General features: G+C 37.3%; 7 protein-coding genes and 2 long non-coding RNA genes across 31 annotated transcripts; 2 read left to right on the top strand and 7 right to left on the bottom strand.

Annotated features, from left to right (window-relative positions):
* Positions 1 to 11,313: 11,313 nt before the first annotated feature.
* LOC135693699 (uncharacterized) lies at positions 11,314 to 14,482 on the top strand. The gene has a single exon (XM_065212242.2). The coding sequence runs from the start codon at positions 11,673 to 11,675 to the stop codon at positions 13,875 to 13,877; it is 2,205 nt and encodes a 734-aa protein (XP_065068314.2). The 5' UTR covers positions 11,314 to 11,672; the 3' UTR covers positions 13,878 to 14,482.
* Positions 14,483 to 16,735: 2,253 nt separating this feature from the next.
* On the bottom strand, positions 16,736 to 21,295 carry LOC135687417 (uncharacterized). Its single transcript, XR_010516211.2, has 4 exons — positions 20,719 to 21,295; positions 20,465 to 20,573; positions 20,076 to 20,112; positions 16,736 to 18,883 (listed from the first exon to the last, which is right to left on the bottom strand). It is a non-coding gene; the product is annotated as an uncharacterized LOC135687417 (long non-coding RNA).
* Positions 21,296 to 21,494: 199 nt separating this feature from the next.
* LOC135688254 (uncharacterized) lies at positions 21,495 to 40,389 on the bottom strand. Of its 7 annotated transcripts, none has more exons than XM_089112266.1 (4): positions 39,635 to 40,389; positions 39,407 to 39,508; positions 39,017 to 39,053; positions 21,495 to 23,664 (listed from the first exon to the last, which is right to left on the bottom strand). In XM_089112266.1, the coding sequence occupies exons 1-4, from the start codon at positions 39,762 to 39,764 to the stop codon at positions 23,577 to 23,579; spliced, it is 357 nt and encodes a 118-aa protein (XP_088968392.1). In that variant the 5' UTR covers positions 39,765 to 40,389; the 3' UTR covers positions 21,495 to 23,576. The 7 variants fall into 7 exon arrangements, 3 of the variants coding, with proteins under 3 accessions (XP_088968392.1, XP_088968391.1, XP_088968393.1); XM_089112265.1 differs by having other exon boundaries at positions 21,499 to 23,664; positions 39,407 to 39,511; positions 39,635 to 40,382; XR_016144545.1 differs by lacking the exons at positions 39,017 to 39,053; positions 39,407 to 39,508 and adding exons at positions 24,382 to 24,418; positions 24,763 to 24,864 and having other exon boundaries at positions 21,510 to 23,664; positions 39,635 to 40,363.
* LOC135693698 (uncharacterized) lies at positions 26,742 to 32,915 on the bottom strand. 2 transcript variants are annotated; one of them, XM_089112258.1, is made up of 3 exons: positions 32,596 to 32,915; positions 27,923 to 31,945; positions 26,742 to 27,740 (listed from the first exon to the last, which is right to left on the bottom strand). In XM_089112258.1, the coding sequence occupies exons 2-3, from the start codon at positions 31,934 to 31,936 to the stop codon at positions 27,324 to 27,326; spliced, it is 4,431 nt and encodes a 1,476-aa protein (XP_088968384.1). In that variant the 5' UTR covers positions 31,937 to 31,945; positions 32,596 to 32,915; the 3' UTR covers positions 26,742 to 27,323. The 2 variants fall into 2 exon arrangements, with proteins under 2 accessions (XP_088968384.1, XP_088968385.1); XM_089112259.1 differs by having other exon boundaries at positions 32,754 to 32,913.
* LOC135688678 (uncharacterized) lies at positions 33,113 to 37,112 on the bottom strand. The gene is made up of 3 exons (XR_016144546.1): positions 35,633 to 37,112; positions 35,300 to 35,424; positions 33,113 to 35,149 (listed from the first exon to the last, which is right to left on the bottom strand). It is a non-coding gene; the product is annotated as an uncharacterized LOC135688678 (long non-coding RNA).
* A 1,968-nt stretch (positions 40,390 to 42,357) lies between the features above and the next one.
* LOC148958654 (uncharacterized) lies at positions 42,358 to 52,447 on the bottom strand. Of its 7 annotated transcripts, none has more exons than XR_016144541.1 (4): positions 44,122 to 44,822; positions 43,861 to 43,967; positions 43,475 to 43,511; positions 42,358 to 42,574 (listed from the first exon to the last, which is right to left on the bottom strand). XR_016144541.1 is itself a non-coding variant. In XM_089112261.1 (4 exons), exons 1-4 carry the CDS (start codon positions 49,988 to 49,990, stop codon positions 42,487 to 42,489), a joined length of 366 nt encoding a protein of 121 aa, XP_088968387.1. In that variant the 5' UTR covers positions 49,991 to 52,447; the 3' UTR covers positions 42,358 to 42,486. The 7 variants fall into 7 exon arrangements, 5 of the variants coding, with proteins under 5 accessions (XP_088968387.1, XP_088968390.1, XP_088968389.1 ...); XR_016144540.1 differs by having other exon boundaries at positions 43,861 to 43,970; positions 44,122 to 44,806; XM_089112261.1 differs by lacking the exons at positions 43,861 to 43,967; positions 44,122 to 44,822 and adding exons at positions 49,630 to 49,734; positions 49,855 to 52,447.
* A 133-nt stretch (positions 52,448 to 52,580) lies between these two features.
* Positions 52,581 to 79,738, bottom strand: LOC135691969 (TPR and ankyrin repeat-containing protein 1). Of its 8 annotated transcripts, XM_089112254.1 has the most exons (19): positions 79,589 to 79,738; positions 78,815 to 78,941; positions 78,196 to 78,286; positions 76,687 to 76,745; positions 73,380 to 73,687; positions 72,750 to 72,998; positions 71,630 to 71,872; positions 70,593 to 70,844; positions 70,073 to 70,303; positions 69,669 to 69,813; positions 68,830 to 69,237; positions 68,212 to 68,544; positions 66,951 to 67,631; positions 64,201 to 66,548; positions 63,040 to 63,723; positions 60,068 to 62,780; positions 58,974 to 59,876; positions 58,058 to 58,160; positions 52,581 to 52,915 (listed from the first exon to the last, which is right to left on the bottom strand). In XM_089112254.1, the coding sequence occupies exons 5-19, from the start codon at positions 73,665 to 73,667 to the stop codon at positions 52,837 to 52,839; spliced, it is 9,660 nt and encodes a 3,219-aa protein (XP_088968380.1). In that variant the 5' UTR covers positions 73,668 to 73,687; positions 76,687 to 76,745; positions 78,196 to 78,286; positions 78,815 to 78,941; positions 79,589 to 79,738; the 3' UTR covers positions 52,581 to 52,836. The 8 variants fall into 8 exon arrangements, with proteins under 8 accessions (XP_088968380.1, XP_088968381.1, XP_088968377.1 ...); XM_089112255.1 differs by having other exon boundaries at positions 73,380 to 76,745; positions 78,196 to 78,297; XM_089112251.1 differs by lacking the exon at positions 76,687 to 76,745 and having other exon boundaries at positions 78,196 to 78,297.
* Positions 79,739 to 82,986: 3,248 nt separating this feature from the next.
* Positions 82,987 to 86,807, top strand: LOC135691643 (uncharacterized). 2 transcript variants are annotated; one of them, XM_065209574.2, is made up of 3 exons: positions 82,987 to 83,309; positions 83,479 to 83,768; positions 86,137 to 86,559. In XM_065209574.2, exons 1-3 carry the CDS (start codon positions 83,142 to 83,144, stop codon positions 86,165 to 86,167), a joined length of 489 nt encoding a protein of 162 aa, XP_065065646.2. In that variant the 5' UTR covers positions 82,987 to 83,141; the 3' UTR covers positions 86,168 to 86,559. The 2 variants fall into 2 exon arrangements, with proteins under 2 accessions (XP_065065646.2, XP_065065645.2); XM_065209573.2 differs by lacking the exon at positions 86,137 to 86,559 and adding an exon at positions 86,570 to 86,807 and having other exon boundaries at positions 82,989 to 83,309.
* A 188-nt stretch (positions 86,808 to 86,995) lies between these two features.
* LOC135691642 (structure-specific endonuclease subunit EME1) lies at positions 86,996 to 109,081 on the bottom strand. Of its 2 annotated transcripts, XM_065209571.2 has the most exons (12): positions 104,565 to 109,081; positions 101,719 to 102,113; positions 100,647 to 100,835; positions 100,384 to 100,431; positions 99,810 to 99,977; positions 98,676 to 98,768; positions 94,557 to 94,669; positions 92,866 to 93,057; positions 91,977 to 92,037; positions 89,087 to 89,212; positions 87,725 to 87,781; positions 86,996 to 87,317 (listed from the first exon to the last, which is right to left on the bottom strand). In XM_065209571.2, the coding sequence occupies exons 1-12, from the start codon at positions 104,695 to 104,697 to the stop codon at positions 87,201 to 87,203; spliced, it is 1,692 nt and encodes a 563-aa protein (XP_065065643.2). In that variant the 5' UTR covers positions 104,698 to 109,081; the 3' UTR covers positions 86,996 to 87,200. The 2 variants fall into 2 exon arrangements, with proteins under 2 accessions (XP_065065643.2, XP_065065644.2); XM_065209572.2 differs by lacking the exon at positions 89,087 to 89,212.
* Positions 109,082 to 125,209: the final 16,128 nt, after the last annotated feature.

The raw sequence follows: 125,209 nt of genomic DNA, 5'->3' as shown, positions 1-125,209 counted from the left end.
CCTTTGCATTGCATATCATGGCAATTAAAAATTTTTAAAGAACAAAAAGTTCAAACTGTTAATTGATTAATTTTCATATGCCGTGAAGCTAAAATTGCTCCAGTTGAAAGCCTGCATTGGAAATATGCTTTATGCCATTAGAAGGCCTACGGCCTAGCCTTCCCATTATGAGCTTATTTCAAGATCGGCAAAATTAATTCTGATAAAGATCTAACTTGTATGCCTTATTTCAAAGTTTTAAAGCTGAAAATGCGAGTCAACGAATACACGCCACTCTGCTGCGTTCCGCTTCAAGATCAACATTGCCTATCACAATAACAAAAATTCAGCTACCGTTGAATTGAATTATTTGGGGCTAGTTTCAACTAGCCCCAAAGGAATGCAGATTTGAGCAGAATTGGCCAATCAGAAGGCAGTCATCAATTGAATAGTCGAGTCATGAGAGGCACTTGATTGGTGCATTCTCTGCTAGTTTGGGGCTAGCCCCAAAATATCGGGGATGGTTTCCGATACGTGTGTTTGTTCAGCTTTCGAAAGAACCGCGGGCAGTGGGACCTAAACAAACAGTGAAACTCGAAGCAAAGAAATTAGTGAACAGTGCTAAATTAATAATGGACGTTGAATTTATTTACGTTTATAAGTCTAAAACTTATTTTTGGAAATCTTTGGTGGGGCTGAGCCCCACTAGCCCCAATACACGAGCCGCCACTGGTTTCGTATCCTACTGTAAGCTCGAGTATGAAAAGGCGATGGTCAGAAGTGACTAGAAGAAGGTCAGGACGGAAAGAGTCTCCTTTTATGATAGAGGGTGAGAGATAACCTGAAAGGTCTGCGTAAAGAGAGCAATTAGGTGCCAAAATCATCAATCAATAATAATAATGGAAACTTTTCATTTTGAATTCCTGTTAAAACTACAATTACAAATCTCACTATTACAAGGTAATTTGTAATTGGCTAGCCTGTGTTTACAAAATAAAAACTATTACAATCGTAGTAATGAAGAAAGAAAGAAAAAATATTAAAAGGGGAGTAGATCTGGATAAGTCCAAGTTTTGTTTCTACAGCAGAATATATAGTATGTGGTGCGAATGGAGATGCTTGTAAGTTTGGAGATGAGGTAGCGTTTCTGTTGATGATCAATGGACAAAGAGTCACACATGTCGATGAATGAGCTGCAGGAGTCGCCAAAAATACCGAATGAACTGATGGAAAGATTGACAAACGAGACTGACTTAAACTGACGTTTTAAGTCAGATACGAGGGTGGCATATTTCTCTGACTTTCTGACAGCATTGCAGTTGAGATTTGTTTCAAAGCCTATGGTTAGCTCTAAAACGTACAGACAGTTTTCCTTAGTTTTGAGAAGTAAGTCAGGGCGTAGTTGATCTCAAGTTATGATAGAAGGGGAAAGAAAGCCTGGTAAATCTGCGTAGAGAGAAGACCCATTTATTGCTTGGAAGGAAGTGGCTAGAAAGTTTAATGCAGAATTATGACGCCAAGTATAGCGGCCTTGGTCAAGGTACACTTTGCATCCAGCAACAACGTGTAGAAGTGTTTCTGGAAGAAGACAGAATTCACAGTCAGATGTTTGACTAAGGTTCCATTTCAGCAGATTTTTACGAGTTGGAAGAGTGTTGTTAAGATACTTGATGGTAACGTTAAAGATGTTACTAGGCAAATTGCTCTGTGTACTTGACCAAATACCGTTCAGCTTTTCCAGTGAATGTTTCAGTAGGAAGGTAATTGTAGCTCCCTGAGATGGTAAGTTTTGAGAGAGACGTTCTTTGTTGTCTGATTTGACAGCCTTTAATACCTCTTTAGTATTACGATAGATGTCGTACTGTAGGTTCGTGCCATGACTGGTGTTTTTCCATAGGGTTTGAATGTCAATATTAGGAGAAGATTTTAGGGCATTGCGACAGACAGTTTGGCATTGCGTAAATTTGACAGAAGGCAGTTATTATTCCACTCAATGTTGCAGAAACAGGAAGATCAAGCCACTGGCGAATGTAATTGGAAACAAGATTTTCTAGGTTTTGGACAACCCAGGTCTTTGGTAGATCTGCAACAGTAAAATGCCATAAATTAAATCCAGGCGTAGTAAGTCGCAGTCAAACAGGAGCCGTGTACAGAAGCGTCCGCACGCTACCGCTCAACGGAATTAATGGAAACATTTCATTTTCAATTCAATTTAAACTACAATTACAAATCTCACTATTACAAGGTAATTTGCAATTGGCTAGCCTGGTTTTACAAGAAAAAACTATAACAATCGTAAGGTAAAAGGAAAAACTGAGAAAAATAAAACAACCAAAATTAAAACGGATGTAATTCCGGATTTGTCCATGGTTTATTTTTGCAACATAATATGTAGTACGTAGTACGGATGGCAATGTTGGAAAGTTTAGAGATGAGATACCGTTTTTGTTGTTGATCGATGGAGAGAGAGAGTCACACATTTTGAAGAAGGAGATGCAGGAATTGCCAAAGATGCCAAGAGAGCTCATAGAAAGATTCACAAAAGAGACACATTTGAACTTCCGCTGTAAGTCAGATAGGAGAGAAGCATACTTGCTATGTTTTCTTGTTGCATTTGTGTCAAGATTGGATTCAAAACCAACAGTAAGCTCTAAGATGTATAGGTAATTGTTGTTAGTCTTCAAGAGAAGATCTGGGCGAAGGTTTTCTCCAGTTATGATTGATGGTGAAAGAAAGCCAGGTATATCAGCGTAGATGGTAGATTCATTAACAGCTTTAAGAGACGTAGCTAGAAAGTTTAAGATAGAGTTATGACGCCAGGTGTATCGGCCTTGTTCCAGGTATGTTTTGCAGCCAGCAACAACGTGAAGGAGGGTTTCTGGCATAAAACAGAAAGAACAGTCAGAAGTCTGGCTCAAGTTCCACTTTTTCAAGTTTTTCTGTGTAGAAAGGGTATTGCTTAGGTACCTTATGGTGAAATTGAAAATATTCTGAGGCATGCTACTTTGCACCTTGGACCAAAGTTTGCTTATTTGTGGAAGATCCTGGTTAAAAAGATGTGATAATAAAGATCCTTGAAAGTTAGAATGTTTTGCAGACGATCTTTATGTTCTTGCTGGACAGCCTTTAATGCTTCTTTCGTGTTCCTATATATATCATATTGTATATTTGTGCTACTGCTGGTATTTTTCCATAAAGAGCGAATGTTATCGTTTGGTGAAGATTTCAATGCGTTGCGTAAAATAGTTTGACACTGTAGGAATTTGGCGGATGGTAAAGTTAGGCTGAGTCCAAATTGGTTTTTAGAAAGAATAATGCTACTCAAGGTAGCACTTATTGGGAGGTCGAGCCACTGGCGGATGTATTTGGATACGAGGCTGTCAAGATTCTCGACAACCCACGTCTTTGAAAGATCTGCTACAGTAAGGTTCCAAGAGATTTTAGAAAGAACAAAGTTGTGATAAAGAAGCAATTTATTTTTTGCATGTAGAGGCTGGGAATCAATTTGTTTGAGCATGTTGGACAGTGATGATAAAAGATCAGATTTATGTTCTTGGTTTGTCATTTCAAAGTCAAAATGACGACCGAGGTACTTAAAAGAATTTCCATTCGAGACAGGTGGGATAGATTCGTTGTTTATGAAAAGCTTAGGTTGATACTGAAGAGAACGTGTGGAAAATTTCTTTATTCCAAAAGTGATGCATTTATCGACACGTATGATCATGTTAGCCCATTGGCACCAGCGAGTGAAACAATTCAGTAGAAGTTGGTTTTCTTTCTCATTGCTGGTGATAACGGCAGCATCGTCTGCGAATTGGAACCAATGGACTGGTTGAAACATACGGTCGTTCTGATCATGTAGGGAAAAACCTAACTGTTTGTATTTTTCAGCTTTTATGTACTGTATGAATGTGTTGAAGCATAGATTAAATAGTAGAGGACTGAGGCAGTCGCCTTGAAGAACACCGCGACGGACTGGAATAGCAGGAGTATTATAGCGGCTTGTGATGATAGAGGTTTTAAAATCGGTGTAAAGGCTAGAAATAAGAAGCTGTATGTTGTCAGGGATATGATGATAAGACAGTATAGTGGGTATCAAATTATGATGTACTTCACCAAAGGCATTTTTAAGATCGAGAAGAGTGACAACTAGTGAACGTTGTTTGATACGAGCTTTGTTTATGACCTGAGCCATCATGGCAGTATGCTCTAAGGTCCCTGAAATATTCGAGGTGAAGCCTTTTTGTATTTCGTGCTCAATGAGACCATTAACTTTAAGAAAATTGGATAGACTGTCACGCAGGCATGATGTGAAGATTTTCAAAGGCACTGGCTCAAGAGTGATTGGCCTGAAGTTTGCTGGATCGTCATTGCTACCCTTTTTGTGAATTAGGATAGTGCATGCCTTTTTCCACTCTAAAGGAACTTTTCCAGAGAGCCAGATATTATGAATGTTATTTGTTATTAAAGAGCGTAAATATGGACATCGTTTAAAAACAATGATGAAAATTTTGTCACGGGGACATGGAGTGGCTGAAGATTTCATACGCCGAATTACTGATGTGATCTTTTCATAAGAAGGGGGCTTCAAAGGAAAAGGGTGGTCAGGCTCCCTAAGAGATGGAATCCATGAAGGAATAGAAAAGTTTTTGCATGGCGACAGAGAAGAAAACATTTTAAAGAAATACTGAGAGCATTGATCTTTGGAAAAGGAAGGCAGCAGAGTCGAGCTTGTTTGGAGAACACGTTTGACGTATCCCCAAAAACTCTTTGAAATGAAGTTATCATGATTTGAGATGTTTTTAACTACGGTAGAAGCAGATGAGTTAAGTCGTTGTCTTAAGAGCCGTGAAACGTATTTAATTTCAATGACAGGTGCGCCGTTTCTTTTCAATAACTGTAGTTCTTTTTTCAATTTTTGGTAGCATGGTCTTGATATTTTGCAGCAAGTTCTTCATTTACTTCTTCGACAAATCCGCAAGTATCTCTGAAATAATTATAAATTGCTTGATTCATTGACTGTATCGATTGATCAATTGAGGAAAGGTCCATGGGGTTGATTGTAAAAAAGTATTTGAAGTATTCGTTAGCGACAGTCCATTCTTCGTTTGACCTTAGAAGACAAACGCCAGGTTTCAGTTCAAAATATTCATTCAAAGAGATATCGGCAAATACAATCTCATTGTCTAGGGTTTCCTCTGATACCTGTTCGAAAGTGTCGTCACTTTGGAAACCGCTAATGACTCGACATCTCCTTTGATGCATTTTCAATCCTTTCATCCCCTTGCATTCTTTACCACATGAGCATTTGACAATTCTTTCGTTGATGACAGACGCGCTTTCGTTTTCTATTTCAATAAATGGAATGTTAATTGATCCCGACGGGCCACTGTCATTGTTGTCCAACCGTCGCTTGCACCTCCAAGTATGGCGGCCTAAGGCCTGAAATTCTTTACCGCAGAACGAACAAATTGCGAAAAACAGCAATATCCAAAGCACGAACGAACGAAACATATTCGAAAAAGATACTTTGTTGACACAATAAAAAATAAGTAGTATTTGAATCCCTTGATGTAAGTTTCCAGGCAGTTAAATAGCTATAAAACGAGAGCCGTGCACGATGGCATCTGTGCGCCAAAGCTCAACGACATTAATCAACATTAATATCAATAATAATAAAAACGACAAAACGAAAACCAAAACGACATTAATATCAATAATAATAACAATAATAATAATAATAATAATAATAATAATAATGGAAACATTTCATTTTCAATTCAATTTGAACTACAATTACAAATCTCACTATTACAAGGTAATTTGCAATTGGCTAGCCTGGTTTTACAAGAAAAAACTATAACAATCGTAAGGTAGAAGGAAAAACTGAGAAAAATAAAACAACCGAAATTAAAACGGATGTAATTCCGGATTTGTCCATGGTTTATTTTTGCAACAAAATATGAGTACGTAGTACGGATGGCAATGTTGGAAAGTTTAGAGATGAGATACCGTTTTTGTTGTTGATCGATGGAGAGAGAGTCGCACATTTTGAAGAAGGAGATACAGGAATTGCCAAAGATGCCAAGAGAGCTCATAGAAAGATTCACAAAAGAGACACATTTGAACTTCCGCTGTAAGTCAGATAGGAGAGAAGCATGCTTGCTATGTTTTCTTGTTGCATTTGTGTCAAGATTAGATTCAAAACCAACAGTAAGCTCTAAGATGTATAGGTAGTTGTTGTTAGTCTTCAAGAGAAGATCTGGGCGAAGGTTTTCTCCAGTTATGATTGATGGTGAAAGATAGCCAGGTATATCAGCGTAGATGGTAGATTCATTAACAGCTTTAAGAGACGTAGCTAGAAAGTTTAAGATAGAGTTATGACGCCAGGTGTATCGGCCTTGTTCCAGGTATGTTTTGCAGCCAGCAACAACGTGAAGGAGGGTTTCTGGCATAAAACAGAAAGAACAGTCAGAAGTCTGGCTCAAGTTCCACTTTTTCAAGTTTTTCTGTGTAGAAAGGGTATTGCTTAGGTACCTTATGGTGAAATTGAAAATATTCTGAGGCATGATACTTTGCACCTTGGACCAAAGTTTGTTTATTTGTGGAAGATCCTGGTTAAAAAGATGTGATAATAAAGATCCTTGGGAAGTTAGATTGTTTTGCAGACGATCTTTATGTTCTTGCTGGACAGCCTTTAATGCTTCTTTCGTGTTCCTATATATATCATATTGTATATTTGTGCTACTGCTGGTATTTTTCCATAAAGAGCGAATGTGTCATAATAATAATAATGATAATAATAATAATAATAATAATAATAATAATAATAATAATAATAATAATAATCATGATGATGGTGCCGTGCTGAGAGGACGTGTTTGGAATCTCGCACGCGAACCTAAAATAATGCTCTCATTATGCGTATTTTAGGAAAGGAGCATGTAATTATATTATTGATATCTATATACCAATGTATAATTAGCGACCTGCAACACTTCCAAAGTCAAACAGGAGTCGCAAAAGCGAAATACAGAATGGAAGATGGGGAACAACATCAAAGCAGCCATGCTCGACGCCAATCAAAAACAAATTGGACCGCAAAAATGAATATGGATCTACTCAACTGCAGAGAAAAGGCCAAAAGTACCCATACAAGAGCTGACTGCCCACGCAAACGAAATGGACGAAAGACTGGAGTGATGGAGCTCACAAAAATCTTTTGGGAAGAAATTGGTTACGCAGATTTAGGCAAAACAGCACAGAACTTGCGAGACCAAGCTGCACGCATTGAGAAGGTGACAATAACAGACCAACAGACAATACAAAATGAGATAATAGAACAAACAGAATGCCAAATACAAGACAATGCTGCATTGAATAATGTAGAAACCGAACAAAGGAGCATTGAAAATCCACCCTTTACGCCAGATGCGGAGCTAGACAGTCATTTCAAAGGAATACAAGAAAAAGTCAAACAAAAATATCTTGATGTAAAAACAATCCCTGGGGACTGGAGTAGACGTGGTTTAAACACATATGTAAAAAAGAAGCCAACATGTAAAGAACTGCAAGACCTGCAAGGAATTCTTATGGGTTTGGAAATGCATAGCCCAAAGGAAGAACCAACGAAATACCTGTGGGATGTGAACTGTGCAATGTATGCAATGATTTGTGGATGGAAGTTAGCATGCGATCATAAAGATGGGAATAACAACAGCAACAACCAGGGAAAGCAAAAGGGAATTCCAGTCTGGGAAAAACGAATGAATGAGAAAATGAACAAAATTAGGGGCAAGATCTCACAAATTGCCGAGGAAATACAGAGAATAAAGAATAATAAGAAACTTACGAGAAACATGAGAAGAAACAGGAGGTGGATGAAAAGAGAACTGAAGGGTAGAATAACCCTAAATGGGCTACTGGAAATAAGGGAACACAAGATTAGTGTGGTAAAATCAATGAAATACAATAAGGAAAAGAAAAAAGGCCAGATCGTGAGAAACAAAATTAACAGGCTATATGACACAGACTAAAGAAAAGTATACAACACGTTTAGAGAAATCCGGAAAAACGATGACTCGGATGATGTGAGTTTTAAGACAAGAAGAGACAAAACCGGAAGCCAAACAACACTTACCAAAGAAGATTTTGAAGACTACTGGCCAAAAATTTGGAGCGAAGAATCGAAGGTAAATCTGGAAGCAAAATGGATCAAAGACGTTGAACAAGCCATTAGTCAGTCAACAGCAGTCAATGATGATGAAATCGTAAATATCACAAAGGAGAAATTCACGAATATGCTTAAAACGAAAAAAAACTGGTCGTCACCCGGTAAAGATAAAATAGTGAATTACTAGCTCAAAGCGTTTACAACTACACACGAAGGTATATCGGTAGCAGTCACTGAACTGATTAACAAGCAGACACCTATTCCCACATGGTTACTTGAAGGAAGATGTGGGCTACACCCAAAAAAGCTCCAACCAAAAGCACCTGACCATCGTCCCATCACCTGCTTAAATACGATGTACAAGTCAATCACTTCACTCGTAGGCGAATATCTACCATTAAAGACGCTACAGATGGATCAGAGAGGAGGTAGACCTGGAGTAATGGGATGCACTGACAACATGTTAATTGACAAAATGATCCTAGAAGATGCAAAAATGAATAAAAAGAATTTATCAATGGTTTGGACTGATGTAAGAAAAGCATTTGATTCCGTGACACACGCTTGGATTCTTAAGGTGTTATCAATGAATAAGACAAACAAACCAATCATAAAGTTTGTAGAAAACATAATGAAAGGCTGGAAAATCTCAATAACCGTCGATACAGTAAATGGAAAGGAACAATTGGAGCCAATAAATGTCAAGAGAGGTATACTGCAAGGAGACAGCTTTGTTGTCAGGCTTTTTGTACTATGTCTTGACCCAATAGCTTGGACGATTAGAGGATATGAGGGTTACCAACTGACGCACGACAGGACAATGAAGATAACACACCTATTATTTGTTGACGATTTGAAACTCTATGCAAAATCAGAGAACAAAATATCAGTCGTGACAAAGAAAGTTAAGGAAATGTATGAAGATATTGGGATGTCCTGGGGCCTGGAAAAGTGTGCTTCTTTGCATGTAGTTAGAGGGAAAGTATCAAAGAGCGAAGATTTACCAATAGGGGCAAAGGATTCCATCTCAGTTATGGAATCTAGCGACAAGTACAAATTTCTTGGAAAGTATGAAAATTTCGAACAGCTGGACAAGTTCACGTTCCAACAAGCAGAAAAAGAGTATCTACGAAGATTGAATGTTATATGGTCATCACCCTTGTCAGTACCAAGAAAACAGACAGCTTGCATCGTCTTTGCTTTGCCTACATTAGAATACTTCATGGGGACAAGTAATTGGTTGATAGCAGATATTCAAAATCTTGACAGGAAAAGCAGAAAGGTAGTCGAGATGCATAAAGGAAAACACATCTCAGAATCAATAGCAATGCTCTATTTGCCACAAAAATGTGGTGGAAGGGGCTTCAAGTCTGTAGAGGATACCTATAAGATCTCAAAAATTAAGGTGGCACATTAACATAAGCAAAGATCCAAGAATAAAGCTGGTACGCTCGTTCCAACATTACAAAAGCAAAAAGAACTTCAAGTCAACTTTTGTTGAAGCAACAAGGTACGCAAAGGAACATTTCAAAGCTGACTTGAGCCTTTTAGAGGAAAAGTCTGTATTAAGCTATGAACAGGAAAGAGTAGAGTTAAAAGATGACAACTATATACAGATCCAACGCAGACTAGGAAGTATCCTTCAAAGACTATATGAAGAAAGAGTAGGATTCTACACGGTTTCAATACTAGATAATGATGAAATATCAAAGAACAGTAGAAAAATTTTTCGAAGCTGGAAAAACATCCCAGATATAGTCTTATCGACAAATGAATCAATAAAGCAACAGTTACTACCTACCAAAGCGTATTCAAAGTACAAGTCAAAGATGGAAACTGCAAATACAACATGTAGTCTATGTAAGCAAGCAGAAGAAACAGTCGTTCATTTGCTGTGCTCCTGTGCAGCATTAGCACAAACACTCTACAAGGCACGACACGATAGAATGTTAAGACCTATCTATCATCTAATACGAGCAAAGTTTGAATTTGATGGAAATAATCGTGGAGTTCCATGGTACAAGCAAGCATTACCTCTTGCAAGCATCGAAAATGATCGTGCTAAGATTATGTGGGACATACCGATGCACTTAGACAAAAGACCAAGCAACAATGCCATTAAGCCTGATATGCTGATAATTGACAAAGTAGGAAAAAAGGTCAGTTTGATAGAGGGGACTATATGTGCACCTGGATGTATTGCCAAGAGAGAGAAAGAAAAACAAGACAAGTATTCTGAAATGAGGAAGTCACTGGAACGGTTAAATCGTGGATACGAAATAGATCAAATCAATGTTGTATTTGACTTTCTAGGCTGTTACAGCAAGCAATTGGAGTGTCATATCAAGAGACTATGTAAAGGAGAGAAGGAGGCAAAATTAGTAATCGAGCAATGTCAAAAATGGGTACTCAGCCAAAACTGCGAGATTGTTAAAACTTTTTATGAAAGAAAATAGAACAACAAAAATAGTCTGCCTAGGCATTAGCCAGCAGTATAGTGGACACAACAAAAAGCAACAGAAACAATTTTGACAATAATAAATAATAATAATGAGAAAAGTTTTGGATTACAGCAAATAGGACGAAATAGAGAGCTGGAAAAGAAAGACTGGTTTGCATGGAAGACTAAAGATCTATTATCTTAAGCCACGGGAGGTGGCCTGATCATAGACAAAACACTGGTATACCATCAAGACCATGAGAAGAGTTGAATAAGAATAATAATAATAATAATAATAATAATAATAATAATAATAAGAATTGACCATAACAAGCCTGATCTAGTCCTACTGGATAAGAAAGGAAGAACATGCTATATTATAGAGGTGGCATGTCCTTTTGACACAAGAGTTGAAAAGAAGGAGAAGGAAAAGTTTGAGCACTATACAGATCTGAAGTATGAACTTTTGAAGGTTTGGAACAGAGAAATAACAAAAGTATACATAATACCAATTGTCATTGGTGCGCTAGGAATAGTCACGAAGAATGTTGCAAAGTATCTTGAAAATATCGACTTTAAACCTGGTTTAGATCCTCTGCAAAAAGCTTGTTTGTTGGGCATTGCTAGAATAATGAGAAAAGTTTTGGATTACAGCAAATAGGACGAAATAGAGAGCTGGAAAAGAAAGACTGGTTTGCATGGAAGACTAAAGATCTATTATCTTAAGGTGGTCATTAACAGTAAAAAATACTGGTCTTGGTGAGAAACTGCTAATCTGGGATTTTTATGTCAAGTAGTACTTTAATGCTTCAAAATTTGTATGAAAAGAATTTTTTCAAATTATCCTAATCATAAAGGGTGAAAAAAGCCCCAAACAATTAGTTAGTGTGCTTAGCAACCGAAAAGTTTGGTTGCTAGGGTGACAATTTTGGAAGTTTCTCAGGCACCCCACAAGGTATTTCGGAAAAAATCCACTCTCCAGTATTCCAAAGGTCCTGTCCGTTTCTACCCACAATTCAGTTCAATTCAATTCAATTAAAAGAACGGAAGAAAAAGCCGAAGCTATTCCAACAGTCCTACATGGCGAGGAAAAAGTTTAGATCTGTAACTCGAAAGAAAAGAAAGAAAGTTTTTTATGGAAAAGGAAATAAAGAATCAGAAAAAAGTTTAAATTCACAGCTAGAGTTGGAAAGTTTCACCATTAGCAGTTCGTTGGCTGAGGATGAAGCAGCGGATGAGCCACGGCCGGGGCCTAGCCATCAACGAAGTGAAATAGAGCTAGCACTTCACCATCATAGCACCCCAGATGACAAAAAAACGAGCAGAAGCCAACATAAACTTGACAATTCATCATTTTTGGAATTTGAAAACAGTATACCACAGCTTACAAGAAGTGCTCGGGTAAATCTTGGACTGAAAACCCCAACAATCGAGGAAGCCCATGGCTATAAATTACAGGACTTCACACTGCTGCAGCAATTTTTGAACGAAGCAACAGTTTGTAGAAAATGTCGTAAATCAAAGTCTGAGCTTGTTATAAAACAAATAAATAGTCAAAGAGATGGACTTGCTGAAAAATGTGTTGTTACTTGTAAAAATTGCAACTTTTCTTACAACCTTGAAACAAGCAAACAGATTGGTGGAAAAGGAGGTGGATCATATGAAGTAAACAGAAGATCAGTGATAGCCACAATGTCCAGTGGGGGAGGACGGTCAAGCCTACAGAACTTTTGCACACAAATGAACCTTCCTGCTCCAATTTCTCAACCAGCATTTGCTGCCCAAGTGAAGTTTATAGAGTCTGCATCAGTGACAAATGCAGAGGAAGTGATGCGTGCTGCCGCACAACGTCTTAGAGATTTGATCTCTTCTGAGAATCCAGAACTCATCGATGAAGATTCTGATGGAGCACTACCATGTAGTGTGACAGTGGATGGCACATGGCAACGAAGAGGACATGCATCAAAGATTGGCATAGTTTTTGTCATGTCTGCTAGAACTGGAGATATATTAGACTATGAAGTTAAGTCATTGGTGTGTCACCAATGCAGCAAAGCCACTAAGAAACTTGGAAATGATACAGATGAGATGAATCAATGGCAGGAGACACATAAACCATTTTGTAACATAAATCATAAGGGAACCTCCGATGCTATGGAATCATCTGCAGCAGTTGATATATTCTCCAGATCAATCGAAAAGAGACATCTCAAGTATACCACATATGTAGGTGATGGTGATTCAAATTCATTTGGTAAAGTGAAAGCTGCCATACAAGACAAGTATGGAGACAGATATCCAATTGTAAAAGAGGACTGTGTGGGCCACATACAAAAAAGGATGGGAACAGCTCTTAGAAGTTACAAGAAAGGGAAGAAAGGAATGAAACTTTCTGATGGAAAAACTGTTGGTGGTAAAGCAAGGCTCACAGATCTTGTAATTGATAAAATTCAAGGGTATTATGGAAAGGCAATCAGGAGCAACAAAAATAATTTGGAAGGGATGCATAGAGCTGTTTGGGCAATATTTTGCCACACTATTGCCAACTCAAATGAAAGCCTTGAGCAACAACATCGTTATTGTCCCCAAGCCAGCGACACTTGGTGCAAATTTGTGAAAGATAAAATTCATAATACAAAATCATATTCTGAAGAAGGCAGACTACCAGAGGTGTTTCATGATGAATTAAAGCCCATTTTTACAAGACTTTCTGATAGAGTTCTCCTTCAGAGATGTCTTGCCGGCATGACACAAAATCAGAATGAGTGTGTCAATGGACAAGTCTGGGCAAGGTGTCCCAAGACCAGATTTTGTGGCAAGAGAAGAGTCGTGGTTGCAGTGTGTGAAACAATTGCTGTTTCAAATACAGGTGCTGCATCCAAAGCCAAGCTGTTTGAGAAGTCAAGGGTACACATTGGAAAAAACACATTTAGAGGGCTCAGATTTCAAGATAAAACTAGGCTACAATCAGCAGCTCAAAAGATCTCTGAGAAATACATCAGAACAAGAACAAGAAAGAGACAAGCGTCAAAAAAGAAAAGTGATATGAGTTATTTACCAGGGGGCTTTGGCACTAACCCTGAGCCAGACTTTCCAGTTGCTAAAAAAAGAAAACCATCCATAGGAAGCAAGACTTTGGGAAAAAATCAGAGAAAAGGAAATACTGGAAAACATAAAAAAACGCAAGATGAAGAGTTATCAGAGGACAGCAAAACAGAGGAACCTAAAATTCTATTTAGAGAACCTATCTTTGAAAGGATTCATGGTAACTCTTCTGGCTTATGAGCTGGAAGTCTTATTGATGTTTTAAAACTGATTTTAGATGATATAACCCGCTCTGTCAACTTGACAATTATATGAAAACTTTAACAGCCGTTTTCTCAAAATAGGAGATTTTAGTACCACACCATATTGGAGACTAAGTGTACTCCAAATCTTTTACTGTACACTCATGAAATTTTGCAGTGGCATAGGATTAGACTTGAAGAGTGCAATGAGTGGAAAAAAAATAGTTTGTGTTTCACATGGCAACCGTTGCTATGGAAAACATCCTTATTTGGAATAGAAAGCATTATGAATCATTTTTTTAAAAAGTGTTACACTCATTGCATAGAGGTTCAATAGTTTAAGCTACATGCAAGATTTCATAAGTGCATGATTAACAGTCTCTTAATAAATACATCTCCAAGTTTTACCCTTGTGTGCGCATTTCGCTAATTTGCATATTCTATTTATAGAATAAACAAATAAAAAATCCGTCAGAATGATAGTCCATTCTATGCATTCACATCAGCTAAGTTTATTTTGTCCTGCATCATAGAGCCTTTTTGGAAATTGATTTTGTTTAATGTTAGTGCTTCTAAGAAATTTAGTGTTAATTACCACCTTAAGCCACGGGAGGTGGCCTGATCATAGACAAAACACTGGTATACCATCAAAACCATGAGAAGAGTTGAATAATATTAATAATAATAATAATAATAATAATAACAATAATAATAATAATAATAATAATAATAATAATAATAATAATAATAATAATAATAATAATAATGACAAAAATAATAATAATAATGATAATAATAGTACAGAAAGAACAGAAAGGTTGCAGGCGAAATAGTAGGGGTACTAAAAACCAGCTTTTGATCGATAAAATGGTTATCAAGAACTGCAAAAGGAGAATGACAAACCTATGCCTTGCGTGGATTGACTACAAGAAGGCATATGATATGGTGCCCCACTCCTGGATCAAACGATGTCTGCAAATGTTTAAGATATCTGAAAGCGTTGGGCGACTGATAACAAATTCTATGAATTCCTGGAAGGTAGAGTTAACATCCGGTACAGATGGATTAGGAATGGTGAATATTAGGAGAGGGATTTTTCAGGGAGACAGTTTATCTCCAATCTTGTTTGTTCTATGTTTGATACCATTATCTGCATTGTTGAATGGAATGGGAGATGGATATAAGCTTGGAATAGACCGTGGCAAGATAAATCATCTTCTCTTTATGGATGATCTGAAGCTATACGCAAAAAATGAAAAAGAGCTTGACACACTTGTACAGACGGTGAGAATCTTTAGTGAAGATATCGGTATGGAATTCGGCATCCAAAAATGCGCAATGGTTAAGCTGATAAGAGGTCATATTGTGGAAAGTTCAGGCATAGCATAACCAGATGGAGCAGAGATAAGATCTTTGGAGCAAAGTGAGGGATATAAATATCTCGGCATTCTTCAAAGTGATGATATCAAGAACAACGAAATGAAACAAATGACCAAGAAAAAATACTTCAGGAGGGTAAGAAAGGTTCTAAAAGCAAGTCTTAATGGAAAGAATACAATCGAGTCAATAAATTCATGGGCAGTTGCAACAGTGCGATATAGCGCAGGAATTGTAAACGGGACAAAGGAAGACTTACGAGAAATGGACAGGAAACACGAAAACTGCTAACTGTATACCTGTGCATGCACCCACAGAAAGATGTAGACAGACTGTTTTGGAAGAGAAAAGAAGGAGGTCGGGGCTAATTAGTATAGAGGATTGTATCACTATAGAAGAGAATAGCCTTGGATATTATATAAATACTAAGCAAGAACAACTACTGAAAGAAGTGCGCAAAGACAATATCATCAAAGAGAGACAAAGCCCAGGGGAAAAGAAGAGAATGATCATTGAAAACAGAAAAGAAAGGTTTAGCGAAAAACCATTGCACTTAGAACAAACTGGATATCGGTTATGATAGATAAAAGGCAAGGATCCGCAATGTATCGAATGTGCGGGGAGCGGGATGAGACTATAAGCCACATTGTCTCGGAGTGTAAAAAACTGGCACAAAATGAGTACAAGAAATGGCTTCATGATAAAGTGGCTGCTGTGATACATTGGCATCTGTGCCACAAGTTTGGATTTCCTTGCGGATCAAAGAACAACGATCACTTTGTAGATAACACAATTGCTGTACTAGAAAATGAAGCAATTAGACTTCTATGGGACTTCTCCATTCAAACTGAGTCTAAAATCGAACATAACAGGCCAGATATAGTTGTCATTGAAAAAAAGTCAAAAACATGTTATATAATAGACGTGGCATGTCCCTTCGATACCAGAATTGAGAAAAAAGAAATGGAAAAGAAAGTGCTTACTGCGATCTGAAGTACGAGATATTCAAAGTCTATAAAGGTGAAGTCAATAAAGTTCTCATCATTCCAGTTATCATCGGAGCGTTAGGCTCAGTGACCAAAAGATTCAAAAATTACCTAGAGCAACTAAAGTGCAAAGTTTGGATTGAAGTAGTGCAAAGGACCTGCCTTCTGGGAACATCAAGAATACTAAGGAAAGTTTTGGACACGAAATAGAAGAACAAACTAGCTCCCCTACGAAGCCCGCTACGCGGGCTTGCCAGTGACCCTACGGTAGAGTACATAGATTAGCCTCGGAAAAGACAAGAATTTTCTTAAAACCCCCTGTGAATGATAGTAAAATTAGCCTCGGTAAAGACAAGAATTCTTTCGAAGCCCCTAATGAGTATGCAGATTAGCCTCGGAAAAGACAAGAGGTGTATCAAACTCGATTTGAAAAAAATTGGCTCCGCACAGGTCACGTGATAAAAAAATTACTCGCACTCCTGTGACTATCGCTAGTCAGGGGGTCGCCTGAAATAGAGAAGGGGTAGAGGCTCCCCCCTTCCTAGCGATAGTCACAGGAGTGCGAGTAATTTTTTTATCACGTGACCTGTGCGGAGCCAATTTTTTTCAAATCGAGTTTGATACACCTCTTGTCTTTTCCGAGGCTAATCTGCATACTCATTAGGGGCTTCGAAAGAATTCTTGTCTTTACCGAGGCTAATTTTACTATCATTCACAGGGGGTTTTAAGAAAATTCTTGTCTTTTCCGAGGCTAATCTATGTACTCTACCGTAGGGTCACTGGCAAGCCCGCGTAGCGGGCTTCGTAGGGGAGCTAGTCTTCCGTTAATTGAAAGTTGCTTCAAAACATTTGGAAGCCCAGGTCTATTCGTGTTCCTCGTTTAGATATTTTAATGGGTTACCCCCTAAGTCTCCTGTTTTAATTTTCCATAGAATTTCATGGTAAGACTTCCCAACTTTACTTATTTGTTTACTCCTCTGACAAATAAAATTAAAATTGAATCTATCCTGAAAATCAAAGTAAAAAAACAATGCCCTCTTACATTCTTTCAATTTAATAAGGAATGCAAGCAAAAAGTGTAATATCATACGGCAAGCAGGCAAGCACATTCTAAGCATGACAAAAGACAAACATAATTAATCCAATCCATAGTCACGCCTACTGTGAGTATCATATACTATTGGCAAGAGCAGGAAATAATTGCTCGAGGACAAAGTATTATTTACTTGCAGCAACAACCCTATTGAGATAAGAGCTATTTTCGTGTAGGAAGATAATGCTTTATTACCTTGATTGTAATTCAGTAAATCCTTTTAGAAAAGTAAACCCAAACTTAATTACTTGCTGGCTCCAGATACCCATACTTGCGAAATTCCTAATAGAATCAATCCAATAAGTAGTTCCTTGATTATTATGATTACCAATTAGCAATATCATGGCTTTCATCACCATCTGAAGCCCTTTGAAATCAAGGTTAATAGCACTCTTGACTTATTCAGAAGCTAATCTTACTATCCCATTTTGGGGCCATAGGGTGCCCAAAGAGCGGGATTTACTGGGAGCTACTCTTCCGTTTATTAAAATGTGCATATCAATTTGATACATAAACGGTTGCAATATCAAGGCAATACAGAAAGTTGCTTCAATACATTTTGTAAGCCACGATCTATTTGGGGTCCTTGCTTAAATACTTTCACGGGTTACCCTCTTTATTTCTCCTGCTTATTCTAATTGCAATGTTTTGAAACTTCCATTTTCTTTTATCTCTCGGTGAATCGTGGTGCTCGTTTAAATATCTTGCAGGCTTATCTAAAAGCTTTGTTAAATATTCTGAATTCTACTTTAAACTTGACAGCTACATACTTCTGCCAGCCCCCATCATTTTCACGAGTTAATCCTATAATTTCTCCTATTTAGTCAGAATCAAATTTTTAAGTTGTCCAATCATACACTCTTAGCCCTCGTCGACTTATAGGGCGCTTATAAATATTTTCTAAGGCCATTCTTAATGCTGTAATGTTCATTTTGAATCCAGCGTGAATATCTTTAACATAGCATTTCGTTCAATTCTTGTTCATTTGTGATGCTGTTTTAAGATATAATTTGGGGCCACCTTTAAAGTTCCTCTGTTTATTTTGAATCAAACATTAACGTTTTCCAACAATAAATTCCTGTTAGCCGTTATTGGTCCATGGTGCTCGTTTAGATATATATCATCTAAAAATTTCTTAAGCATCAAAATTCCTTAAAAAATGTCGATTCATAAAAGAATTAACGACTCCTCTTCTAAACTCCAAAGAGTTATAGAGTTATTACGCAGTTCTATACATTTGAGGTCCACATATCAAATCTCCGTCACAATTAGCTTTTGAAACACTGCAGGAACAAAGCAGTTAAGAAATAGAAAGATAAAAAACAGCCAAGTTTCGTGCATCAGAAAGGAATCTTACTCTAACAACAAATTAACAAAATACAATTTACGGACAACAGCTAATCTAAATAACTTTAGTCCGTTTCTCCACAGTCAAGTTTTTTCATGTTTCTTTGTTCGATTTAACGACAACATAAATGCCACGAATTTCGTTTCGAAGGTCCGAGAATCACGTCTGCGTCGTAATCATTGCTTGAAACGCTATTTGATCTAGATGAAGAACAAAAAAAATAATTAAGATGTTATTCTATGGTTAATGAAAGCACGTTCTAAGGAAATCGATGGTCATAATGCTTTGTAAAAATTTCAGAAAATTTGTTCGCCTCGAGAGCCTAGCCAGCCCTTCAAGCGGCTGGTTTTTAGTGTAATTTCGTCGAAATAAGCGCAAAATCATTTGAAATTGCTCTTTTTTAGAGGGTAATACAGCCAATCTATTTTTTTTAGCACGAAACTACGCGAGAGGTAAAAATTTCGGAGAAACACGTTCGCGGCGGGTTTAGCTACCCATTTTTAGCCACCGGTTTTTAGTGTAATTACATCAATTTAAAAATAAATTCATTTGAAATGGTTCTCCCTATTCTGATGGCAATAGAGCCAATCCATTTTCTTTTTAGCACAAAGCTACGGAAGAGGTAAAAATTTTGTAGAAACACGCTCGCGGCGGGTTTAGCTATCCATTTTTAGCGTCCGGTTTTTAGTGTAATTTCATCAAATTAAAAATAAATTCATTTGAAATGGTTCTCTCTATTCTGATGGCAATAGAGCCAATCCATATTCTTTTAAGCAGAAAACTACGCAAGAGGTAAACAATTCAGAGAAACACGTTCGTGGCGGGTCTAGCGACTCCTTTCAGCAACCGATTTTTAGTGTAATTTCACCCAAATAAGCATAGAGTCATTTGAAATGGTTTCTATAATGATTAATTTACAATTCCGAAAATGATGCAGGCACAATCTACCGTAACAATCCAGCTTCCTTTCAGTACAAAACCACGAAAAGAGGTGGAAATTCGCCGTTCGCGGCGGGGGTCTAGCAGTAAGCGACCGGTTTTTAGTGTAATTTCATCAAATTAAGCATAAAATCATTTGAATTTGTTCTTGTTAAGCGAGCAATACAGCAAATCCATTTTCCTTGAAGGACAAAACTGCGAAGAGGTAAAACATTAAGAGAAACACGTTCGTGGCGGGTCTAGCGACCCCTTTTGGCAACCGGTTTTTAGTGTAATTTCACCCAAATAAGCAAAAAGTCATTTGAAATGGTTTCTAGAATGATTTATTGATAATTCCGAAAAAATGCTCTCAAAAAGCTAGAAATAATTTTCACTCGAGGGGCAGGCAAATCCAACCTCAGTCTCAGCGGGAAAATCGCACAAAAAGTGAAATTTTAATCGAAAAATACTCACTTGTTGTACCAAAAAGTCAGCGAATCCGATCGTTTATCTACAAAAAAGGAAGGCGGTTAGAAAAGGTTGCTGCAAAGGATTCTCGATAGGCATAAAAAGTTGGGGGCTGGCGGGATTACATAATTCGCATTGCAACGGGTTTCCTATGAAAATCAAATTTTCTTGCATCAAGAATAAACAGCAGGAATAATCTACCACAATTCTTCATACTCTGATTGCAATAAAGCCAATCCAGTTTCCTTTTAGCACAAAACCACGAGAAGAGGTAAACATTTTTCGTTCGCGGCGGGGTTCTAGCAGCCGGTTTTTAGTGCAATTTTATCCAAATGAGCAGGAAATCATGTCAAATAATTTAAATTTCGAAAACACGTAAGAACAACAGCGCTTACCTGTATTCACATGCCATCGATTCTGATGCCAGTGAAGAAGGGGATCAGCCAGCAGCAATCGCAAAACCAAAAAACGGGCAGCAGCGGGTGTACCGTACGTACGTAGCTACTAAAACGAAGAAAAGGAAGATCGTCAAAACCACGAATTACATGGCTCTTGCAAATGAAATAACAACAAACGGGGTATCGATCGACAAAAAGGAAAGGAAAATAGCTAGCGAGAAAGTTTATAATAAAAAGCTAGCGAGACTCACCTGCAGCTGTAGCACTGTAGCACTGTAGCACTGTAGAACACGACCGTCGACAACCGCTTCGAGTTCGAAAAGGAATGCCAACCAGCAGTGCACGTAGATTTATTATCATCCAATTCCAAATCACCAAAAAATTATGAGCACATTTGAAAAGCCTCCTTTGAAATGGAACGATTGCTGGAGGAAGAAGTTTTGAAATCTTTTGTAGAGACCAAGAGAAAAGAGAGAGAAAGAACCTTTAGAAACGGGACAATGGGACAAAGAGCTCGGAGAGCACTAATCGTGATGGAGAGGTTTTGGAGCGATTTTGGAACGAACCCGGGAGAAAAGGTACAAATATCTATAAAAAGGGAGGAAAAACGAAAAAAAGAAACCCCCTACGCAGTAGTTTGAGGATCCAGGACGAAGTGGAAAAAAGAATTTTGAAAATCGGCAAAGCGGTTTTGGCTCGTAACCTTTTGAAGCGCTGGGTGGTTTTGATGGAGGGATCCGCTCGTGCATTGTGTGGGGCTTTTGTTTGAGGAGATTAGAGAAAATTTGCATAGTCGCACATTAGTATTAGTTAGATCCCCTACGAAGCCCGCTACGCGGGCTTGCCAGTGACCCTACGGTAGAGTACATAGATTAGCCTCGGAAAAGACAAGAATTTTCTTAAAACCCCCTGTGAATGATAATAAAATTAGCCTCGGTAAAGACAAGAATTCTTTCGAAGCCCCCAATGAGTATGCAGATTAGCCTCGGAAAAGACAAGAGGTGTATCAAACTCGATTTGAAAAAAATTGGCTCCGCACAGGTCACGTGATAAAAAAATTACTCGCACTCCTGTGACTATCGCTAGTCAGGGGGTCGCCTGAAATAGAGAAGGGGTAGAGGCTCCCCCCTTCCTAGCGATAGTCACAGGAGTGCGAGTAATTTTTTTATCACGTGACCTGTGCGGAGCCAATTTTTTTCAAATCGAGTTTGATACACCTCTTGTCTTTTCCGAGGCTAATCTGCATACTCATTGGGGGCTTCGAAAGAATTCTTGTCTTTACCGAGGCTAATTTTATTATCATTCACAGGGGGTTTTAAGAAAATTCTTGTCTTTTCCGAGGCTAATCTATGTACTCTACCGTAGGGTCACTGGCAAGCCCGCGTAGCGGGCTTCGTAGGGGAGCTAGTCTTCCGTTAATTGAAAGTTGCTTCAAAACATTTGCAGCCCAGGTCTATTCGTGTTCCTCGTTTAGATATTTTGATGGGTTACCCCCTAAGTCTCGTGTTTTAATTTTCCATAAAATTTCATGGTAAGACTTCCCAACTTTACTTATCTGTTTACTCCTCTGACAAATAAAATTAAAATTGAATCTATCCTGAAAATGAGAATAAAAAAACAATGCCTCCTACATTCTTCCAATTTAATAAGGAATGCAAGCAAAAAGTGTAATATCATACAGCAAGCAGGCAAGCACATTCTAAACATGACAAAATAAAAACATAATTAATCCAATCCATAGTCACGCCTACTGTGAGTAGCATATACTATTGGCAAGAGCAGGAAAGAATTGCTCGAGGACAAAGTATTATTTACTCACAGCAACAACCCTATTGAGATAAGAGCTTCTTTCGTGTAGGAAGATAATGCTTTATTACCCTGATTGTATTTCAGTAAATCCTTTTAGAAAAGTAAACCCAAACTTAATTACTTGCTGGCTCCAGATACCGATACTTGCGAAATTCCTAATAGAATCAACCCAATGAGTAGTTCCTCGATTATTACGATTACCAATTAGCAATATCATAGCTTTCTTCACCATCTGAACCCCTTTGAAATCAAGGTTAATAGCACTCTTGACTTTCAGAGGCTAATCTTACTATCCCATTTTGGGGCCATAGGGTGCCCGCAGAGCGGGATTTACTGGGAGCTACTCTTCCGTTTATTAAAATGTGCATATCAATTTGATACATAAACGGTTGCAATATCAAGGCAATACAGAAAGTTGCTTCAATACATTTTGTAAGCCACGATCTAATTGGGGTCCTCGTTTAAATACTTTCACGGGTTACCCTCTTTATTTCTACTGCTTATTCTAATTGCAATGTTTTAAAGTTTCCATCTTCTTTTATCTCTCGGTGTATCGTGGTGGTCGTTTAAATATCTTGCAGGCTTATCTAAAAGCTTTGTTAAATATTCTGAATTCTACTTTAAACTTGACAGCTACATACTTCTGCCAGCCCCCATCATTTTCATGAGTTAATCCTATAATTTCTCCTATTTAGTCAGAATCAAATTTTTGAGTTTTCCAATCATACATTCTTAGCCCTCGTCGACTTATAGGGCGCTTGAAAATATTTTCTAAGGCCATTCTTAAAGCTGTAATGTTCATTTTGAATCCAACATGAATATCTTTATCAGACCATTTCGTTCAATTCTTGTTCACTTGTGATGCTGTTTTAAGGTATAATTTGGGGCCACCTTTAAACTTCCTCTGTTTATTTTGAATCAAACATTAAAGTTTTCCAACAATAAATTCCTGTTAGCCGTTATTGGTCCATGGTGCTCGTTTAGATATATATCATCTAAAAATTTCTTAAGAATTAATGACTCCTCTTCTGAACTCCAAAGAGTTATAGAGTTATTACGCAGTTCTGTACATTTGAGGTCCACATGTCACATCTTCGTCACAATTAGCTTTTGAAACACTGCAGGAACAAAGCAGTTAAGAGATAGAAAGATAAAAAACAGCCAAGTTTCGTGCATCAGAAAGGAATCTTACTCTAACAACAAATAAACAAAATACAATTTACGGACAACAGCTAATCTATATTATATAACTTTAGTCCTTTTCTCCACAGTCAAGTTTTTTCTTGTTTCATCGTTTGATTTAACGCCAGCATAAATGCCATAAATTTCGTTTCGAAGGTTCGAGAAACACGTCTGCGTCGTAATTATTGCTTGAAACGCTCTTTGATCTAGATGAAGAACAAAAAGATTAATGAAGATGTTATTCCATGGTTAATGAAAGCACGTTTCAAAGAAATCGATATACAGCCAATCCATATTCTTTTAAGCACAAAACTACGCAAGAGGTAAAAAATTCAGAGAAACACGTTCGTGGCGGGTCTAGCGACTCCTTTCAGCAACCGATTTTTAGTGTAATTTCACCCAAATAAGCGTAAAGTCATTTAAAATGGTTTTTATAATGATTAATTTACAATTCCGAAAATGATGCAGGCACAATCTACCGTAACAATCCAGCTTCCTTTCAGTACAAAACCACGAAAAGAGGTGGAAATTCGCCGTTCGCGGCGGGGGTCTAGCAGTAAGCGACCGGTTTTTAGTGTAATTTCATCAAATTAAGCATAAAATCATTTGAAATTGTTCTTGTTAAGCGAGCAATACAGCAAATCCATTTTCCTTGAAGGACAAAACTGCGAAGAGGTAAAACATTAAGAGAAACACGTTCGTGGCGGGTCTAGCGACCCCTTTTGGCAACCGGTTTTTAGTGTAATTTCACCCAAATAAGCAAAAAGTCATTTGAAATGGTTTCTAGAATGATTTATTGATAATTCCGAAAAAATGCTCTCAAAAAGCTAGAAATAATTTTCACTCGAGGGGCAGGCAAATCCAACCTCAGTCTCAGCGGGAAAATCGCACAAAAAGTGAAATTTTAATCGAAAAATACTCACTTGTTGAACCAAAAAGTCAGCGAATCCGATCGTTTATCTACAAAAAAGGAAGGCGGTTAGGAAAAGTTGCTGCAAAGGATTCTCGATAGGCATAAAAAGTTGGGGGCTGGCGGGATTACATAATTCGCATTACAACGGGTTTTCTATGAAAATCAAATCTTCTTGCATCAAGAATAAACAGCAGGAAAAATCTACCACAATTCTTCATACTTTTAAAGCCGATCCAGTTTCCTTTTAACACAAAACCACGAGAAGAGGTAAACATTTTTCGTTCGCGGCGGGGTTCTAGCAGCCGGTTTTTAGTGCAATTTTATCCAAATGAGCAGAAAATCATGTCAAATATTTTAAATTTCGAAAACACGTAAGAACAACAACGCTTACTTGTATTCGCATGCCATCGATTCTGATGCCAGTGAAGAAGGGGATCAGCCAGCAGTCATCGCAGAACCAAAAAACGGGCAGCAGCGGGTGTACCGTACGTAGCTACTAAAACGAAAAAAAAGGAAGATCGTCAAAACCACGAATTACATGGCTCTTGCAAACGAAATAATAACAAACGGGGTATCGATCGATAAAAAGGAAAGGAAAATAGCTAGCGAGACTCACCTGTAGCTGTAGCACTGTAGCACTGTAGCACTGTAGCGCTGTAGCACCGTAGTACTGTAGCACCGTAGTACTGTAGCACTGTAGCACAGAACACGACCGTCGACAACCGCTTCGAGTTCGAAAAGGAATGCCAATTAGCAGTGCACGAAGATTTATCCTCCAAATCACCGAAATTATCGGCAAACAGTAGCTTCTTTGTGGAAAGCAAAAACGGATTTGAAAAGCCTCCGTTCAAATTGAAGGGTTGCTGGAGGAAGAAGTTTTGAAATCTTTTGTAGTAGAGAGCAAGAGAAAAGAGAGAAAGGACCTTTAGAAAGGCGGGACAAAGACCTCGGAGAGCACTAATCGAGATCGAGAGGATTTCGAACGAACCCGGGAGAAAACGTACAAATATCTATAAAAAAGGGAGGAAAAACGAAAAAAGAAACCCCACGAGCACAAGTTTGAGGATCAAGGACGACGTGGAAAAAAGAATTAGGAAAATCAGCCGAGCGGTTTTGGCTGGTAATCTTCTCCAAGATCGGGCGGTGTCGTTTGAACCGCTATACGATTTTGACCCAGGGATCTGCTGGAGCATTGTGTTGGGCCTTTGTTGTTGAGGAGAATAGAGTTCATTTGCATATTGGCATATTAGTATTAGTTAGACTAGCTCCCCTACGAAGCCCGCTACGCGGGCTTGCCAGTGACCCTACGGTCGAGTACATAGATTAGCCTCGGAAAAGACAAGAATTTTCTTAAAACCCCCTGTGAATGATAGTAAAATTAGCCTCGGCAAAGACAAGAATTCTTTCGAAACCCCCAATGAGTATGCAGATTAGCCTCGGAAAAGACAAGAGGTGTATCAACCTCGATTTGAAAAAAATTGGCTCCGCATAGGTCACGTGATAAAAAAATTACTCGCACTCCTGTGACTATCGCTAGTCAGGGGGTCGCCTGAAATAGAGAAGGGGTAGAGGCTCCCCCCTTCCTAGCGATAGTCACAGGAGTGCGAGTAATTTTTTTATCACGTGACCTATGCGGAGCCAATTTTTTTCAAATCGAGGTTGATACACCTCTTGTCTTTTCCGAGGCTAATCTGCATACTCATTGGGGGTTTCGAAAGAATTCTTGTCTTTGCCGAGGCTAATTTTACTATCATTCACAGGGGGTTTTAAGAAAATTCTTGTCTTTTCCGAGGCTAATCTATGTACTCGACCGTAGGGTCACTGGCAAGCCCGCGTAGCGGGCTTCGTAGGGGAGCTAGTCTTCCGTTAATTGAAAGTTGCTTCAAAACATTTGCAGCCCAGGTCTATTCGTGTTCCTCGTTTAGATATTTTAATGGGTTACCCCCTAAGTCTCCTGTTTTAATTTTCCATAAAATTTGATTCATTTATTCCTGGGTGACTCGTGGGGCTTGTTTTATTTTCTTCAGTGTACTTGAAAGTTGTTGCTATTATCTATTATAATTGTGTCATACAATGGTTGTAACTTTTTATCATTGAGTATTGATATATTTAAATGAAGATGGTGAAATAGAAAGTAAATCAAGAGCTCAGAGAAAGAAGTAATGCCTTGTTTGGTTGAGATTGTTAAGAATGTGTATTCACAATCCAGAAATGTTGTTTATTGTAAACCACAATAGTTTGAAATTTCAGAAACCTTATTTATAAAACTTCCCTTCTCTGAGCTTAAGATGTTGCCGGGTGCATTAGTAAGGAAGCCCAAACACCACGGCAAGGAGCACCCATTGTTTGGGGTTTCCTTTTTGTGCAGAAGTGCAGTTGACAGCTTGTTAGTTTTGGATGAAATCTTTGTTTACAAAACACAAGTGTAGAGAAATTTTTGGACATCCAAATTTTATCTTTTGGAAAAGTACCTTTGGGATAAGCTGCTGCAGTTTCTACTGAGAAGGAAACACATGTTCCCATAGGCAACATCGAGGAACATGCAAAAGCGTAACTCGCTGGAGCAAAGAATCAACATATGCTGGATTAGAGAAAGCTGAAAGGAAAGGAAAAGGAATAGGGGATTGCAAGTAAAGAAGGGATGAAACTTTACCTGCTACATCACCACAACTGGCTGAGCTCATTGATCAGAGTTGTCTATGCTATAGTGACAGGGAAGGATCTGTGAAATCAACTGCTTTGTGTGTTGATGTAATTGAGAATCCATATGTCACCTTGGGCACGTGGCTCAAATGATGAGTACTGTGTCAGTATGGTGAAATGTAACAGGATAAGTCCCAGAAGAACAGGTAGTGATATGAAAATAGCAAAGTGATGATAATAAAGACTGACATGTGTTGTGGTAACAGGGAAGTGCCCTTTGCAACAATATTGTGCCATAATAGGTTATTTCTACTGCAAGACTTCAGGGTAAACAATGTTGGTTGTTTTGTTTCCCTGTGGTAACATTACTTTGATACCTGCAAATGTTTTTGCACGTGACATGGCAACATATAGCTGACCGTGACCAAAAACAGGCTCAGGGAGGTAAATACCTACATACCTTAAGGACTGTCCTTGAGCTTTGTTGATTGTGAGACAGTATGCTAGTCTCACTGGGAATTGCACTCTTGCAATGTTGACTGGCAGAGCTGTATCTTGGGAGGACATGGTGATTCTGGGTATCAAAACATACTGTCCCCTGTACTCATTTGCAATGATTTCTGCACAGATTACATGACGTTGCAGATCTCGTACTATCAGACGGGTGCCGTTGCATAGCCCCCTTTTAGGGTTGATGTTTCGAAGCAGGATGATTGTTGCACCAACCTGTGAATGAAAATTTATAGATATAAAGAAAAAACATTCTTAAAAATGTAAATAATAATTGAAAGACAGTGCAGCATCTTTGTGTTGTTGTTCAAGTACATAAGAAGAGATGATTATCAAATGTGTTATTGATGTTAAGAATGATATCATATGAAAAATGTAAGTCAACAAATAAAAATTACCTTTAGTTGTAATTTGTGGAGTGGCATTCCACCAGGTGTTTGCGCATTAAGGAACTCAACTGGGTATGCTTCTGCTTCAAGTGGATCATCAGTGACGACTCTGTCTGTACTGAGGTATGTGCGTACAGGTGTTTGCATCCTGTTAAGTACCAGTTCATTAATCTGGTGTGAGAACTGGTTTTTTGGTGTCAAGCAGCAACGCTCTGACATTGTTTCAGGATCAAGCATCAGGTTAGGCTGTCCTGGCTGTGCAAGTGGATAGAGGAAATTCACCATTTCGTTGAGTGAAGGCACCAAGATGTTCTGTGGCAAGGTGACTTGATCACGATCGTCATGAGGTTCCACACCATTGCCAATCCTCAAGAGCCAATCTGCAAACTCTCTGTACATGTCATCACGAATGGCTCTCATGTTGATTACAAGTTGAAACTTGTGGAAATGGTGCCAAAGATGTGAATTCTTCAAGCTCTCCTGGACAATTCTTTCTCTACCTGCTCTAAGAACAACTGGGAGAACTTGTCTAAAATCACCTCCAAGAAACATGTACTTACCTCCAAATGGTCTGTCAATTTGTGTAATGTCTCTAAGGAGAATATCAACTGCTTTCAAAGCATTTGCTGGGATCATTGAAGCTTCATCCCAGATAAACAGAGTGGTTTCTAAGAGCTTCTGAGCCCTGGTACTTTGGCGTTTAATGTTACAAGTAGAATCAGGTAATAATGGGATAGGGATTTGGAAAGTGGAGTGTGCTGTAGCTCCATTAATAAGCAATGTGCTAGCTATCCCTGAATATGCAACACATTTGACTTTTATACCTAACCCTTGAAGGTTATGTACTAATGTGTTATAAAGAAATGTCTTACCTGTTCCTGCTGGTCCATCTACAAAGTAGCAATTCTGTTGTGATGCAGTTTGTACTGCCTCCATGACTGTGTTGTGAATATGAAGCTGGTCGTTGTTGAGAAGTTCAAGCATTTGTGCTCCTCGTTCCCTTTCATGGACTATGTTGATATCTTCAGCTTCATCTTGTGGGTGAACATAGTTTTCTGGAAGCTGTGGAAGTTCTGAGAATTCAATGTTTCTGATTGATTTTCCATGAACTCTCAAATTGCGATCGATGTCCCAGAGGCAAAGATACATATGTCGGTCTTCAAAGGCTACATTTGGGTCTTCAAGGTGATCATGCCGGACAAAATCTTCAGACATTGCCTGTTTGAACTCATCAAAAAGAGCTCTGAGCTCAGCTGGCATCTGAAACAACATCAGTGTGGCAAATAGCTGTCTCATCTGTGAAGGCATATTCATGACTGTAGCCTCTCGGAGACAACGCCTATGTTCAGCATCATCTTGGAAGAGTCCCATTGCACTTGCTGCACCCTTGAATGTGTCATGCAGCTCTCCCTCAATGGTTCTTATGTCCTCAAAGGATGTAGCCCCTCTGCGATGAAGCAACAGCAATCGAAGTGAATACTTTTCTGGATCTGTAGGCTGAACTTGGTACAGTCTCCCAATGGTGGGCCCTGCTGCACGCTGTCTTCGTCTCCATGCTTTTGTTCTTTTATCAAATGTATAATGCACTGGAATTTCAGTATAAAGATACTGATGAGCATCTGCATCCACTTGATTAAGTTGAAACCATGCAGTTAATGTTGTGTTTGGGTTTACATTCAAAACTCTTTCCTCGTTTCCTTCTTGGAAATAGATGTTCTGTTGTAGAGGAAGATGCACTGCAAGGCGTATGATGATGTGACTTTTGTCATGCATTTTGTACTGCATGATCCTGAACATTGCCTGATGTGGGCCAACATATCTTGCATTAAGATACTGGAGAATCTCATCATGGTGTAAAGTGTTTTCTTTTATTTCAACATGCGCACAGTCATTGCCTTTGTGAATGTATTTGAAGATGTACTTGACGCTTTTCACAGTGCTGCAAACTTCTACATTCATGTGGCAGTTGAATTTCATGAGAAGGTGAGGATTGTAAGGAACCACCCAAGAGTCGTTAACCAAGTGATGGCGTAGCTGTGCATGGTGTTGTCCTCGTCGTCGATACTCTGGATATCCATTCACCTCAAAGAGAGTTACCTGTGCTAGTGGCTTTGGAAAGTTCTTCTTACACTCACCATTTTGCATGCAAACACAGTGTGGATTGAGGTCACCACATGGTCCATGGATCATGTGTTTCTTGACCATTTCATGCAAGTTTGGAAATTGTTGTGGATCTGGAATCTCTGCAGACACTAACCTGTCAGCATCTTCTGCCACACGTGGTTTATCAGCATCTGAGAAAAACAGAACCATGTGTGCATGCGGCAAACCTCTTTTCTGGAATTCAATTGTGTAAACATAGGCAACCACATGTCCTAAGACATTTCTTTCAAGAAGGTCACACAAAAGTTCCTTGAGTTTTAGGTGGAAGACACGACTGATAACATCTGGCCTGTCATTAGATGTCTGGTGTGGAAGAAGATTTTCTCTCACCTCAGGCCAGTTTGGATTTGCAGTCATGGTTAAGAAGATGTCAGGTTTACCAAATTTTGTGACAATGGTCATTGCATCTTGATAGTTTTGCTGCATGTTTCTTGGACTTCCTTGAAAGGTTGAGGGCAGAATGACAATGCGGCCAACATTTGCATCTTCAGCTTCTGCTCGTCTGTGTATGTGGTCTACAAGACCTTGATATGATTCTACCCTCAGTTGTGCTTGATGGGTTCTGATGTATGTCAGTTCATTTCCTTCAATTTTGGTGTATGCATCAACCAAATATTGTTGGAAAAGCAACTTTGCACGGTGAATGGTTGAAAAACCATCACGAAAAGCAACCCTGTAAGCATAAAACTCATTTAAAGAGATACGCTCCCTTTGATTAGGACGACGCCCTGCTGGTAGCTGCTGATTGCGTCGAAGTTCAATATTCCACCCAAATTCTCCATTGAAAAACAACAGTGGATATGTCATTGGGTCTGCATTTGGAGATGTTGCCTTTATTTTTGTTGTATTGTTGTTGGCAGTATGGTATATAACTATGTCTCTGTTAGCAGGATCAGGGGGTGCCCCCTCATCTCCAACATAAACTGCAGCTATTTCTGTGGCTGTAGGATTATCATAACGTCGATCTTGAAATGGTCGCTGTGCTATGATCATTCTCACTGGTGGTAATGGCTGATTATTTGCCACCGCATTGTTGCGTTCTCTTTCAAGAACTTGTCCCATGTTTTGGAACTGTCTGGCAAATGGATTAACAGCCACAAGTTCATCCTGTAGCAGCCGCAAGATGTCAGGTTGCAGGTTTGCATTTCTTGGATCGTGAATCCTTTCCTGCAATGCTTGATTTGTGTCCAGTATATATAACTGCGAATATTGTGGGCGTTGACCTTCAGGTGCATCTGCTGCACTTGTCAAGTGGTATGTTTGCCCATGAATAGTGACAACACGGGGTCCTCTACCAGGAAGTTCATTTACAGTGGCATTCCAGGAAGCCATTGCCAAAGCAGCATTGTAATGACGAATGTTTTCCAAAAAATGGCGTGATTGTGGTGTTTCTGCACTGAATAAGTCAATAATATTTGCTGAAGGTAGTGTAATTGGTGGTAGAGTGACTTTGCCTTGAAAGCAACACTTGGTGAATACATTATGTGCATTCTGCTCACCAATGAAAAATTTGGCATGACAATGTTCACATGAATTTTCCATCATGCCAACGTAATGTGGTTGTGGTAGGTTGAAAAACAGCTGTGGATGCTGATCAGCATTCAGTTGCTCAGCAGGTTGGTTAGGTTGAAACGGTTGTGGGGGCTGTTGGTCAAGATTATTTTCATGATTGCCCTGTTGATCTGGCAGCTCATTTTGTGCAATTTGAAGTTCCAATGCAGCTAATTCATTTACTGCATCAGCAACTTGTTGCTCCTCTGCATTTGGTGGTCTGTTGTTGTTACGACGGTTCTGATTATATTGTCTTTGCCTTTCTCTTGCTCTTCGCCGATCAAAGTTTTGCCGCCGGCGACGTGGCATACTTTAAAGCTGGGGATTACAAAATTACCCAATTCAACCAAAAGGGGAAAGAGTGTAAAAGGTGATGGCTGACATTGAGTATAAGAAAACATGTAATTTAATTTTAATATAAGAAACAATTATTGGAGTATGAGAATCCTGAAAAAATTTGAAACTGAAGATGAAGGGGTAAGGTTCCATTTATGACCTCAAAGAAAGAAAACAATCAATTGGAAAGCAATGTTGCACAGACTTGCCTAAAATTAATAAAAAACTTTAAGAGTATTGTTTGTGAATTTTCATATTGCGATTAATGAATATATATTGTAGGTTACTAAGCTGAGACTATTCACCCAGGGCCCTGTTTGTCTAATAATTAAGTTAGTGGCCTCCCCTAAAAGTTAGCAAATGACCTTTTTGCAGATGGTCAATGACTGTGAGGTAGGCCAATGTAACAAAAAAAAGTTTAAGTGCCACACATAGATTCACTTCCCCGTAATTGAAAATTTCAAGACATGAAAAGCCGGAAAACAGGAAAAATGCATATAGGATTGAAAGCTATATTTAAATTTTTTTCCGCAAGAATTTTCGTAAGTTTATTGTACCTTAGAAGCAACGTAAATAATGTAAAATTTGTGATTTAACGAAAAGAGACAAAAATAAGGTAGAAAATCACATACTTCCCTGCTTTAAAGTAGGGTCAATAATAGAAAATTGAATATTTGGACTTATTCCTTATATTCCTAAATGGAAGAAAGCGTCTCCGGTAACTTGTTGTTTCGTTTCAACTGTAAGCGCCGAACGCAGACAATTTGTTCTAAACCGCCATTATGGATACCTTTTCCGCCGCCTCCCTAAATGTGTACTCAGAAGTTCTTCATACATGATAAAAACGAACGTGTGTTGTCAGATCGAATTTGTGAAAAAAATCCAAAAATTTCATCTTTTTTTAAAGGTGCAAAGAAAAGGCAGCAATTTTCAACATGTCGTCTAAGTTTTAGCCTCTTAATCAATAAATTACACATCCCACATCCGTAACCCAGAAATATTTATTGTTCTTGGGTGCTCATGCACCAAAAAATTATAAAAAGGCTTTGTTTCCAATGAAGAATTTATTTTGTTTGTATCGTTCCAAAACAATGGTACTACCATATACAGTAGTTCTGTTGTGTTCTTCCTATGCACTGCACATATTACAGTAATTACTATCAGGCAAGGAGGACATTTGGCATGGTAAAATAAGCCTCGTTCCTGCTTTCCTGTCCTATCCTTTTTGGCAAATAGATCGTTGTTTGAATAGATATCGTTAACTGATACAGGTTGTCGGAAATTGTTGACAAGTCTTCTCACTTTGCCCTTATTTGCTTAAAGGTTTACGATAACGAATGTACAAATAAAGGGTTTTCGAAAATAAATTGAAATATGATGAAACCTGTACTGGATTTAGAATTGTTCCTGTCAAAACTGTGTGAAAAATTGTATGGATTTTGTAGGAATTTTGTATGGATTGATTCGGTTTAAATAAGTGGTATTGATCTCCGACAGGTATCTAGATGTTGAGAACAGAGACAGAAAAAGATGAAACAAAATAGAGGTGTATATTTCTACATAATCTAAACGTAAAAAGCGGATCTACAACTAATTAATGTCTTTAACTTCCAATAAAAAGTCTGAATCGTCCATGTCTTTTGAAATATTTTGTTCGTAAAACAAATCATCGAAGTTTTTTCTAATGACCTCAAGGCGGCTGCAAGCACTTTGCAATTTGGCTCTGCATATTCTTATAGCCCTTTGTTGGTCGTCCCCCTTTTCGATATCAGAAAGAGACGTTTTGCATACATCAAGCAAAGATGCCAGCTCCTTCAATTTAGTTTCAATATTACATTGAGCCATTTCGTATGCTATATGAAGGGAGAAATTTTGGGTAAAAGAAAGGTCAAACTGTATGAAACCAAGAGAAATATAGTGCATAGTGATTACTTCGATGGCATTGGATGGTATATATTGCAGTTAATATTTTTCACAGATTTTATAACCAGTTTTGGAAAAAGGGATTTTTTTAATACAACATGATGGGTGGAGAGAACCGATGAAACAGGTAAATATTTGCCCCTGAAATGCGTTATAAATGTTATAGGCTACTGTGATACAGTTAAATTTGTTGAATTGGTTCGTTTCATAAACTTCTACGAATACAACGAATGCAACGATTAAAGATAGAATCAATGAGTAGAAGTCGTGGTCGTTTAAAATTATCACTCAATAGCACAAGGTCAAAACTGGAATTAAAGAATTAACTACAGATAGCATTTTTAATGGAAACACGTTGTATCTACAATTATATAGAAGATTTCCAATGGCATAAGCTGGAGTTTCTCTAGGGGGTGCGAAACTGAATGGTTTTATGTCAAAGGTCATTTGCACTGTATTAAGATGAAAGTAAGGCATTCTTATAATTGCTTTTCCTGAACTTCACTGTTGAGTCAATGATTCTTAGTAGGGGAGGGGTGGTTTCGAACCTACGCAGCCTTTCGTTACGCCATTGATAAATACATAGAGGAAACGCAAGAAAATTATGAAGTTTATATGAAATTGCATCAAAATAGAAATTAAAACTTTAAAACGATCATACGCAATATCAACGGTAAAATCTTGATGAAAGGGATGTTTTAATTTTGCATAACATTTGTAAAACATTGGACATAGCAACATTCGCTGCCTCAGGTTACTATATATGACATAGATTTGATGACTTTGGATACGAAATTTGAATATAAGATGGAGTTGCAAATCATTGAATTAAAGGTACTTACAACTTTGAATGCGTTGAAGTCGAAGTGCAACTGGAGATATGCAGAAGTGTGTAATTTGGGGTTGTCATTCAACAGCCAAGTTTTATGAGGCGAAATGGTCATGTGATCATTGAAAGACGCTTGCCCATATTTAGACTATGTGATTATGGAAGGACACTTGCCCTTATTTGGATGTCAATTACATATAGGGAAAATTATTGGGAAACGACGATTAATTGACAAAATTAACTAATCAGCCAATCTACTAATTAAAATTATACGTTTAATTTAAAAAGCGTTAAGATTAAGAAACTAAACACGAAGATTGAAATTAAAAGGTAGTTATGAAAATGAAAAATTGAAAGTTACTGTTTCTCTAACTTTACCGCCCCTTTTGTTCCTTGGTTTCCTGTAGAGATGCAGGAATACCTCATCCCCTGCCCTGCGAAAAAAAAATTTGTTTAAGGAAACCTGTCTTGAAATATCAATGATGTAACTTTTAATTGAACATTTGTTAAAAATAGAGAAAATAAAGTCAAAGAAACAGCTAAAGAATAAATGTAATAAGACGAAAAGATCCGAGGGAAGGTACCTTAATTCTCTTACGGGACGCCGATGACGATCAAGGAACCCGAATTTTGTTTTTTTGCTCAGGGCAAATGCCCTGGCAGCTTCAATTTTCAGGCGTCGTATGCTGCCATCATTGTAGGGTAGATTCTGTTGAAAAAATTATTAAAAAAAAATGTGAACATGGAAAGGGTTTCAAGAATTCAATTTTGGTAACGTTTAGAGAATCCTTTTGCCTAGTGTCATAGATAGAAGTAGCAATGAGTCGTATAAGAAAAAAAAATAGAGGTGTTGTTCTTTGCAAAGCGAATAGGTTCGAATTCATGAAGATAGTATTCGAGATAGGAAGAGTACTTACTTTCACCTCTCCTCTGAAATGCACGACGACTGTTTTTTCTTCGTTGCTCATTTTTATTTTGTTTTTAGTTCGTTGGTTTAAGGAAGGGAAGAGTATTTCTTAAATAGAGGTAGAGGACAATAGGCACCCATATACAAAGAAGGGTTGAAAAGAATATAAAAAAAATTTCGTGTAGGAGTGATTTTTGTTTGTTTTCAGCTCATGGGAAAATACTTATGGTAGTCATATGATTGTAGTAAAGTTGTGAGCATTTCCTTTTAAAAAGCAATGGAGATGCCAAAACCATCTATTCTTCAAATTAGATTGATCAGCCTTTGTATTTTTAGTAAATACTTGTAATTGTTGGATATTGTGCCTTTCATGTTAAGATTGCCCCACATTATTAACCTGTTTACTCTCCTGACTTGACAAATCAAATCAAAATTGGTTTTTCTAAAAATCAAAAAAGTTCCTATGAATAATGCCCTCCTACACGCTTACAATTTCATAAGGGATCTGCACCAAATGTAATATCATACAGCAAGCACGCAAGCGTACTTTCAATGTGGCGTCAGCCAAACATGATTAATCCAATTAATAGTCACGCCTTCTGTGAGTAGCATTTACTATTGACAGAGGAAAAAGTATTTACTTGCAGCAAGAATCCTATTAAGATATGAGCTATTTTCGTGTGGGACGGGAATGTTCTATTACCTTGATTGTAATTCAGTAAATCCTTCTAGAAAATTAAACCCTGGCCTAATTACTTGTTGACTCTTGATACTTGAGAAATTCATTATCATTATTATTACCATTAGCAATATCATAGCTCTCATCGCAATCATGCAAGATAAAGCATGTCTGTGCTTCATGAAAAAAAGTAAAGTTAATCTATATAAAGAACGTGTCATTCACACACAGTTACACTGACTATAATATGCATTAACAAAATGGCTAATATAGGTTTTGTTGCCACTGCTTGTTTTTAATCAAACTCAGATTTAAAACGTTTTGGCTGTACAAAGTCGGCAATACAAACAGCATATCTGAAACCGTCATCTTGAACAAGTAGAGAAAACGAAAATGACATGTTTTATGAATTAGCTTTAGATGTTACATCCTTGCATCAAATTTTATTTAATCAAAGAGCGAAATTCGCGGGCACTTTAAATTTATTTCATTAATGATTTGAAAGCAAGACACTTTCGAAAGGGGGTTTTCCTTAAATATCAAATTCACGAAATATGTTTCTCTTTCCTGATAGCACTTGCCGTGAGAGAGGGCTGTTCAAAATTTCAAAAAACAAAGTTAAAAGTTTACCCCCAGTTAATGGAGTCAGGTATAATTCATATTGTGTATTACTACTACCTTCGGTTACAATGTTTGGAAGCCGAAAGAAACTCAGGATCCATGATAAGAATAAAAACAACATGGCGGGCTGTACCCCCCTTTCTTGACATGAAAGACAGTTTAAAATTGCCGGCATTTAACACATCAAGCAAATATAAATTATGGTGCGCATCGCTACCCTTCTTCAAATGTGTTTGCAAGAAAAAACCCGAGATGGAGTCGCCACAAGAAGACGGTTTCAAAATCCCAGCATTTAGTTCACCGTGCCAAGATTCAAACTTTTTGGCACGTCAGCCTGCCAAGTTATATTTTTTTTAAATTTATTGTTGCTAGCTTCAACAAAGGTGCTTCCAAGTCCAGAGAAACTCAAGATGGGACTTCTTAGTAAAAAAGCAAGGTGGATTTTCTCCTCATTGTCTCTGGAAGACAGTGTACCTAGTAATTAATTTGATATCTCGCAATATCAACTGATTAACTGTCTTTAATTTTTCTTTAGGCTGGTAATTTGCAGATTTAGTCCCCTTTATCGAGATGCATTCTTTGTACAAGATTGATGCATAATTTTTTTTGTCTGATTTTTCACAAACTTCAACATGCTTTTACAACAACTCTTAGAAAAACATTATCAGATCTTACTTTTGTCCCATGTTTATATCTTGTCAAATAAACCCAGGAATGTGAAACTACTTTATAACAAACAAAAAGCACACTAAAGGAAATCTATAGCCAACATGCTTTTTTGTAAATTCATTTAGTTTAACTTCGAGGACAGTGTATATCCTGTAAAAGGCCTTCTTCACAAAAATTTGTCAGTGGAAAAATCGCAAACACTTAAGGCGGCGAGGGAGAGTGGCAGCAAGAGGAAAAACAGGGGGCTTACTTATTAAGAAAAAAATTGTGAGTTCTTTAACCATACACTTTTAGCCCTCGTTGACTTATGGGAATCTTCTTTATATTTTCTAGGGCCTTACTTAGAGCTCTCGTGTTTAATCTAACAATAAATTTCTGTTAGCCGTCGTTGGTCCATGATGCTCGTTGTGAAAAAATCAAAAAAATGAACTATTCGTGATGATGAGTCTTTAAAACAATGCAGCAACAAAGAACGCAAGAAATTGAGCGATAGAAAACAGCCAAAATTTAGAGCATCAAAAAGAAATCTTACTCCAACAACAAATTAACAAAATACAATTTACAGACAACAGCTATCTATTTAACTTTAGTCCTTTTCTCCACAGTCAAGTTTTTTCTTGTTTCATCGTTTGATTTAACGCCAGCATAAATGCCATCAATTTCGTTTCGAAGGTCCGAGAATCACGTCTGCGACATAACTATTGCTTGAAACGATCTTTGATCTAGATGAAGAACAAACAAAATAATGAAAATGTTATTCCATGGTTAATGAAAGCACGTTTTAAAGAAATCAATATACAGCCAATCCATATTCTTTTAAGCAGAAAACTACGCGAGGTAAAAAATTCAGAGAAACACGTTCGTGGCGGGTCTAGCGACTCCTTTTAGCAACCGGTTTTTAGTGTAATTTCACCCAAATAAGCATAAAGTCATTTAAAATTCTTTCTAGAATAATTCATTTACAATTCCGAAAATGATGCAGGCACAATCTACCGTAACAATCCAGCTTTCTTTTAGTACAAAACCACGAAAAGATGTGGAAATTCGCCGTTCGCGGCGGGGGTCTAGCAGTAAGCGACCGGTTTTTACTGTAATTTCATCAAATTAAGCATAAAATCATTTGAATTTGTTCTTGTTAAGCGAGCAATACAGCAAATCCATTTTCCTTGAAGGACAAAACTGCGAAGAGGTAAAACACGTTCGTGGCGGGTCTAGCGACCCCTTTTGGCAACCGGTTTTTAGTGTAATTTCACCCAAATAAGCAAAAAGTCATTTGAAATGGTTTCTAGAATGATTTATTGATAATTCCGAAAAAATGCTCTCAAAAAGCTAGAAATAATTTTCACTCGAGGGGCAGGCAAATCCAACCTCAGTCTCAGCGGGAAAATCGCACAAAAAGTGAAATTTTAATCGAAAAATACTCACTTGTTGTACCAAAAAGTCAGCGAATCCGATCGTTTATCTACAAAAAAGGAAGGAGGTTAGGAAAAGTTGCTGCAAAGGATTCTCGATAGGCATAAAAAGTTAGGGGCTGGCGGGATTACATAATTCGCATTACAATGGGTTTTCCTATGAAAATCAAATTTTCTTGCATCAAGAATAAACAGCAGGAATAATCTACCACGATTCTTCATACTTTGATTGCAATAAAGCCAATCCAGTTTCCTTTTAGCACAAAACCACGAGAAGAGGTAAACATTTTTCGTTCGCGGCGGGGTTCTAGCAGCCGGTTTTTAGTGCAATTTCATCCAAATGAGCAGAAAATCATGTCAAATAATTTAAATTTCGAAAACAGGTAAGAACAACAACGCTTACTTGTATTCGCATGCCATCGATTCTGATGCCAGTGAAGAAGGGGAACAGCCAGCAGCCATCGCAAAACCAAAAAACGGGCAGCAGCGTGCGTACCGTACGTAGCTGCTAAAACGAAGAAAAGGAAGATCGTCAAAAGCACGAATTACATGGCTCTTGCAAACGAAATAATAACAAACGGGGTTTCAATCGATCGATAAAAAGGAAAGGAAAATAGCTAGCGAGACTCACCTGTAGCACTGTAGCACTGTAGCACCGTAGTACTGTAGCACTGTAGCACTGTAGAACACGACCGTCGACAACCGCTTCGAGTTCGAAAAGGAATGCCAACCAGCAGTGCACGTAGATTTATCCAAATCATCCAAATCACCTAAATTATCGGCAAACAGTAGCTTCTTTGTGTTAAAAACGAAACGGATTTGAAAAGCCTCCGTTCAAATTGAAGGGTTGCTGGAGGAAGAAGTTTTGAAATCTTTTGTAGTAGAGAGCAAGAGATATGAGAGAGAAAGGACCTTTAGAAAGGCGGGACAAAGACCTCGGAGAGCACTAATCGAGATCTAGAGGATTTCGAACGAACCCGGGAGAAAACGTACAAATATCTATAAAAAAGGGAGGAAAAACGAAAAAAGAAACCCCACGAGCACAAGTTTGAGGATCCAGGACGACGTGGAAAAAAGAATTTGGAAAATCAGCCGAGCGGTTTTGGCTGGTAATCTTCTCCAAGATCGGGCGGTGTCGTTTGAACCGCTATACGATTTTGACCCAGGGATCTGCTGGAGCATTGTGTTGGGCTTTTGTTGTCGAGGAGAATAGAGTTCATTTGCATATCCGCACATTAGTATTAGTTAGACTAGCTCCCCTACGAAGCCCGCTACGCGGGCTTGCCAGTGACCCTACGGTCGAGTACATAGATTAGCCTCGGAAAAGACAAGAATTTTCTTAAAACCCCCTGTGAATGATAGTAAAATTAGCCTCGGCAAAGACAAGAATTCTTTCGAAACCCCCAATGAGTATGCAGATTAGCCTCGGAAAAGACAAGAGGTGTATCAACCTCGATTTGAAAAAAATTGGCTCCGCACAGGTCACGTGATAAAAAAATTACTCGCACTCCTGTGACTATCGCTAGTCAGGGGGTCGCCTGAAATAGAGAAGGGGTAGAGGCTCCCCCCTTCCTAGCGATAGTCACAGGAGTGCGAGTAATTTTTTTATCACGTGACCTATGCGGAGCCAATTTTTTTCAAATCGAGGTTGATACACCTCTTGTCTTTTCCGAGGCTAATCTGCATACTCATTGGGGGTTTCGAAAGAATTCTTGTCTTTGCCGAGGCTAATTTTACTATCATTCACAGGGGGTTTTAAGAAAATTCTTGTCTTTTCCGAGGCTAATCTATGTACTCGACCGTAGGGTCACTGGCAAGCCCGCGTAGCGGGCTTCGTAGGGGAGCTAGTCTTCCGTTAATTGAAAGTTGCTTCAAAACATTTGCAGCCCAGGTCTATTCGTGTTCCTCGTTTAGATATTTTAATGGGTGACCCCCTAAGTCTCCTGTTTTAATTTTCCATAAAATTTCATGGTAAGACTTCCCAACTTTACTTATCTGTTTACTCCTCTGACAAATATTACTAAAATTGAATCTATCCTGAAAATGAGAATAAAAAAACAATGCCCTCCTACATTCTTCCAATTTTATAAGGAATGCAAGCAAAAAGTGTAATATCATACAGCAAGCAGGCAAGCACATTCTAAACATGACAAAAGACAAACATAATTAATCCAATCCATAGTCACGCCTACTGTGAGTAGCATATACTATTGGCAAGAGCAGGAAATAATTGCTCGAGGACAAAGTATTATTTACTTGCAGCAACAACCCAATTGAGATAAGAGCTTCTTTCGTGTAGGAAGATAATGCTTTATTACCCTGATTGTAATTCAGTAAATCCTTTTAGAAAAGTAAACCCAAACTTAATTACTTGCTGGCTCCAGATACCGATACTTGCGAAATTCCTAATAGAATCAACCATAGAAATGGAATCAACCCAATGAGTAGTTCCTCGATTATTAAGATTATCAATTAGCAATAGAAACACGTTCGCGGCGGGTCTAACGACTCCTTTTAGCAACCGGTTTTTAGTGTAACTTCACCCAAATAAGCAGAAAGTCATTTAAAATGGTTTCTAGAATGATTAATTTACAATTCCGAAAATGATGCAGGCACAATCTACCGTAACAATCCAGCTTCCTTTCAGCACAAAACCACGAAATGAGGTAGAAATTCGCCGTTAGCGGCAGGGGTCTAGCAGTAAGCGACCGGTTTTTAGTGTAATTTCATCAAATTAAGCCAAAAATCATTTGAAATTGTTCTTATTAAGCAACCAATACAGCAAATCCATTTTCCTTGAAGGAAAAAATTTTCATGGGTTAATCCTATAATTTCTCCTATTTAGTCAGAATCAAATTTTTAAGTTTTTCAATCATACAATCTTAGCCCTCGTCGACTTATAGGGCGCTTATCAATATTTTCTAAGGCCATTCTTAATGCTGTAATGTTCATTTTGAATCCAGCGTGAATATCTTTATCATAGCATTTCGTTCAATTCTTCTTCACTTGTGATGCTGTTTTAAGATATAATTTGGGGCCACCTTTTAAAGTTCCTCTGTTTATTTTGAATCAAACATTAAAATTTTCCAACAATAAATTCCTGTTAGCCGTTATTGGTCCATGGTGCTCGTTTAGATATATATCATCTAAAAATTTCTTAAGCATCAAAATTCCTAAAAAATATGTTGATTCATAAAAGAATTAACGACTCCCCTTCTAAACTCCAAAGAGTTATAGAGTTATTACGCAGTTCTATACATTTGAGGTCCACATATCACATCTCCGTCAGAATTAGCTTTTGAAACACTGCAGGAACAAAGCATTTAGGAAATGGAAAGATAGATAAAAGCAAAGTTTCGTGCATCAGAAAGTAATCTTACTCTAACAACAAATTAACAAAATACAATTTACGGACAACAGCTGATCTATATAACTTTAGTCCTTTTCTCCACAGTCAAGTTTTTTCTTGTTTCATCATTTGATTTAACGCCAGCATAAATGCCATAAATTTCGTTTCGAAGGTCCGAGAATCACGTCTGCGTCATAATTATTGCTTGAAACGATCTTTGATCTAGATGAAGAACAAAGAGATTAATGAAGATGTCATTCCATGGTTAATGAAAGCACGTTTCAAAGAAATCGATATACAGCCAATCCATATTCTTTTAAGCAGAAATGTACGCAAGAGGTAAAAAATTCAGAGAAACACGTTCGTGGCGGGTCTAGCGACTCCTTTCAGCAACCGGTTTTTAGTGTAATTTCACCCAAATAAGCATAAAGTCATTTGAAATGGTTTCTAGAATGATTAATTTACAATTCCCAAAATGATGCAGGCACAATCTACCGTAACAATCCAGCTTCCTTTCAGTACAAAACCACGAAATGAGGTAGAAATTCGCCGTTCGCGGCGGGGGTCTAGCAGTAAGCGACCGGTTTTTAGTGTAATTTCATCAAATTAAGCATAAAATCATTTGAAATTGTTCTCGTTAAGCGAGGAATACAGCAAATCCATTTTCCTTGAATTACAAAACTGCGAAGAGGTAAAACATTAAGAGAAGCACGTTCGTGGCGGGTCTAGCGACTCCTTTCAGCAACCGATTTTTAGTGTAATTTCACCCAAATAAGCATAAAGTCATTTGAAATGGTTTCTAGAATGATTAATTTACAATTCCGAAAATGATACAGGCACAATCTACCGTAACAATCCAGCTTCCTTTCATTACAAAACCACGAAAAGAGGTAGAACTTCGCCGTTCGCGGCGGGGGTCTAGCAGTAAGCAACCGGTTTTTAGTGTAATTTCATCAAATTAAGCATAAAGTCATTTGAAATGGTTTCTAGAATGATTTATTTACAATTCCCCAAATGCTCTCAAAAAGCTAGAAATAATTTTTATCAAGAGGCAGGCAAATCCCATTTGTTTCAGCGGGAAAATCGCACAAAAAAATGAAATTTTAATCGAAAAATACTCACTTGTTGTACCAAAAAGTCAGCGAATCCGATCGTTTATCTACAAAAAAGGAAGGCGGTTAGGAAAGGTTGCTGCAAAGGATTCTCGTTAGGCATAAAAAGTTGGGGGTTGGCGGGATAACAAAATTCGCATTACAACGGGTTTCCTATGAAAATCATATTTTCTTGCATCAAAAATAAACAGCAGGAATAATCTACCACAATTCTTCATACTCTGATTGCAATAAAGCCAATCCAGTTTCCTTTTAGCACAAAACCACGAGAAGAGGTAAAAAGTTTTCGTTCGCAGCGGGGTCTAGCAGCCGATTTTTAGTGTAATTTTATCCAAATGAGCAGAAAATCATGTCAAATAATAAATTTCGAAAACACGTAAGAACAACAGCGCTTACCTGTATTCACATGCCATCGATTCTGATGCTAGTGAAGAAGAAGAACAGCAAGCAGCCATCGCAGAACCAAAAAAACGGGCAGCAGCGGGTGTACCGTACGTACGTAGCTACTAAAACGAAGAAAAGGAAGATCGTCAGAAGCACGAGTTACATGGCTCTTGTAAACGAAATAATAACAAACGGGGTTTTAATCGATCGATCGACCAATAAAAGGAAAGGAAAATGACGACGAAAAGTTTATGAAAAGCTAGCGAGACTCACCTGTAGCTGTAGCTGTAGCACTGTAGCACCGTAGCACCGTAACACCGTAGCACAGAACACGACCGTCGACAACCGCTTCGAATTCGAAAAGGAATGCCAAGCAGCAGTGCACGTAGATTTATCCAAATCGGCAGACAGTAGATTCTTTGTGGAAAGCGAAACGAATTTGAAAAGCCTCCGTTGAAATTGAAGGGTTGCTGGAGGAAGATGTTTTGAAATCTTTTGTAGTAGAGAGCAAGAGAAAAGAGAGAAAGAACCTTTAGAAAGGCGGGACAAAGACCACGGAGAGCACTAATCGAGACGTTGCATCCTCGGAGAAAACCGTGTAAATATCTGAGAAAGGAAAATAACGATGAGAAAAAGCAGACCTGATGATGGTGCATCGGGGATGGAGGATTGAGAGGAAAAAAGAACTTTGAAAATCGGCCGAGCGGTTTTGGCTGCAAACCCGTACAATCGCGGGGCGGTGGGGATGGAGACGAACCCGGGAGAAAACCGTAAATATCTCAGGAACGGAAGCGAAAAGGAGAAAAAGGAGACCGTAGTATGGTGAACCGACGATCGAGGACGAAGGGAAAAAAAGAATTTTGAAAATCGGCCCAGCAGTTTTGGCTGGGCACCGTGTGAAACGCCGGGCGGTGGTAGAATCGCGGGGCAGTGTGGAGGTCTTTTGTTCGGGCTCATTTGCATATTGGCATATTAGTATTAGTTAGACTAGCTCCCCTACGAAGCCCGCTACGCGGGCTTGCCAGTGACCCTACGGTCGAGTACATAGATTAGCCTCGGAAAAGACAAGAATTTTCTTAAAACCCCTTGTGAATGATAGTAAAATTAGCCTCGGCAAAGACAAGAATTCTTTCGAAACCCCCAATGAGTATGCAGATTAGCCTCGGAAAAGACAAGAGGTGTATCAACCTCGATTTGAAAAAAATTGGCTCCGCATAGGTCACGTGATAAAAAAATTACTCGCACTCCTGTGACTATCGCTAGTCAGGGGGTCGCCTGAAATAGAGAGGGGGTAGAGGCTCCCCCCTTCCTAGCGATAGTCACAGGAGTGCGAGTAATTTTTTTATCACGTGACCTATGCGGAGCCAATTTTTTTCAAATCGAGGTTGATACACCTCTTGTCTTTTCCGAGGCTAATCTGCATACTCATTGGGGGTTTCGAAAGAATTCTTGTCTTTGCCGAGGCTAATTTTACTATCATTCACAAGGGGTTTTAAGAAAATTCTTGTCTTTTCCGAGGCTAATCTATGTACTCGACCGTAGGGTCACTGGCAAGCCCGCGTAGCGGGCTTCGTAGGGGAGCTAGTCTTCCGTTAATTGAAAGTTGCTTCAAAACATTTGCAGCCCAGGTCTATTCGTGTTCCTCGTTTAAATATTTTAATGTGTTACCCCCTAAGTCTCCTGTTTTAATTTTCCATAAAATTTCATGTTAAGACTTCCCAACCTTACTTATCTGTTTACTCCTCTGACAAATCAAATTAAAGTTGAATCTATCTTGAAAATCAGAATAAAAAAACAATGTCCTCCTACATTCTTTCAATTTAATAAGGAATGCGAGCAAAAAGTGTAATATCATACAGCAAGCAGGCAAGGACACTTTAAACGTGACAAAAGGCAAACATAATTAATCTAATCCATAGTCACGCCTACTGTGAGTAGCATATACTATTGGCAAGAGCAGGAAATAATTGCTCGAGGACAAAGTATTATTTACTTGCAGCAACAACCCTATTGAGATAAGAGCTATTTTCGTGGAGGAAGATAATGCCTTATTACCTTGATTGTAATTCAGTAAATCCCTTTAGAAAAGTAAACCCAAACTTAATTACTTGCTGGCTCAAGATACCCATACTTGCGAAATTCCTAATAGAATCAATCCAATAAGTAGTTCCGTGATTATTATGATTACCAATTAGCAATATCATAGCTTTCATCACCATCTGAACCCCTTTGAAATCGAGGTTAATAGCACTCTTGACTTTCAGAGGCTAATCTTACTATTCCATTCCGGGGTCCATAGGGTGCCCGCAGAGCGGGATTTACTGGGAGCTATTCTTCCGTTTATTAAAATGTACACACCAATTTGATACATAAACGGTTGCAATATCGAGGCAAGGCAGAAAAGTTCTTCAATATATTTTGTAAGCCACGATCTAATTGGGGTCCTCGTTTAAATACTTTCACGGGTTACCCTCTTTAATTCTCCTGCTTATTCTAATTGCAATTTTCAAAGTTTCCATCTTCTTTTATCTCTCGGTGTATCGTGGTGGTCGTTTAAATATCTTGCAGGCTTATCTAAAAGCTTTGTTAATTATTCTGAATTCTACTTTAAACTTGACAGCAACATGCTTCTGCCAGTCCCACCAATTCCTTATGCTCGTTGGCACATTTTCATGGGTTACTCCTAGAGGTTCTCCTATTTAGTCAGAATCAAATTTTTAAGTTTTCCAATCATACACTCTTAGCCCTCGTCGACTTATGGGGCGTTTTTAAATATTTTCTAAAGTCATTCTTAGAGCTGTAATGTTCATTTTAAAGCACTTCGTTCAATCTTTGTTCACTTGTGATGCTGTTTTTAGACATAATTGCGGGCCACCCTCAAAGCTCCCTGTTTATTCTGAATCAAACACCTCTTCTAAACCCCAAAGAGTTATAAAGTTATTACGCAGTTCTATACATTTGAGGTCCACATATCATATCTTCGTCACAATTAGCTTTTGAAACACTGCAGCAACAAAGCACTTAAGAAATGGAAAGATAGAAAACAGCCAAAGTTTCGTGCATCAGAAATGATTCTTACTCCAACAACAAATTAACAAAATACAATTTACGGACAACAGCTAATCTATATAACTTTAGTCCTTTTCTCCACAGTCAAGAATCACGTCTGGGTCATAATTATTGCTTGAAACGATCTTTGATCTAGATGAAGAACATCACAAATAATTAAGATGTTATTCCATGGTTAATGAAAGCACTTTTTAAGGAAATCCATAGTCATAATGCTTTGTAAAAATTTCAGAAAAAAAGGTTCGCCCCGAGGGTTTAGCCACCCCTTTATGCGACCTGTTTTTAGTGAAATTTCATCAAACTAAGCATAAAATCATGTGAACTTGTTCTTGTGAAGCGAGCAATACAGCAAATCCATCTTCCTTGAAGGACAAAACTACGAAGAGGTAAAACATTAAGAGAAAGGCGTTCGTGGCGGGTCTAGCGACTCCTTTTAGCAACCGGTTTTTAGTGTAATTTCATCAAATTAAGCATAAAGTCATTTGAAATGGTTTCTAGAATAATTGTCACTCAAGAGGCAGGCAAATCCCATCTCATTCTCAGTGGGAAAATCTCACAAAAAGTGAAATTTTAATAGAAAAATACTCACTTGTTGAACCAAAAAGTCAGCGAATCCGATCGTTTATCTATAAAAAAGGAAGGCGGTTAGAAAAAAGTTGCTGCAAAGGATTCTCGATAGGCATAAAAAGTTGGGGCCATAGGGTGCCCGCAGAGCGGGATTTACTGGGAGTTACTCTTCCGTTTATTAAAATGTGCATATCAATTTGATACATAAACGGTTGCAATATCAAGACAATGCAGAAAGTTGCTTCAATACATTTTGTAAGCCACGATCTAATTGGGGTCCTCGTTTAAATACTTTCACGGGTTACCCTCTTTATTTCTACTGCTTATTCTAATTGCAATGTTTTAAAGTTTGCATCTTCTTTTATCTCTCGGTGAATCGTGGTGCTCGTTTAAATATCTTGCAGGCTTATCTAAAAGCTTTGTTTAATATTCTGAATTCTACTTTAAACTTGACAGCTACATACTTCTGCCAGCCCCCATCATTTTCATGAGTTAATCCTATAATTTCTCCTATTTAGTCATAAACAAATTTTTGAGTTTTCCAATCATACATTCTTAGCCCTCGTCGACTTATAGGGCGCTTGAAAATATTTTCTAAGGCCATTCTTAAAGCTGTAATGCTCATTTTGAATCCAACATGAATATCTTTATCAGAGCATTTCGTTCAATTCTTGTTCACTTGTGATGCTGTTTTAAGGTATAATTTGGGGCCACCTTTAAACTTCCTCTGTTTATTTTGAATCAAACATTAAAGTTTTCCAACAATAAATTCCTGTTAGCCGTTATTGGTCCATGGTGCTCGTTTAGATATATATCATCTAAAAATTTCTTAAGAATTAATGACTCCTCTTCTAAACTCCAAAGAGTTATAGAGTTATTACGCAGTTCTATACATTTGAGGTCCACATATCACATCTTCGTCACAATTAGCTTTTGAAACACTGCAGGAACAAAGCAGTTAAGAAATAGAAAGATAAAAAACAGCCAAGTTTCGTGCATCAGAAAGGAATCTTACTCTAACAACAAATTAACAAAATACAATTTACGGACAACAGCTAATCTATATTATACAACTTTAGTCCTTTTCTCCACAGTCAAGTTTTTTCTTGTTTCATCGTTTGATTTAACGCCAGCATAAATGCCATAAATTTCGTTTCGAAGGTCCGAGAATCACGTCTGCGTCGTAATTATTGCTTGAAACGCTCTTTGATCTAGATGAAGAACAAAAAGATTAATGAAGATGTTATTCCATGGTTAATGAAAGCACGTTTCAAAGAAATCGATATACAGCCAATCCATATTCTTATAAGCAGAAAACTACGCGAGGTAAAAAATTCAGAGAAACACGTTCGTGGCGGGTCTAGCGACTCCTTTCAGCAACCGGTTTTTAGTGTAATTTCACCCAAATAAGCATAAAGTCATTTGAAATGGTTTCTAGAATGATTAATTTACAATTCCGAAAATGATGCAGGCACAATCTACCGTAACAATCCAGCTTCCTTTCAGTACAAAACCACGAAATGAGGTAGAAATTCGCCGTTCGCGGCGGGGGTATAGCAGTAAGCAACCGGTTTTTAGTGTAATTTCATCAATTAAGCATAAAGTCATTTGAAATGGTTTCTAGGATGATTTTTTTACAATTCCAAAAATGCTCTCAAAAAGCTAGAAATAATTTTCACTCAAGAGGCAGGCAAATCCCATTTTTTTCAGCGGGAAAATCGCACAAAAAGTGAAATTTTAATCGAAAAACACCCACTTGTTGTACCAAAAAGACAGCGAATCCGATCGTTTATCTACAAAAAAGGAAGGCGGTTAGGAAAAATTGCTGCAAAGGATTCTCGTTAGACATAAAAAGTTGGGGGCTGGCGGGATTACAAAATTCGCATTACAACGGGTTTCCTATGAAAATCAAATTTTCTTGCATCAAGAATAAACAGCAGGAATAATCTACCACAATTCTTCATACTCTGATTGCAATAAAGCCAATCCAGTTTCCTTTTAGCACAAAACCACGAGAAGAGGTAAACATTTTTCGTTCGCGGCGGGGTTCTAGCAGCCGGTTTTTAGTGCAATTTTATCCAAATGAGCAGAAAATCATGTCAAATATTTTAAATTTCGAAAACACGTAAGAACAACAACGCTTACTTGTATTCACATGCCATCGATTCTGATGCCAGTGAAGAAGAAGCACAGCCAGCAGCAATCGCAAAACCAAAATACGGGCAGCAGCGGGTGTACCGTACGTAGCTACTAAAACGAAAAAAAAGGAAGATCGTCAAAACCATAAATTACATGGCTCTTGCAAATGAAATAGCAACAAACGGGGTATCAATCGATAAAAAGGAAAGGAAAATAGCTAGCGAGACTCACCTGTAGCACTGTAGCACTGTAGCACCGTAGCACTGTAGCACTGTAGCACTGTAGAACACGACCGTCGACAACCGCTTCGAGTTCGAAAAGGAATGCCAACCAGCAGTGCACGTAGATTTATTATCATCCAATTCATCCAAATCACCGAAATTATCGGCAAACAGTAGCTTCTTTGTGTTAAAAACGAAACGGATTTGAAAAGCCTCCGTTGAAATTGAAGGGTTGCTGGAGGAAGAAGTTTTGAAATCTTTTGTAGTAGAGAGCAAGAGATATGAGAGAGAAAGGACCTTTAGAAAGGCGGGACAAAGACCTCGGAGAGCACTAATCGAGATCTAGAGGATTTCGAACGAACCCGGGAGAAAACGTACAAATATCTATAAAAAAGGGAGGAAAAACGAAAAAAGAAACCCCACGAGCACAAGTTTGAGGATCCAGGACGACGTGGAAAAAAGAATTTGGAAAATCGGCCGAGCGGTTTTGGCTGGTAATCTTCTCCAAGATCGGGCGGTGTCGTTTGAACCGCTATACGATTTTGACCCAGGGATCTGCTGGAGCATTGTGTTGGGCCTTTGTTGTCGAGGAGAATAGAGTTCATTTGCATATCCGCACATTAGTATTAGTTAGATGATAACAACAAGAAAAGATTAATTGAACAGTAGTACCCTATCTACTAAAGCTACGGGAAGTAGCCTGTTGGTAGGACGTAAACCAGTAAATTACAACGATACTGTGAATAAGAATACAAAATAATAATAACAATAATAATGTCTTGGGTATGACTTTATTATTATTGTCCTGGGTATTCTTCGTCCTGGGTAATAATAATAATAAATATGGTCCTGGGTGTAACTTTAAATTGCATCCGGTTGTGGAGCTTCGATGTGGGCGAATAAAGTTACCCTTTGCCACAACTACCTCCAGGTCACCGTTGACCACAGCGTAGCACCTGTTAGCTCTCCCCGAGGCCATGAAATACCGGGTTGGCGTCCGGCGGGGACTAGTCTGTCTCATGGGTAGGGGGGACTCTTCAGCCTTGGTTGGCAACCCCCCTAGTGATGGTGTCACGTTAAATTAAAAACACCCGAGGGAAGGAAAACCCGGACAAAAGCAACCTCATTGTGAGTGTAAATATCTAATGATAACTCATCAATCAATAATGTGAATGGCACTGGAATCAATAATGATGAAGGTGCCTCGTTTGGCAGGTGTCCTGTGGAGGAGCAGCGCAGGCCCGGTCGTCATCAAGCAACTGCCAGACAGAAATGGAGTAAGACCATTAATAGATTGGTAATGTATTGTAAATTCAAAAGTGAACCTAACAGAAGGGGACATCGAAAGAGAATGTTGGAAATATGGAGAGAAAGAGATGTTTGAGATTAGTGAACAGAAATTGCAAATCTTTACATTGTGATTATTGTGAACCTTTTCGGCAAGGTGCTGCATCTGAACAATAGAAGAGTTTTGTAAGCAAGCTGTTCTTCTTTCTTTGTAAACAATAGCGGGACAAGAGGCATGACTGGGCTTTTGAAAACACTCTAATGGCGTTCTATTAAATTGGTGCCTGAGCCAATATCGCTAAAGAAACACTATTTCGTACAAATATTCTCGAACTGCAGAGAATGGGCACACAGAATGCTTCCCTCAAAGCCTTTTGCAATGACTATTTGAAACAGATTTTCGCTGACCCGATAAAGATAGAACGTTGAACGAGCCAGGGCAGTGTTAAATGAAATAAATGTACAGAGCGCTAATCCAAGTTTTATCCTAAAGGAGCTGCTTTTGCTTGCATTTTCAAATTCTTGAGACATAAACTGAAATTAAGTCCAATATCACTGCCTTCGTACTTTTTAAAAGGAAACGCAAAGTGACGCACTAGATATGAGCATTCAGCTTAACATCAATCGCAATTAAGAAACAAAATAAAATGACATCCGATAAACCGACACGAATCGCCTCTACCGAGCCGTGCGAATTTCACAACGGACGCATAACAATAGCGCCGAATGTTGAAACAATTGTCCCTTCATACGTCACAAGGTACTTTTTCCGAAAAAAAATTTTGTCGTATTTTTATGGTGATTCTCATCTTTGCGCGTCTATATCTGGAAAACGAGTAAAGATTTTCGAAAAAAAATTCACGATACCACCAATTTATGCAAAAATCTCAGAAAATTTTTTTGGGCTGGAGTGGCCCTTTAAACTGTTTTGGAAAAACAGAGTGGCAAGGAGAGGGAACCAAGACTAGTTGAGTATCCTAGTTTTTCTGACCACGCCTATATTGAACACTTTAAAGGTATTGAGTCATGGGAAATAGGAAGAGTATACCAAAATTGCAAAAAATTGCTGAGTCATTATGATAGCTTCGCTAACCTGATTGGCTGTCAAGCAAACTGCACACACGATGTTGTAAGTGCTCTTTGTTCCGCCGTTTCTAAAGGTTTTTTCTTTCTCTCTTTTTTCTCTTGCTCTCTACAATAGATTTCAAAACCTCTTCCCCCATTTGTACCTTTCAAATGCCACAAAGGCTTTCAAATGCCTTTCGCTTTCGACAAAGATATCTGATCACATGAAAACAAACTTATCACATGAAAACAGACAAACCCCCTCGCGGAGAACCAGTGTTTACCATCTTCTTGGCCAAAGTAAGTTGACGACTGTTCCCTCAGGCTGTTTGAGGATAGATAACTATACACTTAATTGTAGGCACAAATACGATAAAAGGCAAGTCATTTCGATTACATATCATTTAAAAATATCCAATTATTTACCCCGAAGAGCTAAACTTTTAAAATTTCAAAATTCTGAAAAAAGGTTGTTAACAGTGATTACATCTGATATAAAAATATTTTAACATCAGAGCACTTTAAAAATAAAAGCGAACAGAACAACTGAACAAGTAACTAAACAAAACTATTTTCTCTATTTTAAGTGTAAAATAGTCTCACTATCAGGATAAAACCCCACTTTCTGATATTAAATGATTCAAGATACGTCAAAGTTAAAGTTCTTGCTGATTACAAGTTGTCTCTTTTTCAACAATGCGTGTTGAACTTTCTTCCACCTGCAAAATAAAGCAGAACATATCAATTTAGGGAAAACTAGGTTTCGCATTCATACAGGAGAAAATTGCTGAGTAAATAATGGAAGTAAGCAATTTGAGACGAGGATACCAAAGCAACCAAGCAAAGAACTTATCAAGGAAGGTTCTGGCTCTATAGGTTGAATCACTGACGCCAATAGCTTCTCCTATAGCTACACTTGTATTTTATGTAAGTACTAGAAATCGAGGTTCAGGCTGGCTGTTGGAATTGGCTTTTCGCTAATATTGTTCCAAAACACTGAGGCTAAACTTGTAATTAAAGATTTAAGACTAGAAAAAGGTTTTCGCTAGTCAACGTCGAGATTTGCAAGCAAAATACTGTACACACAAATTGGTACACACTGTATATGCATACTGTACACACATATTGGTACACACTGTATATGCATACTGTACACACATATTGGTACACACTGTCTATGCATACTGTACACACATATTGGTACACACTCTATATGCATACTGTTCACACATATTGGTACACACTGTATATGTATACTGTACAAACATATTGGTACACACTCTATATGCATACTGTTCACACATATTGGTACACACTGTATATGTATACTGTACAAACATATTGGTACACACTGTATATGCATACTGTTCACACATATTGGTACACACTGTATATGCATACTGTACACACATATTGGTACACACTGTATATGCATACTGTTCACACATATTGGTACACACTGTATATGTATACTGTACAAACATATTGGTACACACTCTATATGCATACTGTTCACACATATTGGTACACACTGTATATGTATACTGTACAAACATATTGGTACACACTGTATAGGCATACTGTTCACACATATTGGTACACACTGTATAGGCATACTGTTCACACATATTGGTACACACTGTATAGGCATACTGTTCACACATATTGGTACACACTGTATATGCATACTGTACACACATATTGGTACACACTGTATATGCATACTGTTCACACATATTGGTACACACTGTATAGGCATACTGTTCACACATATTGGTACACACTGTATATGCATACTGTTCACACATATTGGTACACACTGTATATGTATACTGTACAAACATATTGGTACACACTCTATATGCATACTGTTCACACATATTGGTACACACTGTATATGTATACTGTACAAACATATTGGTACACACTGTATATGCATACTGTTCACACATATTGGTACACACTGTATATGCATACTGTTCACACATATTGGTACACACTGTATAGGCATACTGTTCACACGTATTGGTACACACTGTATATGCATACTGTTCACACATATTGGTACACACTGTATATGCATACTGTTCACACATATTGGTACACACTGTATAGGCATACTGTTCACACATATTGGTACACACTGTATATGCATACTGTTCACACATATTGGTACACACTGTATATGTATACTGTACAAACATATTGGTACACACTGTATAGGCATACTGTTCACACATATTGGTACACACTGTATAGGCATACTGTTCACACATATTGGTACACACTGTATAGGCATACTGTTCACACATATTGGTACACACTGTATATGCATACTGTTCACACATATTGGTACACACTGTATATGTATACTGTACAAACATATTGGTACACACTCTATATGCATACTGTTCACACATATTGGTACACACTGTATATGTATACTGTACAAACATATTGGTACACACTGTATATGCATACTGTTCACACATATTGGTACACACTGTATAGGCATACTGTTCACACATATTGGTACACACTGTATAGGCATACTGTTCACACATATTGGTACACACTGTATAGGCATACTGTTCACACATATTGGTACACACTGTATATGCATACTGTTCACACATATTGGTACACACTGTATAGGCATACTGTTCACACATATTGGTACACACTGTATAGGCATACTGTTCACACATATTGGTACACACTGTATATGTATACTGTACACACATATTGGTACACACTGTATATGCATACTGTTCACACATATTGGTACACACTGTATAGGCATACTGTTCACACATATTGGTACACACTGTATAGGCATACTGTTCACACATATTGGTACACACTGTATATGCATACTGTTCACACATATTGGTACACACTGTATATGCATACTGTTCACACATATTGGTACACACTGTATATGCATACTGTTCACACATATTGGTACACACTGTATAGGCATACTGTACACACATATTGGTACACACTGTATATGCATACTGTTCACACATATTGGTACACACTGTATATGCATACTGTTCACACATATTGGTACACACTGTATATGCATACTGTTCACACATATTGGTACACACTGTATATGCATACTGTTCACACATATTGGTACACACTGTATATGCATACTGTTCACACATATTGGTACACACTGTATAGGCATACTGTTCACACATATTGGTACACACTCTATATGCATACTGTTCACACATATTGGTACACACTGTATATGCATACTGTTCACACATATTGGTACACACTGTATAGGCATACTGTTCACACATATTGGTACACACTGTATAGGCATACTGTTCACACATATTGGTACACACTCTATATGCATACTGTTCACACATATTGGTACACACTGTATATGCATACTGTTCACACATATTGGTACACACTGTATAGGCATACTGTTCACACATATTGGTACACACTGTATAGGCATACTGTTCACACATATTGGTACACACTGTATATGCATACTGTTCACACATATTGGTACACACTGTATAGGCATACTGTTCACACATATTGGTACACACTGTATAGGCATACTGTTCACACATATTGGTACACACTGTATAGGCATACTGTTCACACATATTGGTACACACTGTATAGGCATACTGTTCACACATATTGGTACACACTGTATATGCATACTGTTCACACATATTGGTACACACTGTATAGGCATACTGTTCACACATATTGGTACACACTGTATATGCATACTGTTCACACATATTGGTACACACTGTATAGGCATACTGTTCACACATATTGGTACACACTGTATATGCATACTGTTCACACATATTGGTACACACTGTATAGGCATACTGTTCACACGTATTGGTACACACTGTATATGCATACTGTTCACACATATTGGTACACACTGTATAGGCATACTGTTCACACATATTGGTACACACTGTATATGTATACTGTACAAACATATTGGTACACACTGTATATGCATACTGTTCACACATATTGGTACACACTGTATAGGCATACTGTTCACACATATTGGTACACACTGTATAGGCATACTGTTCACACATATTGGTACACACTGTATATGCATACTGTTCACACATATTGGTACACACTGTATATGCATACTGTTCACACATATTGGTACACACTGTATAGGCATACTGTTCACACATATTGGTACACACTGTATATGCATACTGTTCACACATATTGGTACACACTGTATATGCATACTGTTCACACATATTGGTACACACTGTATATGCATACTGTTCACACATATTGGTACACACTGTATATGCATACTGTTCACACATATTGGTACACACTGTATAGGCATACTGTTCACACATATTGGTACACACTGTATAGGCATACTGTTCACACATATTGGTACACACTGTATAGGCATACTGTTCACACATATTGGTACACACTGTATATGCATACTGTTCACACATATTGGTACACACTGTATAGGCATACTGTTCACACATATTGGTACACACTGTATAGGCATACTGTTCACACATATTGGTACACACTGTATAGGCATACTGTTCACACATATTGGTACACACTGTATAGGCATACTGTTCACACATATTGGTACACACTGTATATGCATACTGTTCACACATATTGGTACACACTGTATATGCATACTGTACACACATATTGGTACACACTGTATATGCATACTGTTCACACATATTGGTACACACTGTATAGGCATACTGTTCACACATATTGGTACACACTGTATAGGCATACTGTTCACACATATTGGTACACACTGTATAGGCATACTGTACACACATATTGGTACACACTGTATATGCATACTGTTCACACATATTGGTACACACTGTATAGGCATACTGTTCACACATATTGGTACACACTGTATATGCATACTGTTCACACATATTGGTACACACTGTATATGCATACTGTTCACACATATTGGTACACACTGTATAGGCATACTGTTCACACATATTGGTACACACTGTATATGTATACTGTACAAACATATTGGTACACACTGTATATGCATACTGTTCACACATATTGGTACACACTGTATAGGCATACTGTTCACACATATTGGTACACACTGTATAGGCATACTGTTCACACATATTGGTACACACTGTATATGCATACTGTTCACACATATTGGTACACACTGTATAGGCATACTGTTCACACATATTGGTACACACTGTATATGTATACTGTACAAACATATTGGTACACACTGTATATGCATACTGTTCACACATATTGGTACACACTGTATAGGCATACTGTTCACACATATTGGTACACACTGTATAGGCATACTGTTCACACATATTGGTACACACTGTATAGGCATACTGTTCACACATATTGGTACACACTGTATATGTATACTGTTCACACATATTGGTACACACTCTATATGCATACTGTTCACACATATTGGTACACACTGTATATGTATACTGTACAAACATATTGGTACACACTGTATATGCATACTGTACACACATATTGGTACACACTGTATAGGCATACTGTTCACACATATTGGTACACACTGTATATGCATACTGTACAAACATATTGGTACACACTGTATAGGCATACTGTTCACACGTATTGGTACACACTGTATATGCATACTGTTCACACATATTGGTACACACTGTATAGGCATACTGTTCACACATATTGGTACACACTGTATAGGCATACTGTTCACACGTATTGGTACACACTGTATATGCATACCTCTATGAAATCGGTGGTTTGCACTGGTAAACCTTTTTGATTTTCTTTTGCCTGTCACCATTTCGAAATCATCGTAATTGTCATCATCTCTGAAGCTGTAATCTCCATCATTGTTATAATTCTCATCGTCATTTTCTAAAATATAAAATAACAAAATATTGACGCAAGACTGTGTCAAAAGCGGGAAAGAAGGGAATGAGATTTCTGGTTATGTTTAAATAAGTATTCATACAATACTCTATGTTGTAAGAAATTTCAGTTTTTTGCGCTCTGTGGCACTGCGTTGCCTTCCCTTGTGCTAACTCAAGGAGGGACTAACCCACAAAGAAAACGGGAAATGTCAGGGGAGACTTCTCCTTTGGGACATTAGGTAAGCTTTGTTGGGTAAGATGTGAGTGAGATGATGGGATTGATAGCGTATCTTTCAAGAAAATCGAAAATGTTTGCAATCGTCTAATGTTTGACAATTATCTTGGATCACACGTGAAACGTTAAAAGCGTTGATATGCTCACAGCATAAACCTTTAATCAAAACCAAAGATCAAAATCATAAATCGTCGCGTTGCACTGTATTTCGTATAGCTTTTGTCTTGTGTGCATTGTGTTCATTGATTAGTGTTGATTTGTGCTGCGTTGTGTTGCGTTGTGTTCTGTTTTTTGTGTTGTTGTGTTGTAGAGTATTATGTTATAGATCAATGTGCAGATGTATCTGACTATTCCGTGTAATGCTTGCTGTGTTGTGTTGTGTTTTGTTGTGTTGTGTTGTGTTGTGTTGTGTTGTGTTGTGTTGTGTTGTGTTGTGTTGTGTTGTGTTGTGTTGTGTTGTGTTGTGTTGTGTAGTTGTGTTGTTGTGTTGTATTGTGTGTTTTGTTGCGTCATTGTTTCCATTTGGTTTAATCGATTCAATATAAAAAGTGCAAACTAATTCTGCTTATAATACCAGCTTACCTTCTGAGCGGCGAAACTTTTCCAAAAGCTTAAAATGAGACCTCTGCAAAGCAGTTACACATTCCTTGAGCTTTGGCAACTCCTTCCACTGATGCAATTTTTCTATAGAATTTTCTTCCATTGAAACCTCAGCAATGCGCTTGGAGAGATTAGTAGAAATATTTGGTAAGGTACTGACTTTCTGCCCTTGGATTTCCAGATCCAATAGATCATCAGCTTTGTTCAACCAAACAACCGAAACGGACTGTTTGTACGAAATGTACTTGTCATAGTCAGCTGCGTGTCTTTCGTGAAGTTGATCGCTGAGTATGTGCTGATCCACATCTTTTCTTGAACTGAAACGAATTCCACATGGTACGCATTTCAGGTCTAGAAAGTACTTGGAAAAATGTTCCTCAGCCTTCTCCAGTTCCCCACTTCCACCAAAAGCCTTCTCATAATTCGGTCTAACTCTTCTCCACCATGACTGAATCTTTCGGGCAGCATCATTTTGTCGGGTTCGCCTTTCTTCGCTTGCTTTCACTTGTGCTGATGGGTCCCTCAATGCCAGTGTTTGGTCTTCATATGAAACTTCGCGCATTAGGATTTTCGTCTCATTGTGTTCTGCAGCCGGTACGCATTTCAGATCTACAAAGTACTTGGAACAATGTTCCTCAGCCTGCTCCAGTTTCTCACTTCCACCAAAAGCCTTCTCATTATTCGGTCCAACTCTTCTCCACCATGACTGAATCTTTCGGGCAGCATCATTATCTCGGGTTCGCCTTTCTTCGATTGCTTTCACTTGTGCTGATGGGTCCCTCAATGCCAGTGTTTGGTCTTCATATGAAACTTCGCGCATTAGGATTTTCGTCTCATTGTGTTCTGCAGCCGTCGATATAACTGTAAAATCATCAGTCCGATCAGCTATAAAACAGATTTGAAATTTAAAATTTTAACAAATAAATGTTCAATAAATTTTAGAAATGATAAATCTTTTTTTGCCTCTCCTGAAGTTAAACCAGTCTAGCTCTCAAAATGAATGTCATTGTACGCTATATCGCAAATCATCTTTTTTTTATAAAGGGTTAACCATTATCTAATATGCATTTCTTTACCTCGCGATGCCTTGGTATCGTCGGCAAGGGGCTTGGAGACAACCGCTGCATCTGAAGTATTCCTTGAGAAAATTGTCTGCTCTGTGGCTGCATCGATGACTTTCGTATTCTGCAGAAGATCTTGATTTACTTCCGCAACATTGTTCGATTGATGTTCTTTTGATGTTCCCATAGTGGTTGCTTCTTGTCTGAAACGTGGGGGCTTGATCTCTTCTTTTTGCAAAAATCTTCGTTCCTTGGAGGCGATATTTTCTACTTTTCTTTGTTTTGGTGTATACAGATCACAGATCATTCTCCAATTGAAGTTCATCAACTCGCTACCAAACTTTTCTGTAGTTTCACTTAGTAGCTTATAGGCATTATCTTGTGAGCAAAGGGCAGCATTTTTCAGGGAGATTGTTACTCGATCCTCTGTTGTTTCAGCGTTTGATGTAACGGACATCAGTTTCCGCCATAATGATTTCAGACCTTCTTCCAGCTTTGCGACATCTCGGTAACCGTTCTCAATCGATGAAATCAGCTCCTCGTTTGCAAGCAGAACCAGAACAAGAATTAAAAACTGTTGTGAGTCTCCTGATTCTACTGATGTTCGGCCAAAGGCTTGCGAAAATAGGTCAAGCTTGCCTGATTTGGTCGTAAGAATGAAATCTATCAACCACTTCACCAGGGAAATTACATACGATCTTCCCTTTTGAACGGAGACATACTCAATACTATCCCAGACTGAATAATTTGGCTTATTACAGGATTCATAAATCCCGCACCAGAACTGAAGCCCCTCGATATAAAAGGCCGGGATGTAAATCCACGTCCTTTTCCTGTTTGTAGACGATGTTCTGCATAGTGAGATAAGTGACAGCGTCAAACTGAACTCCAGCAGGGACAAACAGTTCTTGAGCGTGGGCATAATCACGTGTTTAGTCACCAGCAATGGCAAAGCACGTCGCAGCAAGTAATGAATCGACTCGATTAAGGCCCCTTCACTATGCAACCATTGCCAGCTTTCCATAAATATGGTATGGAAGCATTCGATCCGGTGTTCCCTGTTGTTGCGTAGACCAGGCTCATCGATTGGTACCGTCTCCTTATAACGCTGCTTGATATCTTCACTAATAGCATCTACTTCATACTGAATAAAGTTCAGCCTTGCAAAGTTAGACATGGTGAAGGTCTCGAGAAAAATGTTCACGTCTTTGTACTTTTTGTCACCACGAAACATCATCTTCAGGCACCACTGAATCTGTTCTTTTACAAATGGCATATCCGGCAGTGAGTTGACTAGCTGAAGCCCTGTGAATTTGGATACATTTAAATACTTGTATAAGGCAATGATTTCCTGGTAAAGCTCTTTGCAGGTTTTCACCATCTCCATTTCTGCATTGTACATACTTAACCATTGATGGTTATTAACTTTACTCTCAAGATATTTACTTTTCACAAGTGAAGTGATGTGTTTCCTTATGAGGCCTTGCAACTGTATGAGAGAGAAGTATAGATTTAATCTCTGCTGGGCGAATTCACCATCTGGGATCAGGTGCATCATTTGGCAATTGGCATGGGAAGTTCCTTGCAAGAACTGGCTGCAGAAAGATAACCTCTCTAGTTCTGACTCGTAAAACTGGAAAAGCTTGGCCGCTATATCCTCAACATAGAGGAAAAGAGCAGATATGAGGTCAAGAGTGCCATTTTCTTCATCCAAGTTATCAAACCACTTAATCGCCTCTAATTCGGCTGGTGAGCCAAGAATCTGTAAACGAAACTGTATCTTGGATTTATTGACGCGAAATTCGAAGGTAGCTCCATCTCGGGCAACCTTAACAATGCCAAAAAATTGTTGCACCAACTTAAATACTTCAGCTGCTTTCTTGGACACATGAATGTTTGCAAGTTGGCGAAACATCTTGTCCAGGGACTCTATAATTACATCACTATCAATCTTGCCCTCTTCAAGAAGCAGCCCGTGACATAAAAGCACACCAATATTATTGTCATTCTTTCTGTAAACATCGGCGGCCTCTATGAGAGACTTTGATCGGTCTTCAGACACCAGCCCATTGAGAAAATGGCAGTCTGCAAGATTTGTGTCATCCTTTGGCAGGTAGTTAACAGCATAATCTACAAACTGCTTTACCTGCTTATACTTCTGTTGTTGTAAATTTGCAGATATTGCTTGCCCTATGTCGTTCCAAATACTACGTGCCTGCTCTAGGTAGCAAATCCCCCTTGTCGTATCTTCCTTTGAGCAGTCTGCAGCCTTAAGATGTTCTCCATTTTGGATGTAAATCTCCGCAGCCTCTTCACCTCTTCCGTTTTCAATGAGTACCTCCAACTCAATATCTCTGCATCCACGCTTCCTCCGCAGGTACTCCAACTGACTCTCAAGTGGCAGCTCTTTAAGATATCCCTTCAGATTGTCGAAATCACGCTTTTTTGCACAGATATCTGCCGCTTCTTTCACAACTTTCTCCACACTCAGAGTGCTTCGAGGGGGCTTGAGCACCATCCCATTATTATTACTTCTTTTTGTTTCAAACCTCTTGAGAACTTGAATGCATTCCTGGTATTTCTCTTTTTTGTACAAAATGTCCGCAGCACTTCTGTAATCCCCGATGACTTCGTAGCACTCGCTGGCTTTCACTGCGCTGGCTTTCACTGCGCTGTTGTCTTTCGGCGAATCTGATGCTTTGGCGTAATACTTCCCAGCATCCAAGTACTGCAACATAAAAGTATTGGGGTCGTGTTTATAAAAAGCTTTCCAAAATTTATACCAAGATACCATTTTGATAGAATTATCTACATTTGGAGATAAATAAACGTGATTTCTCCAACCTATTTCACATTCTTCCAGCATGGATTCAAAATCAGATTAAATAAACATTAAACTTATCATGTTGTTATGAAAATATAAATGGAGGCATCTGCATTTTAAATTGCTACAACAATTTTTATTAGGCATATCATGAGCTTCATACCTTCCCGAGAGAGAAAAGCAAATCTCCCAACAGTTTCCATTCTTTGGCGTTCCTTAAGCAAATGATTGCTTCTTCCGCCATACCGCATTCGAGGTACATTGCTGTGGCCGCGAGATACTCTGTGTAAACGCTTTTTAGCGACCCTGTTCTACTTTCACGCCAATCCATACCCATTTTATAAGATTTCATTGCTTGGAGGTGTGCGCTGCATTTTCTCAACATAAGCTTATCTTCTGTTTTGGCAAAGCATTTGTATGCAACACTCCACAACTCCTTCTTGTAGAAATACTCGCCTCTCTTTTCCCAATCGGTAATGGACGATTTCACGGCAAACATTCCATTCTCTTGACTAGAATCACTCTGATTTTCATCCAGTTTCAGGGTATTAGCAAGGCCCTGTTTTTTGAAAAAACTGAACATTGGTGCCCTTTTTTCTCTGTCTTCGTCATAGATCCAGACATTCACTCTGGCGCGAGTTAAAGCAGTATACAGCTGTTTTAGCTCAGAATTCAAAATTTTGTGCTTGTTATAATCGAACTCTAACGGGCGACTTTCCAAAGCTAGATCGCTTTCCGTCATGCTGACAACCCCACTGGATTTCGCATTTCCGTTTTCTTCTGACTCCTTTCCTTTGGTGCTTTCAGGTACCACGTAAGTGTTAATAACACGCCATTCTTTCCCTGCCTATGGAATATAGATCGAAAAAGCCTTTACAAACCGATTCATTGAATTGTAGCAACAATAGGGTATTGCAGTATCTAAAATAGTCGATCAAAAATTGTCAAACTTGTGATTTTGCAGAGGATTTTCCTTTCACTTGAGTCTATACCGTTCATTAAACACATAGCTACGTACTACACATGAAATAACACCATCTCCTCATTTGTTTTTCAAAATTTTCCTTTCCTCCTCTTTTTAAAACTTAGTTTTTTTTAATCAAAGGTTTAGCCTGCTAAGGTTTAATCAAATTGTTTGATGATGGAATTCCTTAATCGATTTTCATACGTGAAAGTTATTTTGAACACGGGAAATCACTGAAATTGTAGATTAACCCACAAATTTCATCATGAAATTTTTAAGCCTAAAGAAAAATTTACAGCGGAAAAACCAAATTTACAAAAAAGGAGTAAAAAATCATCTTGAATTAAGAAGCGTTCTTGCCTGGGAATCATTGAAGAAGTTGTATAACAGCACGTCATCGAACTCCAGTCCCTTTGCTTCATAAATAGTCAAGACGAGGGCATCAGTCAGCTCTTCTGGTAGCTTGTCTTTGCTAGCTTCTGATGCTACCAAGACAACTTGATGCGCACCAAACTCAATGGGTGATGTTTTGCGACGGTTTCCTCTCAGCATCAAGGCGAGGTCACCAAAGTCGCTCGTTTCCAAGATCACTGGTTTAGGCCCATCAAATAAGCCAACATCGTCTCTAAGGTGGTCAAAGGACTCTGGGAAAAAGAAGTGCAGTAGTTTGACTATACTTGAGGCTAGGTTTAGAATCCCTTTGTGAGATCTGTAGTTGAACGTTAGCTGGTGGACTCTGTCTGGAACTTGAATCGGGTATTTCTTGACACTGCCAAGGGCCTCTTTTGCATTGAGAAATAACGAAATGAGGTCACTGAACCTGAAGGTGACTCCTCTCATTATGCTTTGTGCTGTGTCGCCGGTAAAAAAGAGCCGATTGGGGTCCTGGCAGCAGCGAATCAATGTGAAAAGCTCAGCTTCAGTGAAGTCTTGTGTTTCATCAACATAGATTTCATCAAATAGCCACGGCTGGATTGGGTTTTTGCTGAGTCTTTTGTACACGTTAAACAGGAAGTCAAACTCATCGAACAGATTTCGGTCTCTGCATATCCTCTGGTACTTTGCAAACATCTTGTAAATTATATCTCGATTGCCAGTAAAACTTGGTGCTTTTTTTCGTCCAATTGACTCATACTGCTCTTTCGTCAGACAACCACTGGGCGACGTCAGTGACGCAAAAGAGCCTTTAATGAACGAGCAAAACTCCGTCCAAACAAGAGACGGGTGATAGCTTGAAACAGTCTTCTTCTCAATCAAAGGCCATACCTCATTAGCAAAAATCAAATACGACACCTCCCGCTTCACACTGTTGACTTGACGCATGCTCTTTGGACGTTTATCCTTGACGGGTGCAATCGATTCATCGTCATTCTCAACATCAGAGTCTTCATCTTCACTTTCCGAATCAAGTTTAGGTAGGAAAGCCAGATGACTTTCTTTTTCACCCCAACCAGCAACTTGTGTCAGCAGTTTACCATCGCTGTCGCGTGCAAAAAACGGCTTTCCTGGCAAGGTAGCATCAAGAGCTAGCAACAAGTCTCTAGAGCCTAGAAACAGCGGGTATGACAAATGGTGGATTTTATTTAGATTCTCAATTGCAACCTCATTTTGAAAAGAAACGTGGTCTATTGAGACTGGCAGGCCACTGCAGAGTTCTTTGAAATTCTTTCTCACTTCATGACAAAGAACTTTGTTTTTGGTAACAAAAAGCTGCCGCAAATGACGATAGCGCTCATTTTCATGATCCTCTACCAAACTGGGGCTGCTCCTTTCATCACCAACGTCAGAAGGACCTTCAGTTACCGGATGGGCAGATGATTTTGTTTCGATGGTCTCTGATTCTACATCCTCATCGGCGTAAATCGACGGATTGGCAGCTCGTGCAGCCGCTAAGGCACACATGCAGATCCCCATACAACCACATGACATAACACGCTCCTCTGATCTAGAGACTTTACGAGGTGAGGCCGCCATGTCATTTTCATTCTTCGCAATGTCTTCCTTTTCTTCTGATTCCACGTTTACTAATCTCTGCAAAATAGGAATGTGCGGTCCAGCAGTGACAGCATTTTCCCAGTAGGTCTTGAATTTGCTCCAAAGGCGGTAGACACAGCATGTTGTCTTGCCTGTACCACTTCTGCCCAAGAGTAAAATAGATGAGAGTGGGACAGGGTTTAGCCTGATGATACAGTATTCTAATTCGCTGACTTGAAATGGAAAGTCAAAGTCCTGCTCACAGTTTTGCAGAACACTTTTTGCCATTGCGCTTGACAGTGCGTAGAATTTCAAGATGTGATATTCGTCATCATTGGGGCTTGCAGACGGGAAGAATGTAAAATTACGCAAAGACTTTTGTTTGCTGCGCTCTGCAGATATAACCTCGACACAATTTCGAGATTTGTACAAATTCGGCAGGCGAATATTTTCACTTGTTTCTGTCACACTCTTGACTTCAACTTTGGTCAGTTTCTTTTTGAATGAGCAAGACTTACCACGAATGCGAGATTCCGCAACCCGGTTAATCATAGTGGCTACTTCATCATGGTCCACTGTGAAGTCCCACAATCTGATGACATCTGCGTACACAAACTGGCTGTTACCCTGGACATTTTTTCCTTGATCAAGGCTTCGTCGTTCTGAAAATGCAATCGCTTCTTCCCAAATCATCCTCGCTGCCTTTGTCACTTTGCATTTGTACAATCGAATTCCTACGACAAAAAAATACAAAGTTATGCTTTTATTTCAAAAAGGACAAGAGTTTGCGCTACGAACAGAATTTCCTGCCATGCTGTCTGATACAAGCAAGAAAATGCTGTGCAACACCAAAAAATGATTTATCGTAAAGAGGGGTGACTATGCAGAAGTCAATCATATCATAACTGATACGATATTTAAAAAATTTCAAGCAATGCTTACATGAAACGTGACAGGGCACAACTTTATTTCATGATTATTTATTTCAAATTTAAAATCTTTGTCAACCAGGAGTTTGTGCAATGGGATAAAATTTTTCGGCGCAATTAAAAAAATAGACAAAACAAAGTTTACAACTCAAATATAATGCTTAAGTGACAGAAAAAAAGACAATTTTCAGAAGATTTGGTACTTGCCTGAGGAGCACCAGGCTCCTTCCAGCTTGATGGCCAACGACTTGCGCCACTCTCCAGATGCCAGCAATTTGATCTTGATTAGTAGCTTTTTCTTCAATGTTTCTGCCAGCTTCGGATTCTTCAATTTTTTCCAAAATTCCGACGTGCATTGGACATCCCATGGCAGGCCTTCGAATACATTTAACTGTTTGAAATCATTATTCGTTTCAAAGTCTTGGTCTTCGTCGTCATACCCACAAGCCAGGAGCGAATCCCTACCACTGTATTCATTGCCGTTTGCTGATGGTCGTGACCCAGCACTTTGTATTGCAGCAGGTTTTTCCTCATTGACAGGTCTGTTTTCACCGACCGGCTTTTCATCAACAACTTCCCCGTCCTTTCTAACTGGCTCGTTACCAGCAACCAATTTGGTGTCCACGACAGGCCGTTCTTCTGGGACGGGTTTATCTTTAATGACATGGATAACGTCAGACTCTGGCTTTTTCTCAACAGCCTCCATTTTGAAACTCCGAATGCAATCAGTAACGGTCTTTCTGCTTTGCTCATACAGAGAAGGGAGACTGGGCCCCGCTTTCATGACCAGTTGGTTATCTTCATTCGGGCCATGTACGGTCAACTTTTGCGTGTCGTCAGCTATTTGCAAACTGTTTATGCTTGTTGCCTCATTTCTAGGAATTTCACCTGGAAGGTCAAAATTTCTTACAGGTTTAAAAAGTCTTTCATCGTATTCAAAAATTCACCTTTTCATTGGTTTCTTGCCATTCTATAGAATTCCGATCCTCATTTATTCTGGTTCTCGTTTATCAAATTTTATCAAAAATCCTATTTTGAAAATGTCTTCCGGTTTCATAATACCTTCCGGCTATAGGAGAACAAAGAGCAAAACACCTCCCCTTTATCTCCACATTCATAGCATGTGATCTTAAATGTTTAGTTTTGCTCCCGCATTTCACGCCAATAAGAAAAAGCAGAAACATCTTCAAAAATACATAGCAGTTTTTCGCCTGAAATGTTTAAAAATGGCTGCCCACATTCAAATTTAAAGGCAGGAACAAAAACAAGATCTTATTTGCTATTTAGAAACCTAAGATACACTTAAATCAAGATCTAGGTGCTGTGTGCATGTCACAACCCACAATGGTTGTTAGTTAATAAATACTTAAATAACGTGTCTCCATAATTCTTAAAGCAAATCACGGAAAAAAAACTACCAAAGCTTTTACTATTTCATGATAGTGCATGCACTTGACCAAACACTTACTTGTGCTTGCTACAAGACTTTCTACGGGGGATTCCACGCTATTTTTGTTCTTTTTCTTCTTATTCTTTTTCCCACTGCGTCCATCCCTCTCGAATTCTTCAAGCAGAGTCACTCTCTTATCCGATACCAATTCACTTAACTGGCTTGGTTTCAACCCGTCCTTGTTTGTCTCTTTTGGGTCCACAGCAACTCGTTTGAGAACGAGGTTAATACAGCGGTATACGTTGTTTGAGTCCTCCATTTTCATTAAAACATGCAGAATGTTGTTGCCGTTGCCATCCTTAACACTGAAATCTTTTTTATCCACAACATTAGAAAGGATATCCAAAAGATCTGTTGGGGAAAACATTTGAAAAGAAAATTAAAATCGCTGAATGGCTTCTATGTAATATTCAGATTTTCTAGATATTCTGGAAAGCCTCTTTTCGTGACAACTGAAAAGTAAAAAGTTTTATTTTCTTTTAACACCAAAATTTCCCAAAGGAGGGTTTTTAGGTCAGCAGCTTTTTGATAGCCCGTTCTTTCTTGGGCTTGATTAAATGTTAACAAGAATGAACAGTTTTCAACATCAAGATCATCACAAATTTAGCATAAAAATCCAACTTTCTCTCTACTTACTGTATTCCAAGCAAAATCTAACAAACATAAACGAAGGCGGTTCATTTGGGATTGCTTTAATGTATCTGGAAAGATCAATATCCTGCTCTATCAGGAACATTAGAATTTCCCTTTGTTCTTCAGTGCGGGAGTCAGATTTAAGAAGGTGATTTAAAGGTTGGCTCGAATTTGCTCCACGGCTAATCAGGCATCGAATGAAATGGGGTGAGCAGTCTTTCTGCATCATTCTGACAACATCCACTGGACCGGCATTTGCGTAATCAGCATACTTAGATTCCTTGAAAATGTACCTAATGACATCAAAAGCGATTGGAGACTGTTCCTTAGCTAACTTGGCCACACAGTTGTTGATAGCATTAATGGAAATGTCACTTGGAAGTTTAAACTTCTGTCGCTCTTTCTCTGTATCTACGGAATACAAAACGGTCACAACTAACACGCAATTACATCGAAAGATACCATCTAATGGCAGTCCGTTTGCTGCTATGGAAGTCTGATAAGAATTCTTTCAATTTCTGCACTTGTGTTGATCTGCTATGACTCCTAAAAAAGCGCTTTTGAAAAAAATACGAACGGCACAAGAACGCTAGTTTATAAAAATAATTGTAACACTTAGTTTGCTATTAAAAAACACCTAACATGGCGGAACGCAACAAGGCCTAGGTAGCAGGCGATAAAATGATGGCACTGTGGAACTAGACTTGAATTTATAACTAGACAACTTCATTTTCTCGATTTTAACTTGACAGGAGCAACCTCTCCGTTCTCCGTGTATTCATTGCTCTCTAATCATACAAAATTAAAATTTTTCTTAAAAAAGTGTACAGAAAAGAACGTACCGATATCCAGAATATTCTTGAAAATGTGCACAAGTAAATTGGGCTGCTCTGTGACCGGCGAAAACTGAAAGCATTTCAGTAATGCATTGTGTGCCTCTTTGAATTGCTTCTGCTCTCGCTGAGCCACGGCAAGTCGGAGATAGCCCTGATATGGTACGATTTGCGCGTTAAAGATGGAAGTAGTGAGGAAGTCACAATAAGCACCACTTACAAGGAGCTCACAAGGGGACTTCAACGAAGCATACTGTACAATATAAGAAAATGCATAATTTTCTCGCAAGACGTGGGGGAAAAAGTTTCAGGAATTATAAAAGTCTTCAAATAAACTGTTCATAATGAATTAAGGAAAAATATAAGTTAGGTAAAAACGGAACTATATGACATCATTTCAACAAGTAGAATACCTTAGGCCACTGAGGACACAGCTCCACGCATGCCCTAGCATCCCGCACTGCATCTTCATTTTTTCCCAACAGCTGATTCATGTAGGCTCGATTTGAAAACAGATCACGTCTAAGGACAACGCCATTTTTTGGGGCAGCACTGAGTGCAAAGCTGTAAACCCTTTTAGCTTCAAGAGTTTTATTTTCCTTTGATAAGCAGTTTCCAAAGGATTTCATTTCTTTGGCAAAATGCTAGAGGAAAAAAATTGAGTACGATCAGAGTAAGGAAAGAGAAAGGTAACGCATGTGACTATCAGTATTGCAATAGGATGTATGCTATTATTGCTATGCTTTGTCTGTAGTATAAGCACATATCCAGTGCTTACATGGCAAAGTGCTTACATAGCAATAGAAAAGCAGCTATTGATCCTGCTTGCTATAACACGAATTAACACACACACTGAAGCTCAACAAAAAAATTTACAGACACAGGCAAGTCATTTAGGCTTGCATGCCGGAAAAAAGAGAAGACAAAGGATACCTCATCACTATGTGCATGGGCTTCTAAATAACTTGTGACGTTTTGAAGACACGACAATGCATCTTCTAATGCATTCGAATCACGTTTCATTTTGTAGAGAGTCAAATGCATATTGATGGCAACTGGCAAGAGTGTAACGTCATTTGGCAATGCCGGTGTTAGGATGGACAGCATCCAGAATCTCCCAAGGGCTTTATCTCGGTATTTTGCCAACTCTTGCTTTGCTTTGCATTCTTCTGATTTCCAAAATTGCTATGAAACAAAAATCACGTTTACTCTAACAGATAATAACTGACTAAGCTCGCGTTTATTCTGCATATGCCTTTATGAAAAATGCAAATCTCTATGATCTTAATCTTTTGAGGAAAATCACGCTCTGTTCGCGAACAAAAGTATGATATTGTGGGTAGTTAAACCAGGCAAATGTTTAAAAGGGCCATTTAAAGCCAGAAGAAAAGTAAAAGGGGAAATAAATTCAGTATTTTTTCTCTTTCCCCCCTTAATTGGGCTCAATAACCTACGCAACTTGACCGCTAGGAGTTCTTCATGTCTTTAGGAATGAATAGCAAAGCGGGCAAGCCAAACCTGCTATAACAAAGCTCTTATCGTGAGCCAGGCAGCAAAGGCATCCCTTCACATGTCATGTCAACGTACAAATAACTATCCAAAAACAAAAAATGTTTTGGCATTAAATTGTAATAGATATCAACTTGCTTGAGACCTTTGTCTTAGAGAGTTTGTCACACTAAACTTGCAGTGAAATGGAACAGACTATATAAGCCAAAAAACCCATCGAGCTACAAAAGAGAGTCAAACTCAAAAAAAGATCACCAAAAGGTTTTGCAAAGTTGATACAGTTGAGCTTGATGCAATATACCTATTTGGAATTATTTACCAGTCCATAAAGTGTTCTTCAGCCAGTCTCAGCAAACATTAATGTTTTGTGTTGATAAACAAATGCCTTGTGCATCGACTCTGAGAGATTGTTAAAAATTAAAAATTATGATGATATAAGCTGATGAACAGAGATATCTTACTTTATAGAAATTCTTTTCCAGATTCATGCATTCTTCAAACTTTTTCAACGCCTTTTCTCCATCATTCAATTTTACATAAACTTTAATGAAGCACTGATTAATTGCTTTATACAACTCTTTGGACTCTTTTGTCGGCAAATGGCTACACAGCTCGTATGCAGCAGCAAGATCTCTGACGGATGTACTGTAATCTTGCTTTGACTTCTTCTTCTTGCCCATTGTAAACAATACTTCACAGAATTCCTGCAAAACAATATTTTGCTTTATATTGAGAGGTTTCGGTATTTTTCAAATATTGATATAGATACAATTTAATAAAAACAGGTCAATATATTTCTTGCAATATATTTATCAAAATAAAGCTCAAATCGTTATAACAAAATCATTACATCATAATTATTATTCTTATGACTTGATTTGTTACTGTGACCATCTAAGAAGTTTAATAGATAAGGAGGTCTCCCAAGTGCTTCCTCGCTTTTATGTTCACGACATTGCCAAGGACGGCAAACGGTCATGACTGACAAGGTTAAAAGGGGGTCACCCTTCCATAATATGAAAAGTATGAAGAAAGCCATAGAGGGCCAAAAATTTACTTCAGGAAAGAAATTAAGGTGTGAGAAACGAAGTATTTGAAATTAACAATGTCAATGTATGAAATTAATAATGATATAAATCAAAAGGTCGGCGCTGAATAAATTAAATTTTTAACTAATGAATAAAAATGTCAATGCTGAAGAAATAATGCATGGCTGAGTCAAGGTTAAAGGAGTTTGAACTTCTGGTTTCATTAGGATCTTGACTTTCAGCTTTTGATTATAAATATCTCACAAGTAGTCCTATCGTCAAGGCTTAAGTTTTGTGTTGTTGTAAGTGCTGAAATTGTTTAGAAAAAGGCAAAAAGTATATCCTTGCATTTGCTATTTTTAGTTATCAATTTTGATATTTTCCATTATTTTCAAACTAAAAAGTCATCTTATAACTTCTATCAAACTTTCGGTTAGCTAAAAATTTGCAGTCGTGCAGCCATTGCTGCTTCAGCCAATGCACCAGTTTGGCTCACTTAGTATTTATCTATGGCAATTAAATAAATAATATCAAAACAAAGGCTGATACATACTTGTAAAATGTTGCTTCTCATTGGCAAAGAAAGAAAATCATGTACTATCTCGTTTAATTTGCTTGCAAGCCAAGTGGACGATTTTCTCTCTTTTTGGTAAATAGCTATATACAATCCAACTTCTGCTTTAAGAACGGATGGCCGATCAACTGCAACTACTCTAACTCCATGAAAAAACAATATTGCTTTTTGATAGTTTTCATCGCCTAAATGCTGAACTCCGGTTTGGAGCAAAACTTGAACATCACTCTGCAAAATGATATAAAAATTATTGAGAAATGGGAGAGCTAAGAAGAATTAGTTCGACATAGCAAGAAGTGGTCGTATGCGGACCCAAAAAATTGCTTACATTCGGAAAAAACCAAGGAGGAAAACTTCCAATTTCAAACACAATATTTTGTGATATGGAGTCAATAGATTGTGATGATGGAAAATTTGTAAAAGATATAGGAAATTGGGTAATGCGTCGTAAATAAACAACTATTTGTAAGTTTTCATTTCGCTTCGACACACAGGGCTTCTTCAAAACAACTGATTGCAACTTTGTTGATTGAAGCTTTGTTGATTGCAAGCAAACAGGGATGTTTATTCTTAATAAAACAATAACAGTTGTATTTCGTCAACACTTACACGGTCGATGAATTCTTTGTTAAGCCGCAAAGAAGATGGTACTAAATGAAAGACACGCACTGCTTCTTCAAATCTGCCCTCCTTAATATGTGCCTTTCCCAAATGCACTATTGCTAAAACCCGAACGTTTAAAAAATCATCTGATTCTGGAGCTAGTCCAATGCACTTTCCAAGCTGATAGATCGCTTCTTCAGTCTTGCCTGATTCCAATAGTTCGATACCATCGTTGAGCATAGTATCAAGAACATATTTCATATGAAAAAATCTCTGGATTTCACTTAAAAACATTCTTCGAATGCTTCAATCGCCTAAAAAAGAAAACTAATTTCAATAAACCAGATCTTATCAATCTAGTATATTCGCTCCGTTAAATATTATAATTTGCGTAAAATGAAGTTGGCTGTTATATTTTTTTTGTTGACAAGGGAAGACACATTCCATGCAATGCAAAACATAAAGTAAGGTAAACTGGGGCTTCTTGCAATCTTACAAATAAGTAAGCTTCTTGGTTTACAATGGACCTAAAGCTTCCCCCAAAATTCCCTCCAAATCTCTAAAGCGCGCCAAATTTAATTTAATTTTTTCACTGAACATTTGAAACTTTCCAGATGTCACTAACGTTTGTAGATGAGCAAACATAAAAGCATATCTGCTTCAAGTCTTTTCTTTCTCGCTTTTATGTTAAATATGTTCACAAGGTCGGCAAACAGTCATCACTGATAAAGTGAAAAAGGGGTCGCCCTTCCGTAATATGAGAAGTATGAAAAAATCCATCAAGGGCCCAAAAATTTACTTCAGGAAAGATATTAGGATGTGAGAAACGAAGTATTTGAAATTAACAATGTCAATATATGAAATTAGTAATGATATAAATCAAAAGGAATATGCTGAATGAATGAAATTTTTAACTAATGAATAAAAATGTCAATGCTGAAGAAATAATGCATGGCTGAGTCAAGGTTAAAGGAGTTTGAACTTCTGGTTTCATTAGGATCTTGACTTTCAGCCGGACAGAGCTACAGTTATTTGGGGTTTTTTTAACGTGCAGTTCTACTTAAAATGCGTAGCTCTAAAAGCTTTTTGTGCAGTTCTAAAAAAACTATGCAGTTTTAAAATGTTTGCAAAAAGGCATGTAAGGTTAAAGCTCCATTAAACCCTTGGGGGGGGGGCTTATTTGTTTTTTCAGTCCTAGAAGGGGTCTTAACAGAGAGGGGGACTAATTAATAATTCAAAGTACAAAATGATATAAAAATGTTATTTTACATCTTCTCTGCATGATTTTTAGCGAAAAAACTTTGCCGGCAGCCTATTTACATTAGTCAGTTATAATGTTTTCATCTTGATCAGAATAATTGGGATCAATTGATAACCCTGAAAAATCTTCTAAACAAACTTTTTCTCCTGGGATAACTTCGAAAGGACCAGCATCAAAACCCTTTAGACTTTATCTTATCGTCACTAGACCCGTCAAGAGACCCACTTAATGCGCATGGTTTTAATTGCTCTGTAAATTTCCTCATATTCTCATTGGATGGAAAGTACATTTCCAAGATATCCCTTCTCTTAATATTGTCCTCTTGCAGCGCGGGACACTTTCTTAGAAGAGCTTTGGCTGCACAAATGATTTTGGCATGGCAGGGAATGATGTCGATCCTTAAAACCAAAGGGACTGAAAAATTGGAAAACTTTTGAAAAGTATCATGTTGTGTCTGCAGGGAACAAACAAACCAAAAAGGCAGCCCGCCCAATAGTAGCCGGAAGTTGGGAGAGGGGCGCAGGGACGGATCCAGACAAAATTTGAAGGAGGGGCAGTTGGTGGTAGGGGCGCTGAAAAATTTTTAGAAATTGATAACGAGAGCAGGCTGTATGCAACAATTTCCGATCCAAACCACTGACAGAAGGCTCTCTATTTACGTTCTAAGAAAATTTTCACAATCATTGCTTCAAAGTAATGATATGTAGTCTGAGTATCTCTTATTAAAATTTATTTTATAATAGAAAAATTTTCCGCTGCTCCGCCATAGTGGCTCCAACTCTGCTAGTGTTTTTTGCAAAAGGGACTGATCTGAATGCTTTTTCCTTAGCGAGAAACCGAGGCCCAGAAAATTTGCCAATCTTGACTAAATTTCCAATTGGAGTTTGGCTGTATAGTTAGACAGTACTTTAATGAATGCACCTAGAATTCAATAGTACGTCTTTATTGCAAAAGGTAAGATGGATTCAGGGTTCTGCGGCCACTATGGTTGGCGGCAGAAAAAGTTTTGCTAATTTGAAATTCTGGAGGTAGCCTTAACATGGGTCTAGAATATTTACAACATCGACTGAGAACCAAAGATCCTAGGCAAAAAGCAATTAATCCTTCGCAATTATGCTCCATAGCTCTATTTTGTTTGATTAATGACATAAAGATTGGACAACTTTTAAGCTCAAAAAATTGAAAACTGTTTGAGTGAAGGCAAGAATTGGAGAACACAGTTTTGTGGATAGCCTTTGTTGTTTTTCAAAGAGTTATCTTTTAGCAAAAAAATTATCTATTTTTGGAATAAACAAGTTAACTTTGAGGTAATCCTTGAAGTCAATTAACAGATAGGTCTCAGAAAATTTTTCATCTGATTCTCATTCTTCAAAATGGGTGCACAACTTCCAAAAAGGGGCACCAGACTTGCTTCAACTTGATGAGGGAGGGGCAACTGCCCCTATAAGATATGGAGATAGATGCATATAAATTGAAACAAAAAATGCTATTCAATAAAAACTGTCCAATAGTGTGCGATTACTTGGTTACATGGCATTAATCATCGACCCTTCAAGCTTATTATATGCCTTATTCAGGCTTAAGAGTTAGGTTATAGAGCCCCTTCTCTTTGAGCATACCACTCAAACAACAAACTGGATCCCAAATCTCCTAATATCAGAAGATTGTATGACAGCTCCCAATGTAAGTAAGCTGACAATGGGTGTATAGTAAACAATTTTAATTTGACAATGGGTGTATAGTAAACAAAATTCAGATTCTACACCCTGGAAACTCAAAATACAAGGTATGTTTAATAAATGGGGCATGAACATGTGTACTGTCTAGTTGCCCATATTTGGGGGCACAACTACCCTAGAAAGGAATACAATAAACTGAAGCTTGAATAACAACTAATATAGGCTTGGAGAGTCCATTATCAATGTTTCATAACCAGAAATCAAATATTTAAAGAGCTTTATTAAAAGTTGTAAAAAACAAATTTTGGTTCAATTTTGGGACATATATATCAAATGTTGAATTCTACCCACTCCCCAAATCAACCAGTATCACCTTGTCTCATGAACTTCCTTCCATAGTGGTAATGCCCCCTTTCTTTCTTTGCTACTGGACTAATAAAAGTGTATAGTATTTTTAATATTGAATCAGGTTAAAAAATGCATTAGCTCATTAAACTCTCAGATGCTTAGGCTACAAAATCCTATAGAAAGCCTGGTAAGAAAAAAGCTGACTATCAGTGATAGCACCTGCAATCAGATATCAATCAAGACACCTTTAAACTTGTAAAGAGTTTAAAAAGCTTCACAATGTTAGCAAAGGTTCTTGTTTTTGTTGTTGAGAATTTATTTTAATTCAATGTAAAACAATTGCCATATATCACCTTTTCTTACTTGCTGTGGGTTTCTTGATAGAATCTCTAACTAAATATGGGATTATCATAGATGTGGGACTATCAGAGAGGCAGAATTAGTTTTTCAACATGATTTTAGAAAGCAGGCTTGAAATTTTGTCACAAGAAAAATTAAAGGAAGTAGTCTATATTTCAAAACTACAAAAATTTCAAAACCTGTATCTTTAAAAAACCTAAAAATAAACTGAAAATAATAACTGAACAAATGAAGATCAGAATTAATTTGTCAAAATATAGAGAAAAAGCTGGATTATGAGAGAGGCAGGAATATTGGAGAGATTGGGAATACAAGGGAGAATACAGTATCTAGCAGATCATTTCATATTTCTATAAAAACTTAGTACATGTCTTGCACAATACTGTCTCGATAACTTTCAATACTTTATTCTTTAAAAGAGTGGCAATTATGTATTATTAATCTTAAATTATTAGTGACCTGGCTTTAATTTTTATTGAACAAAGTCAGAAGCTTCAAAGTACCAACAGAAATAGAAGAGAGACTCGGAGGCATTTGTCAGAAAAATTAGAAATGAAAGGAATTGCCTTATCAATGTTGTTTAGTGTAAAACAAGGAAAATGTATCCAGTGAGTAGAGCAATATTGATAACACTACCATGCTAAGCATCACTGTAAAGAGTTTAGTGACATGAACAGACTAATATTTGCTTAACAATACCAGCAAAAATACTGAACTTAATCAAAAATTTTCAATGGCTCTAACCATGGTCAGATATAAAATTATAGGATGCAAATCTGTGAAACAGTCTGTGAAACAATTGGTTGCTATGTCATTAAATGTAATTTAAAGGCAGTACGTCGCGCCGTTCATTGGTTTATCGAAGCAAAGAACAAAATTTCTATTTCAGTGAGTTTTCATTTCGTATAAAAAAAACGCTTAATGATGCTAGCGATGTGTTGTTCTAATTTGTCACGCTTCTCTAATTTCGAGGACCCTCGAAATTCAACAAAATGAACAGCGCGACACACTGCCTTTAAGTGGAAAGAAGACAAAGAACTTAAACTTTTTTCCAATAAATGAGAATTCCCTGACACCATCATCAGAAATGGTGTTTTCTAAACTAAGAAATAAGATATAGGTGACAGAAAACAAACATTTAGTAAAATTCAAATCAATTACTATGATTTAGTACCTGTTCTCCAGGGAAAATCACAAGAGCACAAATGAGATCAGTTCTATACTTTCACAGAATGCAATCCATCACATTTACCAATCTGCTGAATCTGGAACAAGACTGATATAAGAAAATGTGGCAGACTTAAAAAATATCAAAGATAAAAAGATGTGAAATTCAAGTTACATGAAAGTATGAATTCACTATGTAAACAATTACAAAAGTTTCCCACACACTTTTTGTAACCAAATTCTAATAAATTGTAAATTAAGAAACAAATTAAAGAATAATAAACTAATAAATTGACTTAATATGTATACAATACAAATTACAAAACCAAGTTTAAGAATACAAAGATCCTTAGGAAAGGAAGCTGCAATGGTTGAACCCAGTGTCATTAAAAAAGTAGCAACAAAGTATCTTAGATGTAGCAAAGTATGCAAATTTCATCATGTAATACAAAGACAACTTCTGAGTAAATATGAAAGCAAGATATATGATAAGAATAATACAGTCTTGATACAAATAGAGGGGGAAAAGCTAAATAAACAATGCGATAAGAAGGAGAATGTTTATCGAGGTACCATAATCTTGCCACTGAAATGAGATATTTTTCAAACCTCTCTGGTTTACTTACCGATTCGGGCCTTCGGTAGAGTTGCAAAGTATTTTTCTTGCCGACGGCGCTCTCGCACCACTCGCAATTCCCTCTGAACTTTGTTAGTGCGGGTGGATTTGCTTTATGCGTTGCACAAAAAGTATTTCTAAGAAAACAACAAAAAGCTTACTTCCGATATCATAGGGTGTCTATAATCTAAAGTCAGGTTGTTGACAGCTGGCCAAAGATGGATTTGATATGCTAATAAGACTGCAGAACATGCAATAATATGTTGCTTACATAAAGGGTTGCAGCATCCCTTCCCTTAATAATTCCCCCCTTCCCCTCAACTGTACAATTGGTAACTGCTAAACCATATTGTATCACATAGAGCATTGAATTCTATCTGATTTTTTGAATTAACGTGTAAAAGTAGAAATAGGAATTGGAAGCAAAACATTGTCTCAGTCTGCTACACTACTTCCCCAATTCTTGTTCCGACGGCATGACCTTCGGCACATTTCAAGCGAGATTCAACATGTTTTCAAGACAGGGCACGTTGAAGTTAGCCTATTCGTCTATGAAATTTCTGACCGGAATTGAGACTTGAATTGTGAAACATTTATTGGGTTTATGAAGACACTGGACCTGGTGATCTCCTTACAACACACGTGGAAATGTTCTACCGTTAGTCCTACATGTTGGGGCTTGATTAAACTAACATGGGTATTTTGTAACCCGCTTGAATCACAGATCTGTTGTACATTAATGAAACCCAGATTACAGAAATTGCCTGAAATGTTAATACCTTACCTGCTACATCTTTAAATAATTGATATTAGCTGAAGCCGTTTCCTTCCCAATTTCCATCTTGGTATGTGTCGTTGTCGTGTACACACATTCTTGCAAACTCATCCGGTTCCGGATGCGTGAGATCAATTGTTCTATTGTTCCTTTTTATGCTTTTATCGTATCTAAAGCGGAAACTTTTCATTTTCAATCAACAATCTTACTTTTATATAGGTTATTTGTAACTTGCTGGCCTGAAAAAATTCAAGCAAAAAAGTTATTCAAAAGTTTATTAAAAGTAGATATTGTATCACCTCGAAGGAGGGGAACTGGGGCAAGGATAGTCGAAAGCTATTTTTATGCAAATTATTTGTGTTTTAATTGGCGAATAGGAATTAGTTGGAAGTAAAACAATAATCAATCAAAACTTCACTTTAATGGGAGCATTTGTTTAAAAAATTACAATAAAAATAGACCAGGCGGAGAATAGGGGAATGGTCGTCCGAGAGAGGAATTTATGGGACCAAGTCACAGAATTATTCTGTGACCAAGTGCTTTTGGTCAATTCTAGGGTGCTGATTTCGAAAATCGATGTTATACGGGGTTTTGGGGGACCATCAGCCTCTTTTTCGTGTTTGAAGTCTCGTTTTTGCGTATATGAAAGTAATCAATGAAAAAACAGTTTAAATGGGAATACGTTAAAGTCTTAAAGTAAATTAAGCATATCTCTTGCGCATAAATGATTAAAATTGAATTTGGGTCCGCAATCTTAAAATTCTTATCCTTAAATAGACATCTAAAAAGCTTAATACATCTTTTGTTGGGACTAATTTTTGAATTGTCATCCGAAGGAACTACGCAGCGCTATTTATTACCAACTGATAAATAACACTAACAACTGGATCATGTAAACGTAGTCTAATCGTTTTAAAGTTCCTCAAGATCGTCTTCTGAGTCACTGCACACGACACTCTAAGCGTAAAGCACTTTTTCACTCTGACAATCGAATCCTCATTCACTCCAACCATGATCTATCTACTAGGAAGCCTAATTCTATACAAAGATCGAAATCAACGACATAAGATATAGTAGGTGCAGCGGATAGAAATGTTCATGATTTTAAGCAAAATTGATTTAATTTGACTGGAGTCAAAACTGAGTTGGGAACTGGTATGTTTATAAAATGAAAGTCGGTGAAATTTTGAAGTCAGCTGCCCGGTGGGAAATGAACAAGTAAGAAACGTATAACAATGCACGAAATGCCTAACGTATGGGCCTAAGATGCCTAGAGTTATCAAAATTAAAACGCACAATCCCTGTCTTATGTGAACAGACATATCAGATTGTAGCAACAGCTTCTGGTCAGTGGATATGCCGTTTTGATGAAATTATGTGGTACTTTCAATTGAGCTGCCTGACACAGGAACGAATAACAGAAAATTTCGCCATGCACTTCTAAGTGGGCCTAAGGCAACTGATGTAAAAGATGTTAGAAACAAATTTTTCAGCTTTTATTGAGACATATTAGCTTGTAACAACGGTATTTGCAATTGAGCTTTCTCATAAAAAAGCATAACAGATAGATTATCTATGCATTTCTGAATTGGCCTAAAGCAATAAAAATAAAAGTCTTCTTGACCGGGAACCCTTTTGTTCATTCTCTGGGTGTTTTTCTTGATGTTTTATTATCCCAAGCTAATTTATATCTATTTTTATAGCTATTGATATCTTCTCTGAACCAGACTGTTTATAAAACCCCAGGAGAATTATGCCAGTATTTCCTAAAAGGGGCATTTTCCGCCGTTCTAGAGGGCGCGGCCTAAAAAAAATTCGGTCACGCCCTTTTCAGCCCTCCCAGATTTAGACTGGTGCACTGTCCCTGCATCCCCAGGTTTAAAATTGGAGTTCAATGAAGGCAGTCTGGCTGAAAATACCAACTAAGACCAAGGATGTCGGATGACCAACTTGGTGCCACGTAACTGGATTGGACATAATATGTTGCTACTTGCTAGCTTGTCAAACAATTCATTGGTTCATTCATTCATTCATTCATTCATTCATTCATTCATTCATTCATTCATTCATTCATTCATTCATTCATTCATTCATTCATTCATTCATTCATTCATTCATTCATTCATTCATTCATTCATTCATTCATTCATTCATTCATTCATTCACTCATTCATTCCTTCGCTCATTCATTCATTCAGAGGAATGATTCAGTGAATATGTTCCCTACAGTTTTGTTTAGATATACGTCACATTGTTTATTGTTTTAGAACAAAAGACTAAAGTCTTCCAAAATATTAGGGCACCTCTGGGTGTCCGCCAATGCCTCTCCCCCTCCCCCATATCAATGTTGAGATCTAGGTATGGCAGCAAGGAAAGAACGTGATGATCGTCTGGCTCTCATTCAACATTAAAGTAAGGGGAAAGGGGAAGTCACCGTTTGTTGGACTGTCTCATTATATTTTGTCCATGATTGTAGCAGCAGATTTAGCAGAAACGTCATGACGTCATCACCAGTGAATGATATAATAAATTATGACGTCTGATGAGCTAAAAATCGATTATGTGCCTCGGCATATATTTTCACCCAAGATTGCATGTTAGAGGCCAAATTAAAATCAATTTAGGAAGTTTATGCAAAAATATTGTTATGACGTCACAAGACGTCATTAAGAAACGGAAACACAAATGCGGTGGACACATTGTTTTTGAAAAGAGAAGCCAATTCTACCCTGCAATCCGTGCCAAAAGTCTTGGTACACTAAGCCAAATTTTCGCATAACTTCAGTAGCATCCCCCTCTCCCCCTTGTTGAATAACAACAGTTTCAAAGCTTGTAATTTCAACCAACATTGTTTTAGGGGGGATGAGGATATTTCTGTATCTTATAGCCGGAAACGTTGGCCGCAAGGTGTTCCAAGGACATTGTCAAGGATCCGGACTAATTAAAAAATATACCGTAAATCCTCGAATTGGCTCCTCCCTCGAAAAAGCCCACCCCCTCGAATAAGCCCCCACTTTAGAACTACAAATTGTCAATAAGCCCCCCCCCACTTTCACTGTAAATTATCGAACTGGACCCCTCCATTTGATGATTTTTGCCATCTGAGATTTTCGTCATTGCCGTTTTTTTGAATTACCACAACAAATTCATACTTCTTGTAGTAATTAATTAAATGTTCATAAAGAAATTCCTACTAGAATAAATGGGGTCTTTTAAAAATGTCTTATTAATGTCGACAATAATTTTATAAGCCCCCCTTCCTCGTATAATCTCCCCTCGAATAAGCCCCCATCCAAAAATATCAAAAATAAATAAGCCTCCAGGGGGCTAATTCGAGGATTTACGGTATGTATATGTCAGCGTGTCGCATGCATACAATTCAACTCAATTTACTGCGAGGAAAGCCTGCTCTTCCCTTCTTACAATCCCCATGGAGGAGACATCTGGCGGCTTGACAGGCCTTGAGCTGCAAGTTTTCGTTTCCAACGAGAAGATGTTTTGGTGATCTTAATTCTTCACAATAAGCTACCCCGTGTAGCATTTCTCATCGTAAATAATTAAAATGGAGATCATCTTGGCCTTAATAGCTACTCTGTTGGCCATAATTTTCGGATTTCTTTCCATCCGAGCAATTTTTAGTGGAGGATCGAAAACATCAGCAAACAACTTTAACATCTGTGCTGTTGTGAAAGAGGGAATGGCGGCTGAATCTAAAACCCCCATTCATAAGGTATATTATGTAATTTTCTTGCTGGAGGATTTAAATTACAAGGAACGAGGTTTCTCATTTCTATAATTTTCGATTTTATGTAAAAATAACTTTTCCCTTCCCGGAAAATCTTGCTTATTGCTTGTCGATCGAGATTTTATCTGAAAAACATTTTCGTTCTTTCTACAAGTGTGTGCATCCCCTAGAAGAAAAAGCCACAAACAAGGTGAAGGAAGAACCGAATTCACAAAATGAACAAAACAGCACACAAAAAAAGGCAACACAAAATAGCGAATGCTTTAGCCACGGAGATAAATCAATAGATGATGCAAGTGACCTTTTTATTAATCCGCATGATTTAGATTTATTATCAACAAGTGAAGGAAATGCTAAACCAATCAAGGTTAAAGAGTTTATAAGAAGCTTGAGAGAAAACCATATGGAGGATATGACAGAGGAAGAAATTGAGCAAGAGAACAGGTAATGACTTTCAAAAAATGAATTGCTTTATTTAATCTTAATGTTAAAAATGTTAAAAAATAGAAAAATGAATTGCTAAACATTTTTGGGCTAAATGAGATCATAAGCAAACACAAGTTAAAACAATATGTTGCAAAATTTAAGCAAATGCAAAAATTGCATCACAGTTTGAAGACTCTTTTCTAATGACAGCATATAACCTTACATTACGGTCTTACTGCATGACATGTTACAGGCAAGTCTGTAGTTTTGTTTTCTGTACTTTGAAAGAGTCATGTACATAAGCGTACAGTGGAATTCTTATAAGGGGGGCAGTAGGATTTTTGAAAGAGTACAGAGGCATGCATATATTTATGAGCCTGTTGGTGATAAGGAACTTGACATAGGAATATTTACATTACGAGTTCTTTTTCATCAAAATATTTAAAGTAAAAATAGTCAGTTGAGAGATTCTTCTATAATGTCTAAAGTTTGATCTAAGTTTCTCATAGAAAAGGGCAGCAATGTAAAATATTTTCCAATATTTTACTTAATATCACTTAAAATACTATTATTATCTCTTGAATTCGGCTATAATCAAAAGAAATGTGAGTCCCGACCCTTCCTGTGTCCAAATGTATCAATCATCGCATTCATGTCACTTTTCAAAACTTTGTTTGAAAATTTCCTCTCGATGCTAAGTAGTGCCAAATTGCTCAGCCGTTCTTCGCCCATGGTTGATCTGAGATATGTTTTCAGCCGTCAAAGGCCACTGAATGATCTTTCAGCTGAGCAAGATGTTGCTGGAATCGTTGCTAGCAATGATGTTGTTTCATGGCAGTACTTGATGCAAACCTTCTTGAAACATCTTCTGGACAAGCATTGCTGCATTATTACCATAAGATTCAGAAACGCTTTGCTTCTTGTAATTTTCAAAAACCATCTTATCATTTTTAAGGCACTCTTGGTCGATTTGATAATGCAACGATATTGACTCGTAGCTTTCAGTGTGTGGGTTATTCGAAGAATCCACAAATGTTTAACCAAATTGCCTAAAGTAAGTCCCATCACTTTCCAGTGTCATTTCTGCCCGACTTTTTGCAGAGAATTTTTGAAAAATTGCCAGACTGACATGGTTTTTCAAAAACTGGGGGGGCTACCACCCCCCCCCCCCAGCCCCCCTGCCCATGCGCTTATGGTCATGTATACATCTGTGATTTTGTTTGGTTTTGCTTCTATAGTAAAGTTAATATGATACATGAAAAGGCTTTAATACTTGAAAGATAATTAGCTAAGATGGCAATCTCAAAAGGCAGAATAAAACCTTGCTTTTATAGTGAGTTTTGGCACTAATGTGTCTTACCATTAACAAAATGCAGAAAACAGAGGAGAAAGGGTTTTTTTCAATTTTGAAATTCTGCTGCTTTGAAGCTCTGCAGAAGGGCATCTAGCCTAGGAAATAACAGGTAGCATGTGAAAATGGTTTTGCTAAGAGAACTTGAGTACTAACCAAATAATCTGATGATTGTTATGTTGTTACATATTTATTTTACATTGATTACACAAGTTAGTTTACAAAATACAAATGTACAAGTAAACTTATCTAAATCCATGGCTAAGTAAATTTAAAATATGTTGGCTAAATAGGATACGTTGGTTAAAGTAAAGTTTAAATAATCTTATATGTAATTTTGTACATGGTTTGTACATTATTTACAATAAAATGACAGGTATTGCAGTTGCACGTAGGACCATCCCATTGTTTTATCACACATTTGAACGTGTCTAGGTTGTCTGACGATTTTAGATTATTTGGCAAGCAGCTCCAGAGCTGTGGTCCTGAGAACTTGAGACTGTTGTTGCAGAAAGCAACCTGATTTAGCCAAAAGAGAATTGTCATTTAGCATCTTTTTATTGACAAAAAAGTGATGAAATCTGATATATCTGATATGACATCTACTTTATCCCAGAGCACCCTCAAATGCAGTTTTGTTACTGAAATATATCAGGCTTTCTTTATCCAAAAACATGTGTAATGTGGTAATTTTATAATCAGGGGTGTATCTGCTGGGGGTAGGGGGTGCAACAACCTGCTCTTGCCTGATTTGGTCTGCTAGAGCATTAATTGATTGGTAATGTCACCTTTTCATAAATAGAATGGCACCATCTAGTTTATCTGTAAATTTTCCTTTTCCTGAAAGTTCACAAAAGTAAATGTTAATCTTCTCACTGGGGACAGAAGTTTCAATGCAAGTTTTAGAGCAGAGATGCTACCTTAGAGAAAACTTACCTTAGACATCAGGAAGTAATTAATGAGGCTACATTCCCACATTGTCAAGAGCAAGTTGTGCATCAGCACAAATCACTCACCTACTTTTCCCTTTAACAGGAGAGTGGTACATATTACGATAACTAAGTGAAGTTACACAAAACCCCCAAATATAAATGATAGTGGGGAAGGAATGGACAAGAAAGGTAGCTGATGCACCAGTCCTACCTAGAACCAATAAAACAGCAATAGCATGACAGTTGCTCAAAGGTATGAGAAGTTTTCATGATGCTGGAAAAAGAGACTAAAAGTGTCAGGGATCTACAAAAAAGCGAATTTTGTATAAGGAAACAAAATGAAGGTGGCTTGGCTGGTAAAGAATGAACAGCACTCTCAAGGCCTTACAAAGCGAAGTAAGAATCATGCTATGTCGAGCCCATAGATACCCCAGTTCAACCAAGGGTAAGACATGCTAAGAAACAACACACCTTACTCTAGTATTCTCAACCAAAAATCCATCATAGTCCCAGTAAAATATATCTTATGATTTCAGAGTAAAAAAACAGCAACTTCAAGAAATATTTCAATTGATGCAGTCATCCCAGAATCAGTATGGAATTGACTCATATGATGACATGGAGGAGCAAATGAGGTTATATGCAATCAAAAAGTGAATTAAAGGACTCTTTTTCATACTTAAAGAACTTCTTGATACAAATAGCCAAAGACTTATTTATTAGACTTTATTATTGGTTTTACCAGTTGTAAATATGAAACAGGGACAGAGGTAATGTGGCTTTTTATGTACTCTTTAACATTATTGGGAACCAAAATAAGAACATATTTACAAAACCAAAACTAGTTAAATTTTATAACTTTGATGAAATCAACAGTGTATATGCGTTTCAGGAAACTGTTAAGAATAAAAATACTCATTTCTAACCCATCAGGAAAAAACTCAGAAAATGAGGGAAACCATAATCTAGGAGAGGATATATTTAAAATTCCTTTGCAAAACTTTCTAAGGATAGCAAAATGTGTTTTATCTAACAGTGAATAAAATTAATGTCTTATCATTTATTGGGTGTTCATTTGCCTGAATGTTGCTTAAAAGGAATAATTATATGATAAAACTATTTGATACATTATTTTTTAAAACTATTTTGGTCATGGGACTGTGAGCATTATGACTTTGCAAGTTCAGCAGTACCACAAATAGACATTAATAAGGTGTAAATCTTTTTTGATAGCTCTGGTCCAACTCTTCGAGATGTGGCCAGAACACCATGACCTCTTCTGACCTATGATTAAATAGACATTGAAGCTCTTAGATCAATAGAAATCTATATAATTGAAATGAACACAATGTTCAAAATGCGATATATTTTGTGCAAAAAAGTTGGCAGGGTGCAAAACCCCTCAGGGAATCCTCAGAGAAAGATATTATATCTTTATATAACAATCTTAGATGAAGGAGAACAGTCAAATCAAAGGGTTTGATTTCCCAGAAGCAGGTCTTTGAATATATCATTACATCATTGTTAAGTTTTTGGTTTCCAGGAATCTGAAGATTCACAGCCAAGAAACTAAAGTCTAGTAAATTATTGTTTTACCAATCATGTGATCTCTGACATCAAACCAACGAAAATATGTACCACCTTTTTCAAACAATAACAATGATTTGACATTGAAATATGTAAGCGGTTACCTCAATATCCTGTAAAAGCAAGCTTGCTCCCAACTCAGAAGAGGCTCTTTGGTACTCCTGAACATGGGAAAATGATGCAATATATAAACTTTGAAGAAAAAATAGATTTGCACACCAGGGGTTTTTGGGTTGAGACCCTCGAATAATTATTTATCCAGATGTCACATTCCTTTAACGCTGAACAAATGTAAAAGAGGGAAGATCGATCTGAAAGTTCAGGAAAAGCAAGTTCAGAGAAACCAAGGGAATTTAACACCTTAACATAGCCTGTGGTTGGTTGTATTCGGCGATTTACAGTAAATGATTCAGCAAAAAAGACTCAACGAGCAAAGAAATTTATGACTCTACAAATGTTTTATCGTTATAATGACCGATTTCTCTGCACCAAACTGTCTGGAAATTGAAAGTTTATCGGTCACGAGAAAACACTTTTTAGAACTTGTATACGTGGTCTATTGGACAGGGGTTATGGGTTATTGGGTCCTGTGTTTCGCAATTTTAACAAGAAAAGTATTCTACGAACGAATTACGATTCCCTGATTCCTGAAAAAATTACCAAAGGGTTCGTTCTTGAGCATTTCGAATGAATGAAATAATTGGAAACGGAACAAAATTTGAGCCCGTTTACATATAAGTCTCAATTCTGTGTTTGAGTAAAAAAGAACGGAACTTTCATGCGAAACACGCGCAGTGGCGCGGCAATGACGCCTGACACTTAAAGAAATCCTCGTCCCAACACTAGATTAAGCCCCGTTTTCAATCATAACCAAAAAGTTCTGTTCCTAAAGGTTTACACTAGAGAAAACCAAAGTGTTTCGCATTTTGGCGATACCAAAGATGAACAGAACCAAGATGCCTAGTGTAAACGCAAGGCCTATCGTCACTTTTTCAGGCACGGAACCAAAGTTTTCCGTTCGTTTTTGTTTAGTGTGAATTTTCCGTTCGACAACTTTGATCGGTTTCAGAATTTCAGAATATAAATGGTAATAACAATTTCTCATTCTTTTCTGTATTTATATCTGGTTTTCCGGCGTCTCATCTTTCGTAGAAAATGTTTGTTTTCGTGAACAAGATAGGAGAAAACTTTCAATTAAGGTAATTTCATGCACACGGACTTTCCTATGGCACTTGGAAAACTTCCAGCTACAATTAGAATCACGTTAAAGTTTTAAAACAGCGATTGGAAAGAAGATCGCAAATTTCAACCCTAAAATCGCACACAACACTTCAGGCCAACATATTCAGTAGTCGCTTGCGTAGCTGATTGGTTTTCTAAGAAATCCGAAAGTTAGGGTTTTCTAAGAAAGTTAGGGAGAAGATTTTCCTTTCATGCAAAATTTTTATTTGTCAAATCCTACAAACCTTAAAAAGAAGTAATGGCGATGGATATTTTTGAGCAATGGCAGCGGCCGTTTCATAGCCAACACCTTTAAACTGCTGTAGCTGTCTTACCCAAACATCAAGGAGGCCCAGTCCGTCTTTCGTGACCTTCAACATGAAAACATAAAATCTAAGATACAATAATGTGCAGCGTATACGGTATCGACCACTATATGGCAGACCGGTTAAGAGTTATTTTCATATTTAATCATTTATATTTATGTATCCAGCCATTCGTCCAAACTTTCAATGACAATTGGTCATCAAGACATTTCGTCGAAACTTTTACGTGAAAGTGTTGTTTAAATCTATAATTTTTAATCGATTCCTACCAAATACAGTATTTACAACTAGGTAGCACCCATTTCGAATCCCCCTTTATAAGCTTATGCATGCAATGATGCCTATAAATATTTGTGAAACAACCTCCTCAATTTCAAAGTGGGTACGCGGAGATAACTGATACTTTAGCAAAAAACCAACATTTAGCAAAAAATGGATTTAAGACGACACGCTGTTGGACGACACGCTGAATATAGGAATGATGATTTTGCCATATACAATATTCAACTCAGGCATAGTGAACCGTTGGTGGTACTTGGTTGACTGCAGTTTCTTAAAAAAGTGAAAAATTTTATTGCAGACGTAGCCAAGGCTTTTAACCATTGTCTAGAAAAGTACTAGCAGCTATCACAATTTTCGAAAGCCCAAGCTGAAAGCAAAAGCCCATGCATACTTAATTCAAACTCGTTTTTGCTTTATTTCTAAAACTCTTAATGCCCAGTCAGTGAAAAGACCCAACGAAATCCCCCAAGAAAAGTTTGAAATAAAACACAACCATTTCAGAGAGAAGATGGTAAATTTTCATATTTCGAGGTTACCTCGTCTAATCACAGAATTTCAAATAGGCTCACGTGGCATAAACTATGTCCCATTGAAGATTTTAAGCTTGCTATCGGGTTACTGTTATTTTGGCTCAGTTCATAAAGTGATGCACTGAGTCCAAATTACAGAGGTTTGATGGGGCCAGAGCTTGTGTTCATCTGGTCATGCCTCAGCCAATTCGTAGTACCTTTAACTGATTTTGCAGATTTAGAGGTATTTCATGAAGCTCTTTCAGATTATTGGAAAAAATTTCAAAAATTTTAAAAATAGATTTTTGTGACGTCATCACTTGACAACTCTAATGGAGAGATTACAATCTTCTGCCTTTCTTTAAATATTGCTATCCAGTCTCTTAATAATAATAATGGAAACATTTTCATTTTAAATTCTTAAACATTACAGTTACAAAGCGCACAAGATAAGGTACTTTGTAAATGGCTTGCCTGTTACATAAGTTGAGTGAATGTTACACGTAGTCATAACAACAGAAAGATATACAATAGAGAATAACAAGATATTCGTTTAAAAGATATAAGCTTTGGGTTGTTCCATGTTTTCTTACGCCGGCAAAAGATGTAGTAGGTAGATCTAATGATGATGTTTGACAGTTTACGTATCATTAAGTGTGTGTTGTTGATCAAGATTAAGCATGTCACACATTTCGAGGAAAGAAGTTGATGCTTGGCCAAAAATACCAAGTGAACCGATAGAAAGGTTGACAAAGGTGACGCATTTTTATGAAGAAGACATGTCAGATATTAATGAACGATACTTGAGCCTTTTTCTCTCTACATCGTTATCGAGATTCGTTTCGAAACCAACAGTAAGTTCAAGGATAAAGAGGCTTTTGACTTTAGTGATCAAAGGCAAGTCAGGACAGAATTGTTCTCCAGTGACGACAGAAGGAGAGAAGAATGTATTGAGAGCAGCATTAAGAGTTGACTCTTCGATGGCTTGTAACAATAACAATAATGTAAATTTTTCATTTTGAATTCAACTTAAACTACAATTACAAATCTCACTATTACAAGGTAATTTGCAATTGGCTAGCCTGGTTTTACAAGAAGAAGAAAAACTATAACAATCGTAAGATAAAAGGAATAACTGAGAAAAATGAAACAACCAAAATTAAAACGGATTTAATTCCGGATTTGTCCATGGTTTATTTTTGCAACAAAATATGTAGTACGTAGTACGGATAGCAATGTTGGAAAGTTTAGAGATGAGATACCGTTTTTGTTGTTGATCGATGGAGAGAGAGTCACACATTTTGAAGAAGGAGATGCAGGAATTGCCAAAGATGCCAAGAGAGCTCATAGAAAGATTCACAAAAGAGACACATTTGAACTTTCGCTGTAAGTCAGATAGGAGAGGAGCATACTTGCTGTGTTTTCTTGTTGCATTTGTGTCAAGATTGGATTCAAAACCAAGTAAGCTCTAAGATGTATAGGTAATTGTTGTTAGTCTTCAAGAGAAGATCTGGGCGAAGGTTTTCTCCAGTTATGATTGATGGTGAAAGATAGCCAGGTATATCAGCGTAGATGGTAGATTCATTAACAGCTTTAAGAGACGTAGCTAGAAAGTTTAAGATAGAGTTATGACGCCAGGTGTATCGGCCTTGTTCCAGGTATGTTTTGCAGCCAGCAACAACGTGAAGGAGGGTTTCTGGCAGAAAACAGAAAGAACAGTCAGAAGTCTGGCTCAAGTTCCACTTTTTCAAGTTTTTCTGTGTAGCAAGGGTATTGTTTAGGTACCTTATGGTGAAATTGAAAATATTCTGAGGCATGCTTTAATAATAATAATAATAAAAATAATAATAATAATAAAAATAATAATAAAAATAATAATAATGATAATAATAATAAATAAGATCAGCATGATAATGATAATGATAATAATAATAGCGATCAAGTTACGATTCAACATGAGATGAATAATTTCCATACATGCTTAAAAAGTAGAAATGGTAATCAAAAACACGACTTACCCGGGGCAAACCCTTTTCGTGGCTGTTCATATAAACATCAAAAGCTACTCCGCTTGTTTTCCTAAAATTGCAACGTTAATATACATTAAGTCTAAATTGTTGGCTATTCATAACTCATCCAGGTTTCTATTTTTTGTTTTGATAAGAATACAAATTTGTACATGCAGTTACACATCAAGTGAACAAACTTGCTTGGATCCAAAAAAATTCGCAAGAACAAAATATGCTCACAAAAGGGAAATTTCTAGCTAAATTTGTATGTGTCGCATTAAACGCAAAAGAAACCAACTTAGTTAAGCTCACTGGAAAATTACAATCAACAAAATGAAAATGGGAATTTCTTTGACTTTTAATCAAAACTTAACTTGATAAGATATCTGAGGTGTCTATCTGAAAAATTAGAATTTATGCCTTTCAGTTGTTATAAGAAAAGGAACTGAGCTACAGGACACCAGGGCAGTGCTTGGAAATACGCTAGGCATATGATATAAAATGATTCATCAAAAAACTATTAGTTCTTAATGTATATTTGGGCACTGCATAATATTGTTAATTCAAAAATCCATTTGTGGAAACAATTGCTTTTTCGCACCCACGCCAACTAAAATCTAAAAAATTAGTAAGCAGGGCGATTTTCATAAGATCCAGTAGGACGGAGAAAGTAAAAAAAAACAGGGAAGGGTAATTTTGTTTTCTAGTATGGCTGGAAAAGGTTGAAAAACACTGAACTGCTTAACAATTTGACCAAGGATATTTGAACTGTCAACAATATCCCGAGAAAATAAAAAAGGTGAAATCTTAATTACACAGTTGATTCTTTAGTAAAAAAAATCATACAATGACGTCATATAAAAAGCGAAATGAAATGTTTAGCTGAATAAGGGTATACTTATGGGGTCTCTCAGCGATCGACTTTGTGAAGGCGCAAACGAATTGTGCAAAATCTTCAGCTTGTTCACAAAAATGGACACAACAGTTGTACTGTAACTGCAATTGCAGCAAAGTATCTTCCAGATCTGTTTTAGTTATACATGGCATTGAGGGCTGTTTTCTTTTCAAAGTAGATTTTGCTTTCACTATCCTTAAAATGGAAAAACCACATTCAATTGGACGCTTTGAAACAAAGACACCCTCCACTAACAAACCACTGGCGAAAATTCTAAGTATAAGTATATGAATATATATATAATATAATACCTTAGAGAACAACTGAATGCGAGACCCAGTGACCAAGATGAAACGAGTGCAGATGCAAATGAAGTAGATAATATCTTCACCGAGGAAGAGGATTACAGTATAACATTCAATCAATGGACTAGCACAGACAGGGCAAAGCTGATTAAACAAACAGGGCCGTTTGGCTCAGTGGAATGAGCGGGGGCTTTCGACGCAGCAAACTGGAGTTCGATTCCGACCAAGAGTAGTTCAATACAATTGGGCAGCACCCTTGTGGAAAGAATTTTCCTCCTGTCAGCATTTGCCTTATGATTATATATATAATATAATATATATACAATACAATATATAGCAAAATGTCGAAGCATTTAGATATGCTTTAGATAGTTTGTGTAGATTCATGTCAAAGATGGCAAAACACAAATGCTATTTCAGTGTATTGATTGTTTGCATGGAGAATGACTTTCATTGACAGTGTGGAGCATTTACCATTGCTGTGTCATACGCGTTTCTGCGTGGACCTGCGCTTCTGCGCGGGCTTGCATCTCTGCACAATACGTTCACCGTCGTTAGCCACATTTCGAGAGACATTCAAGGTTTGAAGGAAAGAAAACATCTTTGTCAGGTAAATTGTCAAAAATCACTTATTACTGACAAATAGAGCATTTTTGAAAGAAAAACACGAGTAAGATGACAGCCTAGTGGTTTATTTCTTGGTGGCAGCTGTCTTCTTAAAGGCGCCGCCTACTAAATGAAATGTAATTCAAATAAATTGTAATAAACCAGACAGATAGGAAAAAGCAACTGGCATCGATTCGCGAATTATTGTTTTATTACCTAGTCTTTGAAAAGGAACCGGCTATTAGGAGAGGACTCCAGTAGACATGACTTTTTTGGTGCATGACAGGAGAGAAGTATTTCTCCTCGTAATCCGTCAGAAATAAAAGATGGCCCCTTTCCAGCACAACATAATTGCTTCATTATAGTGCTAATTGCAGAAATTTACCAATAAAACAGCGGAAATTAGACACATCATATAACAGTGTACAATAGATGATGATGATAAAACAGTTGATGACCAGTTTATCTTCAAAGTTATTAGCGATGATCAAGCCATTATTAAGGACGAAGTTGGTCTGACAAGGAACATACTAATATTTTATTACCATCTGTGCATCACCTTTCTTGTAACGCATATTGTTAGTTACTGGAAACAAAACTCTTTTGCTCTTCTTCCAACTTAAATTCAAGATGCTTTCCCTGTGATTTTTGTAGATTTACAAGGTCTCAATTACAATTTAATATTTGCTAAAAATTAACAACGACATCATCGGTGATACGCAGACTACTGGGAAAACTCGAAGTTTTACTTTTAAGACTGGAAAGAAGTGTTTGCCAACTTACTTCGAATAGGTTTCCAGGCCAGTGAAAATGATTGTTATTTTCTTGCCAGGAAGAAGTCTTTCAGCGTTCGAAACACAAGATAGAATGCCATTTCCTGAGCGTTCATTTCCACTCTAGAGTTTTACATATTAAAGATTAACGATACAAACTAAAAGAACACAGTGAAATACTTCTTAATATGAAAAGTCAGTTGAATATGTCAAAATGGGGTGAGATTTTGTTAAGAAAAGATTTGAAGTTTGCTAACAAATTACTGCTATTTTGGCACAGTTCATAAAGTTATTTAGCATAATGGGTGAAGTGCCTGTGCTCATGTGGCCGTACCTGAGCCAACTTGGAACAAATTTAATCTGATTTTGCATTTTTTATAGGTATTTCATGATGCTCTGTCAGGTTAGCAGATCTAAATTCAAAAATTCAAAAATTAGATTTTTATGAAGTCAGCATTAAAGAACTCTTCTACAAATGTAGTCATAAAATAAAACAATAATTCAACTGCCGCCATACCCGAAGAATCAAAATGAAACATGATGATTCTTCGGTTATGACAGTGAGAAGCTTCAATCATCAATCCGATGCCAGTTATCAATGGGAGTTTGCGATCGAATGTGACCTTTTCTCGGGTTCAAGTGAATAAAGGAGAAAACCCTGAAGCATTATTTAAAATTTCCAGAAAGCCAAAACTTTTTTTGCAAATAGCGAAACAGCTATTTACAGCTTTGGCTACTTTCGAATTTCCGTCGCATCTCTTTTTTTGTTAATCGTTCTTTGTCAAACCGGGATTATTGCGTTTGCCATGTCACACCTTGCTCAACGTTTCCTCTTTGTCTAAACGCAGCCTAATTCAATGTCAAACCGGGATTATTGCGTTTGCCATGTCACACCTTGATCGACGTTTCCACTTTGTCTCATTTTTGTCTTCTTCTTCAATCTATATTTCTTCTTCTTCCTCTTCATGTTTGCTTCTTCTTTCTTTTGCTTCTTATTCTTTCTATTTTTCTTTTCTTTCTTCTCCTCCAACATTCTCTTGTTATTCTTACTCTTCCACTATTACTTCATCATTCCCTTTATTAATTTTTTTCATCTTCTTCTAAATTTTCTTCTTCTTTGAATTCTTGCTCTTCTTTCTGCTACATGTTCTGTCTTGGGAATACTTTTTGATCTCTTTAAGCACATGTTAGGTCATAGATATCCTGCTAATTTTTGTTCTTAATCTTCTCCTTCTGTCCTATGTTCTTTTTATACTTTTTGTTCCACCTCTTTTTCCTGATCTTCTAACTTTTTTTACTCCTTATTCCCCTTTTCTGCTCCTTCTTTTTCCTTTACTTTTTATCATAACAATCTTCTTCTTTCGTCTGCCTATTCTTCCTTCTATTCCTTTGCTTTGTTTTTACTATATCTGCAGCTTCTTTTGTGCTTTTTTTCTCTCGTTCTTCTCGTTTTTTTCCTGTGCTTCCTCCCTTCCTAAATTTTCTTCCTTTTCATCTTCATAACATTCTAAATTTTCTTCTGCTTCCTTTGACTTCTTATTCTTTTATTTTCATCTACTTCTCTGCTTTCTTTGTTTTCATTCTCTTTTTTCTGTTTCTCTCCCTTTTTTACTCATCTATATCTTCTTCTATTTTTTGCCATTTCAACTTTTTGGGACTTTTCTTCTTACTCTTCTGCTTCTTTCTTTCTCTTCTTTCATCCTGCTTTATTCTGCGGTCGTCTCACCTCTTTCTTTCTTCTTCTTTTGCTTCTACCGTTTTGCTTTTCATTCTTCTTCATTTCCTTTCTGTTCTACCACTTCTCATTCTTTTCTGCTTCTCTGCCTTTTCTTCGTCTTGTATTTTTCTACTTCTCTTCCTTCTCTTTTCTTTTGATTCATCTTCTTTCTTTTTCCTTCTTGTTTTTCTTATCTTTCTTCTGGTGCCATACCCTGTCTAGAATGCACAGTGTGCTCTTGGTTTTTATAAAGACATCTAAGGTCATACAAGTCCTTCCTGCTTCCTAAGTTTTTAAACAAATCAACGTGGGTGACTTGGTGGTCATAAATATTTATCCTACACTCAGGTACATCGTTATCTAAGTATACTCTTATATTATATTTCCATCCTTTTGCAATTGATAAAGAAGTATTTATTTCGCTTTTGAGAAAAGCATTATTAGCAATCCTCTGCAAATTATCAAGTTTGCAAGCAAAAAAATGTCACAAGCACATCTCAGATTATGGACAATCTGGCCAACTATGGAAATTTCAGGAAGACCTTGATATTCTTTAAAAATCATTTCGTTGTATATGTTAAAAAACTGGAGACAACACACACTTTTATTTTTAACTAACCATCACATTAACCGCTGAAGTCTGGCTCTATAAAATTTCAAATAATCTTTGGATATTAGCAATCAAGTTTGAAATTTTGCAGAATGTCAACAGGTTTATCAATCCTTTGTTCTTATTCATTTCGTATCAGAATTCTTATCAGAGTCAGAATGTAAATCTTCAGGATAAAAAACCATTTAAGTAATCTTTTTCTATCCGTCAATTCACGTGTCTCTTTCTTTTGTTCCATCGTCTCTCCTGTTGACTTGCATAACTCGGAGAGCACATGCCCAAGTTATCATGACCTTTGAAGGTTACTCGTATAGTCATCTCTGGTTTTGATAAGCTACATAAGACAGATGACGCGCTACGAGTTATATAACTGTTTAGCCTAGAACTGTTCTGTTTTTGGGCGCTTTGCTCCGGTTGAGGTACTTAGAACGGAAAATTATCACATTCGAAAAACGTTTCTGTCCTTTATCCTGACAATACATGAATGTCTAGACTTGTTCAATCTATTTATAAAGGGGATCCCATAATGCTTGGTTGGTAGCAGAAATTGAAAGAAAACAGAGATGTTTTGTGAAGAGAGCGTTTTTATGCTGCTCAGGAAATCTTTGATTGTGAAAAAGATGTTGATGAAGATTGATATCTTATTTGTATTAAAATGAGTCAGGACAGCCATTCTAAAACGGTTGAATAAAAAAGAAAACGACACGGTCTCAGTCAAAAAGTGAGCATTTATAAAAATCTCAACAAAAAGACGACGTAACAAATATTGCCTTTCTTATGTTATTCAAAAACATATGCTTGCTGACTGACAGTATTCTTGACGCAGTAGTTGTCACCGTCTATTGTCAAGTAATATGCTCTCTTAACGAGTCTGCTTACATAATAATAGTTTCCTGCGAGTAATTATCTGTACCATGTTCTCATTTTTACCAATACTTTGTCCGACTTTTCAATCTAAGAATCCGTGGTATTTATTAACTTTCTGATGCTAATTATCTTGATGCTCATGGTGTACACGTTTCGGCGACAAAAAGTAAAATACTGAAAACGAAGGTCCTTAGGACTCGAACAATCTGCTTTGCCTGCTCTCCCGTTCAATAGCTTGTTAAGTCTACCAAATGCTCCATATGTATTGAAAAGACCTCTTTGATCTCCTCACTGCAGGAATGACCACGATGCAATGCGCATAATCCTCAATGAAAGGACCAATTCTGCATCAGTATCTTGCCTACCAAATACAACCACCTTGGTTTAGCCCTTACTTAGGCCTGTTTGCTCGCCTTTTTGTGACGGTAGATACATCCATGGTAAACTATAGATATGGATTCAAATTAGAACATAATCATTTCAGCGTACGTCTTGTCTGCCATTTACAACTTCGTCCATAACCATATCAAGGTTTGTGTTGAGATTACTTGAGATATCTAGAGGCTAACTCTTGCTGGAACTTTTCAGTGGCCTCGTATAAGGGACTGCAGTTTTTGAAACATTAATAGACCATTCTCACTTAATGAACTTTGGGTATTCTCGAAGACTTGAGAACTGTCTATACAGTTTCAAGTTCGATGAAATCAACAATTTCTTAGCAATTCGATGGCAAGGTTGCATTAGAGAGAAAGAGCCCAAGGGAAATCTGCAAATCGTCGAAATGTGTAGAGAACACGCCTAAACAGTCATTTGCGAGGCTTTACAGCTTTTTGTCCCATGTCATTTTCCCCCACTTGCAAGTGCCAGTTATCTCGTAGGCTTGTAACAGAGTGTACGGGCCTGTAGAGGCGAGAAGAGAGACAATTCATTCATACCTTTTTCTCTAAATCAATCATTTCTGCAAGGCTCTCAGCTTTTATTTTCATTAAAACTTGATCTTCTTCTTCATAACTGTCTTTTCTTTTGATCTTAAAAAGCAATTGTCATTACTATAAAAGAAAAAGGTACTGGTACAAATCAAAAAGGTACTGGTACAAAAGGTGATAATCAGAAAGACTAAAATCTACGCAAGCAGAAAAAGAGTGGCCTGCGGAAATTTCGTCCCCAAATGATTATAAAACGGTATTTGGTCCGCCTGTTTGCGGTTATTCCCAGGGAAGCCTGCAATCAAAGAGAGCAACGGGGGAAAAGCACCAAGAAAAAGGGTAAAATAATAGCAAAAAGAAGAAAAATGCTCAATTTTGTGAGAGCAAGGAGGGCCACTGCCCTCGCTGCCCCCGGGCGCAGGCGTCCTTATCCACTAGTCATTCTACCATTTTTGCTCTGTCACGCTTTGCCTCCCTCTGTGACAGAAAAAATGTTCTCGGGGTATCCTGATACCTTTATCAGTTAGAGCATAAATGGATGACAGACGGTAGATTGGGTTCGATGGTATCTCCCAAATTCTTATGAAGATAATATAAAACGTAAAAAGGCCTCAAATGTTCGTCATCCCGCTGTCTAATGTCTACGTTTCCTTTTGTCGGCTCAATATCACAGCCAGGGGCGGGGAGACTTTGCAAAAAACATTGTAACCAATTCATTACCTAAAACCAGACAAATTGAAATAAGCATTTAACAGGGATCAAAGTGTTACTGATTGTGTAAAACCAGTAATATAATGTCGATATGGGAACAATATAACATTGATATTGGAAGGGTAGAGTATGCGACTGATATTCTGGTCTACGTTTTATCTTAAAATGATAACTGTGGGAAGAATTGAAGTCAACTGTCTAGGGTACGTCGAGTCGATCTGTAATTAGCCAGGAACTTTATAAAAAGTTTGTAGTGAAATTAGGTTGCTTTGGAAATTTCACCAACAAACATAAAAAATGTGACGCTGTCCAATGGAACAAATGGTATGAACATTCCATTTCAAAACTATTTTTTACCAACTCGCGAGATTCTTTTATCATTGCTATCTATTCATGTTGAATGCGCAAAGTTATCTGCCTTGTACAGATTACCTGTCCGTTTTCTTCAGCTGTGTATTCGACTTGATTACGCATCCAGCCAATTGAAGAGTCTACTGGCATTCTTTTAACTTCGAACTGGACGCCAGCAGTCTCTAGAGCTTGGAGAATAGCACTGCCACCATCGCTTAAAACCGTCGAATCAAGAACGGTTGTAATATGCTGAAAATGACACATGTTTTGATAGAGATAAAGGCCAAAAAGTACAAGATCAGTATTCAAACAATACTGTTGGGAAAATGGGGGGGGGGGTTGTCAGGGGAAAAATAAATTCTGAAAACAATAAACTTTGCGAAATGGCTTTCTTTGTCTTACAAAATATAAGGGAGCATAGTTCAAGAATCATTAGGGGCCGTGAGAAAGTGATAGCGAAGATTGGCTAGGATTGGTGCATTTTTAGGAACTATCTGAGAAATACAGCTATGTGGGGAAATATCAGCTGGAATGAATGCTGCTACTTTATTGTAAAAACTGACCAATCAAAATCTTATCCTTTAGACTTTTTGATGCATTTGTCTCTTTATAGTTATCATATATGCTTGTTGCAAATTCAAGCCATAAAGCCTACCTTTAAACATTGGTCAATGGAGTTTGCCTTTGCAGTCATAGACTCAGCCTAAAGAAACAAATTTACAGAAATATACAAGCTCTCTAGAACATAACTAATTATGCAATTAATCACACTTTGATAAATAAGTTAGTTAACCCAACAACATGCCATAAATAGCTATTAAAGCAAACTATGCTGAATTCTGTTAAATGATGGATACTTTGAACACAAGATTGGAATTGCAAATAGAATATCTTGGTATAGCAGCTATGGCAACTTACCCTTTTGGTGTTTTTATCCTGCTCTTGTTTTCTCTTCTTTTCTTCCTTTTCCTCAAGTCTCCTTCTCTTCTCTTCTTCTTTTGCTGTCTCTTTAGCTATTTTAGCAGATTCCTTTGTTTTCCTTTTTAGCTCCTTTCCAGCATCCTTAGCAATTCTGTTTTCTGCGGATACATTTGCATTGATTGGTTTCTACAAGAAAAAAAGCTTGGTTTTGGATATATTTATCAATGCTTCTTGTGATGCAAATTATCTCCAAAATATTTTATTTGCTACATTCGACAATATTCAAAACTCAGAAAACTTGCTTTTTCTCTCTAAACTTTAAGGTCTTTGAAGAAAACATGAGGCATTATTTTAAATGTAGGAACCGGGTCTGAAAATTTGCAAACAATGTTTAATATCTAATTGATGACAATACCAATCACTCCAATCTGTCACCGACCTCGAATGTGCACATGCATAAAAGATTTTTTTAACTTGTTTTTTATACTTAATGAAATGGCTAGAGAGAACCTGGAAAATTAGAGCCACAGCTAGTGAATATATAGTTTAGCAAAATGAAAAGTCTATGATCAAAATTTGATTGACGGGTCAATGGTGACAATTTTCATCATGGGTTCTTTCACTTCAATTATATAGTGGCATCTGAATTTAAGTTAACAAGGCTGGTTTAATGAAACTCAAACTCATTGCTTAGAAAAACATCTCTAATGCATACTTTATTATATTATAAAAGATAAGAAAAGTTTAGTCTGAAAGGACAGCCTTAAACTTATAACAAACATACTTGATCAAACTTTCTAAGTTTTTACACTGCCCACATTTATGCTTGTCTTCAAATGCATACAAAAACTTGATATGCACAACACGTCATACAGATGACATCATCACAAAGCGTTTTGAAATCTTTTCAGACATTGACACCATTATAAGCAATACTTTATTTATCAGCAAACTAATATGTCAATAGTTATCAACCAACAAACATACCACTTGCTAATAAAGATTTATTATTTGGGCTGCTTATATAGATGATACAAACTTTCCTATACTATACCTATGGAAAACTTACCTCAAGGTCTTCTTCAACAGTCAGGGAAGGTTTAGTTACCTCACAAAAATTCATTTCTTTAATATTTTGTTTTTTAAAATTGTTGCATATTTTACTGTACAGTTGAGTTCTTGTAGAAGGAAGGGGAAATTCAATATCATTGATATTAGGGTCATCTCCACTTATATCATCAGGCAACAGAGAAATAGCAATTCTTTCTGTTTTACTTGTATGCTGAATACTGTCAGGCAGCACACTCTCCAAAACACAGTCTACACTCTCACTTTTCTTGGAAAACTTTTCTGTAATATAGTTATATTTCTTGTGTTCCTCAATGAACTTTGGTAAGCTTTCATGTTGATCCACATCAGAACTTCCATCACTGTCTGTTTCTGTTTCAAATCCTCTACTTTGGTCTAAATTGTATGAAAAAATTTACTAACATCAATATAGTTTTAGAAACAAAGCATATTAACTGGACTGAGTATGGGAGATAACCAAGGAAAAAATTATTACTATCAATAACCTCTCTTGATCTATCAATTACAAATGTTGTTGGTGCATATTTATTTTACATCAATTATAAATAGTCATTCTGCAAAAAAATGTACAAGTAAACTAATTTAAATAGATGGATACATTGGCTAAAGTAAAATTTAAAAAACTGTATAATTATCTTTATCTATATGGTTTGTACATTATTCACAATAAAACAACATGCATTTCGGTTGCATGTGGGACCTTCACATTGAGTTATCAAGCATTGGAACACGTTGAGTGGCCTGGCCGTGAGAATTTTGGTAGATGAGTAGTAAATTGCTCTCTTCTCAAACATCTTCTGAAAAATCCTTCTATTGTGGACTTTATGAAAACACTGTTAACACACCTCAGTGTGGAAAGAGGGGGGAAAGTGAAACTTGAAAACACTTATCTTGTTTGGTTTCAGCATGAACATTCCTGCTTGGACATTAACGAAGCAGACCAAAGTAAAATTGCCATGATGTTATGTTTTGTTTTAGTTATGTCATTGGTTGAATGACATGATGTTCTGTTCTGTCTTCAAGGTAGTCTTCATAAAAAGACATAATGGCCTGGTATTTTCTCTAGTTTTATCAAACAACCAAATGTCACTGCTATTGCTAGCGGTCAAGCCAAATTAGAATGTGCATAAACTTTGCATTTATTTTCAATGTTTAAAAGATGTTAACAAATGAACGGTTTTTTTTAATAGAAAACATTATTTGATAAATTTTTGAAATATTTGAATAAAAGTAGACAGGGGCTTGAAAAACCATGAACAAATAAAGTATCTGTCTTAACATTGATGCCTGTAATTTGATACCCGGTATTTCTAATGTAATTAACATAAACATGCTATCATTCCCCAAATAAATAGAAACTTAAGATGTGACAAATGTGTTGAGCTTAAAATGTAAATAAAAATCTGAGACAGGCATTTAACGTTAAAGTTGGTAGAGTGGAGGGAGATTGACCTCCCTTCTTGAGCAATCTAGGAGGGCACTGAGGACCATGTTGGTGATTGCATTCCTCAAACGGCCAGACGTGCATTGAGGTTGTCTTATGATTTAGTTCATTTGGCAAGCAGTTCCAAATCTGTGGTCCTAAAAACTTGAGAGTGTTGTTGCCTAAAGCAACCTGATTTGGCCTATAATGAGTTAGAATATTAGGATTCTGCAATGAATAATTGGAGGATCTAGCTTGAAAAAATTTTTAATGAAGGGTAGATTGAGACCATTCAGAGTGTTAAAAATTTCAAAGGGAGATATCTAAGTTGGAAAACATGCATTGTTGAGACTTTATCAGAAGGTCATTATACGAGCTAAACTTTTCATATGAGCTAGCCTGCGTGTGCATATCTTTTCAATCTTATGCATGGATTTTGCCAAGCAAAAATGCCATACAATAATTAAAATTTGAATAATCAAATCCAACAGCCCCTTCAGGCTGCCGGAGGGCAGCAAAAATCCTAAGAGCAAATTATAATCATGTATGTGAATTTTAATCATGGTTTCTACACATAAAAAAGGTATCGAGTTACCTAAATATAACTTGTCATATAACACACAGGATCTAATCAAATCATTGACCCAGAATACCAGTGACAGAAAACATAAAGTTATGTAACTGGATTAACATTTGATTTATATTTGATATCTTTTTTTGAAAAGACATCAACACTTTTCCAGGAATCTCTACATTATGACTCCTTCTGAAGATAATATTTGTAAAAAGTAGCTTTTCATAAATTTTTGCTTTTATTTCCAACACTGCTGATGTGCTTTTTTCTTTACTCACAAATAAAATGTTATTCTCCCTTGTAATAGGGGTGGCAAGGGAGTTCCAAAGTCTCTGAGCATTTTGAAGGAAGTTCATTTATTTCATCTAAATCCAAAGACATTTGATATTGCTTGAATATTATATTGATATGTTTAACCACACGTTAACCGCACCAACTCTGTCAATCCAAAATAATTTTCAGATGGCCTACAGAGAGTCCCTGAGGTAGATATTTCAAGATGTCAATCCATCCATCATATATTTTGCAGAGTCAATTTACTGGCATTATGTAAAGTGTTTTTAGCCCGTTAGCAAGTAAAAAGAGAGAGAGAAAAATTTTTTTAAAAATATTACAAGGGCATGCAGAACAGGGGTGTAGTGCTAGTTCTTGCATGCACGAAATTTTGCAAAAACAATAGCAATAATTGGCCTCCTTTTCGGCATTTGACAGGGAGGGGTTATAACTAGAACAACACCCTTGGTGCAGCTGGGATAATGGTCGAATGTGGTTGGTAAACTGATATAAAAATCTAGAATCATATCTAAAAAGTCTTTACGGTTAGTCTTACCATTTGTAGAAACGGCCTCTGATCTTTTTCCAAGGATTGCGTTTATTCTTTCCATTAATGGAAGTGTAGGGGAAAGCATACGCCGAACTGGAGAAACCTCACAAGACACATCATCAGCTCCTTTGTTCTCCATGAGCTAAATCTTCAATTAACTTCAAAAACTTATATTCTCACCACTAACATAACATCCAGACATACACACACCATCCATCAACAATCCAATCGACAAATCATTTTGAAATCGCCTCGTATTCATTTTTGGCGCGAAAAGTTTACACAAGAAGTAATTTTTTAGCTGAGGAAGAAAAACAGCAATTCGCTTTTAGAAACAACAAATTTCCTCAAAATATACGAACTGAAACTATAAGAGAACGTCACTGCGAGGAAAATTATAACCGAAAAGAGAGGGTTGACTCAGTGGCGGTTTCAGAGACTGCGGTGCCCTTTTGCTTTACAATTTCTGTCTTTTTTTCTTTGGTGTGGAGCCCCTTTTGGCTATCATAAGCGTGGGGCCTCGGGCCATGCCCCCCCTGGACCACCCTTAAAACCGCCACTGGCTTGACTGGATGTGAATTTTTTAATTTGTTACGTAACTAGTCCCTGTTCAATTTCTCTTCAGTCAGGGGCGGTAAAAGCCCCAAAATATTGGGGTAGACAATGAAAGGGTGGAGCTGATAAAGGGGCCCGGGTGAGAAACCGGCGCAGCACCATACAAGAAATCGCGCTCGTTATTGATAACCAAGTTTGATGTATTTTTATGTAAATTTCATAGGCAAAGGTTTTTCATAGGCAGACATAAAACCTAATTTTAGTGTAGTTTTTTGTAGCTAGCAATGGTTGAATCTGCCATGTCTCGATCGATGCTAATTTGAACAAGGTTTTCCATCCTTTCGTCTGACATTGAGGCTCCAATGTGATGCGGCTGTATCAGGTGGGGCTGCAACTATGCTATGTATAAACTATGCTGCAACTAAAGCATCTATTTTACAAAATTCTTCCTACCCTTCAACAAATGTAGAGTCTCATACAGTGGCGTAGCGCTCGGTGTGCTTGTGCACATTAAGCACAAAGCTAAAGGCCCCCAAGCTTTTGGGCCACGTAGGGGACCCCAAGAGGTTTCTCGAAAAGCAGGGTTTTTCATGAAAGCATGTTTCTTAATAGCATTCAAAGCATCATGGAAATGGGTGAAAAACTGGGTGTGATTTGTGATCAACCATATAACAATGATGTAAAGAAATACAAACCAATCAGGTTTCCCTCTTATGCACATCTAGATCGTTATAAAATTCTTCATTCAATTTACGTAAATATCATAGATATTTAAAATTTAATTGATTTTCAAAGGTTTTCAAATGCACTTTTAAAGACGCATCATCCTGCATGAAAATCCGGGAAAAACTTAGATAAGGATCATAGAAAAGATCTAAGGCAGCAGAATTTCTCTTCACATGTTAAGGTCCCCGCACTGCCCCGTCACGCCGCTTGACTCATACGTTTATTATATTTTTTATTATATATTTTGCTTGATTAAAATCCAACTGTTTTTGATTGAATCAAAAATTTCAAAGCAACTGTGGATAAATTGCTTCTGATCCTCTACTTGCCGTGCATTCATAAACATGGTGGCAGTGTGGGCTCGCTAATCAGAGGAGTCTGCCTTTTAGAGTGTTTTAATTGGGGGTGGATACTGTAATGGTTAGTCATTTAAGATGGAAATCTTGATTTTCCTCTTATTATTTGGGACCAAAAGATTGGCAAAGCTATCACCTCACTCCTAGTTGCCTGTTGAATGACGTCTTCGATTACTTCACATTCTTGTTTGTCATTTTCTGCTTTTCCATCTGGGTCTCTCAATAAATGTTAGTCGTCGCTCATTGCCAATGTCTCATATGTAAAGAGGTACAGGTATTCACTATTGTCAATGTACTCATTCGCAGCTGTTTCTGATGCAATCAAACTTTCATCTCGTGCTTCGAGTCTATCAGCCAGTGCTTGAAATGTATCATGGGCATGTTTTGATGACTTTAAAAATGATTTCCCACCAAATTAAGTGGTAAATAAACATCGAAAATAAATAAACAAAAATAACAGATGAACAATTTATAAGTTCGTTATATCGAGGGTAATTATGATGAAGGGACCTAGAAATTGGTTCGTAATAACGAGAGTTCGTTATATCCGGGGTTCGTTATACCGAGAGAATTTTTAAGGAGTTTGTTAGGCAGAATCAGAGAGACCAGACATTTAGTTCGTTATACCGGGAAGTTCGTTATATCCGGGGTTCATTTTATCGGGAATCCACCGTAGTTTCCCTTATAAACAGTGTTTATATGGTAGCCCTTTGTTGTTCTGACCAGCTTTTCCCTACGTTAGTTAAAACGCCACGAATGTACGAGGGTCGGGGCCGGGGAACAGTGGGGGCCGTGGCCCCTCTGCTTTCAAAATTTGACGGATTTTGGGACCATTGTTTTGTCTGAAAATTCTCAAACTTGAGCAGTGGGTAATTACTTGGACTAAAAAACTTACCGTAATTTCGAGGGGCAATTCAATTTTGTAAGGAAAATACTATAGTTCAGCAAATCAAAATGATTTCTCAGAATTTACCGATTCCAACCACAAAGTGAGGAGTTACTGCTCGGATTTTGTCAGAGAAAATTCAAAGCTTCAAGGGCCAAATTTGAAAATGGAAATTGGTCAATATTGGTCATCAGTTATATCTTTGTTTGATATTGAAGACTGGGACAGGGCCAATTTTGTGCCTATCACCAGATTTTTTAAAATTGTGTTTTAACCCGATTTGAAGATTTTTGCAGTTACGTTGCGTAAGGTAAAAGAAGGAAGAAGTCGATCAAAACCATCGCTTTCCCCCAGTGGATATTGAATTTAAGAATAAGATTTTGTTATGAAAATTTCCTTCAAAGAATACAATTTCTGCAGAATTTGAAGCATTAGGTTATAAAAAGTTTGAAGCACAGAGACAAGATAAAAGTGCATTTTTAATATCTTTCCAACTAAGGCAAAAGTTATGAGTTTTTCTAATCCACCCCCGTCTTACATTTACGCGAAATGCTTCTATTTGATTGAAATATATCAAAGAAATTTTGTCGGAAAGTCTATCTTTCTGGCCCCCTCTAGAATTCATTTGCCACAACGCCCCTGCACGAATGAATTTTTCTTTGCGAGACAATCTCTTTAGTGCCATTATATATTTAGAAAATAGCGTATGAACATTACTTTCGCCCCTACTAAAGCGATCAAACTAGGACTGTTGATTTTTAAATATAAAAAATTTTGGTTGAACTATACAAAGCTTTTTTCTGGCTACCTTCTTTGATCAGGATGGTAAAAAAGTGATAAAATGTTTAAGTTGAATAATTTTTTAAAGTGACACAAAGCTGCACAAAGGTCTTCTACAATTAACCTTCAATAATTTTTATTTCAAAGCTGAGGGTACTTAGAACAAAAACTCTTATTTATTACTGTATTTATGTAGAGCATAGGTTGTAGTAGCTAGTTGCTTACAAATTCCAAATTGGTTGAAACTCTATTAACTTGAAGAAAGATACCTCAGTTGCAATTTTCACTAATAATTTTGTCACAATGGTTTTTCTCGCACTAATTTGATCTTAAATGCATACAGCAACAAAATAATCCTACTATTCCTCTAATTTCTCATGGCGCAATTTTTTCTAATTTTTCCTTCCTGCCAGCGGCAATAAAGCTACTAATTAATGACCTCTTGATACCAATTAAGGAAGCTCATTTGTCCTCTCATTTGGTTATTGCTCTTGTGTTGATAGATACCCGGGCTTTTTTGAAGATCATAGGATCGAACGTCTTTCATGGGATTACAAATTATATGATTTAAAATGAACATGTTCACAAAACATTAACTATAATTTCTTGAAAAATATCTTTTTGGAACCTCTTAAAGCTTTTCATTAATCATGGCTCAGCACAATTCGTATGAATGACGTCATAGACGAATTTAAACACAGCAATGACTTTTTAAAAATTGTACTATACAAAAATTATACTATAAAGACCTTTAAACCAGAATGCATGACTCTCAAACCTCTAAATCCTCGTTTAAAATTTTTTGAAAAAACTTGGTCATCTATAAAATTCTTCAACAGCTTTTTGGAATGGGCCGAGTACATCAATTATTTTGTTCGATGAAAAGGCGAATATATTGCGACAAGTGAAAATCTCATAACCCTTGAAAAAGAACAAACGCTACTTTCTCTAAACGCCTACCTCCTATTATCTTCAAGCAAAAAATACAAATATATGTGCTGAACTGGGACGTAAGTATGCTTTCAGTTTTTGTTGGGATTGCTGGCGGTTAAGGACCGTGTTTACCAAACACTTTCAAAGCATTTTGAAGTCACATTCAGCTTTTCTTGAAAGTGCGGGAATGAAAAGGAAGAAAATTGAAATGCTTGGACGTGGGTAGAACCATAATACGTGTTTTAGAGAAAATATTAGGCTGATTTACTTTAACAGAATCAATGCAAAATGTCAAGCATCAGCCAATTAGATAATGCCTAATTAGAAAAGTTTTATAAGTTGTGTTTATCAAAAATCCATTAAGACATGAAGCACTGTCATATAGGCCTGTCTTTCCCATCAGATATTGCGACGAAAATGAAGAAAACAAGGTAAGCCATTTTAAATTTCATCTGGGCATCAGAATTTACATACACATGAAGGAAGCTTTATAAAAACAGAGAATACGACTTTAAGGTCTAAAAACACGTTTGCAACTCGTTAATTTCATATCACTTCAAGTTGTAGACAGTTTTTATAGTTTTTGGTGATGAAAAGCGATGAAGTTGTATGCTGAAATTATGCTCCTTACACGGTTCTATATTGAAGCTCAGTGAATCGTTGCAATGGGTTTCAAAAAGCCTGCTAGCCCAAAATTCTGAAAGATCATGGGTTCAGTAAAAAAAGAGTAAAAAAGAGCAAGTCTAGCCGTTCATTTTCTAACCACAATAAGCATATTTGGGTCTCAAAATCAGGCCTTTAGCTTTGATGGTTGCCAAAAACACCATCACATGTAATGTTACTGGTAATCTCTTTGCATCAATTGTTTCAGCACTGATTAGGAATTTTCTAGCCTGGTCACTTACCAGAAGGGTCTATTTTCAATTAGAAAGGTGACCCACAAAGCTCTAATCCCCCCACCCCACCCCCCCCCCCCCCCAATTTGCGGCAGCTGAAAAGATGATAAAGGGAATCTGTCTAGTGCAGTACGTAAAAAGTAAAACATTCTTCGTAATAGCAAAATAAAACACTGAGACTTTTTTGTTGCAAAGTAAAAAAATTTCAAGTATATAAAGAATAAGAAGATCCTCTGAATACCAATTTAAACAAAAAAAGAATTGATGTCGACACGCTTTTCAATTCTATGTGTGTAACAGACAAAATGAGAGTAAAAACAAAACATTGATCTGCGAGTTCTTGCAAACCTCACCAACTGATTTCAAGCTTTTGATCTTGTTTTTACCAAGACTGCCTATCTAGGCTTTTGTATTTACAAAAACCTAGATAGGCAGTCTTGGTAAAAACAACGTGTGTGTTCATTATCATAAGGAGAGAAAAGAATGTAAGTACACATTTGAAAAGGATTATTTGGCATCAAATACACAGATAATGCTTGATGTTGTTGTCTCTTTCAGCGGAATGCCATTGCGTTGGCAGTGGGAAGAACTGCCATCTCTATGCTATCAAATGATGGTATCTGACAAAATAAAACGCTTCCAACTCTTAAAATCTTTGCTATCAGATTTCAATGAGTGCAGGTTTGCAACTTTCCCCTAACTGAACACAATTCATGAATATTTAAGTAGACAGAGCATAATTAAATTGCATTCAAGCTTATGAAAGTTGCGATAGTCTAAACGCAGCACCTGCCTACGTTCTACTCGTATTTATACCGCAATATAGGTTAAACCACAACACTGGTAAACCAGAGTCTAATTTCACAAGGTCACTTGACTTTGCAACTCAAAGTCAACCTTATAAAAAGCATTTAGATTCACCTTGAACCTTGTGTCAAAAGCTTTCAGATTCTTAAAACTTCAAATCTGCGCAATTAATTCAATTGAGTCTGTTGCCAAAGTGATCGGAACAAAATCAAACAGGGGCTGCTCCTCTGATGAATTACCATTGCCTGTGTAAGATCAGGTAATTCTATTATTGTCAAAATAGGGTGTTTTGAGATCAGGCTTTAAAAGTTAAAGATGCGCAAAACAGTTTTGTGTTAATAGTTTAAAAGGTAATGGCAAATTGGCAAAATATCCGGCTATTATCTACGGTCTTTTTTAGTCATCTTTTCCAAAAAGCCAAATTGATACATTTCCCATCTATGTGACATCCCCTTGTCACATTTGAGTATGCTACAAATGAAGACCTTGCTTTGAAAAGGCCTCATTTTACAACTTTGTTAGGTTCGACAATCAAGAGTCATACTTGAGCTCTAAGAGACAATATGTCAGTCATTTAAGCATTATTTACATGCACTCCATTCCATGGAGACGCAATACTTCGGACGTCCTGCGTCAGTATAAAATAAATTTCTATGGATTGCAACGTCATGCATCTAAACCCGGTATAAGCAAACACATAACCCTTAGCAGGCCAGTTTCAAGAGTCTGTTCAACAAAACAGAAACTCTCAATTTCTAAGCAATCTAACCAAACAAATAAAACTCAGTTTCAAATTTCTCCATCTTTATTGGTTTGGCAACATCGAAACACGGAAACGCCCACTGTTGTACTAATAGTCTAAACTTACTTGAGTATTAATGGCACGGTGCAAGGGTGATGTGTAAGCTTCCTTTAAATATTCAATTCGTATATAAATATACATTTGTCTGCATAAAATACCACAAACGCTCAACAATATTTCAAACTCAAAGAACAACCCATGGTTCTAACAAGGTCTATGCTTATACATTTCACATTTGATTTTGCACTGAAAGATTTCTCGAAAGACCATCAGATGTTTCATCGTGTAAATTATTATCCGTTTATATGGTTAAAACGTATAATTTCTGAGTATGAGTTGGAAATATTGTGACGGTGTGGATAGTAATGTTACAGCGTACTTGTCGAAGCACTTGTCGATGATTGGTTAAATTCGAGCTAAATCTAGATCTCGTCTAATTAAAATATACATTAACTAACAACGCGAGAGTAGAGCAGATAATGACTCTGCATCTAGAAAGTCTTCTGCCAGCATCCAACTTACCAGGTCAGCGAAATCGGGAACTGGTTCCGTTGGTGGAATGTGATAGGAGTGCGTCGATGGGAAGTACATACCGTGTCCGGTATAACTCGGCTGGTTCCCAAAACGGACAGTGTAACTTTCACAGGCCGATTGCTGGGAAATTCTGTTGTAAGACGGATGTTGGTGGCAATCTAGCTGAGCGCCATTTAGCTGGTCGAATGTCTGTCTTGCTTGTAATGATTTTTGGCAAACAAGTTGCTGTACTACATAGTCGATTTCATGGGGCGAACTTTGCATTACGCTTGGTCTGTGAGGTGTCTTCAAAGCACAACTTTGATAGTACTCGTCGTAATCCCCAACGCTGTCGGTTCGCCTGAATTTTGCAGAAGAGTTGGAAAAAGGCACATCGCGCAATGAATCGTGGCTCCTTTTGCGAGGCGACCATTTTTGGGAACCGCTCGCAAAAAAGCGGGGAGACATAGAAGGGACCTCCTGGTCACTAACCGAAGACACACAGCTTGGAGTTGGACTCGGCACAGGGCTACTCATTGGTGTAGCTGGCAATGGTAAACTAAAACAGGTTCCTGAAGTTGCTTCTCTTCTTTCGTCGGTGTCAACTTTACCAAGCATGTCCTTGAGCTCTCTTGAAGCATTCGATACGAAACTTAAGAGCTCATTAGTTGATAATTGTGTAGTGTTTTGATCGCAAACATTCGCCATCTTTTCTTTTAATTTAATGTAGCTCAGTTACAGAACTGTGCCTCGTCAATTTTCGTGTTATTATCCTTTAGAAGAAGTCGTATTGTTATCCTCTGCTTCGTCCTATCGCAGATTCGTGTTGTACTTTTTCTGTCAAAGGAATCTTCTGTCTATCTTATTAATACAAATCCAACGGGTCATAAGTATTCATATGCAAATCTTCCACAGCCAATTACAATGAAATATTTCCTGCTTCAGTTAGAAGCTTTGTTCAAATTCTTTTTAATGACATTCTTACGAGCAATGACGCGTACTTTCCTAATCTTATTTTTATTGGTGGTATATAAATGCTTTTGATCAACAATAGAGGGCAACTGGCTAGAGACGCTCTTTCCCACGGCGGAAAACAGAAACAACAGCGTACCCTAACATTTTAAGGATCCGGTTTTCTTTAAAATGAATTCAGTCATTAATTATGCATAGTCGAATTCAGCAACACGCTCTGAGATTTGAGGTAGCTGTTTGAAATCACTGTTAAGTAAATGGGTTTCTCAGTTACCTAGAGGTTGTTTACGTTTTTGGCGTAGAATTTTAGCACTAGGCATTAACAGGTTGCGAGTTGGCACAGAAAAAGCCATAAGGACCTGCTCTCGAGTTTGGCTATTTTTAACGCAAGTGAGAGGAGAAACAATCGTCCTTCATTCGCGAAAATCTATACCAATAAGTACAACCGTTCGTTCTGCATTTGTATATTATGTTTCTGTGATAAGAGCTGTTTGTTCGTTATAGACGTCATCTTAAAGAAAACTGTAAGCCGAAACTCTGGGTCTGCTGCTCTTGTTTTTAACTCATTCTCATACCGAAAAATTGCCTGAATAATCGACAATGAGTATTCTCCGCGAATTGGCAAACGAAACAAATTGCGTTCCAGAAATTGAGAAATAGATTTTAAAAATAAGAGTGATTGTCAAAGCTTCATATTTCTTGAGTTATTTTCTCCTGTTGTGAGTACTTAATCGTTTTGTTATGAAATGTGAATGCTTTTCAAATCGCACGGAGCAGTGCTTCACCGCCTTCTTTCGATTTAATTCTTTATCCTGCATTGATCAATGTTGCAATTACATGAGCTCATTGATATCTACACTGCAGAACTGCCTACCAACTGTTAACAAGAAATGGCTAAAGATATAGTTTTTAAATATTTTGACAGAACACGTTGCTATAGAAGCAAAACATTATTATGGGGGGGAGAACAGAAATAAAGAATTCTTTACGTCTAGATATAAATGTGATTTTATATTGTTTAGACCGAGAGGCAAATCATTCCTTACAAATCTCGTACATCTTTGGTGGAAATCCTATTGCTTTTTGGACTGGGTATCAAAATCCCTTGAAACATTTTTGTTTTGGCAGAAATCTGGAACGTTTAAATGATTTTGATAACGTGGGCCGTTCGATGGTTTGGTTTATCAACTCCAATTTAGTCGTATGATTAAAATCTAGACATAAAAAGATTAAAGTGCTGTGGTTCGATCGAGACATGAACAAAATCATGAAGGAATAAACTTTGTTTCAGACGAGCAAATATGCCAAGAATGAATGTTACTTTACCATTTTGGTTAACTGTATGGTTTAACCTGTCACGTGAAGAAAACTGCGGGCATCGTGACTAAATGTTTACTATTGCTATGGATACATTTGCTGATGGAGAGTCCAACAAAATTTTTCATACTCACGACGTCATTATTCAAAAGCCGGCGATATCTCATTAATGGTTTTCCAAGACCATTCACAAGGTGACGTAAGGATGAAGAAAACAATAATGCTGAAATTGAATGAGGAATTAGAAAATTTCCGAAATGACTATTAATTTAGCAGGATATCCCTTTTTGTACCCCCGTCCTTCCATGTCACGTGTTAAGTCGTATCCTACTTCTTTTTCCAAGAACATAGGCCTTGTTTGGTCCTCGTCGAGGAAAACGAACTTCCTTTAAAAATTGGGACTTCATTACATTTTTTAAAAGAAAAAATATTTTCTGAAATGAATTTTGATGGAATCAATACTTGAATGTTTCTTTATATTCATATCTTTCTGCAATTCGGTTGGTGGAAAAATTGTGCGGAGAAAAGCCCTAATAAGCGGGAAGGCAAATCTGGATTTTGAATAAGAAGCGATTTTCTAAAAATTTAGGAAAATAAATACATCGTTTTCCTCTCTGAATCATTCCGAAATATAATAAAAATTCCCGAGCTGCTCAATATTACCGTTAAAAACTTACTTTAAAAACGTGAATTTCAAAACGATGTACGGAAAGATCCTCCTATCGGTTACAGAAAAGCACTTCTGCGGCCTAAACCGGCCTAAGCTTTATTTGGCTTTCATACCAACAAGCAGTTTTCGATTGCGAGGTTTACTCACGTCACAACAGTACCTGCATAACTCGCCTTTATTGTTTATTTTTCAAATAGCAGTTGCTTCTCATAAAGACCATTTATCGTGACGTTATTTCGTACAATGAGCAAATTTCATGCTTATCAGTTTCAATCACTTGCAAACGATTTGCCTAATATGGTATGTCTCCAAACATAGCCCTTCATAAGCAATTCAAAATGATTCAACCTCAGAATGAGTTTTCAACTGTCTGTTGATAATGCAGGATGCCTTTTTCCAATGTGGAGGCTCCAGTATTATGCCTTTGTATTTCGGGTCATACACACACTAGAGGGGCTGAATCTGAAACCTACATTGAACAACCGCATGTATAAGTTTGTATTGCCAAAAATGATATTTTTGCCCCACGAAATAAAACCTAGATTGCAGACTTTGTACTAAACCTGACAATTTTTTGCTCTAGGCCTCAGCTGCCACCTTATGCTTTGTAGTTCTTCTGCAATGGTATGGTAAAGAGAAATGCCACTGGCCTACTGGCATTAATGCAGGTCAAAGTCAGGTTAGAGATGTCGAAGGCCAAAAACATTAATCACTTTGAGAAAGGTTGTATTAAGGAATTCTTAGAAAGATCTTGTGCAAAACAATGTGCGATGAAATTGAAAGACTCTGTCATAGAATGTTTGGAGTGATTTTCAACTTTTGCAACGGACCCAAAGAAGGAAATTCCGGAAGAAGGGGGAGGGTAAACACTAGTTCGGTATGTGCTATTTTTTGGGGTACCTTTCAAGGAAAAAATAAATTTGAGGTCAGATCAAATATGGTCAGAAAATTTAGGGTTGATTGTTGGCATGACCTTAACTTTAATAGTAACTTTAACTGCAATAAATTTTCTTTGCTTGATTGAGTTGTTGGATTTTTGCCTCGATTATTAGCCGACATTAAATATTAATCTCAACTTTGAATTGAATTTAAGGGGATGCATTTCATATGGTATCCTAATTTTGGGGCAGGTTTTGGAAAATGTCTAAATTTTAGAATATTTTTTCTTATGGCACACACCCCCGTCTTCAGCCTTTTGAAGTTACCCCTCTCCGGGAAAGAGATAAACTAATTTAATTCCTCTAAAGAATGGATAAAATTTATCACAGCTTGATTCAAAACCAAATAATTTTGGGGTGGTACTATTGGATTTTGTTGCTATAGGAAGATATAGGTATGTAATTAGAAAATGAACGGGAAACTTGTGCAATCAAAAGGACTGGCCATCTTAATCATTTCCAACAAATGCCTGAGAACAGACTCTGACGTCAGTTAGTGGGCAGGATAATGAAATCCTCGCTAATCTTCTAACACGTCATTTAAACCCTGGTCAATCGTTGGCTCAAATTTCCAATTTCAAAAAGAACAAATGTACTATTAGAACGTACAAAGGAACATTTCAGGGCATAGCAACAATCAGATCAAGGAACAACACACGTAAACAAACACAGCCAATAATCAATCCCAGAGTATTGGCTTTGAATTTTTACATTTTTTACATCAAAATAGTTTATAAGAAACCATTTTCTAGAAACCGATAAAGGTTTCAAATTTGTTTGGGGCGAAAGAATATTGGTTGAGTTTTGAATGTTTCAATGTTTGTACCACAAAGATATTTTAATCAAAATGTTATTTGTTTTATCTGCAACAAGTTTGGTCTAGAAGAAAACCTTCACCTCTTTACCAACAAACCTCTTTAAATATAGCAACTTAACAAAATAGGTTATGATACCATTGCAAGTTGAAGGAAAACACAAACGAGGAGTACGTTTGTCGTCCCTATACTCATCTTTAAAATAACAATTTTTGGGATGGTTTTGTTCCAAGTATCAAGATCAGTTTTAGTAGTGAAATGAGGCATGAGACTTTAAGCTTGGTTGTGAAAAATGTCTGCTTGGAGCTTGTCTTTTGGAAATATGATGTCTTTCTGCTGCAAACCTTAATAAATTCAGTATACATGTACATTTGAAATTTCATTTGAAGTAACAAATTAAAACATAAAATTTGTACCCCCGAGCATTAAACAATTGCCAAGATTAAAAATGTGATTTACAATGAAGGAAAAGCGTCATGGCCCTTTTTAGCTTCTTACGTTTAAAGTCTGATGTATTGGAGTATTCATCACTCCAATTTATTATTACATAGTTGATGTGTAGCAAAATTGATGGAATTGATTTATTCAATAGTGTTGAGATGAGATGAGATGAGATGAGAGGGGGGGGGGAGTGGCTCAAGGCCCTGTAGTGACAAGGCTGCTTAGCCCATGGCCTAGTCTCTTAGAGAGTATGAACTGAAGATTTCACTTCAAAACGTCAAATAATGTAGAGTGTGAAATCCAGCTTATTTGCGAAGTTGATGGTCTATTTAGACTTCCAAGCTGGTATCGCATTATGTTTTGTATAAAATGTCTTGAAATTTTGTTGTCTTATTGCAAAATTACAAAAAGATCGTGGTTGCTGTATTACGTCAAATCAGTCCATTAACGCAAGTTCTCAATCTCTCGTACATTAAGCATATTGTTTCAAGCTGAAAACCCACTCCGGAAAACGATCCGCAGATCGGATTAGATTTTGTGGTGCGGATGCGCTTTGGACGCGAATGTGGTCACATGACTGGAATTTTTTATCCGTGACGGAACAAAACGGATCAAGAAAAAAGTTTAAAACATTTCTTCCTGTTTTTACTTTTTGAATTATGGATATGTGAGACAAAAATATTTGTAACTGTTTTTGGAAGTGATCAAAAGAGCGTTAACAGAAAAATCAAAAGATTTGCTTGGTGATGTTATAATGATGAAATTTGGTTTTCTTATACCCATATATGATGATACTGTGAGATTTGATACAGTAGATCATTTTCCGTTGTTTATTGATAGTCAGCAAAGATATCGCTTGTACAGCAAGGCATACATGTGAAGAGGGGAGGGGGGAGGGGGGAGGGGGGGTGGTTTAGCTGCTGGGGCTAGAAGAAGACCGTCTTCACTTACTTGCTGTGGCTCTTTACCTGAGGCAAGAAGACTATTTGCTATCGTTATTTTAAATTAGAGCAGGCTCAAAACCCCTTTTCTGTAGTTCCTTTTTGTTGACAGTGCCTTATGCATAGAAGTCAGGTATCAACCACAGCAACTGCTATGTAATAGTACACAATATGCATTTACCATTTCCTGGTACCAAGCTTGATTCTGTAGAGAGCTATAATCATATCACAAAGGTCAACACCCCCCATGTGCCTGTTGTACTTCATAATGATCAAGGAACAGGGTACATCAATCATTGCCTTATCTTTTGCACTCCAACGTTTAACAGTCCCACCATCTTCAATACCAACAAATGATTAAACCATTTGAACTAGGCCATTATCAAGCCAACGAACACAATATTGGAATTTACATCATCACAAAATCAGATGAACCAATATTGGAATTTCCAAATCTTTCTCACCCTTCAACGACCTATCAAGTCGGGTGGAGCGAATTGTACCAAGAGACCATATTCCACCCTGTTTCAAGTGCTGTTCAAGCTTTAGATTTGTGAAAAGATTGTCATAGTAGACTTTGTGTCCCGAATGCTTTGGCAAATGTTCAACAAGCCTGGTAACAACTGAACCTAATATTCCAAATTTCCTGTTCTCTGCCTGTTTAACTGTGTAGACTTCAAAATTCTATAGCCTTCCACTCATCCCAAACTTTCAAGCCCCACTTGTGTGGTTTCTTTGGCTAGTACTGGTGAATGAGACTCTATTGAATGAGACTCTTCAGGGCTTAAGGCTTCAGGACTTTTAATGATGGGATAAATTTTGCAAAGCTTGTCAAAGCTAGCATCACCATGCATCGGCATTTCCAGGTTGTCATTTCGATGAAAAAAGCATTTCAGCTTTTCGGACCTTGCTAAAGATATTTTATCTGCAAGTGCTGGAATTCTAGTCCCAGGGCTCCAATACATTCGATATTGAGGATACTTTCTAATATTCATCAAAACAAGAATTCTGATAAATAGTTCCATCTCAATTTGATAAATAGCAACACATGATATTGTTTAAAAATGGCTTCGAAAAAAAGAAAACATTTGAATATACAATAGCTTTTCGTCTGGCACTCTTCAGAGTTTAAAACTTCAGAACATAGACCGCAAAATCTACGCTAGGAAATATATATACCCAATTGTGGATCGAAATAGGCCAATCAAAAACGCGAGCACATGACTGTGGAGGTTGCCCAATCAGTGTCGGCTTGCCTATTGAGAATGTTACCAATGGAGTCCTAAGGTGAAAACGAAGATCGTTCAGTTGCTCTAGACCACTGAAAATGAATCCAGTATCATTTGGTTTTCTCAGCACCATGTGATAGAGAAAACAATAGTCCTTTAAAATTCCATGTCTTTTGAAAAAATGTTCAAATTTCATACATACTTTTCTTGTTTCATTTTCACTTGTGCTGCTGTTCAATATGTCTAAATAAAGTATCTATCTAGCACACAAACATATTGGCTCCTAAGACTATTGAAGGTTAATCGTGAGCATTACATTTATGGTTCAGGTAAATTTGTACACCATTTCTTCTTAATGTTGTTCTACAACAACACAATGAAGTTAAGATATTTTTGGGGAAAAAATACTTATCTGGAACAAAATAAACTGTCATTTCAATCAAATGAAACAATTTTTATATTAATGATTACGCTGTATACAATAATTTCAGATCCACTTTCAGAATAAACAACATAACTTTGAGGTAACCCTCGAAGCAAATTAACCCGTCGGACTCGGAAACTTTTTCATCTGATTCTCATTCTTCAAAATGGGCGCACAATTCTTCAAAAAAGGGGCGCTTGACTTGCCTCTAGTTGCCCCCCTCCTTAAATCCACCACTGGGTGAAAGTTATTTGTCCCTTTTTATTGACTATTTATCGACATGTATACGTATAAAATCAAAAATGGTATTGCCGCCAGTCCAGTTTGATAATGTTGAAAACTTGTATCTGTATGTTCGGGACGAATCAATACAAACCAGTTTAAAATGAATTGAGAAGGTCTACATGTTAGGAAAGGACATTTTATCAGAATGTCACGAATGCTAATTTCAGATTGAAACTGCTCAGAATACAATGATTTACTTTTTTTAGATGGCATGACATCATTCCCACCCAGCTGTATTTCCGGTATTTGGTTTTGATGAAAAATGAAGAAAATAGATGAAATTAGATTTTGAAAATTCCGGCTTCGCTCTGCTTTGGAAATTAATTCCATTCAACGTTATATCACTGATAAGGGAGAATCTTGGTTAGAAGAAATAAATATTTATGGTATTGTAGGTTGCTGTATTCAGTTCTCCCGCAAATTTATTTTGAAAATATCTTAACTGGAGACTTCGCTCTATGCTATACAATGACTACCTGTAATGCGAAATTCATTAACTTGCAAATATTGTTCGAATTCAATTTTATCTGGAAAAGAAAACAACCCGATAGATATTTTCAAATTAGACGTCAAAGCCTTGGTTGAATATTGAATATTTCGCCAGCATTGAAATAGGCCAAATTAATTTGAAAATATTTCAATGGTTGCCTTTCTCCACCATCAATGTATAAACAACGACATGTTATGCATTCACTAACAGCAAACATTACCTGGGTTTGATCAGAGTACTTCAAGGAAGAAAATTGTGACTCGATTTTGATACAGTAGACTCTTAAGTAGAAGCTATTTTCCTTTCCCACCTTTTTGTGTTTCACTTCATTGCACAAATTTGTTCTGTATCAGTGAATCTCTGTAACAAGCGGGTGAAGTGTTCAATTTGCTTAAAAAATTCAATTCGATATCAAATACCAAATCATTTGATGATGTTAAATGAAATGTTCAATGAAATGTTCGATAAAATGTTCAATGAAATTAAATGACTGCTTTTAACGAACTTGATTTAATTTCCTTCGGTAACTTGAAAATTTTTCAAAAAATGACTGAATCAAATTTGGCAGACTTTGATGTTGTATTGAAAAAGTATTGAAAAAATAACAAAAATTGGAAAATTGGCCAAAATATATCGGGTAATTGAATCCCGAGCAAATAGATAACATAAAAATCAAATGAAGGGTCAACAAAGTTCAAAAATTTGTTTTGATTTTAAGGCAGTATGAATAAGAGATCCTTATTCTATTCTAATACAAAGTCTTTATGTAGCTTTTCTTTGACATCTATTTATGACAAAATCATCAATAGCTTTAAAGCTGCAGAATAAGGGGTAAGAAGTCTTGGCACCCTACTTTTTCTAGCCTTGTCCCCCCCCCCAACTTTTGAATTCGTGGTGTGGGCCCCACAGGCCTCAATGTGAGAGAACTGTTTCAAAAGACCATGTGAGAGACGTGCTGCTTTTGAGCTTATTGAATGTTTCAAAATCTAATATCAAGCTAACGAATTCACGGCATTAACTTTTATAGACGTCGTCTAACATTCTCTGCAAAATCCTGATCAAGATCATTTGGATTGCTAGCCACTTAACAATTCTGATGTCAAGCTGGCATTTTCATTCAACAGACCCATGGACGAAAGCAAATTGGGTAATTTTGGGGGATCGTGGAAGGATGAAAATTCCAACTTTTCCTAAGGAATTGATATTTGGAAATAGCCTTGTTGCCAGATTTCTAGTTTCCTTATAATAACAAACATTTTACTCATGATAATTAGTCTTAAACATGAAAAGACAAAAAGACGATAATAGAAATCTCTAAATTTGGATTAACGCAACAGGAACATTTAAGCCTGGTGTCCATGTGATGATCTACGACCCTCGACGACTATATGGACACCAGGTTTTATATCAAACTTGTCGTAAGAAGTAAAGCAACATCTAAACATAACCAAAAATTGCGGCTCTGGTACTCAGGGTAAACCAGTATTAGATATCTGATTTATTTAATGATAAAAAGTAATATACTTTCAAGTCGATTAACAGCGATTCTTCTCTTTTTCTGCTTTGCCCATTTTAAAGCCATTTGCTGCAGATAAAATTCATCTGAAACACCTCTTTCACAATATAGAAGCATCAAGGAATTGAGCCTTTATCTTTGTTCTTTTTATCGAAGGAAATTTTTAACAATTTGTAGGGGCGGCTAAATGCCCTTTCGCTTTTTACAATTGAAACGGGTGATTGAGAGTAAGATGTCCGAATCGTAAGATGAAACACTTCTTTGCTCAAATTCTTCTGCTGCAGTCTCTGCAATGTTTTCTGGCTTCTCAGCAGCTTTATCATAGCAATTTTTGATAAGAAGTTAACAGAGTCAGGTAAACATTACGTTTGTACGGCCACTGACCGGAGGAAGGTCCACGAAAAACAATAGAAGCTCCTATGACACGCCCAAGCCACGCCCACTTTCTTTTGTTTTGTAAGGAAGGTTTGCCTTCTGAGATGTTTTTATCTGGAGTAAGGTTAACAACTTTTCTGGACTCTGAGTTGAGGACATTTACAAATAACAGGGGGAGCCTAGCTTACACTCGTTTTTTAAAAGAAGGGTTGAGAATTAGCAACTCGTAGTTACTTAAAAATGTATGACGGTTTGTTTTGTTGTAGTAAATTAAGGGCCATTTCGATTTCAAGTTTTTTATTCACTTCGCCTGTTCAAAATGATTTCATTCAACTCAACTCCAGTCAAAAAGAAACCCACCGGTGTAATGTTGCAATTTGAGATCTAGTGGAGAGGTCAGGTAGAGAAATATGGATGCCGGAAGTATATGAGGACAAGAAGGGGTGATTTTTCCAATGGAAAAGGAAAGATGGTCCGGTAGGTGTTTTGTTACCACACCCTCCAGACCCTCCAGATTGGTTACAAACAACATCATATTATATTTTGCACCACTTGACTTCCGACATTTTGCAGCACTTTTCCCTGTTTTGTTTCTCTTTTTATTTTGCAAGCACGTTTGATTGTCTTGTCAAAGTCGAATATACTAAATGACAAAACAAGAAAATAAAAATGTTGTTTTATGCGCTGAGGGTGAATTCTTTTCACCATATACGTACCTTGAATGCCTTTAATTAAAAAGCTATTTACCTTGCATTGGAAAAAAGCTGCTTAATGTTTTTGTCTACTCTCTTGGAGGCTCTAACATTACATTTTCTTTTTGAAGACACATTATCCAAATAAAATAATAAATCTGTGAAGCTTGTAAAAGACGTTTGATACTTTAAGACTTCACACCGTAAGCTTGAATAAATAATGACAGGGACGGATCCAGAAACAATCTGACCATTGCAGATTTGCAAAAGAGTGAGGCTTGCAATGTGGCACGTGTGACACGCCCTATTTCGATGCAAATAGCCAAGGTGCAAAGATTGAATATCATAAACAACTAAAACAGAGCTATCTTTTCTGAACAGTTGCAAAATGTTAATTCAAAATGACAGTTGTTGAACACCTTGCAAAATAAATTTTCCTTATGCTGTGCTGTGGATCACTAAATTTTGCTCTCCAGGTTAGCTAAGTACTAGGCCACGTACAGTCGTCTCTGAATTTGTTAACAGAGTCTGCACGCAGGCTATTTCTGTACGGGATACGAGGGATTCCCCATTAGCCAGTGGCGTCACCACGGGGTGGGCTGGGGTGGACATGTCCATCTCAGTTTTCCCAGAAGTCGATTTTCTAATTTCTCAAAATCCTTTGAAGAACTTTTGGGAGGGGACATGTCCACCCCAGCCCACCCCGTGAATTTGAATTTTCGCACTGGCAAAAAAGCCATCGTTACGAAAAATGCTGCTTGAAAAAGTTGCTTTTCCAAATATTTCAAAATAGGTAAAAATACTAAAAAAGGGATTTTCCAAGAGTCTGAAGGGCGTGGCCTAGAAAATTTGTTTTAGTCCACCCCAGTTTTTCGAGCTGGCGACGCCATTGCGCATAAGTAGTTTACGCATACCTGATGGATAAGATATGATACTGCCAAATTAATGGCCCAAGTTCACAACAGCAGAAAAAGGTTAAGTGTGATATTCCCCAGGGTTTTGTCCTTTGGGCTTCTTCCTGTCATCTTGTACGTGAATGATTTTAGGCGATGCTTAGAAAAATCTCTGGAAAAATGTATGCAAATGACAATACTATAACATGCTCTGCAGAAGACACTGAGGAACTTTGCAATGAACTTAAAATGGAGGGAAAAAATGTTGCAGAGTAGTTACGGCAAAATAAACTAAGTTTGGATACCAATGAAGCAAGATATAATGTAATTGGTCATAAACGACTAATAGAGAAATAATTGAACGAGACCAAGAGTGAAACATATAGGAACCAATGTCGATGAAAACCTCACTTGGAAAAGGCAGTACATAAGGCTTGAGGGTAAACTCAAAGTGGTCTTTCTTCATTAGGAAAACTTAAAAAATACTCCCACAATCGAAATAAGACCAGGTTTACAGGGCCATTTTTGAAAGCCATTTTTTAAGACATTTTGATGAATTATGAGGAAGTCTGTCCACTACAAAGCTTGAGCATCTTCAGCGTCTCAAAGGTAGAGCTAAAAGAAATTTAAAATGCTTGATTTTGGGTTATTTTGTATTGGATGTCATCTTCAAACAAATAAAGCATGACAGGGTCATAATGACATATAAAACGATGAACGGTCTTTGCCTTGACAACTTAAGGGGTAGCTTTGTCACTATGTCAGAAATATCCAGTTATTCCACTAGGCGCTAGCACGTTATTGATATTCCAAGGCAAAATATCAAAGAAAAGTTTTTTTTACTCTAGTGCCAAAATATGTATCTTCTTCCTTTCCTTTTCTTCCTTTCAGAGCACTTCTTGTTCTCCTTCACTGCCTTTTCTCTTTTGTTTTTATTCTCCTACTGCTACCCTCTCTAACTTTTTGTTTACATTTCCCTCTTCTTTGGTTTTATTGCTTTCCTTCAATTTACTCTCTTTACCCACTTAATAATGTCTATCCTCTGTCCATTCTTCTTTATTTCTCTCTTTTTCAATCCCTTTGCTTGTTTTAAATTAACCTCTTTATTCCTTCTTTATTCTCCTTTTTCGTTTATTTCCCTTCCTCCCTTCAACCCCTCTCTACCTTGTGATTCCTTTTTTCATTAGTTTCTTTTGCCTCTACGTCTCTCCTTTTCCTTCCATTTAGTTCCCTTTCCCTCGCTCCATTTCCTGTCGTTTCCTTCTGAGATTCTTTTCTTTTCCTTATCTTTCCTGCATTCCCTTTTCTTGTTTTCAAGCTACATCTTAATCTCCTACCCTTCTTTCTTTCTCTCTCAACTCTTTCTTCTTTTTTTATTTGTTTCATTTCTATCTTCTAT

Source organism: Rhopilema esculentum, chromosome 13, assembly GCF_057945365.1.
Source record: "Rhopilema esculentum isolate cy_ngs chromosome 13, ASM5794536v1, whole genome shotgun sequence".
In the NCBI taxonomy this organism is placed as follows: domain Eukaryota; kingdom Metazoa; phylum Cnidaria; class Scyphozoa; order Rhizostomeae; family Rhizostomatidae; genus Rhopilema; species Rhopilema esculentum.
This window is presented reverse-complemented; position numbering and strand designations above follow the sequence as displayed.

Bases quoted from the DNA above. Each gene is read 5' to 3' on its own strand.
- LOC148958654 (XM_089112261.1), bottom strand. From the start codon at position 49,990: ATGAATTGGATGATAATAAATCTACGTGCACTGCTGGTTGGCATTCCT. The intron at 43,512-49,629 runs GTAAGCGTTGTT...CCTTTTTTGTAG, and splicing joins TCGATGGCATGTGAATACAA to ATAAACGATCGGATTCGCTG. The intron at 42,575-43,474 runs GTGAGTATTTTT...TTCTTCATCTAG, and splicing joins CTGACTTTTTGGTACAACAA to ATCAAAGATCGTTTCAAGCA.
- LOC135691643 (XM_065209573.2), top strand. From the start codon at position 83,142: ATGGAGATCATCTTGGCCTTAATAGCTACTCTGTTGGCCATAATTTTC. The intron at 83,310-83,478 runs GTATATTATGTA...TCTTTCTACAAG, and splicing joins CTAAAACCCCCATTCATAAG to TGTGTGCATCCCCTAGAAGA. The intron at 83,769-86,569 runs GTAATGACTTTC...TTATGATTTCAG, and splicing joins GAAATTGAGCAAGAGAACAG to AGTAAAAAAACAGCAACTTC.
- LOC135691642 (XM_065209571.2), bottom strand. From the start codon at position 104,697: ATGGAGAACAAAGGAGCTGATGATGTGTCTTGTGAGGTTTCTCCAGTT. The intron at 93,058-94,556 runs GTAAGTTGGCAA...TTCCATTTTAAG, and splicing joins GGCCTGGAAACCTATTCGAA to GATAGTGAAAGCAAAATCTA. The intron at 87,782-89,086 runs GTTTGTAGGATT...TCCCATGTTCAG, and splicing joins CGCCATTACTTCTTTTTAAG to GAGTACCAAAGAGCCTCTTC.
- LOC135693698 (XM_089112258.1), bottom strand. From the start codon at position 31,936: ATGCCACGTCGCCGGCGGCAAAACTTTGATCGGCGAAGAGCAAGAGAA. The intron at 27,741-27,922 runs GTAATTTTTATT...TTTCATTCACAG, and splicing joins TCCACAAATTACAACTAAAG to GTTGGTGCAACAATCATCCT.
- LOC135691969 (XM_089112252.1), bottom strand. From the start codon at position 73,667: ATGTTTTTAAGTGAAATCCAGAGATTTTTTCATATGAAATATGTTCTT. The intron at 66,549-66,950 runs GCAAGTACCAAA...TTTTTGTCGTAG, and splicing joins AGGAGCCTGGTGCTCCTCAG to GAATTCGATTGTACAAATGC. The intron at 63,724-64,200 runs GCAAGAACGCTT...TATATTCCATAG, and splicing joins ACTTCTTCAATGATTCCCAG to GCAGGGAAAGAATGGCGTGT.
- LOC135693699 (XM_065212242.2), top strand. From the start codon at position 11,673: ATGGCGAGGAAAAAGTTTAGATCTGTAACTCGAAAGAAAAGAAAGAAA.
- LOC135688254 (XM_089112265.1), bottom strand. From the start codon at position 39,764: ATGATTTGGATAAATCTACGTGCACTGCTGGTTGGCATTCCTTTTCGA. The intron at 39,512-39,634 runs GTGAGTCTCGCT...TCTTCGTTTTAG, and splicing joins ACAGTGCTACAGTGCTACAG to CAGCTACGTACGGTACGCAC. The intron at 39,054-39,406 runs GTAAGCGTTGTT...CCTTTTTTGTAG, and splicing joins TCGATGGCATGCGAATACAA to ATAAACGATCGGATTCGCTG.